This window comes from Lagenorhynchus albirostris, chromosome 3 (genome assembly GCF_949774975.1).
Source record: "Lagenorhynchus albirostris chromosome 3, mLagAlb1.1, whole genome shotgun sequence".
In the NCBI taxonomy this organism is placed as follows: Eukaryota; Metazoa; Chordata; class Mammalia; order Artiodactyla; family Delphinidae; genus Lagenorhynchus; species Lagenorhynchus albirostris.
In genome coordinates, this window is record NC_083097.1 from 669,859 (window position 1) to 808,236 (window position 138,378).

General features: G+C 64.1%; 2 protein-coding genes across 4 annotated transcripts; one reads left to right on the plus strand and one right to left on the minus strand.

Moving 5' to 3' along the window:
* Positions 1-12,468: 12,468 nt before the first annotated feature.
* On the plus strand, positions 12,469-39,511 carry NKD2 (NKD inhibitor of WNT signaling pathway 2). Its single transcript, XM_060146817.1, has 10 exons — positions 12,469-12,575; positions 12,674-12,709; positions 13,043-13,140; positions 34,059-34,119; positions 35,296-35,423; positions 35,791-35,886; positions 36,598-36,745; positions 37,170-37,254; positions 37,738-37,865; positions 38,039-39,511. The coding sequence occupies exons 1-10, from the start codon at positions 12,551-12,553 to the stop codon at positions 38,602-38,604; spliced, it is 1,371 nt and encodes a 456-aa protein (XP_060002800.1). The 5' UTR covers positions 12,469-12,550; the 3' UTR covers positions 38,605-39,511.
* A 4,418-nt stretch (positions 39,512-43,929) lies between these two features.
* On the minus strand, positions 43,930-84,816 carry SLC12A7 (solute carrier family 12 member 7). Of its 3 annotated transcripts, none has more exons than XM_060146819.1 (24): positions 84,633-84,816; positions 70,241-70,335; positions 69,842-69,964; positions 67,060-67,206; positions 65,812-65,866; positions 64,729-64,859; positions 64,264-64,505; positions 63,433-63,644; positions 62,759-62,926; positions 61,194-61,292; positions 60,578-60,635; positions 60,098-60,272; positions 59,328-59,446; positions 59,007-59,105; positions 58,575-58,694; positions 57,646-57,750; positions 57,033-57,201; positions 51,755-51,950; positions 51,353-51,522; positions 51,053-51,184; positions 50,319-50,426; positions 48,991-49,169; positions 45,352-45,485; positions 43,930-44,218 (listed from the first exon to the last, which is right to left on the minus strand). In XM_060146819.1, exons 1-24 carry the CDS (start codon positions 84,754-84,756, stop codon positions 44,127-44,129), a joined length of 3,252 nt encoding a protein of 1,083 aa, XP_060002802.1. In that variant the 5' UTR covers positions 84,757-84,816; the 3' UTR covers positions 43,930-44,126. The 3 variants fall into 3 exon arrangements, with proteins under 3 accessions (XP_060002802.1, XP_060002803.1, XP_060002804.1); XM_060146820.1 differs by lacking the exon at positions 84,633-84,816 and adding an exon at positions 79,576-79,665; XM_060146821.1 differs by lacking the exon at positions 84,633-84,816 and adding an exon at positions 79,074-79,093.
* Between the last annotated feature and the right edge of the window lie 53,562 nt (positions 84,817-138,378).

The following is a 138,378-nucleotide window of genomic DNA, read 5'->3' on the forward strand; positions in this document are numbered from 1 at the left end:
AGCACGCGAGGACTGAGCCCCCTTTCTAGGGGAGCAGAGAAGCCCAGCAGCCCGGGGTGCCCCCGTGGGGAGCCCTTGCTGGAGGTCCCGTCGCTGGGCTCCACGCCGAGGCCTGGGAGGAGAGGCCGGGGGAGGCAAAGGGAAGCACAGCTGGGAGGGGCTCTTGTGCCTGTTCTCAGCCCCACAAAACTCTTCTGAGTCCTCATCGAGGCCGGAAGGAGGGACGTGGGGAGCAGAGACAGACTTGGAGGCTGGGGCCCACTGGCAGCAAGGAGAAAGCGCCCCGAGGGGCCTGGGGACACTGGGAGGGAAGGCCCCCGATGGAGACCCCTGTGCTTGCCTGAGGGCATCGAGCCAGGTGACCCGGGGCAGAGGGAGGCCCTCCGGCAGCAGGGACTCAGTGTTTAAGGTGCGTCCCAGCTTGGGATGTCTAGGACCCCGGGAAACCCAGGAAAGCAGAGGTCAGTCCGGCTCAACAGCGCAGCACCGCTCGTAGGCCCTACTGTGTGCCCTGAGCGTGACAGGGCCCACCCTCGGGGGCGACGTAATTCTAAGTTCCCGGGGGCTGGCTGGGGCTCCGAGGTGCTGAGGACGGACTGGACACAGGGGACTGAGTCGCGTCCCCCGAGGCCCGCAGCTTCCCCAGTAGCCACCAGCTGCCGGTCGCAGGCTACACGTCGCCCGCCCAGCCCTGCTCTGAGGGGTTCTAGGACTGGTGGCCAAGGGCACCCTTGTCTGGCGCCAGGGTCCCCACCCCCAGCCCGGCGAGAGAATCCTGGCTTTGGGCTCAAGGCCCTTGTGGTACAGATGAAGGAGATGATCCCCTGTTAACAGCTGGCCTAGCACGGGGCCCACCTCCTCGCCTGCGTCCCGGGGCCCACCTCCTCCCCTGCATCCTGGGCCCACCTCCTCGCCTGCGTCCCGGGGCCCACCTCCTCGCCTGCGTCCGGGGGCCACCTCCTCGCCTGCGTCCGGGGCCCACCTCCTCGCCTGCGTCCTGGCTGTTCCGGCAGGAACGCACCCGCAGGGCAAGCACTGGGTGGGCACGGGGCGGAGGTCAGAGTTCAGCCCCCAGAGTCAGCCAGAACGATGGAATTTGTGGCTATTTCCTAACAGTCTTGCGCAAGCAGGAAGCAACTGGAATGAGGTGATGACAGCTTCAAACCCGCTTCAGTTTCTTGGTTGATTCCAAGTTTTGGAGGCTTGCGGTCGCGCTGGCCCTGCCTCTGCTGCCGGCCTGGAGGAGAGACGGGGCTGCGGGGCAAGTGGCCGAGGTCCCTGCGGGAACTAGAGCCGGGATCCCACGGAGGGGTCAAGACAGCGACAGCAGAGCGTTAAACCAAGCGTGTGGCCCAGGTATCGGGGACTAAGTGCAGAGGGTGGGGGGCCCTGGAAAACACCGAGGGCGCCTGTTCCCACGTGCGTGTACGTGCGTGTTTGTGAGCACGCGTGTGAACGTGTGTGTTTGTACAGGTGTGTGCACATACGTGTGTGCATGTGAGCACCTGGGGGGAGGAGGGAGGAGGACCCGCCCCACAATCCCCTTCTGCCTTCCGGCCCCGAGCTCACGCGGACCTTTGTGGGGACACGGTGAGGGCCTCTGCATGGGGCCCTGCAGGACCCGCCCCCCCCCCAGCCAGTCTCCTGAAGAAAGGCGACGTGGGCCCCTATGTGGCTTATTGAGTGCACGCAGGGCACTGGCCAGCAGGCGGGCCTGGGGCCCGGGAAACCGACTTGACGGCACGGGAGCAGGTGGCATCCTGACCAAAGGGCCATGAGGAGGCCCCTGGAGCAGGTTGACGGGAGGCTACGTGCGGCACCCCTTTCACCAGGGCAGCTGGTCCGGCCCCATCGAGAGGCAGCCTGAGCTGAGGCCACCCAGCTCCTGCCAGCGGCTCCCAGGGCGCGGGCTGACTGGACCCCCAGGGCTGGGAAGGGCGACTCAGACAAGCAGGGCTGTGGCCGCCTGGCCAGGCTGCGTCCTGCTCGGCCACGACCCCACAGCCCTCAGGGAGAAAAAGCGTGCGTCCCCACTGCTCGGAACTGGCCTGGGGAGCTTCACCCTGGAGTCGTGTGACCTGGGCCCCTCGGTAGCTGGCCAAGGACATCAGGCGTCCAGGCAGGCGGCCGGGCTTCCTTCCTTCCAGGAAACCGGGGGTGGGCCTGGGCCCACGGAGGAGAGACGTGGTGACTGGGGAGTGCACAGAAGACCCTCGCTTCTATGTCTCCTCTGATGGGGCCTTTTGGGAGCCGGGGGTCCCGGGGCTCCTCCCACCAGGGTCTCCCTCTCTGGCTGGATGTCCTGAGCTCAGGTCATGGGTCCACTCTGAGCCAGCCCTACCGCCGGGACTGCAGAAGACGCTCTTTCCCTCGGGACAGCCCGGCCCCGTGGTGCTTCTGCTGGCTGGAGCTGTGGGCACACGTGCAGGACGACACAACGCCCGTCGCTCAGGCACCCCAGCCCCAGGCTCGCCCTTGCCCTGCAGCACATACTCGGCCGGGCCCCTGGTGCTATGAGTCGGTTTCTAGAAGCAGGTGAGCCTGAAAGGGTGACCCCACTGCCCTCCCATCCTGCCGAGGCCGCCAGTTCGGGGGAGAGGAGAGCCAACGGCCTGGTGAGCCCTGCTGGACCTCCAGGTGCTCCAGTGGTGGACAAGGGGCGTGGGGACACCACTGGGTGGTCACTGTCCACACCAACTGTAGAGCAGCCTGCTCCAATGGGCAAAGACTCTCCAAGGATAAACACTGTTCAATTAAATAAGAGAAAATGTAGGTTGTTTTTTTTTTTACTACGTAGAAATGTTAAACTTCTGTAAATCAGAAGAAAAAAATACAAAAACCAAGTCTAATGTGGCATATGTATACAATGGAATATTACTCAGCCGTAGAAAGAAACGAAACTGAGTTATTTGTAGTGAGGTGGATGGACCTAGAGTCTGTCATACAGAGTGAAGTAAGTCAGAAAGAGAAAAACAAATACTGTATGCTAACACATACGTATGGAATCTAAAAAAAAAAAAAAAAAAGGTTCCAAAGAACTTAGGGGCAGGACAGGAATAAAGACACAGACCTACTAGAGAATGGACTTAAGGACACAGGGAGGGGGAAGGGTAAGCTGGGACGAAGTGAGAGAGTGACATGGACATATATACACTACCAAGCGTACAACAGACAGCTAGTGGGAAGCAGCCGCATAGCACAGGGAGATCAGCTCGGTGCTTTGTGACCACCTAGAGGGGTGGGATAGGGAGGGTGGGAGGGAGACGCAAGAGGGAAGAGATATGGGAACATATGTATATGTATAACTGATTCACTTTGTTATAAAGCAGAAACTAACACACCATTGTAAAGCAATTCGATTCCAATAAAGATGTTACAAACAAACAAACAAACAAAAAAACCAAGTCTAAGAGCAAACTGGGTGAATGTTTGCAACAAAATGATGGGGCAAACATATCCTTCATATACAAAAAGCTCTTACCCATCAATAAAAATTATGCCATAATAGCAATAGAAATGTAACTGTAGACATTGATACAGAGGCCAACCTTGATCATAGCCAAAGAAAGAAATATTGAAACAAAAATAAAACTTCATTTTCCAGTTTATCATGTTTTGGAATGTGATGAGCTTGCCTATAGGTTGCCGATGGAAGTGTAAACTGGTGAGGGCTTTTGCAAAGCAATGTGCCTCTAGACATCACAAGTAAGAGAGGTTCCATACCTCTGCCAGGCAGTTCAGGGGACAGTTAGAACAGAGACAATGATTTGTGACAGAGGCCAGGTGTGACGATGTCACCTGCAATCATGACAGGAGGGAACCAGTGATACATGTCCTATGGTCGTGCCACGGAGCATCAGGTAGAAATGTAAATTGTGCTTTTTAGAGACTATTCAGGTGTACAAGAAAGTGACCATGAAACAGTTTTCGGTAAAATGAACAGAAATAAAACCCTGGATAAGGAAGCGGCTATATCTCAGGGAGGTGGCGTTGGGGACGGTTTTAGTTCCTTCTTCATATTTAATTTCTACATTTTCTAAATTATCTATAAGGACCAGCCAGAACTTTTACAATGAGAAAAGGTAAGGAACTTCTCTTTTTACAAAAAACCAACTCTCATAAAAGTGGATAAGGTATATTGTGAATATTATGAAGCTTTCCAATCCACAGGGGCAGATCTCCAAAACCGCAGGTGTTGCTGCCAACGTGCTGGCCCTTGGGCACCGCCGGGCCCCTGGGTGGCTCTGGGCCCCTGCTCCTGCCTGGCTCCCCGGGGGACTGGCCATCCCATATTGGAAAACCTTTCACCCTCCGCTTCACGGCCACCTGGCTTGAATGGAAATACCCACCTCTGCCCAGCTCTGCTGATTCAAAGGCACTGGGTATCCGCGGTGGGAGGCGTACCTCCATGTGGTCCTCTCCCCTCCCTTGAGTTACACGTGCCATCCTTTCTGGAGGAAAACTTTCAGTGTGGCTCTATTTGCAATAACTTGAGTCAGTCCCACTCGGCGGTGACAACAGAGGAGATCGGAGGGCTGAGGGTCAGAGACCGAGAACTCGCCGCGCTCGCCGGGCCTCCTGCTTCGGGCCGGAGGCGCCTTCAGGACCCAGCAGGTGAGGGTGCTTATTGACACAGGGCTCTGCTCATCCTGGTCCGGCCCAAGTTCCCTAAATGAATGGTCCAGGCACCTGGAGCCGCCACAGGACCATAAGCAGGAAGGAGGCTCCCGGGCCGCTTCCCCGGGAAGGTCCCGGCTGGCTGCGGGGACCAGCAGCGGGGTCCCCGCAAGCTCGCGGCCAGCTGGTGGCTGCCACCCAACCAAGTGCTTCTGCCCGGGAAGGGGCCAGGCCCTCCGTCCTGCGTCTTGTGGGGTGGCCCGCCCTGGGGGTCCTTACGGGACTGCTAAGCACGTCACAGCACACAGACCCAAGCCTTTACTAACATGGTCAGACGGAAAGCATTTTCATTTAGCAAAGAGGACGCCCAACAGACGCCTGGCCTTAGGGGCGCCTCCTCCCAGGTTGAGCTCCGGTGGCCCCGTCTGCCCCTCGAGGCTCTGGTGAGCTTCCTGCATGCCTGTGCTCGGGCCTCCCTCGGGGCGCGGGGTGTCTGGGCCAGCACTGCCCTCCGCCAGCTGCGTGTGGGCCCCTGTCCGTGGACGTGGGTCCTGGCGGGGGGTCCCAGGGCGGCCACCCCTCCCCCCAGCACCCAGGCGAAGGCTCGGGGTAGGCATAGGGCCCACAAACTGTGCTCCCCAGAAGTCGATGCAGGTTTTCAAGATCGGCCACTAAACACACTGGGGGGGAGGGCGTCCCCACGATGGACCCCAGCAGCCACGAACCCCCACGTACCACCCCCTCCCCCGGCCTCTGCACTCGGCACGATGGGGAAAGAAGCCCCAAAGGAACACAGGCGTGTGACCCGGAGCCCCGCGGCGTGGGAGGGTGGGAAGGAATGTCCCAGACCCTGAGCTGGGGTAGGGCCGCTGTGCACACGGGCCCACCCCCAACAGCTGAGCCCCTCACAGCAATCAACGGAGGCCACAGGCAGGGCATCCTGGGAACACAGGGCCCCCAGGGCTACGACGCATTTCAGAGCAGGAAATCCCCCAGCCGAGCTGAAAGTGGTCTGGATCCGGCCTCCTCGTTGCCTGCAGCTCTTCTCAACGGAAACTGTCCCCGCTCCCCGCCCGCGGATGTGCTGGGTGAGGGACGTGTGGAGGACAGAGGCCGAGCGTCCCCCCTCGGGCTCACCCCACCTCCAGACGCGTCTCCTCGTCTTAGAGACACGCCTGGGCCCTGATGCGATCGTGCCGACGCAGATTTATGACTAGAGACGCAGCTTTGGCACAGCTCTGCCCTTTGAAAGTGCTGAGAACTGATTTCTACCAACAGTGGAACTGTCCCAAAGGCGCCATGCCTGGAAGGGGGCTCAGGACGGGGGCAAGGTTGCCTCTGAGTGAGCCTGAGCTGGTCTCAGCTTCCGGTCCGCCCCGGTTCTCCACCGGCAGAGGACAGGACACTGCAAGTGTCCCCGCCCAGACTGCCCATCCGCGGGGGGCCAGGACGCTCAGAGGGGCTGAGCTCAGCAGAGGGGAAGGGGCCTCGGAGGCACAGGGGGCCCAGGCAGCGCGCCCGCCCTGACAGTGGATGGCGTCCCACAAACGGGCTGTGGCGAGGACACACCAGTCAGCGCCACGTGAGGGGGCCACACGCAAACCACACTGGTCTGAGACTTGCGGGAAGAACAGACGGCAACCCTGCAAGGGTTGCATCATAGCGAAAGCACCAACGCAAGCACGATGCCCACCGAACCAGTGGGCGACAAGGAGAGGCCGCCCCAGAGAAAGTCCAGGACAGGGACAGTGGCCAAGCACACCACTGCCGACCGGGGTAACAAAGAGGGCACGGCCGCGTTGCACTGTGAACGGTCACAGCGGCTCCAGGCCTGAGTCTCAAGAACGCGCAAGCTGGGTTTCCCCGGTGGCGCAGTGGTTGAGAGTCCGCCTGCCGATGCAGGGGACACGGCTTCGTGCCCCGGTCCGGGAGGATCCCACATGCCGCGGAGCGGCTGGGCCCGTGAGCCATGGCCGCTGGGCCTGCGCGTCCGGAGCCTGTGCTCCGCAACGGGAGGGGCCCCAGCAGTGGGAGGCCCGCGTACCGCAAACAAAACAAAACAAAACAAAAAAGAATGTGCAAGCCAGCGGCTCTGCTGGGCCCTGGAGCTGGTGGCACATCCTGTAGGGACCCCAGCTTGGCCCCACCTGGGGGGACGGTCAGAGAGGGGAAGGGTCCAGCAGGTGCCAGGGGCTGAGAGTCACGGCGTCCCAGGGCCACCTTTGAGCGGGGATTGCCGGCAGGGTGGGGGACTGGGGTCCAGTGGAGGGTGGGCGTGAGAGGTTCAGCTCGGGGTGCCCGTGCCCCGTCCCCCAGGGATCCGGCCCCTCCCCGGCACCAGCGCATGTGAGCTCTCTCTGGGGCCCGGGGTGGAATCCGTGAGCTGGCTCTGGGTCAGAGCGCCACCCCTCGACCGCTATCAGGGCTTCTTGTCTGCGTCCGTCTTTACATGCGGGGCACTTTCACGTGGCGTTGGTGTCTGGGCTGTGGCAGGCGCTCTATTCAGCTGTGCGCGGTGGCACTGGTCAGACTCCCAGCGCTGTTGCCAAGTGTGTGTGCTCAGCCTGAGGTCCTAAGTGTGCGTCAGCAAAGAGCCATCTGCAGACTCTTAACTTGGAGGCTCCTCCTGAGAACTGAAGCGATTGCTGGATCAGTGTGAGCAGAGACCTTGCCTTTCCTGCATCCGTGCCCTCCAGCTGGGCGCTGCCAAGGTCAGCGGGCAGGTGGCCTTTTTCGGGAGCCCAGTCTTGGCCGGGAGCCCGCGGCAGCCTGCCGGACCGGGAGCCCGGCTGGGGGACGGCACGGGGTGTGGGGCTCCGCGGGGAGCCTGAAGATGGATGGAAGGCAGCTTGAACCAGCTTCCGCTGAAGAGCCTGGTGGCCTGGGGCCAGACGGCGGGCGCAGCCTCGGCCCCCGGGGCCTCGTGGGCTTGGTCAGTGATCTGGCCAGGACTCACCCTTTGGTGGGGAGGCTGAGGAAGCAATGCCATCGGGACAGGGGCGGGCACAGTTAGACGATAGAATTTTCAGTGTTTTTTATGGAGAAAAGGGCCTCCGAAGGCCAAAGTGCCTGGTCTGGGCTGCTGAGCCCAAGAGCTGGATGGACGCCCGCATCTTCCAAGCCGGCGCTGCAGACCCTCCTTCCTGAGCTCAAGCGGTGAGTGCACCCCGAAATCTGGGGGCAAGGGCTCCCCTCACCTCCCAGCCCCGAGCCTGGGGGCTTGCCGGACCCTCAGGACACCCGTGGCCCTGTGTGGACGACGAGGGACACGCACAGGACCCACCCGCGTGGGAGGCGCCCGTGGGCACTGACAGCCCGGCCAGGAAGCTGAGCTGAGGAGGACTGCGGGCCCTTCCTGCCCCTCAAGGCACCCAGATGCCACCCCGAGCCCAGGGAGCGGGCAGAGCGGGGCTCGTGTCCCTCCTGCGGTAGGGGGAGGGTGCTGTGTGCCCCATAGGGACATGGCCGCAGCCTTGCCTGGTTGGGAAGCACAGTGTCCCGGGCCGGAGGGCCTTTCCGGCGTCTCTGAGGTCAGCGCCCCCAGACAGGGGACCTAGGTGAGAAGGGAGCCTGTGCTCATCCCTGGAGTCGGCAGACGTGTGGTCTGAGGCTCAGGAAGGACCACGTGGAGTCGGGCGGAGTCGCTTTTACAGGTGGGAACAGGAGCCCTGGGGGCCTTTCCGAGGAGCAGGTGGGGGTCGCCAGCGGAGGTGATGGTGGCACGAGACAGCGAGTGACCAGGACGCAGGAGACACGAGCAAAGCACAGCCTGTGGCCGGGCCCAGCCCATCCTAGCTGCTGCCTGGGCCTCGCCGGGAAGGGTCTGCTGGGACCTGGGCCTGAGGGCAAAGGGGGCCTGGAGCCCAGTCTGCTGTCTGCTCTTCTGTCAACGATCTGCCTGTCCAGCTGAGGGCACTGCGGTAGCAAGGGGGGTGGGGGGACAGTGGCCATTCTCTGGAAACTTCAACCCATGCACCCACTGTGGACCACCTGGGAGCCTTGCTGGGTGAGGCTGGGAAGCCATGGGCCACTCTCCACCCAGAACAGGACCAAGTGGTGGACACAGGACATTGCAAACAGACAGCACTTCTGCCTGGCCGAGCCACAGACGATTCAGGATTTCATAGACGGTGCACGGGGCACCGTATTGCCTCTGTCCTGGCCAGGACCCACACTCAGCTGGGGCTCTGTGAGGTGACGGCCGTGGTCCGTGTCAGTCCTGCCCCTCCCCCTTCCGCCATCACCCTCCCCGCACCAAGCACAGGAGTGGACGTTCAGCAGGCTGACGGCCACTGCACACAGGCCCTTTCTTGGGACCTTTCCAGCCAGAGCTGGTGGGACCGTCCTTGCTTCTTCCCCAGTTTTCGGTGTGAGTGGGGCTGCTGGAGCTGCCGTGGCCGTGTCTACACGCACCCGGGGGGGCCCAGAGTCTTCGGGCAGAGAGACGCCCCAGAGTGTCCCGGTGGCTGAGTCCCCTGTCCCGTGCCCAGGCAAGCCCCACCTCTGCTCGTCCGTGGCTCTGGTTCGTGACCCTCTTTGGGGTTCAGAGAGTCTGAGTCGAGTCTCTTGCAGTTGAGAATTCCCGGCACCAATAAGCTTGAGGGACTTCCCAGGATGACCAGCTGTGCCCTGCCCCCTGGCTGCAGCCACGTGGGCAGAAGGTCAAAAATTAAGACTCAGAGAAATTGGAGGTATGCCACCAAAAGCACGATCAACAAAAGATGAAATGGATACACTGGAAATATCAAAATTAAAAGGACACCATTAAGAAAGTGAAAAGACAACCCACAGGATGGAAAAACATATTTGCAGATCCTACATCTGACAAAGAACTTGCAACCACAATATGTAAAGAACGTTTACAACTCAACGACAAAAAGGACAAAGATTTAATAGACATTTCTCCAAGGAAGATATGCAAATGGAAAAGAAGCATGCGAAAAGGTGCTGACAGCGCCACTCATCAGGGAAACGCAAACCAAAACCATGTGAGACACCACGTCACACCCACCAGGACAGCCAGGACCAAACGTCACAGGACGGCAAGGGCGCGGAGCCTCCCACACGGCCGGCGGGCTGTGAGGTGGGAGTCCACATTGAGAACACCTGGCGCTCAGTGGGCTCGTTCCTCTCGACGCGAAACAGAGGCCCCACGTGACCCAGGTGCGAACCCAAGAGAACTGGAAAGCTGTCCACAGGCTTGTGCGTGAACACCCACAGCCGCCTGAGAGAAGAAACAAGCCAGGTGTCCACCAGCAGATGAACAGACCAACAGAACGGGGTCCATCCACACCACGGAGGAATGACGCCCTGACAAGCTGCAACGTGGATGAACCCTGGACACGTTACGCTGAGTGAAGGAAGCATACGTCACGGGACGCCCTTCACACGAAATGTCCCAAACAGGGCCATCCATGGAGGACGAACACAGGTCGTGCGGCTCCCTGGGGGTGGCGGGAAGACGGTGGGTGGTGGACTTGCTCTCTGAGGAGGGCGAAGATGTTCCGAAGTTGCCAACGACGGTTGCGCACATCTATGAAAATGCTAAGAATCATGAGTTGTACACGCCACGTGGGTGGATTGCGGGGCATGTGAACTAGATCTCAATACAGCTCAAGAACGAATTTAAAGAAAACAGTCACCAGCGAGCCCAGGTCAGGGTGGAACAGGTGTGGGGTTTCTGCTTTACGGTCCCACTGCCTCACGCCGTGTGACAAGGTGGCCGTGAGGACAGACACCAGGCAGCCCCAGCCTCACGCCACCCGCCTTCCCAGGACCCTCGCTCTCCCTCTGGGCCTTCTCCAGACCTTGTGACATCTGCACGGAACAAAAGCCAGAAAGAATGAGGCTCAGTGGCCTCTGCCAGCACACCTGGCTGGGCTCCCAGCCAGCACCCCTCCGTGGAGTACGGGGAGTCCGGCTTTGCAGCCGCTGCACCAGTGAGCACGCAGGTGTCACGCACAGCCCCATCCAGGAGCGGATCTGCACACGGCATCGCACGCCTACCCGAGCTGCCGCCGCACGTGGACATAAACACGATGCCTTTGGAAAGGCTGTAATCCCCGAGTGGTCACTTTCACAATAGCGTCATCATTATTGTTGTCGCAAAAACATTAACAAGACACGTGAAACCACAAGATGACGAGCCTTTATATTCTCAGTTGGGATCAAAGGCGGTATGGATGGTGGAGAAGGAGAGGGAGGGCTGGGAAGAGCCTGGAGCGCTGCTGAGAGAGGCTCCGACCCCGGCCTGGAGCTGGGTGCCCCATGGAAGGCGGCCGTCACCAGGGTCAGAGCCTGGGCCGCCTGCAGGTCCGGCGGAGACCTGTCCCCCAGGGCTGGGGACGTCTGTTTGCATGGAGTGGCCCACTCTGCGGCCGGGCCTTTAGAAGGGACGAAGGGAAGGGCTCATGGGCCAGGCTGCCCACAGCACTGTTCACGCCTGTGTTCACAGCCCCCGGGTGCAGCTTGGCTCCAGGCTGAGGGTCGGCCTGGGTCACAGGAGCAGCTCTCCAGTTCAGCCTCCCACCCTGTCGCTGACCAGCTGTGCGCCTGCGGGAACCACGGGGCCCCGTGGGCCGCTGTAAAATGGGGCGATGCCAGCACCAGAAACCACACAGCCTGAAACCTGGACCAGATGGTGTGTGTGAACTGCCCCCGGGCTGCCTGGACAGTAGCTCGTCAATGCGTGTTATGCGGGGGCTGGGCGCTGGGGGGCCAGGCAGCAGGGCGGGCTGCAGCGGTGAGCTGGGGAGGCCCAGCTCCGTTGAGGGGGTGACCTCAGCCACCCACGGCAGCCCACCTCCAGGGCTTGGTGCCGGCCCTGGGCTATGTGAGGTCACCACACCACCACAGACTGGAGATATGGCAGTGACACAGAGCGACGGGCACCTGCTGAGCTGAGGCCCCTGCAGGAGGTTCAGGTGCTTGGCGGGTGTTCGGGGGGTTCAGCTGAACGGAAGGGAGAGGCAAGCGGGGGCCCAAGCAGGAGGTGAGGCAGGGCAGTCTCCGGAGGCAAGCGGGTAGGGGCCGATGCAGGGCAGGCGCTGCAGGGAAAGAGCAGGGAGAGCGCCCAGGGGCTGGGCGATGCGGAGGGGGCCGAGCGCAGGAGACCCCCTGCCCACTGCCCAGGAGTCCAGCCAAGGCCAAGGGGATGGGGGGCAGGGCGAAAGCAGCCCTGGAGCCCCACCCCAGCCCTTCCCTGTCCTTGATGAACCCGAGGCAGAAAGAGGCCAGCGGGTCCCCACCAGCCGGGCCAGGACCTGCAGTTGGCTTTTCCCAGAGACCCCCTCCTCTACCTCCTGTTCCCGCCAAAGGACCCTCCCCAGGGGCCTCCTGTCCACTCGGATCCCCCCACCGTCTCTCCAAGACCCAGGCTACCACCAGACAGGGAAGCCGGTTGCCTCTGAAGTCCCGGGTGGTGCCCCAGGGTCCTCTCCTGCAAGTGGAAGGGCCTCTCGGGCGCCTCCAGAATGGGGGGTGCGGGGACACGGGGTGAGAGGCAGGGTGGGGTGGGGAGCTGTCCCCCAAAGGGCCCGCGCAGAACCGCGGTGACTACTGCACCCTCGACACCCTAAGAGGCCGCCTGCCCCGGGTCCTCGTCGCCGCCTGGCGCCAGCCGCCTACGCCCCTGGTTTGGCTCCGCCCCAGCGGGAGGCGGGCGGGAGTCCCGGGGGCCGGTGCGCTGCGGGCGGCGGCCGCGAGGGGCGCTGCGGGGGCCGCGGTTAAAGGCCGGGCACGGGGGCGCGCGCTCAGAGGGAGCCGCGCCGCCGCCGCCGCTGCCTCCGCCGCCCGCCCCCGCTCCCCGCGGCTGACAGGAACCCGGTCGCCGGGCCCCTGCCGCCCCCGCGGACGCCGGCCCCCGCCCCGGACCCCAGCCCGGCACCTGGGCTCGGCGCCGGGAGCGCGCGCGGGCGGGCGGGCCGGGGGCGACATGGGGAAATTCCAGTCCAAGCACGGTGAGATGCGGGGCGGCGGGCAGGCGGGCGGGCGGGCGGGCGCGCGCCAGCCACTCACTGTCCCTTCCCTCTCCCCGCGCCCTCCGGCCGCGCCGCAGCCGCTGCAGCCTTCAAGCGGAGAGAGAGCCCCGAAGGTGAGCGCGCGGGGCGGCGGCCAGGGCGCGCGACTGCCACCGGGGCTGGGACCCGAGCACAGAGCGCGACGCGCTTTCTGCCGTCGAGGCCGGGTGGGGTGGGGTGGGCGGGGGCGGGGAACCTTGCCTTGGGGCCTCCGGGAGCGCACAGGTTTCCCCGCCCCAGACCGCGACCCCGGTCCCCCGCCGGAGCCCCGCGCCCCAGGCCGCGCGGCGAGGGGTGGGCGCGCCTGGCGGCGGGGCATCGTCCAGGCGCAGCTCCCGCGGGCTTACCGGGCGTCTCCTTCCCTCCTCGGCGCCCCGTTTCCCGCGCGTCCGCCCACGGGGCCGCAGGGGACAGCTTCGTGGTGTCTGCGTACCTGGGTGGCCGCAGAGGCACGGAGGAGGCGGAGCGGCGGGGCTGCGTGGAGCACGGCACAAGGGACAAGCAGGTAGGCGTGGTGGGCCCGGCGGCCCCGCCGGGGCCAGGGGACCTGAGTAGCAAAGTTGTGCCCTCTGACCCGGACCCAGGACCCCAGGACAGAGAAGGCGAGGGCCCCGATGGCCCAGCGAGAGTGACTCGGGCTGGGCCAGACGGCCCCTCCCTCTGGGGGAGGGGATGTGGCGCGAGGCCTCGCTCTCCCAGGCTGGAGGAGTGGGGGCAGGGCTGGGGAATGACCTGCTGTAGGATCAGTATACCGCACAGCAGTGGCGGCCACAGCGTTAAAGGCCACCGTGCTGCCCATCTGCCGTGTGGGTGACCGCAGGCCTGCGGGGATGCTCACGGGAAAGCCCAGGGACACCCGGGCTGCAGGTGCTGTCAGGGGTCGCAGGGGTCCCACTCAGGACCCAGCGCCCCTGAGAGTGGATTTGGAAGGGTGTTCCGTCCAGGCCTGGGGCACCAGAGGGGCCTTGGGCAAACCAGACTGCGCACGTTCGCCCGGGGGGAGAGAGGCCGGTGGATGGTCTCGGGCGTTAGTGTGGACTGGAGTTGGGTCGGTGGCCGTGCCAGACGACGGAGACCCCCTCCTCCACCACTGCTTGTTCCCCTCAGAGTCCCCCGCAGACAGAGTACAGCAGCGCATGGACGTGTCAGCTCTCCTTTTGGAAGGACACTTTTCTGGCCGGTTGATAAATGAAAAGTTCTGAGTGTATTTGTAAACACTTGTGTGGCCTCGTCCCGAGAAGGGGCCCAGATACGCCCTGAGATCAAACACACAGGAGAGTTATGATTCCTGTGTCTGGGAGTGAAATTTGAATCCCACGCCTGTGAAGGTAGGAACTCCAGTTTACAGTGTTTGCTGGGCACTCATGGGAAGGTTGCGTGGACATGTGCTCCTGCGCACCACGGGGCCGCCCCAGCTGCTCTCTGGCCCTCCTTTGGTCTGATTTAGTTTGCCTGGGCAGGTGGGTGCTGATAACGGGACGGTGTTTCCTTCCCACTTGGTCCTCCTGTGTGTAGGGGGCGGCAGGCAGTCCAGAGCGGTGAAGGGCATGTCCACCACCTAACCCTGTCCTGCCAGCCACCGGCGGGGCCGTCGTCAGCTCAGCACAGCAGGTCCCACACGCAGGCGGTGTTCGTCCCGGGCTGCGGGCTACGGAGATGGAAAACAAAACGCTTCCGCTCTGGCCGCGGGTTATAGTGCCAGGTTATGACGGTTTCTTAGGCCAATGGATTCCATGCTCTCGGGACGTTCTTGAAAGAACAGTGTGGGGTTTGGCTTGGGTTGTTCCCTTGTTGTTTTGTTCGCAGCTGTGGTCTGAATGTTTGTGTCCCCCCCAAAATTCATGTGTTGAAACCTACCCCCCTGTGTGATACATTCAGAGGCTGGCCTTTGGGGAGGCGATTAGGCCCCGAGGGCAGAGTCCTCACGACGGGATCAGTGCCCGTATGCGAGCCCCAGAGCACCGCGCGGCGTTACAGGCAGAAAGCCAAGCCTGCCGGCCCCTCGGTCTTGGACGTCCAGCCTCCGAGACCGTGAGCGATGAACTTCTGTTGTCTATGAGCCACTGCTCTGTGGTGTGTCGTCGCCGCAGCCTGAACGTACTGTGACAGCCTCATTCATGACGCCACGATGTAGGAAGAAAAGAATCTCAGGATAAGGGATGGGCCTTTAAATGTAATACATTTGATCTTTTCTCGCCTTTTCCCATCTTTCCTCATCTGGCCATGGGGCTGTGAGCCACGCTGGGAGTTTAGACCCCCCCGGCCCAGGTGCTCAGGTATCGCTGCCGCACCGCCGACCCCCCTCGCCGGGCACCTCCACTCCTGCCTCTGCCCGGAAGTTGCTCTGTCGGGGGACATTGGGGTGTCAGGTCCTACGTTCCTCCTGTTTCCTGTCCTTCCCCTTGTGTGGCGTCCAGAGCCCCGTCACCGTCCCTGCCCTCCCAGGCGATGTCCCAAGGAAGGCCAGCCTGACTGCGCAGTGCCCCCAGACAGCTGACTGGGGTCAGCGGGGGACACGTCCTCCTTGCTTCCACGCAGGTCAACCCTGGTGCGCCGTGTTGCCACAAGAACTGTCCCAAATGACCTCGTGGAAATTAAGTGCATGTCCACCACCTAACTCTCACCTGCCCTCACTCACCATCCACCCCCCGCCCCAAAAATAAACGAAATGAGGTTGATTTTGCCCACTAATTAGTGAGCCGTGCTGGCCCCTGGTGCCCGCGTAGTGCACGTCTAATAAGGTCTCTGATAACTATTAGTGTTTTCGGGCAGGTAGATGCCCGCTTCATGGTCTAGAGTGGTCCTCCTCCTTGATTCTGAGAGACGCTGCCTCACTTCATTGCCACGGGCCCCCAGGGGCCTGGGGTTGTGCAGGTGCCGGCCAGCGACGCGGGACATTGGCAAGAGCGGCACAGAGGATGCAGCAGTGGGTGACTGAGCTGCAGGTGCGTCACAGTCCGGAGGAGAGACGGCGGTCACAGCGTCAGCGCTTGACTGCGCTGTTCCAGAGGTGGGGCTGGCGGAGGTCAGGGCGAGGCCCTGTGGGGGTCCAGCTGCCCCTCCCGGGCACGTGCTCACTTGCCATCTGCCCGTCTGATTTCTTCATGCTCCCTGCGGGGCGGGAAGAGTCCAGAAGACAAGAATCACCACCAACAACTGAAACTTTGTTGTGACTGAAACCCAGATTTCTATTGAGTAAGCGCAAGGAAGGGGATTCCAGGGGGTCCAGAGGCGTGGGGGCGCCCCGAGGCTTCACCGTGGAGCCACGGTGTGCGGTGTAAACCACACGTTACGGGGCTGTATCCTGTCCTGTGGACGCCAGGGCTCCTCCTCAGCCGTCGGGCCGCAGCCGCGTGGAAGGAGTGGCCTGGGTGGACAGGTGGTGGCGCACAGCCACCGTGCAGCTCCACAGGCCGACCCCTGGCCTTCCATGACCCGTGCTCTGGGGACGCGTGATCTGTGGAGTCCTGGCCTGTGTGCGGCGTCTGGGCACCACTCCAGGACCAGCCGGGGGGCTTGGCTTTCTCTCAGGGGCCCTGTTTCTGCCCTTGGATGTGGCCTGGCCGTGTGCGAGGCCAGCACAGGTGCGCACGCAAGCCTGGGGGCTCCTCTGGGTTTGGGGGGGCACCAGCCACAGGCCTGAGGGCCCAGACCTCACAGATCGGCAGGGAATCCCCCCAAGGTCGGGCGGTGTCAGTGTCCCTCCCCGCCCAAGCTTCCGGAACTGCAGATGGCCTCCCTGGACGCCGCTCGGCCTACGGATGAGCCAGGTGGTCGTGACTGCGGCACCTCTGGGGGGCCGCTGGGAGGGGACCCTGGAGCCACAAGGCCGCTTTGTGGGAAATGCCTGGAGCGGGCGGGGAGGACGGGGCGGCCTGAGGACCCCGGGAGGCAGCCAGCTGCTGAGCGTGTCCCGGGGTGACTGGCCTACGTGTGCCTCTTCCTCACCTGGAAACCTGGGTGGGTGCTGTCTGCAGGCAGGCCTCCCGGCGGGGAAGGAGACCCACCATGCCCCCCTGGCTGTCCCCGGGCTCGGGGGTGCAGGAGGTTGGGGTCGTTTGTGGGCCTGCAGCCAATGGCATCTGACGGCCAGTGGGCGTCGAGGGCCGCGGACGGGCCAGACGCCACGCACGGGGCACCCGCCCCAGCCAGGTGCCCAGGGAGGGCGCGAGGGCAGAGCGTGTGCCTGCCTCGCACGTGCTCTGGCATCCTCATGTGGTTGGCAAGGGCTCTGGGATGTGGACCCGGCAAGGCTGCGGCCGGCGCCCCGACCTCAGGGCCCGGGTGGATGGGCAGAGGCTGTGCCCCAGGGCAGGACAGTGGTGGACGCAGACACCGCCCTCGGGGTGGTGGTCTCTTGAGAAGCCCCCAGCTTCGGTGGGAGCCGTGGCATTTGCCTGCCTGCCCCGGGGACACGTTGGCACGTGACACTGACCCACCACTCTCACGTGTGCCCTTGGGGGCAGCCCCCGAGAAGCCCCGTGTGCAGACCAGGGACGGTGGTCGGACGGAGGACGGGGAAGTTCATGGAGCGCCCCAGCTCGGGGACACTGTTTTGAGAGGAGGAGCCTGCAGGACGGCAGGGGGTCTCGAGCAGCCCAGTTGGCTGCTGGGTGAGCGGAAACGTCAACTTTGCAGGAGTGAAAGCAGAGACCCGCCGTCACCCTGCTCTCCTCAGGGCGTGACAGGCCACCGTGGGAGACCATGGTGCCACATCCAAGCGGCACCTGTCCCTTATCTCACCTTCGCTCTCCTTCATGGAGAAGTAGTTAAAGGAACGACTTAGAGGGCTTTTGTCGAAGTCTTGCCTGTTATTTTCTTTGAAAATCCATGCCAGTCTGCAGTCTTCAGAAATCAGCCCTCAGCCCTGGTACCTACCAGCTTTTAAGCGGGGGTGAGCGCAGACCCAGATGCAGTGGGAAACGCAGCGCGTCGGCGTGGCCCCGGCCCCCGGCCCGGCAGTGCTGCGCGGCCGGCTCGGAGCTCTGCTGAGGAGCGAGCCAGGCCCTCACAGCCTCGACGCTGTGGGGTTCGCGGTGAGATTAGGGCCGTGAGCGCCAGCGGGTAGATTCTGTCCTGGGCGCCGTGGCCCCGCCGTGTGTGCCGAAGCAGACTGATCTCTCATCTGAGCCACAGAGTGACCAACGAGATCTGTAGTTTAGCTTCACGTCCCTGTTGGCGGCACCTGGTTCTCCAGCCGCCGTCACCTGGGCGGCCAGCGCTTCGCAGGGCAGCACGGCCGTGGCTCAGCCGGTCCGCAGACCCTCCCTGGGTGGGGAGGAGGCGGACGGTGCTGCCCTGCCCCTCTGACCTGCCTCTCCAGGGGTCAGGAGTTAGGTCACGGGTCCCCATTCCCCGGCTGGGCCGCACAGCAGGAGGTGAGCGGCGGGCGAGACAGCGAAGCTTCACCTGCCGCTCCCCGTCTCCCCGTCTCTTCCCCACCGCTCCCCGTCGCTCCCCATCGATCCCCATCGATCCCCTGTCGCTCCCCGTCTCTCCCCGTCGCTCCCCATGTCTCCCCGTCGCTCCCCGTCTCTCCCCGTCGCTCCCCGTCTCTCCCCGTGTCTCCCTGTTGCTCCCCGTCTCTCCCCGTTGCTCCCTGTCTCTCCGCATCTCTCCCCGTCTCTCCCCGTCGCTCCCCATGTCTCCCCGTCGCTCCCCGTCTCTCCCCGTCGTTCCCCGTTGCTCCCCGTCTCTCCCCGTCGTTCCCCGTCACTCCCCATCTCTCCCCGTCGCTCCCCATGTCTCCCTGTCGCTCCCCGTCGTTCCCCGTCTCTCCCCGTCGTTCCCCGTCGCTCCCCGTCTCTCCCCGTGTCTCCCCGTGTCTCCCTGTTGCTCCCCGTCTCTCCCCATCGCTCCCCGTCTCTCCCCGTCTCTCCCGGTCGCTCCCCGTCGCTTGCACTACTGCCTGAGCCATCCCCCACCCCCGTCCGTGGAAAAATTGTCTTCCACCCCACCAGCCCCTGATGCCAAACAGGTTGGGGACCGCTGGGTTAGGCCGTCTCTTCCTCTGGAGGTGAGACATCGAGGCCACCCATGTCCCCTGTTCTCACTCCCACCGTATGGCCAGGGGGCAGCCAGCCAGGCAGCCCCAGCAAGGTTGTCACAGAAACACTGCCCGCAGGTGACGACTGGGAGCCCCGTGACGTGGCCCTTTTGAAATGTGGGCGGCTCCCCCCACCCCCAAGCCTTCCTCTATCCCGTTGTCCACGGGACAGGCAGCCTGTGCAGTGGCCTCATTGCCACCCAGACCCTGCTCTGGGCCTGGAGCTGCCCGCCTGTCACTTGCCCTCACGTCTCTGGGCCACAGCCTGTGCTCCGTGGCGCGGAGGCCGCATGCCTCTGCTTGGGTCCTACGAGGAGACACGAAGCGAGGGACGTGCGGAGAGCAGGACGGGAGCGGGCGCTGGTGCCGCGGGGCAGGGGCTGTGGTGGATGGCAGCCCACCCGTGGTCAGTAAGCGTGACGGGCCCGAGCTTCCTGCCTCTCACCCCAGGGCCCTGTGAGCTGCGCCCGCAGGTCAGCAGCCCCCCGAGAGACTGGGTGCTCCAGGCGGGCCCGGCGGGCGTGGGGTCGTGCTGGCCCCTTCCTCTCCTTCTCCCTGAAGAGGGGAGGCCTGTGGCTGCCGTCCCCAGTCCCCGGTCCCCGGAGTGGAGGTTCGGTCCCGGCCAGGCACGGCCCATCTCCTGAGTCTGTCCTGCACTGGGTTCGAGGGAAGCCGCCTGCTGGGTTGCTGCATGTTGCGGCCCTGGGCCTCGGGCCTCCTGGGCGTGAAGTGGAGCCTCTCCCAGGTTGACCCTGCATCAGACAGTCGCTGGCTTTGGAAGAAAACGCCTGTGTCGAATGGAAGCCCTTGAGAAGGATGCCGCGGCCGGAAGCAGGCCTGGCGTGCGGGTCACCGCAGCGCCGCCGGGTTGGTGACCAGCCCCCAGGAGTGCGCGGCGGGCCTGCCCTCCCCACGGGGCCCGGACGCCTGCGGCCCTTCCTACCCAGCAAGGTGCCCTCTGGACGGCTACGCGTGTGGAGCGAGGGGCTGACAGCATCGCAGCAGGAACCCTGGCTGCTGGGAGGGGAGGAGGGTGCCCGGCCCTCGCGGGGAGAGGTGGCGATGGGCCGAGTATGGGTTTCCTGGGGCAGCCGTAGCAAAGCCCCATGGACAGACGGACAGGCGGACGGACGGGGCGGCGGCCTGCTTGTCTCCATCCCGGAGGTGGAGGGTCCAGGTGTCCACCTGCCACTTCCCACCAGGGCCTCGCTCCCCTGCCAGGAGGCGCCGCCCCCCCCGTGTCCTCCCAGGGTCACCCCCCTGAGACGTGACGGTCTCTTCGTCAGGACACAGGCTGTGGGATCCGGGTCCGCCCCGGTGACCTCATCTTACCAGAGGGCCTCCGCGGCGACCCCACCTCCGCACACGGTCACCTTCTCGGGAATTGGGGTGCGGTGCGGCCCTAATGGGCCTGAGGCTTTCCTTGGCTCAGGGCCGGCTCTATGCCCTGCATGTCCACCCTCCACGTGCACCCCGTGCAGGCCCCGCCGCTGCTCTGACAGCCGACACTCAGCCAGCTTTCTGGGCTCTGCCGTCCCGACCAGGCCGGCGGCTTGAGTCCCTGTGCCGGTGCATCTCTGGGGCGGGGTCTCCTGGGGACAGAGGCCCGAGGGGGGCCTGGGCCTCGCACAGGGGAGGCTCCCGTGGCCATGCTGACCAAACGGTCATCCGCCCTCGTGCGGCGGCTGCCTTTGCACCCCCGCGGGGAGCTGCACGGGCGTTGCTGCCCCGGGTCCCCCTGGAAGGGCTTCGGGGAAGTGGGGCCTGGGGGAGGGGACCGCGTGCCTGCCTTTCTGGTTCCTGCCTCCAGAGCTGACGTCTGTAATCCTCCGGTTGTCGTGCTTGGAAGAGGGTGGATATTTCTATGCTGGTTCCACGGCCTCCCGTTAACAGCTCTCATAAAAGAGCCTCCTCTGTTCTGTGGAGAAGAAACCCTTGAAACGCGCCTCCCTTCCTGAGCACTGATTCCTTTCCCTGCAACCAGGAGGCAAAGAATCTCTAGGAGGGCCGGGCCCTGGGGTGTCTCACAACCCCGGGTCTAAGCCTTGCCCGTGGGGGTCTGTCTGCAGCTCCCGGTTTCACCCCCTCCGCTCTCTTCTCCCCCCACCCCTTCCCTTCTCCCCCTCCCCCGCCTTCTTTGGGCTGTAGGAGGTTGGCGACCCTATCCAGAGGCCAGTGGACCCTGACTTCCTGGGGCACGTTGCATCCTGGCCTGAGGGCCATCTGCCCCTCAGATCTTTCTCCCCCAGGAGGACGGAGCCGTCCCTGCCTGGGGGGTTGCAGTTGCCCACGTGTACACCCTAAACCCACGAGGTGCCGGCCCACTGCCCTGGGGTCCCTGGATCCTCAGGGGAGGGTTGAGCAGACCCCAGACCTCACCGGGAGGCGTTGGGGATTCTTCCTGAGGGAGGCTGGACCCGTGATCTTCCCTGTGGTCAGCAGGCACTGGGGCATCTGACCGTGGACCTTTCCAGAGTTCTAGGTCTTTGATGGCTAAAAGCACACGTTGGGAATGCCTTAAAGTTAAATGTTTTAAAGTAGTTATGTAGAAGAGAAGCCTTGGGCTCCCTTCGTGGGTCTCCTGGGGTGGCCGTGACAAAGTACCACCAACTGGTCGGCCTAAAATGACAGACGTTTACTCTCTCACCGTTCTGGAGGTCAGAACTCGGACACTGAGCTGTCCCAGGGCTGCGCTCCGTCTGCAGGCCCTGCGGGGGGTCCTCCCTGCCTCTTCCAGCTTCTGGGGGCTCCAGGCCCGTGAGAATGTAGTCTAACGCCGCGGATTTCTACGTGGGTGCGAAAGGGATTCCGACACTTTCTTTCCGCGAGCTGGTCGGGAAGAGGCCCTGCACCTCGCGGCCCGCAGGCCCGTCCGGGGCACCTGGTTTCTGTGTTCAGGGCTCGCGGCCTGCGCCCTTTCCTCCTCGGTACGCGCCCCTCGGTGGCCCCTCTGGCCCTTTGGCAGCAACAGGTCAAACGTCTGCGTTGGCCTCTCCCCGGCCTGGGAGCACCTGTCCGGCTGCCGCTGGGACGTCCACTCCCCACAGCCTGGGCAGAGCTCCTGATGCACCCCTGGACCTGCATCCACAGCCTGGCCTGCTTGGGACAGCCCCGTGGTCCCCGGGCCCTCAGTCTCTGGCATCCCCATCGCTCAGCAGATCTGCCAGCCCCCCGGTCGGCCTGGAGTCGAGAACTGCCCATGTGGGCCGCCTGCTGGGCCTCTGCGCCAGCCAACTGACCACACGCGGCCAGGTAGGCACGTCCCTCCGCCCAGAGCCGCCTGCTGCCCCTTGGAGCCTGTGCCGACCGACTCCCGCCTGCCACCCCGGCCACCCTCGTGTCCGGTCTGCCGGGTTTCACGTGTTGCTCCGGCCCCTGGGACTTTTGCTCAGTCCTTGGCCTGGGCCCTGCCGTGGACATCGGGCCTGTCCGGGGGGCCTCAGGCTGCCTGCTAGGACTGTCCGCCTTGCCTGTTTCAGACCCCTGCCCTTCTACCTGCCCGACTGAGTCATCTTCCCGGCACTGGCCAGCCGGAGCTGGGTCACTGAGGTCCTAAGGGTCCCGGGCTGGGGAAGCCCCGCTGCGGGGCCAGAGTCCAGCTGGCGACCTCTGTGACCTCGGCCGATCACCGCGTCTCCACCTGGGGGTGGGGGTGGGATTTGGGTGCTCCCAACCGGCGCTGGATGTGGGCTGTATCCACGCCGCCCACAGCGGTCGCTGCCGGCCACGCTGGTGCCTGGAGTGTGGCGAGTGCCAGGGGAGCTGGATTTCTAACGTGGTTTCATTCATAAATTCAAATGTAAGTAGGCACACGTGGCTGTGGCTGCCACGTGGACAGCACAGCTCCAGAACGCTCCATTTGATGTCTGCTAAGCCCCGGGGCCCCTCCCCCTGCAGCTGCAGTCTGGAGAGTGCAGAGCCCCAGTGAGCTTGGCGGGTCTCACGTATCTCAAGGAACTGTCAACGGCCAGTGTCCGCAGGCATAGGCAAATCCCCGCTCATTTTTCAACATGCTGGAGGTTTGGGTTTTCACATTGGCCGGAATCCTTTTAGATGCAAGAAAGCAAGGCAGATCGTTAGCACCAGGGGTTCAGTAGTTTTTGTTCGGTGAGCATGTAATGCACCTAAATGTACAAACGTGCAAATGGGGGCGAGGACCGTCGGAGACGCACACCTTGGCTCGGGAAGGAGGATAAACCGAAGTTCAGCAACATTGACCCCCCTCCGTCCCTCGCTGGGGCCGTGAGCAGGGAGAAGGCCGTCCTCGGTGGTCTCAGATCCAGGTGATACGCCGCGGTCTGCTTCTAGCCCACAGGACCCTCTCCCCAGAGGGGTGTCAGCAGAGCAGCAGAAGCGGTGAGGAGTCCGTCTCACACCACAAATCAAATTGGCGGGGCCGCTGCCGAGGGGCCACGGGAGAGAACACGGGCGGGCACGGCCGTGCAGCGATCGTCCGTGTCACGGCTCTTCCCACACCCGCACGTAAACGCACCCGCGAAGTCAGAGGTGCTGGAGTTCGTGGGTGAGGAAGGAGGACAGTGAAAGGAGATCTTGGAAGAGAAAGTCTGGGGTCCAGACTCCACTGGCATCAGCGTCCACGGCTGTCGAGTACACGGAACCCACCCGGGCTGCCCGGGCAGCAGGCGGAGGACGGCAGGCTCAGGGTTCCTTCACGGGACGGCACACCCGCATCTGAAGCTGGTGTTCGTCTGGGTTTTCCTGAGTCACGTGGGGATCCCAGGTGGCTGTAAAGGGCGCGCAGAGGGTGCTAGGGTGTCCGTAGGGTGGGGCAGCTCCTCCAGGGGTACTGAGTGCCCTGGGATGGAGGACCCCATGCCCACCCATGAGCCCGGACACCCGCTTCTCCTCTGAGGCTTCTTGAGGAAAACCTGGAGAAGGGCTGTGAGGCAAGAGCGGGTCTCCTGCTCTCAGGGTTCTTCCCATGCTCCCCAGAGTCTCCCAAACCACGCGGCTGCCCTGGGCCCGGCGTCGCTTCTGAGGCGAGATCATCGTTTTAACAAAGACGCTTTTCAAAGGAAGAAATGCAGGTGGCCAACAGGCACACGAAAAGGTGCTCAGTAGCGCTAATCATCACGGAAATGCAGATCAAAACCACAAGATGTCACCTCCCACCTGTCAGGTGGCCACCATCGAAAAGAGAAGAGATAGCAAGTGTTGACGAGGGAGTGGAGAAAAGGGAACCCCCGTGCACTGCTGGTGGGAATGAAGGTTGGCGCAGCCCCTGTGGAGAACAGTCTGGAGTTTCCTCAAGAAGTTAAAAACAGAACTACCACGTGATCCAGCAATCCCACTCCTGGGTGTGTATTCCAAAGAAAGCAGAAACACTAACTCAGAAAGATAACACGTGCAGCCCCACGTTCACTGCAGCACTGTTCACGATAGCCGAGACACGGAAGCCACCTGAACGTCCGTGGATGGATGGATGGATAAAGAAGATGTGGTGTGTATATACAGTGGAATGTTATTCAGCAGCAAAGAAGAAAATCTTGCCCAAAACATGGACGGACCTTGAGAGCATTATGCGAAGTGAAGTAAGTCAGGCAGAGAAAGACGAACGCCATGTGATCTCTCTCGTATGAGGACCAGAAATATGCAGAGACGAGAGCTCTGATTGCCGGGGCTGGGGGTGAGGGTGGGAGGAATGGTTGAAGGAGGGCTTAGGCAAGGCAAGTGCAGCTCTCCTCAAAACACTTTCTGTCTTTCACGGGTGGGGTCTCAACTCCGTTGCTTGAAGGGTGGGTTTTGGTTCCTGTGTGTAGAATTGGGGAGGGGGCGCTGGGCTCTGTCGGCCTTGACGCACGGGGGCCGGAAGCAGCCTCAGAGCCACGAGGAGGTGTTTCCACCTGACACCACACAGGTACTGCCAAAGAGAGGAAAACCCTGATCGCTCTCAGAGCTCGGCCCTCGGGCTCCGGAGCCGTGACCAAGTACAAACCGTTAGCGTCTCCAGCCTGTTTATCTCTGCTGCGGGCCCTGGCATCACTCGTGGACACGTGAGGCCTTCTAAACTAAAAACGCAAGTGCGTGGGGTTCTTTTCCACTTTGGAGTTGATCTTCCTTTGAAATAGAAAACATGAGGCTTAAATATGAATGAAAGAATGAAAAGCCCAGTGGTTTTTCCAGAGGAAGAAGCCAGATAGAGGAAGATGAATCTGGGTCTGCAGCCCAAACCCAGTGGCGTTAAACGCCGTCTGAACGGGAGCGCTGGAGGGCACGGTGGTTCAGGCACGTGGGGGACGAGGGTCTTGTTGGTATTTTGCGTGTTGTGACCGCTGCGGCCAGGAAGCTTGGAGGGCAGCAGTAGGCCCTGGAAGGATGATCGCCCGCGATCTTCCGTGTTCTGTGAAGTTCCTCGTTGTTAGCTCTGAAGATGGAAACAGGAGCAGGCACGACCGGGAGAAAAGCCGGTCTGCAGATTTGTTGCGAAATGGTTTAGTGTTAAACAAAAAGCAGAATTGCAGGGTGCTGAGAACTGAGCCACTGAAGACGTTTTTGGCATGTTTTATGCGCACTTCTCAATTATCTGGGGTAGAGATTGTGTGGGGGGGCATGCGTGGGCCTGCATATGTATATGTGCATGTATGTGTGTACACGTGCATGTATGTTTCCATGCATATGTATGTGCGTGTACATGCACGTGTATACATGTGGATACATATGCAGGGTGTGTGTGTGTGTGTGTGTATCTTCTCACTGATCCTCCTCCTCTTGTTTTCCTTGCGCATGTCTTAGGGTGGAGTTATTTCCCCAGCAGGTGGCCTGTGTGCCCCTGCTGCCCCGCTGTAACTTACCCACAGCCGTGGGCTGTGGACCAGCTCCTGGGCTGAGTCCCCCGGGGGGCGTGTTTTCAGGCTTTCCTGCCACACGCGTACCAGCCGTTGCCCGGTGGGTGAGGTGACCTCACCCAGGAAGCAGGTTACGGCCGTGTGGGCACGTGAGGTCTGTAGGCATTTATTTTCGGAGACCCTTTGATCCTCAAACGACTGAGTTTCTAGACCTCCAGTTCCAAATGTGGTTATTACCAGCCTGGTTAAACGGCGCTAAAGCAGGGGCACCGATGGGCAAATCTAGAAATGCCCCTCGGCTCCTGAAGTGCGGTTGTAACTTGGAAAGCAAGACGCCGAAGGCCTCTGTGGTTGTGGGCAAGCCCCGCACCGCCCCTCCCCCGAGGCCTTTCGCTTTGAAATCAGGAGCTCACAGCCACAGCCGCCGTGGCCCCTCGAGTGGAGACCCTCCGTGGCGTCGTCGCACCTGAGTAGGAATTACTAAGCCCCAGAGCTGCGTCGTCACATCTGAAACTGTTCCGCCGCTGAAGCCGAGACTCCCACCACCTGGCGTTTCCAGACAGACGCGCTGGCCTGGCGCCTTCCAGCCAGTTCTGCCCAGGCTGCCTCGGTCTCCCTTGCGGGTGTTTCTGAGATGTGTGCCCACCAGGCCTTCAGGCAGCGGGGTGGGCAGACCCCCTCTGCCCTCCGTTCTCTCCCGCCTGAGGCCACTGTCCCCCCTCCTCCCGCTGTCCCACCCTGCCTCCTTCCCTGTCCACTCTGCTGTACCCCTGACCTTTGACTCTGGGGCGTCTCCCCCGCCCAGCGCCCCAGCCCTTGGGGTTTCTGCCTTTGCCTTCTCCCACATGGCCCGGTTCTGTCCAGTGCATGGTGAGCCCAGGCCTCCCCACCTCTCACCCCACACCAATCCCGCCACATCCGGCGTCCTGACAGCCCCGATCTGGAGCCCGGCTTCCTCTCCGGTCCCCCCACTTGGCCCAGGTCGCCCTTGCCTAGATGTCACATCGCCCCGCCCCTTGCCCAGCCCCAGGCTCCTCCCAAACTGCCCCGAAGTAGCCTTGGTCGCCTTGGTCACTGAAGTAGCACAAGCCTGCTGGGCATGTCCCCTGAGGACCCCGGCCTCCTCGCTGAGCGCCCCCCCCCCCCCGAGCCCCTGGCTGCCTGGGATGCCTGCTCCGGCCCCGCATCTCCACCCTCTGCCACGACCGGGTCCCCACCCCGGTCCCCAGCGGGCCGCCCAGCACCAGGGGCTGTCGTTTGCAGGATTAACCACGGGCGGGGCTGCCGTCCAGGGCGGGTGCGGCTGTCCTCGTGGCTTCTGGCGAGCCAGCTCCCTGGCAGTGCTGACCGCAGAGCCGGAATCAGTGTGGCTCTGACGGCCCCTTCCAGCCGTCCCCAGGGCCCTCCCCACATGCCGCTTCAGAGCTACCTGCTTCAGCTGCCCAGGGCGGGGAGGTAAGGCCAGGCTCTGTCTCTGATGATCAGAAACCCTGCTGGACTGATCGACATTCCACAAGGGCTGACAGCCCACGCGGGGGGCCGGTGTGAGCCGGGGCCGGGGTGGAGAGCCCGTGGGGCAGCCAGGCGGTGTGGCTGGAGAGGTGCCCTGCGTCGCTGGGAGGGGCTCGCTGGGGTGGTGGGCGCGGCAGGAGCGATCCGTCTGGTTTCCGAACGGGTGGGAGCGCGTGGTGAACAGCACCTTCGGGATGGTACCTGTGACCCTGGGCGTGGGCCCCGCAGGCCCCGGGCCCCAGGCGTCCTCCTGGCACTGGGGCCACCCTCTCCTGAGGGAGCTGGGGAGCACCAAGGATGTCCTACCAGGAGCCATTCGCTCTGGAGGGCGCCCCCAGCTGGCCTGCTAGGTCCCCCTCCTCCCCGCGGCCCTCCCGCTGCTTCCCCGGGGGAACCCCTCCCCTCCCCCTCCCCCCTCCTTTCCCCTCCCCCATCTCTCCTCCTCTCTCTGACTTCCGGTGTTGTTCTCCTCCCCCTGCTTGAACTCCCATCCACACTGGGCCCCCCTTCTACCCACCCCCCCCCCCCGCAGACATCTCACCTGGGGACTCCGGAATTCACCCAGTCCAGGCTCTCAGAAGCGGCCTTGAACTTACATCCCATGGGACTGTATTTCCAGACCCCAAGATGCTCTATGGGCTTTAGCTCCTGAGCTGCAGGGGGGCTGCAAACTTCTCTGAGTGGATCACCCCGTATTTTTACTGTTCCAAGATCAGCGGTGGGACCAGAGCCGTCCCTGGGGGTGGGTGCATGCAGCCTGGCTCTCGCAGGGGGACCGTCTGGATTCTTGAGACAGCAACGTGTCCTTGGACCCTCCGCAGAAAGGAAATTGGACTCAACACACAGAGCTAGTTTTCCGTCCTCTGGGGAAAACTGGTTCTCAGAAACGCAGGCCTGGGGCCCCCTCGGAGTCCAAAGAATCCACTGTGGGAGCAGACGCGGCTCTCAGTCCGCCCTCGCGGTTTGCGTTGTGACCCTGGCTTTGGAGCGGGGCTGCGGTCTCCCCACCCCTGAGGCCGGAGGAGGGGCCTGGTCGCAGCTGGGTTTCTGGCCAGTGTGCTTCCCTGTCTCCCCTACTTCAGGAGAAGGCCCTGTGGTGAGCGTGTGCGTGGGCAGTCACTCTGCACCCCGGCCTCGCGTCACTGGGAGGACAGCCGAGGCCGCGCGGCCGGCGGCCGGTTCAGGATTCTCAGCCGCCTTTCGGCTTCCGGGCGGTGCTGGACTCATTCTCATCCCAGGGCCCACGACTGTTACCTCATATGGAAAACGGGTCTCTGCAGATGTCATTAAACTCAGGATCTAGAGACGAGAGATGGTGCTGGTGGCCCAAACTGCCACCAGGTGTATCTCTGTAAGAGGAAGGAGGGGGGCGGGGGTGCTGACCCAGAATGGAAGATGCGCCCTGGAGAGGCCGCGTGGCCACAGGGCGGAGGTTGGCGGGATGCGGCCACGAGCCCAGAGACGCTGCGGCCCCCGGGAGCTGGGAGAGGCAGGAGGGACCCTCCCTGGGGCCTCCGGGGGAGCTCCCTGCCACACCGTGGTTTCTGTTTCTCTGTTTTAAGCCACCCAGCTGGTGGCCGTTTGTTACGGCCGCCCCAGGACACGGACACACTGTCCTCCGGGCCCTGTGACCCTTGACAGCTCCTGTTTATCGAAGCCCAGATCCCCCAGACCCCCGCGCTAAGCCCTGGCGAAGAATCTGGGTTGAATCAACCTGGCTTTTTGAAGGAAACACAGTGCAGGGTCATCTGTTTGGAAAAGAGGAGACGCCTGCCCTTCCTGGAGCAAAACAAGGCCTGAACTAACCCCATGGGCTGCTGCCTGGAAGGGCCTTGAGTTTTCCCGGCAGCATCGGTGGGGGGTGGTGGCGGAAGGCCGGGATGTGAGCCCCCGCCCGCCCTGCGGCTTGTCACAGGCCCGCGGCCACGCCAGGACCCTGGGTGGACCCGGGTTCAGAAGCCAAGCAGCCCGGTGGACGCCGGGCACCCCTCACGGCCGACTGCAGGGAAGCAGGTTCCCATGCAGGTGGGCGGCCACAGGAAGGGGCGGCCGGGCCAGAGTGGCCGGGGAGCTGGGCTGCAGGATCGACCAGGAGGTCCCCCTGGGGTCTCGAGTTTGCAGCGGATTGTAAGGTCCTTCCAGGATGCCCAGCATGTTTGTCGAGCAGTTTCTAACCAGACCCTTTAACAGGCCGATGAGGAAGCAGGTTTGTAAGGGCCATCTTTTCACATGCTCCGCCCCGTTCACGGCTCCATGGGAAGAGCAGAAACTCCGGCCGCACCGATTCCCTCGGGGATCTTCCCGGGAGTCGGGGGGCGGGGAGCCTCTGCTCCGTCAAGAGTGTGGGGTTTCCAAGGAAAACGGGCGGCCCCGAAAACCCGGGAACATGTTTCCTAAGGCCGCAGAGCCGCTGAATTTTGAAGGAATATGTGAACGTTGACGTTTGGAAAGCGGACGGTGTTCAGGAGGTGATCGTTTGCATCACCGAAGGCTTCTCCTTTTCAATCAGCCGGACATCCCCACATCCACGTGGCCTTAAACAGGAGCCCATCTCCTGCCGCGCAGCCAGGCTCGCGTGAGGGGTGGACGGCCCAGCGCCAACAGCTCTGGCGGCTGGAGGGGGCACCCTGGCCGTGGGAACGTGCGGCCAGACCTCTTGGCTTTCTCACGGGAGGCCAGGGTCTGAGCTTTTAGGTGGTATGTCCCAACACCTGTGTGCCTGTAGGCCTCACCTGGGCAGATGGGCCGTCCCGGGCCTTTCGGCAGGACCTGGCCAGGCCAAGGGCCGCTTGCTGGGAAGGACCAGGAATTCAGTTTTGTGCCGTGGCTCATGGAGCAGATGTTCTCGGGCGTCTGAGCTCAGGACAGAGGCACGGCAGGGTACGTGGCCTCTGGGCCCCCCCGAGAGCCCCTGCGGGTGAGGGGGGCACGGATGGGACCATGGGGACCCTGCAGCGAAGGCCGCGGCCACCCGATGTTGACGTCCAAAGAAGGACAGGGAGAATAAAGCTTCAGGATGCGTGGGCCCTGGTGCCGTCCCGGGGGCCAGCAGAGCGCCTGGCGGATGCCGGAGGCTGAACGCAGATGCTGCAGGGGCGAGGGCGGAGCTGCCCCTGCCTGGTGCCCCGGGGGTTGGCAGGGGCTCAGGCCCCACATGGATCGTAGAGCATGGCGATCTCGTAGGCCCTGCTGACTGATGTGGGAGTCCCGGGGCCGCATGGGGATGGAGCCCGTCACCAGGAGAGTCAGGAGGTGGTTGGTGCCCAGGACCATCCGGTCAGGCGGGGAAGCAGGAAGCGGGAAGGTGGGGGCCGGACCGGAGAGCGAGGTGAGGGTGGAGGATTCTGTATGCAGGAGGCCGGGGCTCCTCTGGGGGCGCAAAGGGGAGCGAGGGGGGAGGTTGACGCTGGGGAGGGTCTGCAGCGGGGGCTCAGAGCAAGGGGGTGCACGCCAGCACGGGAGGGGCATCCCAGGAGGGGTGGGGCTGGACCGCCCTGGGGCAGGCGCTGCGGCGGAAGCGGGGCCCTTGAGCGGGGCCATCAGAAATGGGGCGTCTGTGTGCACCCCGGTCGTGCTTGAGGGCCCCGGTTTTCGGGCCACTTAGGAGGTCGCCCTGCGGGGCGTGGCCGCGCATCTGGTCAGCAGCCCTGCGGGAGGTTTTTTATGTTGCAGTTAAAGCCCTTGGCCCTTGTGTTGAGCCAAAGCGGTGCAGATTAAGGGGCATTTTGGTGCAACCAGGACGGATGTGAAGGCACCAGTCGCGGGAGAAGCTCGGTTGCGTTCCCTGCAGCGCTGTCTGTTCCCTGAGTGCCGTGCATTGCAGCGGTTGCTGTCGACTCAGATCTTAAACGCTGCGTGTTCTAGCCTTGGGGTGTACGTGGATGAACTGCACGCGCAGCCGTATCAGGGAAGGAGGTCACGACGGGCTGTCGTATCCATCCTGGCCCGTCGTGTCCTGACTGTGTCTGTGATTGTAGGCGAGCAGCTCAGGGTCCAGCCAAGGGTCTGTGCAGACCGTTTCTGTCTTGACCCTCCCCCAGCCCAAAGCATTTATCGTCTTGTCTGTAACCAACACAATACGCCAAAAGCAAGTCTCAAATTATTTTAGAACAAAAAATGGGATGAAGTTTTGAACTTGCAACTTTTTTAAGCTCACACGTAGAGGACTTGGGTGGGTCTTGTTTTTCCTCTGACCTCTCAGCCGGGCCAGGCGAGCGATGTGGAAACCCTGGCTTCCTGCCTGTCGCTCCAGCTGCTGGTGGCCGAGGCCTCCGGGCCAGCCGCTCCACCAGCCGTGCGCCCCGGCGCTTTCCCAGAAGTGCGTCTCGGGGCCTCAGCCGTTCCACCCCGAGACTGGCTCTTCTAGCAAGAAGTGCTGTGCTCTGTTGCCAGCTGACCTGCAAGCCTCCGGCACCTGGTCCGGAAGCCACCGCTGCTCCCCGCAAATGCCTGGGACCTCAGCTTCATGACTTATTTTGATTTTACAGAAAAAAATTTAACCAAAAATCAGGTTTTCAGGAAAAGTGACTGGAAGTTATCTTAACGTCCACCCGGGAGAGAGCTCAGCCCTGTCTTTGGGCGGGAGAGGACCTTGTGAGCCCGGGCGCTGCGTGTGCAGGGCGTTCACAGGACCCCAAGGACGCTTGGAGCTATAGGCTCCAAGCATCGAAGCGGGTGCTTTCGATGCCAGCAGGCTGGGTGGCCGAGGGAGTGGCGTCTTAATAATCGGGTGACTTCTTATTAAAACAAGTTCACTGCCCACCTGGCGTGCTGAGAGAACTATGGAAGTAGCCTTATTCTGAAGGGTGTGACGTGGAGGGGCTTAGGGCAGGGGATTGGGAGAGAGGAAGACGCCAGGGGCACCTGTAGGGGCTCTGGAGACAGGCGGCAGGGGTCCCCCTCCTTCCGGGGCCCAGCGACACCGTCTCCACCCCGCATCCTCCTCGAGGCTCTGTCTGGGCAGCGATGGTCCCTGCACCGTCTGGGTGCTCCTGTGGTGCCCACGGCCGTCAGAGCCCCAGGCCAGGTTCCCTGATGTCACGTGCGTAGGGGCCCCCAGCACAGCCGGGATCTCACCCAGAGGAGCCCGCGCTCTGTCCCTCGGCCCCGCCCTGCTGCACCCACGTTCCTTGGGAGACCCCAAGGCCTGGGGGGGTTCCCTTCCCCACGCAGAGCGGGGCATCTGGGCCGGTCCTCACTGAACCCAGGGCAGCATGTGCGCAGAACAGGAGGTGTGCGTCTGTCTCCTCGTTCCCGTGGACCCAAGTGTCTTAGGGTGTGTTTGGCATCAAGGTCTTCTTCAAAGTAATCAGTCTGAAGATCTGGGTAACAGCATTCCAGGTGTTTTTCGTGGGCTTTGTTTTGATTTGTTTGTTCTCACAAAGAACAAGCTAGAGACGCAGAGCTGTGTTTGAGGCTGGCCTGTGTCCCCTCTCCTCCTGCCGACGGACACGGCCATCCCGAGGGCACTGGTGGGCCTGGCGCGAGGGGCTGGGGCTGGCTGGCGGCACCAGGCCCCTAGATGGGGAACCTGGGAGCAGGGGGCAGTGTCGCAGCCGCGTGGGCCGGGCCGGCACAGGGCGTCCTGCTGTCCGGTGGTGGCCGGGGCGCCTTGGGCTGGCAGAGGCTCTGGCACTCACCGGCCAGGGCAGGGATGCCACCGGGCCGCCCTGCGGGGCGCAGGCGTTGTGCTCCGCCGACGGTGGCCCCCTCTCCCTGCCGCCCAGTTGGTCCCGCACGTGGCCGCTCCCGGCCGGGCCTGGTCAGCACCCTCCGAGGCACCGGCATGGGCTCACTGCTTCCTACCCCCAGTCCACCTGCGTGAAAAGGCGACAGAGGGACAGTCTGACCCAACAACACCACCACGTGGAGATGACGTCAGGCCTGTTTGTGGACAGGTCGGGGCTGGTCCCCGGCCACTGCCCGCAGGCTGAGGGGCAGCGGTCGGAACCCTCCACCATCCCCTGCGGGGCCCCGAGCTTGTGGGGTGTCAGGCGACCTGGCGGGGCAACCCCACTGGGTCTCCTGCCGAGTTGACTCCAGCCTGGGCCTGAGCCCTTGGGAGAGATGAGGGGCCCCAAGTGACCTGGAGGTGCTGCGTCAGGAGGTGTGATAGCGCCTTGGGGCCCAAGAGGGCCGTGTAGCCAAGCAGCCTGGGGGACCGTGTCCTCACACACATCTGAGCCTTGCATCCTTGGCCGGGCTCTCAACAGCTCTGTGGCTTCGGAGTCAGAATGGAAACGTGGGGGACAGAGACGTCCGTCTGCCCAAGAGTCACCTGGGGAAACACCCGGGCCCTGGGGGCGACGCCACGCGACCCACCACTGGGACACTGGATGGAGCCGGGATCCGAGGCAGCTTCCCTGGCCGTGTCGCCCCTTCTTCCCGTCTCTGTGCTCTGACTTTTGTGGGCTGTCTCCACGGGCCACGTGAACTTCTGTTCTGTGGTTTCCTGGCTGAAACACCCTTTGGATACGTTGGAAGTCTTGTCCCGTTTTTCCGTAACTGGTCTTGGGATCGGCCCTGGAAGCCGGGGGGCTTCTGTCTGTGCCCTCGGCCCGGCCGCCCTGGAGGAGATGCCGTCCCCCTGCAGCCCTGGCCCCTGGGTTCGCGGGGGTTTCGGGGGCAGGTCACTCGGGTTCTTGCCCAGCTGTGACGGGAGGTGCTGCGTGCGGGCCAGGGAGCAGAGGGCAGGCGGCTTCTGTCCGCAGCCCAGGCTTCTGGTCTGTGCCCACCTCTCACAGCAAAGGCCAGGCCGCAGCTTCGTTCTCACTGCGGCTGCGTCCTTGGGCAAAGGCCGTGCCCCTCGTGCGGGGCTCCTGTTGAAGCCCCGGCGCGCTCACGGGCGCCATGTCTCGTCCTGGAGACACTTCTCGTGGAACCAGACAACATCCAGGGATGTGCGGGTGTCTTACTTTCAAAAACCTGAGGCTTAGTGAGTGTGGAGAGGTTGGTATTTCTAGACCAAGAACTCTCGGCGCCCCAGGAGATGGGGTCCGGTTCCGGCACCGGAGCTCATGTGGGGGTGCACACCGTCTGCCCTGTCCTCTCTCCCTGCAGGGGCTGCCTGGCGGGGACCCCAAGGAAGGACCTTTCCGGGACGACCCGTGTCCCCTAGAGGGTAAGTCCTGCTCTCCAGACCTCACTGACGCCACACCGTACCCCAGGCACCTGCCCCCAGGACACCCTGGCAATGGGGACCACCCACACCCCACGCTCCCCGACGTATCCCAGCACACCCAGGCCAGCCCTGGCTGGTCGCGGGTCCCCACCGGTGGCCGTTTGCAGGTGCAAGCCAGGTTCCCCGGTCTTAAAAGCAAATTGTTCTGAGATGTGCTTCAAAACACATCTCACGTGGGCTCCTCCGTGGAGCAGATGACGTGGACTTCGGTCATCTGAGTGAATCTCAGGGCCTCTGCCCGTCCGCGTCCCTGGAGTCCCACGAGCCCGTGGGCGGAAGGACAGGTTCCGCACGGGTGTTTCGGTGAATCCACGGGTCACCTGTGGGTGTGATGCGCTGATTAGCGTAAGGCTGTCCAAAGTGGCCTGCGTGCGAAGCACGACCGCCCTAGTCACCGCCACACGTGCATCTGCTGTGGAGTGGGTCCCCGTGGCGTGTGACAGGTGACCGCCAGGCTTGTCCGAGGGTCAGGTGCCGGGTGAGTGTTCTCAGCATTACGTGGGCGGTGAGGCTGACTGCAGGGCTGCCTTCGGAGGGGCTCCGCGAGCCCTGCCCAGGAGCTCAGGCCCTGGGTGTCTCCTGGAAGCTGCGTGTCTCCCAGACATGCCCGGCTCCCGTCCCGGGGAGTAAGTGAGCCCGGAGACCAGGGCACTCCTTGTCCGTCGGGCCCGGAGTTTGGGGAGGGGGCTGCCCGGCGCACAGGCAGCCTCCCAGGCGCTGGTGTTGCGGGCTGTTGGGAAACCGGACCGTGTCGCTGGGGAGGGGAAGCCAGTGAGTGCAGCAACCCTCCCGGGGGCCCCTCGGGCCGGGCTGCCTGCCTGTGGGCCTGCGGGGCCGCCCTCTCCCTGCCCCAGGCTTCGAAGCCACTGCAGCCAGGGAGGCAGGAGCGCGCGTCCGGCCGCGGCTCACCCCGGGGAGGGCCGCCCTGGCCTCCGCTCAGGTCCCTTGATGCCGCGTGTTCCAGAAGCCCAGGCCCTCAGCTCAGACCCGTCTGGAGAGGTCACTGGCCCAGCAAGGGTGCGGTGGCCCCGGGGCCACACCCCCTCCTCAGCCCTGCGTCAGCCCCCGGGCCAGGCCAGGGGAGACGGGCCCGTCCTACCCCTCTCGTCCCTGCAGTGGCACTGCCGCCGGAGAAGGCCGAGGGCCGAGAGGGCCCAGGACAGCTCTTCGGCACAGACGATGGAGAAAGAGCAGTGAACCGCGAGGGCCCCCGCGGGCCGGGCAAGCGGCGCCTGAACGTGGACGTAGGTCTTTGCCCGGCCGCCCCTCCTGCAGGCTCTGCTGGGCGGGGGTGTCGCCCCGCACCGGGCCGGCGCCGGGGGAGGGGCGCGTGCCGCGCTAACACGGGGTCCCTGCGCCCTGCAGCTCCCACGCCGCAGGCTCTGCTGGGCGGGGGTGTCGCCCCGCACCGGGCCGGCGCCGGGGGAGGGGCGCGTGCCGCGCTAACACGGGGTCCCTGCGGACTTGCCCGGCCCCAGTGCCAGCACCACGGAGGTGACCCAGGCGTCGGCTGTGCAGCCCTCTCGGCTCCCCCGCCCGCCCGCGGTGCGGTCAGGGCCCCGGCGCGAGGGCGAGGCTGACCCTGGCTGCCTGTCCCCGTCACCCCTGCAGGCGCTCCAGTGTGACGTCTCGGTGGAGGAGGACGACGGCCAGGAGTGGACGTTCACGCTCTACGGCTTCGACAACAGTGGCAAGGCCACCAGAGAGGTGACACTCTGCGTCTGCATCCCGCGGTCCCTGGAAGGGCGCTGGCCGCAGACAGACGACGATGCCCGGGTCTCCACGATGGGGACAGGCTGAGCCCCTCCAGGGCGGCGGGAGGGGCTGACACCCTTCATAGACAGGCTTGCGCGGGGCGGGAGGGGAGCCACCGCAGGACCCAGGTCACCGACAGAGCCGGCTGGAGTCCGTGTCCCCTCCTGCGCCCGGCTGCTGTCTGTGCGGTTCCTGGCAGAGCCCTGCACGCCCGTCTCTGCCCCGGCCAGCAGCCCCTCCCCTCCGCAGGGTGGTGAGGGCCCCAGGGGTGCCCCCGGCGCTCTGCTCTGCTGGCTTGTGTGTCCAGGAGGGGCAAAGTGCCTCTTGAGAGGAAGCAGGCACGTAGGATGACTGAAATAAGTGTGTGTGTTTGAGTTAAAAGCAGAATCTGATAGTTTATCTGACTGCTAAGTCTTTTGAACACAGATTCGGTTTGAAATTTAAAAGGTCGGAAAGGTGTGATTCCAGCAGGGCTGCTGGCTTAGGTTGCGTGGTGCATTCACAGGATGAGGAAAGGCGTCTCAGATGAGCTGCCTCCTTTAGCTGGGCTCTGCTGGGGTGCCGAGTGAATCAGGCAGGCAGCCTGGAGGTGGCAGCAGGCAGTGTGGGTGGGCGGTCCTCCCCCCGTCTGCCTGTGTCCGTGACGTCCATGCCCGCCCTCAGGACATGTCCAGTCTGATGCACACGATCTACGAGGTCGTCGATGCCTCGGTCAACCACTCCTCGGGCAGGAGCAAGACCCTCCGGGTGAAGCTGACCGTCAGCCCTGAGCCCTCCAGCAAGAGGAAGGACGGTCCCCCCGCCAGCCAGGGTGAGGGCCTGGCTCCTGGGCTGCAGCAGCTCCCTGCCCAGATGCCCTGAAGACTCTGCTTAGACGTCAGCCCACCCCTCCTCGCAGGCAGGCTTCCTGCACCCCCTGCCCCCACACCGCATCTCCCCAGAGCTCCCACCCACCCTGCCGGGGGGTGTTAACTGTGTCTACTGTTCAGTGCCCCCATCACAGAAAAAGTCTCTATGGCCTCCTGAACATGGAAGGCGGGGCCTGGCACGGGCTCGAAGCTGTTTGTTCAGTGAAAGAATGAGTGCACGCGTGCCTGAGTGAGTGAGCGAACGAGTGAGTGAATGAATGAATGAGTGAGTGAACCAGTGGGTGATTGAATGAGTGAACGAGTGAGTGAGCGAATGAATGAGTGAACGAGTGGGTGAGAGAACGAGTGCCCACCTGCCTCTTTCAGAGCGGGAGCCCACGCGATGCAGGATGGAGGGGGAGCTCCCCGAGGACCCCAGGGTGGCCGACAAGAGGCTGTCCACGCACATCAGGTGAGGGGCTGGCGTCCAGCTGTGCCCTCCTGAGATGCGAGCAGCCCAGCCACACTCCTGCGCCCACAGGCCTCAGGGGCTGTCCCCTTGGGGTGGCCCCCCAGGACGGGCACCTGGGCACAAAGGCCGGATGCGGCCAGGGAGCCCCGGTCCCTCCCTGCCATCGGGTGGGCGGCCGGCACTCGGGCTGGAGCTGGGCGCTTCCAGTGTCGTCTGAGAGGCCATGGGGCTGGAAGGGCAGCAGGCGTTCGGCCTCCAGGCCCTCAGCCCAGCTGCTCCTGTGCCCTACGGCTCCACTCACTGGGGCAGCAGCCACGAGCCCTAGCTGGCGTCCTAGGTGACACAGACAGCAGAGGACACTGGGTGGGGCCGTGGTCCTGGGGTCCCCTTGGGCCCCTGCTTGTCGTAGCGCCCACCCTTTCTGGGTGGGCGTGCTGCTCAGAGCATGAGAGAGCAAACCCTCGCCCCCCCACGCTCCACCAGGAGGCCCACCGCCGACCCCCACCCCTGCTCCGAGCGGGGGCCCTACTGTGTGGACGAGAGCACGGAGCGGAGGAACCACTACCTGGACCTGGCGGGAATCGAGAACTACGCATCTAAGTTCGGACCAGGTGGGTCCTGGAGACTGGGCCCCTGGCGCCAGGCCTGAGGGTTCCGGGTCCCTGCGGCGACCCCAGCTGGGGCCCCGAGTCCCAGAGTGGGCCGCTCAGGTGTGCGGGCAGGACCGGGTCCGGGTGGGACGTCCCAGGCCCTGCGAGGGGTCTCACGGGTGCCGTGTCTGCAGGGTCCCCCCCGGCGCAGGCCAGGCAGGAGCCCCCAGCCAGGGCCGCGCACCCGCAGGGCCGGTCCCGCTCCCAGGAGTCGGACGCGCACGCCGCGCACCATCGCCGCTGCCTGGGGCCGGCCGAGCCCGCCCTGCTGGCCGCGGAGCCCGTGCCGCGGGCCCTGGACCTGCCGCCCCGGCCGAAGGGGCCGGAGAGGCCGTTCCTGAGGTCCCCGCAGGGCTCGGGGCGGCCGCCCGGGGCCCCCAGTGGGGGCAGGCCCGGGAGAGCGTTCAGCTTTCATCCGCCGGCCCCCCAACCCCAGGCCCCGCCCCAGGACGGTCACCATGTCCCGCAGTCCCTGCCCCCGCCCTACGGCCACAGGCGCTGCCGGCAGAGGGGCCGGGAGGGCCACTCGCCGCTCAAGGCCGCACCAGGCCAGCCCGCGGCGCTGGAGCACGAGGCAGCGCGGGAGCTGCCGCCCGTGCTGCTGGGCGAGGCCTGCGCGGTGCCGGCGGTCCAGCGCCACGAGCACCACCACCACCACGAGCACCACCACCACCACCACCACCACCACCACCCGGCCTAGCGGCCCCGCCGGTGCCGGGGACCCACGCGGAGGAGCCTCCTCCCTCCTCGGCGAGGAGTGTCTCACGCCAGCGGCGTCCCCGTCCCGAAGCTTTCTGTGTCATCCATAAACACATTTGTACACTTGGACGCCTGCCCCTGCTCCTGTCGCGATACCAAAGCAAGGCCCACGGGGTCGAAGGGACCCTGCTCGGACGGCCTGGGCGTGTTTTCCTCTCGGAGCCCCGCTGGGGGCGCTTCTCCTGCGCGGCAGGGGGCGCGAGGCTTGTCACTGGCCCCGGGGGGCCGCGGGCTTTGTGGTTCCTGGGGCTCATCCACCCTGAACCGGGGAGGGGCGGCTCGGGGCAGTCGCTGCTCGGGGCCGTCGCTGCTCGGGGCCGCGTGTGCGAGGCCGGCACGGATCACGGGGAGAAGGGTGGCCCCGCGGGGGGCCAGGGAAGCGGCCGGAGTCCAGAAAGGCGGAGGTGAAAGCCAAGAGGAGGGGCGGCCAGGCAGGGCCACAGGCGGTGCCGCTAGCATCCTACGAGGACACAGACGTGGCCGGCGGGGCGAGGGAAGCGTGGGCGCCCCCGAGAACCGCACACGCGTGGACAGCTGGACAGGAGGCGGGCGGAAAACCTTGAGTGCCGGGGCACAGCCTCAGCTTTGGAAAAGCGCGATTCCCTTTGGGAGGCTGGGAGGAGGGCCGCAGGCGAGCAGGAAGCCTGGGTGTCCTGGAACCTCGGCCCGCGGATGCCCCCGAGGCAGGACGTGCCGCTGCTCCGTCTGAGGTGAGCAGCTTGTGAATTGGTGCAGCTGGTTTTGTATTTGCCTCCTTGGCGCTGTTTTTAAGGATACAGCAAAGTGGTGGTTGGTCTGTGAGTTATTCCCCAGTCATAATAAAAATACGTGCATTTTGTAACATGTCACACCTTGTTTTAAAGTGAGTTTTCAGTCGAATCGGTCTGATCCCCTGCACCAGCGTGTGGCCACGAGTGCAGACAGCTGGCCGCTCAGCCGGGACGGGCCCACGGTGCTCGGAGAGAGCACGTCCGTCGCTGTTCGTACGTTTGTAGAAGTAAAATTAACGCACACACAGCTCCGCATTTCTGCGTAACTCTTCCCCCACTTTACTGCTCTAAAAGAGCAAAATAAAGCCCTAAGCCTGAGGTTGGGTTCGTGCTGTGGGGACGCTCCACGCCTCTGTGGGGCTGCACGGGCTGAGGCTCACGTGGAGATGCTGGCCCTTTGCGGATGCGCCCCCTCCACCTCCTCCCCCCCCCCTTCTAGGCGCCGTGTTCGTGGCTGCTTAAAAAATCCCTCCGGGCTTCCGAGTAGCTGGCGTCTGTGAGCTGCACCCGCATGCTTAGGGAGGCGCAGGCGTCCCACACCTCAGGGCTCCGGGGGTCTCAGGAGCAGACGCAGGCCGGGCCTGGCTGGCCCAGAGGCCAGCGGCCAGGTGTGGCCCCGCGCAGACGAGTCCACGTTCCGTTCCGTTGTCGTGAACCCAGCTCCATGTCATCTGCCCCTCGGCACCAAATGTTGGCCCCGACCCCGGTCCCTTCGTCTGTGTGCAGAGCTCCTGCACCCGGTCCCCACGTGAGGGGACTTGTAGTCCCAGCAGACCCATCCGGTCCTGCCACCGCCCACACCGCCCTCAGGCAGAGCTCGCTGGCCGGCCGGGAGTGTGGTGAGGCCTCAACTTCAGCCTGAGTGCAGACCCCGGTTTTAAAGACAAAATGTAACTGAAATGCCATTGAACGGACCAGAAGCTGAGTGTGTGTCTGCTGCCTGTGGACGCGTGGAGGAGAGAAGCCCACCCTCCCTGCCGCCAGTGCGGGTCCAGGACGGCTGAAAGGGACAGAGAAGCTGTTTGAGAGCAGCGACGAGAAAGATCACTTATGAGCACACAGAGGGCGCCGTGTGGCCGTGGACACAGGAACTAAACGCCCACATGTGGAGAACAGCTCGTCTCTCGTGGACGCAGCGGCTTGACCTGGGGCGGGGCCCCGGGACCACATGCATCAGGGGAAGCAGCTGCCCTCCTGGAAGAAAGGCTGTGAGACAGAGGTGGCCGGGGTCAGCGGAGCTGTCCAGCCTGCTGCCCGCTGGGCCTGGGCGGGGGTGACGGGGAGGAGGCCCCAGCGCCGAGTCCACCAGAGAAGCCTCGTGGTGACTGGGCAAGTACAGAGAGATGCCTTCTGTAACGGAAACAAAGAGCCTCGTTACTTATTTAAGTGTAGATCTGGCTACTGGACGATCCCCAAACTGGACCAACCTGAGTCTTACTTCCTAGGGAGGCCCTCCCGGAGAGTGTGTTGCCGGAGAAACCTGGCACGAGCGAAGGTCTTCGCGACACTAGGGGGCGTGGGCCCTCGGCTTGGCCACCCCACCTCCTGGTCCCCCGTCCGCGCGCCGGCCTCCCTCTTGCCCCCTTCCCGGGCCCGTGCTCTTGGCCGCTCCGCTCATGCGTGCGGCCCCTGCCGGCCCCCGAGCCCGGGAGTCTCCTTCCTCGTGTTCCTCTGAGCACAGACACAACGTGGTCACTTACGTCTCTGCACCCGGGGCACCTGGTAGTGGGACGAGGGAGGAGACCCTGGACCCCACTCCCGCTCCCAAGGCCACTCTCTGCCTCATTCCCTCACTTCTGCCCTCAACCCTCGTGCTTCTCTGCACCTGAGATGAGCCCCGTGCCCCGACCCCCGTGCCGGGCCGGGCTCGCCTGTACCTGCTGCCCGCGGGCCCCGTTTCCGTCTGCTCCTGGGGGACCCACAGCTTGTCCGGGGACCAGGCTCTTCACGAGGGGGCCCAGCGAGCATGGAGGGTGAGTGAGGGAGCGAGCGGGTGGATGAGTGAGTGGACGCCGCCCGCCACCACCGGACACAGGACGGCTGCTGCCCAGTCTGAGCCTGGAAGGATGGGGCGGGCGGTGCCCACCACTGGCCATCGTCCGAGAAGTGGGACCCAGGGCCTCCCATGGGCTCCGTGAGCCACACGCTCCCACCGTGCGTACGCCCACAGCACCTCTGTCAGGGTTGGGGGTGGCTGGGAGTCGCTGCCCCGGGGGGGCCAACCAGGGACGAGCCGGCGCCCCCAGCTGCCTCTTCGCCCTCCGAAGCGCCTGGCGCCGAGTCTGGCGGGGCTGCACCCCCACGGCGACCCCAGGCGCTCCAGGCTGAGGGTCCACGTGCACCGCGGTGACGGCTCGACCGCTCGGCGCCTCTGCAGACTCGGCGAACAGCAGGTGGGAGACACCGCAGGGCGGCCGGGGTCAGAGCCGCTGCTGGCGTCCACGACGAGGGGGCAGCACGAGGGGGGCGCTGGGACGGAGCAGGGGTCGGACGTTGCCAGGGAAACCGGGGAGGCCCAGCCGCCAACACAGAGGTGGGGAGGCAGCACCGGGGCAGCGGCCGGGGAGGCTGAGGAGTCACCACCTTCTTAGAACATTTCTCTTCACCCTAAACAGAGACCCCGTGCCCACCACGGGCCCCCAGTCTCCACCCCCGCCCCTGCGGCTGCACCGTCAGCCAGTCTGGCTCTGGCTCTGCCCACCCTGGACGTGTAACGGGAGCGTGAGGTCGTGCCCGGCATCCTCCTCACAGCAGAGTGTTCTCGAGGCCCAGCTGTATTGCAGCACTTCATCCGTCTCAGGACTGCGTTGCACACCGTCACACGTGTGCACTGTGCTCGTCCACGTGCGTCAGCTGACAGGCACGTGCGCTGCTCTACAGCAGGGCGGTTGTGAGCGCTAGGAACCGGCGCTTCCACGTCTGCTCGGGCGTCCGTTCCTCTTGGCTTTTACGTCCAGGAGTGGAACTGCTGGGTCTCCTGGACCAGGGACCAGGGCCCCTGGTCACAGACTCTTTGCCGATTCCACCCTGATAGAAATTACAGGTGGAGTCGTGTCAGCCAGCAGCAGGATCTCACTGCTGTGCTGCATACCCAGCCGGGGGGGGGACGCGGGGCGGCTCCCCGTTGACAGCGGTTTGGTTTTTACTTCTTTCCGCCAATTCACGTGATGACTCTTTCGCCATCGGAGTGTGCTTTGGCTGATAGACCTGAAATAAAGTCCTCCAAGAAGGGGGGGGAGCACCTCCAAACGTTTAATTTCTACGCTGAGCGAGTCACGGGAGATCCTTCAACATACTCAGATTTTATACAATTTTATTCTTCTACTAACAAAATCATACAAAGGACCTAAAAAAGAAAAACGTGAAATCAACTTTAAAATGGCTGCAGTTACGGTCACACAGTTGACAGTGTGGAAAGGATGCCCCGTGTAGACGGACACAGCAGGAAGCAGGTGGAGGGCACGGGCACCTCCGTTCCACGTGAGCCGGGGTCATGTGACTTAGGAGAGGGACTGGCGGGCCCCTCCCCAGATGCGCGAGGGGTCTGGAGGCCTAACTCGGCACTGACCCAAGACCCCCCCCTCCCCAGCCCAGCTGTGGCATTTGGCACACGCTGTGGCCGCCGAACGCCGCCCAGCCACCCCTCAGAAGCGTCTGGAAGCACATGCCCAGCCCCTGCCTGACCTGAAATCCATGCACCAGGCCGACTCCCTTGGGAGCCCACGGGAGCCAGAGAAGGCCAACGGCTGGTCTGTTTGGAGCCCCTTTCACAGAAGCTATCTCCTCAGGGTCAACTTTTATCACTCAGACTCCCCCAGGTGTTTAAATAAATAAATAAGCCATGGGGAAGTGAGGCACAAATTACTGCGACAATATACAATGGACGTGATCACGTGTGTAAAGTGCAAGCAGTCCAGGATCATTGGAAGGTATCGTGTCAGTGCCCCCGATGTCGCTGGGTCCACCTGTCAGCGCCCTCATGTCGCTGGGTCCACCTGTCAGCGCCCTAAACACAGCTGGGACCACCGTCGGTGCCGGTGGGAGGGGACACACAGGCTCAGCTGACAGCCGGTTGCTGTAGCTGCTGACGTCACAGCCCTCCCGCGGCTGCAGCCTCGTCCCCTTTCTCCAGCGTGAAGTGTGGAAGCTGAGATCACAGGCAGGCGCACGTCAGATGCTCAAGTGTGTGGCGCTCCCGGCCCCGAAGGCTCCCCCCTTTGCCTGCAGGTTCCCGGAGCATAAACGCAGGTGGACACCCAGCTGGGAAGCGCCGGGGCCTGAGCCCGGGCCCCTGAGGAGCCTGCACCCAGCTGCCGACGCTCCACCTCAGTCTGTGCGGCTTCTCGCGGGTCGGGGGGATCCGAGTGAACGTAACTGCACGACAGCCCGAAGATCCAACCCAGGGAAATCGATTCTAGAATCCAAGGGGCTTCCCACCTCCTCTGTCACCACGAGACGGCCAGCCACGTCCCAGGTCACGGCCAGCCACGTCCCAGGTCACAGCCAGCCTCGCCGGAGCGGGGGGAAAGGGGGGCACGAGGGCATCGCGCCTCCCCTTGGCCGCGAGGAAACCTTGAGTCACGTGCCGGCTCTTGGCCTGGACAGGAGAGCCCCCGGGGGCATCAGGTGCTGGTCCGCGAGCATCGCAGCGCCATCCGCACACCGCCGGGCACATCCCCGGTGCGGCCGAACGTTAGGAGTAGATGGTGACCACCTCCCGGCCGCTGCCCCTGACCAGGAGGACCCTGTTCAGCCCCTCAGTCAGGACCTCGAGGAACTCCATGTCTGGGGGCACCGAGTTAAGGACAAAGTCAACCCAACCAGGTGCGTGGCTGAAAGGGTGAACGGAGCACCTTCACCACCCAGGAGCCCACGGCCAGTTAGGCCTTGGCTGGAGAAAGAGACGAGGACGGGACAGGGAAGGCCGGGACCCAGGGCCTTCGGGGAGGAGACAGCCAGTGTGAGGGAAAGAGGAGCACTGACCCTGACAAGGAGGGACCTGTCCACCCCCAAGACCCTGGATAGGCCGGGGAGTCCTGGTTACCACGAGGCACAGACCCGTGAAGCGCGTGGTCAGCCTGAGGCTCAGAACCCGGGACCAGGCTGCGTGCCTCCTCCCACCTCGTCCTGCCCCTGGGGGACCGACCTGTGACCCCGAGGCCAGGATGACAGCCTCGCGCCCCGCGGCTGACCCACGAGGGCTCCACCCGCCAGGGGGCTTCAGGGCACCTGGTGCCGGGAAGGGCTTGGGGGTGGAGCCACGGCTCTGCCACGTCCTGGAGACGGGCAGGAAGGGACCCGGCCGGGTGGGAGCTCAGAGCCCGGCGCCGACGAGGACCCGGCGCCGACGAGGACCCAGAGCCGGAGCTGCAGCAGGAAGGATCGGGGTCGGTCATGCGGTGACTCCCCCGCCGGGTCGGTCTCTGAGGCCACGTGCTCCTCACACACCACCCTGATCCAGGGGCCACTGTGATCCTCGTGGAGGCCCCGGAAGGCCCCCTCCTCAGTCACGTGGCCACACTGCCCCTCGGCCCCACTGCTCACGCCCGAGGCGATCAGGGGCGACTCCTGGGGCTCCCCCGCCCAGCTGCCCTGGGGCCCCAGCAGCTCAAACGTGGGACAGAGAAGCACACTCGCCCGCTGGCTCGCGCCCCCTGCTGGCCACGAGGGGCCAGGCAGCCGGCAGGAGCCGCCCGCTCGCAGCCTCTGCGTGCGTCTGTCTGCCCACGGCCCCGCGGGCGGCCCGGGGCAAAGCGGCTCTGGTCTGGGCCACCTGGGCTGGCCGCCCCGCCCGACATCGAGGGCCCTGCGGCTCCTGACCCCTGGCCCGGGTGTCTCCGCTGAGCAGGAGAGGAGGGGGTGTTACCCTGCCGCGGCAGCGGTGCCCCGACGTGGGGGCGGCGCCCGGGAAAGGATACAGTTCTCGTCCCCCTGCCGGTTTCTGGGGGGGCCCGGCATGTTCAGCAGGACCAGCTGGGCATCCTGGGACTTGTCAAGGACGACGCCGTTGAGCTTCACGGCCGTGTGCATCCTCCGCACGTTGGACTGGTCCCTGTGGGAGGAAGACGGTCACTCGGCACCTCCAGCCGCGGTCCTGGGTGCCGGGCTCAGGCCCCACCCTGCCCGCTCCACTTCCGTCAGGAAGGGCGGGTGAAAACGGATCAGACCCGCCACCCGGAGCACCCCCGGCACGGCGATTGCATGTGGAGGCCAAGATGACAGCTGGGCACGTCAGCTTCTGCTCCCCAAGCACCGCCCCTTGGGCGGGAGCAGCCCCTTCGACGGCACAGTGTGCACCTCCAGGTCACGGAGTGTCTCCCGTTGAGACCCCTGCCTGCAGCTGAGCCTGCCCTAAACGCTGCCCCTCGCTGCTTCCGACGCAGAGGGTGAGCGAGGAAGGGCCCAGCCCTCCGCCCGCTCTGGAGGCCCCAGGCCTGGAACAGAGCCAGAGGTGCTGGCTAAGTGTGTCCGCCATGAGGCCCAGCCCCGGCTCCGTCCACCCGGCCGACGGCTGAAAGACGAGAGCCCCCGCCCTTGGAGACCCGGACCCTGTGCCCGTTGCTCACTGCCTGCCCGGTGCCCACACTCCTCGAAGCGGGCGGGGCATCCACTGCGCACCGGTGGTTCTCGAAGCGTCCCGGGCAACCAGGTCTGGCAGCGGCCCCCAAAGCAAGATCCCCAGGGAAGCAAGACTGGGGACACCAGCTGCGCAGGCCCCTGCGTGCTTGTCCTCCCCCCTCCCCAGGTCCCTCCCCAGTGAGCTGGGTTCCAAGAAGCAGGGGGCAGACGCCCCGGCTGGGAAGACCCGCCTCACTGCTCCAGCACCACCGCCAACTCTGGGGCCGCACACAGGATACGTAGCTCAAAGGCCACCCGTGCCTCAGACATAAGAGGGACGGGCGGATGGGCAGACATACAGACAGAGGCCGCCACACAAGGGGTCAGGGAAAGGCCCCCAGGATGCATTCCAGGCCACACCCTTTGATCAACGCAAGCCTTAAGCTAAATAAACCCAATTACAGCCTCCAATCACCAGGAGAGAAACAGGGAGACGGAGCCCTGCTTTCCTCGCTCCAATTTTATCCGGTAAAATTACAGCTTGGGTCTCCGTCCACAGCAGTCAGGGGTCTTTCGTTACAAGAACCGTGAATCAGGTGCCAGGATGGACCACAATTACCAGTGCGTTTGGGGACAAGGCGATCCCGGGAATGCGTGTGTGACACTGAAGGGCCTCTCAGGGTTAACAGTCTGAAAACACTTATAATTTTAAAATCAGGAGTTTGGGTCTGGACAGACCCGCAGCTCCAAGATGACAGGCCCCGTGGAGGCGAGAGAGGCGCAGACGTGGGGCGGGGCAGCCCGTGTGTCCAGGAAGTTAACGGAAACCTTCACTGCCTCCACAACCGGCCACGAGGCCACCAAATGGAAGCACGTGGCCATGTGCTGAGCCTGGAGAGGGGCTTCCCACACGGGGTCCTCTGAGGCTGGGAACTGCGGCTCGGGCGGGGGCCGCCCGGGACGGAGGAAGGCTCCGTGGGGGCTAAGGTGGAAATCCAGACCCTTGGCTCCAGACGGAGACACGGAGGAGGCTGGCGAAACAGAGAGAGACGCCCACACGCCCGGGGGCCAGCGAACCCGCCGCAGGGCGCCCACCGTGGGGAGCTTTAGTTGGGCGCGTGCCACTTGTGGGCCGACCTCCAACCTTCCGGGAGCCCCTCCAGCCCACCCCGAGGAGAAGCCAGATGGGAGTGGGGTTCTGTCTGCCGCTCGCACCCTGCGGACCCCCGCCAGGCGCACGCGGGGCACGGGCCCACGGCTCACCACGCCTTCTGGGGGGGACACGCACTCCTGTGTCCACGGGTTTGTTTTTGTCTTTTTAATTAGGAGGCTTTACTCGTGGGGCACTTCAAGGTCGTGAAAACACGGCAGGAAGTGCAGGACTCGGCCCAGCGTTCCCCGACTCATCTGCACGTTTTGCTCCCTCAGGGTGTGATGCACTCGGGTTTCGGGGCTGGAGCAGGAAGTGCACCCCAAGTCCCGAGGCTCCACGGAGCACGCTGGCCGGGCTCCCACGGGAGGGACAGCAGTCGGAAAATCATGGGGGAACAAGGGGTGGACAGATGCACAGACAGACAGCAACCCCAGGCGGGCCCTGGAGGCCTGGCCCTAAGCCTTCAGGGGCCGGCCACGCAGAGGTTCATCCACATCCCTTCCCACGAGACTAAAGGTGGCAGCTTCCTATGGGGCAAAAAGGCACCCGGTGCTGGGCAGACAGGAGGAAACGCCGTCCCGGACGAGCTGAGATGAGGTCCGAACCCCCAGCCCCAAGGGATGTGGGTGAACGATCGCTACCAGCTACAGGCACAGCACACGCTCTGCTCCGCTGCAGAGCCGCTCGGGACCAACCTCCCTCCAACCTCAGCCCTCACGTGCTGCCCAGAGAGGGATCTGGGGGGTGCGCCCTGAGCCGCTCCAAACAGAGTAAGCAAACTAAACGGGCGAGCGCCACCTGCACACGGACATGCGCACGTGGCCCAGGCACATATACACGGACACGCACACACGCGCCAGACGCATATACAAGGACGTGCACACACACCCGGACACATACACGTGGCCCAGACTCATATACGTGAACACGCACACACAGACATGCGCACACGGCCGAGGCACACACACACGGACACGCGTACACACCTGCTGAGCACACATACTGGGATGTGCGTGCACACACAGAACTTGGCACACACACAGGGCCGAGCACGTATGCACGGACACATGCACACACACCGGGACGTGCGCACACATGTACTCACGGGCACACCCACACGTGGGGCCCTGCACACACACAGGGCTGTGCACACACTCGGACATGCACACACGGTTCACGGGGGCTGTGCGTGCAGCGCATGCCAAGGCAACCACGTCTACGAGGTCCCGCGTAAAGGGAGTGACTTACAGGCTTCCCCATTCTCTACATGGAAGAAAAAACAGAGAGCACGTTACTTTAAGCGGAAACACGACACACGCTTTGAACCGCTACTCGGCTCATCCCCGCTGCCCCTCTCATCTGACTGTGGCCCTCCTCAAGCACACTGACCCCTCGGGCCCCCTCGGGCCCCCCAGGCCCTGCCGATGACTCAGGGCTCCAGGGCTCTGCTCCGCCACCGAAGACCCGGGAGACACTGTCCTAGTCTCGCACTCGGGACCCCTCCCCAGGTGCAGCCGCGCCACCGACTGGCGCCTGTACCAGCCCTGGGGGCCCTCAGCTCAACAGCACGGCCAAGAGCCGAGGAGGGGGACGGGCCCCGGCCCGACGGGCAGCCTGGACGCCACCGCGGGGGCTCAGGCCTGACCCCTAGGTGCTGGGACACCCACCAGGAACACCGACGGTGGCACCGCCGCCAACCCGCCACCCGCGTGCCCGCTGACTGGCGCTGGAAGGAGGCTGCGGCCCGGGGCCGGCTCCGGCCTCTCCGAGGCTGGATGTGCCCGCCGCTCCTCGCGGAGGCAAAGGGGCCCCTCGTGGCTGCGGGCTGCTGCGGGTGGACACTCACGGCTTCAGGCTGAAGAGGTCCTTGAACCCGGACACGCTGGTGTCCTTGTTCCGGTACTTCTCAGCGACCAGCTTCTCCTTCGTCCAGGTCATCTGCACCTTGTCCAGCGTGCACGGGGCCTGGGTCCTGGCGGCCACGGCAGAGTGGGAGGTGGTGTTCCTGTCGTGGATTAGCTGAGCCTGGAGGAAGAGCAGGACAGTGACCAGCCTTGCCACGACGGCAGGAACCCAGCCCGGGGGAGGGCGCGTGCACGGGGAGAGGAGCCGGCCAGCCCCGGGCCCCACACAGAGCACAGCCCACGGGGCCTGGGGACGTCTGGACCAGCCCTCCCAGGCCCCTTCTCCTGGGCTTCCAGACCAAACCCATCGTTACATTTCTGTCTCCTCCTGTCCCAACTCTGAAAGCCCCTGAGAAAGGACCTCTTCAGACGTGCTGATGGGAGATGTTGACATGCACGTCTCCGCACTGCACAGAGCCCCGCCCCCCGCACACACAGGCTCTGCCTCGACCTGCTCATCCATCCATCGATCCACCTGTCCATTCATCCGTCTGTCCATCCATCCTTCCCCTCACCCACCCACCCACCCACCCATCCGTCCATCCTTCCATCCATCCTTCCATCCATCCATCCTTCCCCTCACCCGTTCACCTCCCCCTCACTCGTCAACAGCAAAGGGGCTGTCAGGGAGCCCACATCCTTGGGGTGGGGCTGTGAGCGCCATGAAGTCTGGGGAAGGGGAGGTGCAGGGGGAAGGAGCTCCCATGTCACACGAGGTGCCCGGGAGCTGTATGCAAAGATGGCACTGACGACAGCTAGGAGCCGAAGGCCCGTGGGGGTGAGGGGTCAGGGTCCCCAGGAAACCGCAGCGGCCTGTGTGGCGAGGGCGAAGGTCACTCAGGCAGGGACAGGGTCGGGCCGTGCAAGGCCGCGGGGACACGTGAGCCAGGACAAGGCTGGGAGGGGTGTAACGAGTTGGTGGCTGCTGGTTTGAGGATGGAGGAACAGGAGGAGGTGGCCGGTCGGGATATGATGTAAGAGAGGCGGGGCCGTGCACGAGCAGGACGGCCAGGGCCGGGTAGACACGGGCCCTGACCCCGGAGGCCTGTGAGGCCGTGACCTCGAGCCACGTGGCGAGGGGAGGTGGGGGCAGAAGCCGCGCCACCAGCTGTTCACAAAACCAGGTGTGGGGACAAGAGCTCGAGGAGGCCTCAGGGACACTGTCCTGGCAGTCACATGGGGTCCGGGAAAGGACAGGCCAGTGCGGCAGCGGGGGACACAGCCCACGCTGTCCAGGGGCCCAGCAGCACCCCCGTGTGGCCCCACGCACCTCCCGCTCCTGTTCCGTCTTGGACAGCTGCATCTGCTTCAGCATCTGCGACCTCTGCTCCATCACCAGCGTCCGCTCGTAGGTGAAGGCCGAGATGTCGTTCTCCACCTACAGGTTCCGAGGCACGGAAGCAGACGCGAGCACAGACTGATCACCACTCACCCCCCCGTCCCCCAGCGAGCGTGCTGCGGGCCCGGGGGCCCCCGGGCCGCCCTCTGTGGCTCACAGCCCCGGCCCCGGCGTCCCCACCCCTACGCGTGACCATGCAGGTCACGACCGAACGCCCTCCACCTGCCCCGGGACCCACATTCACTGACACACGAGACACCCACGAGAAGGCACCACAACCGTGGGCTCCGGACACAGGCCGGCCCACGCGCGCCCCACAGGACCGACCGTAACCCTCCCGCTGGCCCCGGAGCTCAGATCCCCCAGGAGGCGGCCAGCCCCGTGGTCAAGCCCGGTCCAGCCGGGTCCTCCTCCCGTGAACCCACGACCCAGTCCAGCCACGAGAAAAGCATCAGGCGAACCTAAACTGAGGGACTCACTACACATCGCCTGACCCTCCTTGAAGCTGTCGAGGTCACAGAAAAGGAAGGAAGGAACCCGAGCTGCCGTCACAGCCAGAGGACAGAGAAGATGCCGCGACGGCCCAGCAGGCCGGCCCTGGGCTGTAAGGGCCGTGGGGACCCTGCAGGTGAGAGCTGCGTCCGCCCGGTGCCCGGCTCCCTCACCATCTCCACCACCTCCACCTCGGCGCTGATGCGCAAGTGGTACAGGAACGTCTGCAAGTCCTTCTTCATCTGAATGCTGTTGTCGTGCACCTGGGCCACCGTGAAGATGCGCATCTGGCACCTCCTCCACACCTGGGGGGCGGGGGGCGGTCACTCCTGCCCGCTGTCCACTCCCTCCCCCGTGGGGCCCCTCCCCCGTGGGGCCCCTCCCCGTGACCCCGCTCCCCGTGCGGCCCCTCCCCCGTGACCGCATGACCCCGCCCCTGCGCGACCCCGCCCCCTACGTGGCCCCGCCCACACCTTGTGCTGGCGCAGCAGGAAAGGCAGCAGCATGAGCAGACCCCCGTCGTGCACGATCCACCACACGTCGATGTGCCCGTCGCTGAAGCGCTCCTGGTTTTGCGGAAACAGGTCCACGTTCTTGGCCACCAGCAGGGCCTGCTGCGCCGCCGTGGTGTCCCGGACGGTGTCTGTGGAGAGGCGGGCAGGTCACGGGGTCACAGGCCCACCCAGCAGAACCGAGCGGCCTGGACTCACCAGCGGGACGGGGGCAGGGGAGCCCGGGGTCCCCACCAAGCCCCTCGTGGGGCACGCCCCCCCATCACTCTGCGGCCCAGCCGGGGCGCCCCCGGGAACCGCCCCATGGGGGCAAGGCCAGGGAGAGGGGCTCCCGTCACGCGGCTTCCGAACGGCCCGACCCACCAACGAAGTTCTTCCAGGAGAAGGGGCTGTCCTCCCGCTTCCAGGCCTCGGGCCAGGCCATGAGCACCGTGTTATGCTTCATGCCCCCCAGGCCAGCCGACTGGATCAGGTGGGACATGCCGTCCCGAAGGTTGGACGACACCACCAGCTGGCAGAAGCCCTTGGCCTTCTCGGCGCCCATCAGGGCCCGGATGTTCTGCAGACACAGGCGGGTCGGGCTTGGGGTGAGGGGTGGGCTGGGGGCAGCAGGTCCCAGCACACACCCGCCTACCACACGGGGCCGGGCGGGCCCCAGGTGGGCTCACAGCCTCACGCGTGGGGGCCAGGGGCTCAGCGGGCGCCCCTCAGTACCCGAAGTCGAGGCCAGGGCCCGGCGCTCTCGGGCACTGCCTGCGTGTGCACGTGAGCACCAGTGCACACACGCGTGCGTGCCCACAGGAGAGCGGGGTCACAGGCCACCCCCTACTGCACGTGGACACCCTGGCCCTCACTCCTAGCTTGCGGGAACCTTGGTCAGGAAGCATCAAACCACACAGCTCTTCCTAGAAGGCGGTGGTGCGGGAGTGAAGTGCCCGGCGGGTGCACTGCTGCCCCTCCGCCACGTGCCACGCGTCCGACTGGGGCAGCTCCGCGTCACAGCGCAGCCCGGCACACCGTGACCACGGCAGGCCTCCTGTCGAGGTAGTGCCACCTGTGCAGCGGGTCCTCTGCCGGCCGTGCCGACTGGCCCTCGGGGGCCTGGCTTGGGGGTGGGGCCTCAAGCCACAGGGAAGCACTGCCGGCCGACACCAAATGGAACTGCCCCCTGGAGTCCAACCCCCCGGCTCCTCCAACCTGTGCCTCCCCGGCTGGGACGTGTCCCCCGTGCAGGTCCCGCAATGCACTTTGGAACGCGGACTGCTTATCTCCGAGTCGCACAGGCTGTGGGCAGAGGGGTTCTGCCCCAGGATGGACTCCACTCAGAACGTCACCCACACCTGAGCCAGGTGATTTAGAAGACGAGATTTGGGACCTTTGAACTGCGGGTACGTAGACGACATTCCTCACTTACTTGACGTTGTAAGGGGTTGAGACTTGGGAGGATGCAGTGATGAGATAACGTACTTTGCACATCAGGCAGGTGTGCATTCTGGGGGCCAGAAGACAGACCACAGTGGGTTGATGGTGGCCCCCAAAAGATACACCCACCTCCTAATCCTGAGAACCTGTGAATGTGGCCTTATTGGAAAAAAGTCTTTGCTGACGTAATTAAGTTAAGGGTCTTGACGTGAAACCTGGATTATCCAGGTGGTCGCAAATCCAATGTCAGGGACAGGAGAGAAGGCAGACACAGAGAAGCCATGTAAAGACAGAGGTGGAGGACTTCCCTGGTGGCGCAGTGGTTGGGAGTCCGCCTGCAGATGCAGGGGGCGTGGGTTCGTGCCCCGGTCCAGGAGGATACTGCGTGCCGCGGAGCAGCTGCGCCCGTGGGCCGTGGCCGCTGAGCCTGCGCGTCTGGAGCCTGTGCTCCGCAACGGGAGAGGCCACAACAGTGAGAGGCCCGCGTACCGCAAAAAATAAAACAAAAGCAAAACAAAACAAAACAAGACAGAGGTGGAGACCGAAGGGACGTGGCCAGGAGCCCAGGGACACCTGGAGCCCCGGGAGCTGGACGAGGCAGGAAGGACCCTCCCCTGGAGCTCAGGAGGGAGCTTGGCCCTGGGGCACCTCGATGTGTGACTTTTGGCCTCAGAGCGCAGACAGAGGGAATCTTGGCTGTTCTAAGCCCCCGTTGCTGATACTTGGGATGGACGCCCCAGGACCTCATATGGAAGGTTGGGGCCACGTCCCCCCTGGACCACCTGGACTTGAGCCACCAGATCAAAGGGCTGCTGGCTCAAGAAAGAAGAGTCCAAACAGGTGCGTGGATGTGACCCAGGGCTGCCGTGGTGCAGCCGCAGTGCAGTTCAGGGATCCCTGGACCCACGCTTCCTGGAGACCAGAGGCCAGGGGCTCAGCCCCATCAGGACACGGTCGCTCAAGGGGCTTAAAGGTCGCATGCTCTAGCTTTGAGACCAACAGCTTCTCAGGTCACACTGGTGGAAATGCTGACCTGATGCTATGGCTTCAGGGAGACACAGCGGGGTTTTGTGGTTCTTCTGTCCTGCTGCTGGAAAGCCCACTCCGCGGCCTTGTGAGGTGTCGGCGCCCCCGCTACCCTGGCCTCGCGGGAACTTCGAGGGCCCAGCGGTATCTTCGGGGCCTCGGGCACTACCTCCACACCCAGCTCCTGGGGCCCTGAGGACCAGGCCCTGTGGGACCTCAAAGTCAACGTGTGAGCCCTTCCCTGCCCCACAGAAGACCAGCCTCGTTCACGCCCCCGGGAAGGGGAGTGCAGAGCACGGCCTCTCCCACATCTCGGCCAGCGCGTCTCAGCTGCTGAGCCATCTGATGTGAGCTGCTCAATCCCCCTAACCCAGCAGGAACCCAGAGGGCTCTCCCCTCACGAGGCCTCTGCTTCCGCGGCGGGACACACGCTGAAAAACTCGAGGAAGGTTCAAGTGCACTGCCCGGTCTTCGACCTACAAAACCGGGTGGGTGCCCAGTGACCCTCCAGCGGGTGAGATGCTGTGGGCTGCACCCGACTGCAGCATCCCTGGGGTCCTCACCCTCTGAGACCCCGTGAGTGCCTCCACCCAGCCCCTCCCCTCGGGAACACACTTGGCCCTGAGCTGCATCCGTGCCGGACATCTGGGGCGAAACCCCGCTGTGCCGTCCTCTTCCCATGGGAGCAACGGGACAGAGCCCTTCCAGTAAGAGACGCGGCAGAGAGGGGCCTGGGGTCCCCCTGTTCCCGGCCACACGGACCGGCCTTTACGTAAACTACCCGGCAGACCAGAACTGGAACCTGGCTCAGAGCCTCAGGGGCACGGCACCAGGGAGGGAGGCTCTAACCCCAAGAATCCATCCTAAGAGCAACCCCCGTGGACTACATCTAAGCGGTGCTCACACCACACTTCCTGACACCAAGGCAATGGGAACCACCTCCGTCCCCAGGACAGCAATTCCACGGAATAAAACTCAGAGCACGTCCACGAAACAAACACTGTGCGGCCGTCATAAACAAAACAAGCACCCGGCCGACTGCAGAAGCAACAGTTCAAAGCAGAGTAAGTGTGTGAAACGGTATTTCTGCGGGATCGTCTGTTTAAAACAAACCAACAGGAGAAAGTCCAAAAGGACACATACCGGGCTATGACGTTCTTGTCTGGAAAGAGGGCTGTGAACCCAGCCGAGTCAGCGCCATTCCAGGCAGGGGCCCGGAGCCTTCAACCCCCCGCTCGGTGCTGGAGCCCACCTCCCCAGCCCCACTGTGCCCCCGCCCATCCCCAGAGACGCTGGGAGGACAAGAGGACCCGCGAGTGTGAGAGAGGGAAAACGCTCCATCAGCGCCTGGGCAACGTCGCAACGAGAGCTGGGACCTTCCCACCCTCGGACACGGGTCTAGAGCTTCTTCGCACCGACGCAGGGAGCTGTCGAGGAGGCCGAGGCGCCAGCACAAGGAGGCTGTCCCACCAGCGAGAATGACACACCACGTCTACACCCAGGGTCACGGCCGCGACCCCGGCATCTACACCCAGGGTCACGGCCGCGACCCCGGCATCTACACCCAGGGTCACGGCCGCGACCCCGGCATCTACACCCAGGGTCACGGCCGCGACCCCGGCATCTACACCCAGGGTCACGGCCGCGACCCCGGCATCTACACCCAGGGTCACGGCCGCGACCCCGGCATCTACACCCAGGGTCACGGCCGCGACCCCAGGGTCCACACCCGGGGTCATAGCCATGGCCCTGGTGTCTACACCGACATCACGGCCACGACCCCAGCGTCTACACCCAGGGTCACAGATGTAACCTCAGTGTCTAAACCCAGGATCACAGCCACAACCCTGGTGTCTACACCCATGGCTCACAGATGGCCAAGGTCACCAAAGAAAATGTGTAAGATCACCCAGGGAACTGTAAACCCTAACGGTTGGGCAGGGGAAAAGCAGTCCAAGAGTGAATGAAACTGGAATGCCAGACAGGGAGGATACAATTCTCAGACAACCCTGGCATCTACACCCACGGCTCACAACCAAAACTGGCATCTACACCCAGGGTCACAGCCATGACTCCAGCGTCTACAGACAGGATCACGGCCACAACCCCCGCGTCTACACCTGGGATTGCAGCCACAACGCCGGCGTCTACACCCCCAGCCAATACCAACAACTACCGCGTTAAAGCTCTGGGTCACGACGATGCTGAGAGAATGGCTGGTGCCGCTGGCTGCCAGGGCGGGCCCCCGGGGGCCGGCTGTCCGGCCAACCAAGGAAGGGGCTGTCGACGCCTCGGGCTACACAGGCCACGACCCCCTCCAAGCAGCCGTGCCTCCCCCAGGTGCTCTGGAGACCTCTGGGTGCAGCCCGGTTTACAGACGCCTGGACAGCAGGGCTGACCCGGATGCCCGGGCACAGCGGGCAACCCTGACGTGGGGACGGCTGACGAAGGACCCACCCGAGAGCAAGACCCCGACGCCCCAGCCAGACAGGAGCCGCCCGAGGCCGGCAGGCTGGACGCGGCCTGTGGACGGCCGGGCGTGGTGGGGCTGCCGTGCGAATCGCCTCCTGTTGCAGAGACAGACACGCGGGGTCTGGGGTGAAAAGAGTGAGTGGTGGGCCGGTGTTGACACTCCCGGGGTGGGGCGGGCAGGTAGAGGTGACAGGACGTGGGCCACGCTGGGACGGCCACGTGGTACATCTGCTGTTTCTACATGTCTGAAATTGCGCACGGGACGGGGTCTGAGGCTCAGGCACTGGGGCTGCCCCGGACCGAGATCAGAGGTCGCAGTGGCACCCGCTGAGCACCCGAATCAGGGTGACGGAGGCCTGGCCTGGGTGCCCGCGACCCGCCGCCCCCTCTCTGGTCCGTGGAGCCTCTGGGCGGGCTGACCCGGCAGCACAGGCCCCAAACGTGGGAGCAGATGCGACAGGTGTGGGGCCCGCCTGTCGGGAGACCTGCCCCGAGGCTGCTCTCAACAGCCCGGAGCCCCTCCGCCGTCTTGAGGTCCTGGGGCCACGCGCGTCACACTCTCCTCCGCAGGTTTCCCTCCTGCTGGTTTCAAACTGAGGAAGTGCCGCCCAGGTTGAGACAGGACGCAGCGCGACACGCAGGGCTGCGCTCGGGCGCACGGCTGGAAACGTGACGGCGCGGCCCCGCCGCCGCCCCCCCCCCCCCCCCGCGCCTGGCCCACCTCTTCGGCTTGCCGGGCCTCCACGTGCTGGTCCAGGAAGGTGCCCTCTAGCACGGAGCCCACGATGGTCAGGCCCTTGCCGGCCTTGAGCTGCGAGGTGAAGGACAGCAGGCGGGGGTGCTTCACGCACTGCTCGGCGTTCAGGTTCACCAGCACCAGCACCTGCGGCCTGCCGGGGCGGGGGGCAGGGAGCTGTCACCACGGCGACTCGCCCCCACTCTCACGCCAGGTGAGCTGCGTGAGACCCCTCCCGGGCCACGTGCCCCAGGCTCCCTGCTGGGCAGCGGGCTTTCCGTGCAGCTAAGCCTCGGGTTCTGCAGGGGCAGCCTCCCCTCCCTCCTCCCAGAGGCGAGAAGACCGTCAGCGCCCTCCATCCACGGCAGGCCCCCGGGTGGGTCAGCTCGCCGCCCTCGTCCCCCTCCACCCCCGATGCATGACCAGCGGGCGCTGAGACCCGAGCTGCCCAGCCCAGGCTGACGCAGGGACAAAGGTGCTAACAGCTTCCTTGACAACCGTCTCCTGATGGGGGTGGGGGGGGTGGGCACCGTCTTCTCTCTGCAGCCTGCCTTTAGAAACAGGCATCCGTGGGGTCAGAGGGCATGGGGACACTCACCTCCAGTTCTTGGTGTGGAGGGGGCCGTGCTCCACGTGCAGCAGGGCGTAGCGGGCGGCGTTCAGCGACAGCCCCCGGATGCCGTCGCCCCACTCCTTCTCGGCCCTGCGGTGGGGGTGCAGTGGTGAGGCCCCGCCCACAGCGCACCCAGGTGGCCACTCAGGGCCTCTCGGCGCTCCTGTGAGAGGAGGGGGCTCCCCAGAACGGGCGGGAGTACGAAGCAGCAGGACACGGGGAGGGGCTCCTGGTGGCACGGGGAGGGCGGCGGCGGCACTGGCCCCCACGCAGGATCTCAGAGTCGGGGCCATCGATGGGGCAGAGGAAGGAGAGGCCGTGGGGTGGGGGGGGACTCTGACTCTCAGGCCGTGGCCCGGCTCACCAGCAGGAGTGGTCACGGCCCCCAGACCCTCCTTCCAAGCCACCCTGGAAGAGCTGGGAGGGACTTCAGGCAGTGCCCCTGGAGGCCCTCCCACCCCCCGTGCCCTGAGAAGCCCACCCCACGTCCCACCTCCCCAGGGCCTCGCCCCCTGGAGGGGTCCAGGGGGTCCAGGGAAAATGCCCCAGTGACGGACCAGGGGCTCTGAGATGCACTTAACCTGCCCACCGCTTCGGTTTTTTACGGTGTATCTTTCAGAAACGTCTATTTCTGAAAATCCATCGCACGTCAGTGCTACCGTTAAATAGATTTCAAAGTTTACAAGGAGCACTGCTGGAAAAGTACGTTACACTCACACACAGATACACGTAGATAAACCTAACGAAACGTCGTAACAAACGACGTCAATTAGAAGGAGTGAACGTGGCCATCCACTGGTTAGGAGCTACAGGCAGAAATCCACGCAGCCCCCCGCAGAAGGCACGGGCTTTGACCCCTCCGCCGCTAGAGGCCCCTGAGCCCTCACCCGGGAGAGGGGCCGGCAGCAGCTCACCCACGGTACTCGATGTACTTGTAGATGCAGCCGGCAATGAGCATGGCGCAGAGCGCGTAGTACCAGGAGCAGATGAACATCAGGGCGAAGCACAGGCTCATGCCCAGGAAGGAGAGCGTCCTGGGGGACACGCAGCTCAGAGGGGCCCACCTTACCGCCCGGACCCCCAGACCGGCACCTGAGCAGCCGCCTCGGGCCCCAGCAGAAACCCTGCTTTGGTCTCGTCAAGAGCACAGCAAGGATGCTGGGACCGGCTTCTCCACCCGGACCATCCCAAGGGCTGAAACGGCCCCGAGGCGCCTACGAGAGACCCGGCTCGGAGACCGGGCCGGTCCCACGAAGGCTAGCCAGGGACCCGGGCGGCAGCTGGCCCCCAAGACGCACCGCGTGCCCCAGAGGAGGGAGGGGACCGGGCTCCCCACGGCCACTCACCAGTGGTAATACTTGAAGCGCGGGCGCCAGTTGGGCGTGCGCAACAGGGTCTGCAGGGCGCAGGCCAGGTTCACGAACATGTAGCACATGAGGAAAAACCTGGGGACGTGAACAGCGGCGTGAGGGGCGGGCCAGGTCCCGCAGGGTCCCGCTGAGCTGCCTGAGCCCCCTTGCCCACATCGCGGTCCCCTCCCGTGGGGTCCGCCTGCCCCGTCACCCACCGCCTGGCCCCCTCCTCTGCCCTATGCCCTCCCGTCTGCCGTCCCGAGCAGGGGCCTCACGTCCCAAGGGTGGCTGCCAACGGGGCCAGTGGCCACTCACATGGAGAGAATGGGGGCCACACCGTCCAGAGAGGCGATGAGGATGCCGGTCTCACAGATCAGGGCCGTCAGCAGCAGGGCCCACGTGGGCTCCCCGTTGGCCTTCCCGTGGCCAAACACCTGCCAGGAGAAAGGCAGGTGGGCTGGGGCCACGGGCAGTTGGCCGCGGCGGGCGTAGGACGCAGGAGAAAGAGCTCGTGTTCAGGCGAGAAGCCGAGCTAGCCGGGTCCAACCCAAAAGCGGTCTCGGAGTTGCGGCAGAAACAGAGACGGACTTTTCACGACATGGCCTGGACCTCACCCAGCCACGTCCAGGAAGAAAGCCCGACACCCAGAGGGCAGACGGCGGCCCAGGTACCGTCAGACCCCAGACGCCCTCATCGAGCGCAGGCAAGGAGGCGACACCCTCGAGCACTGGACGGGGCTCTCCCCACGGCACACACCCGCTGGGAGGATTCTGTGAGGGCCCGGCTGCAGGCCCTGGGTCCTGGAGCACAGCCCTGCGGGAGGGCAGGGCGCAGGAGGCTTTCCCACCAGCCTGCCCCCGGCGCGGCAGTCCTGAGAAGGGAAATTCAGAACATGCAGCAGACACAGGGTGGAACAGAAATGCAGGCCTCGGGGTGGGCTGCCAGTCTGGAGGTGGGGATGTGGGTCCCACCATCTTCAACCGTAAACATCATGCTCCCGGGCAGGATCTCTGGCCCCTCCTGACGCGCTCCTTCCGGGGGGGGGGGAGTGGGGGGGCGGTTCCCGCTCTCAGCAGCGGGCTCACCTGAAGGAAAGGGATGATGCCGTCCCGGGCGATGGCCTGCAGCAGGCGTGGGGCCCCCGTCAGGCTCTGCAGGCCAGCCCCACAGGTGGAGAAGAAGGACCCAATGACGATGACCCAGGGGGACGGCCAGGCCAGCATGCCAATGACGAGGTTCCCCTGCAGGGCCTCCCCGAACCTGGAGGGGCGGCGAGCTTTCAGACACGAGCTGGAGACAGAAACCTCCTCCCACCTGCTGAGTGGGAACGGCCTCTCCCGGGAGCTCCCGCACCCCAGCTCTACCGGGGTCTGAGGTCACTGTGCGGGCCCCCAGCTCCAGGCTTGAGTGGGAGACAGATGCACAGATCAGACCCCAACACGTGGCCACAGGGCCACCTGCGACAAAGCTAGAAATCCTGGGGTTCTCAATCTCAAAGCTAAAATCACCTTCGAGAAAACCAGCCCTGGCCCCAGGAGTTCCCAGAAGCCATAAATGAAACGTACTTATCCCGTAAGATCACGCCTTCGATGCAAGCCCCGAAGAGCACAATGCAGGACAGGTCTGCGGCTCGGGTCAAGGATGCGGCGGGCACGATGCAGTAGCTGAACCCGCCCTGGACCGACCCCACACCCTGCCCACCCCGCCCTGGGCCCCGGGCCGTGTCCTTGCTCTGGGGACCTCAGGTCAGTCACGATGGGCCTGGCCTGCAGGGTGACCACCACAGGCACCGGGCTGGAGACCTCGCCGGCTGGAAAGGGATGAGCTCAGTGAGAAAGGCTCCGCTGGCCCCTCAAAGCCAGTGAGCCCACCTGAGAAGACCGTGACGTGAGCACACGCGTGGCTACACGTTAGTGACACGTCACAGTGTGGTTACTACGCGTGGTTCTCGGACAAAGCCATGTTCTACCACCAGCCCAGGCTGGCGTCCAGGAGTCTGTGTTTATTTTCCTAAGTCAGGCCAACGCCAGCCCAGCCCCCTCTGAGAACGGTTGTTGGGCCAGAACTACCCAAAGCAGGGAGGCCCGCCCGGAGGCACAGGGGCCCGGCAGTGAGTGGAGAAGGGCACAGAGCCGTCCGGCCCTCAGCACCCGGCCCCCACGCTCGACCCCCCAAAGATACAAATGAAAGACGTGGTCACGATGGCCAGAATGGTTCCAGTGGGGATGGACTTCTGGGCGTCCTTGAGGTCCCCGGACCGGTTAGAACCCGCCATGATGCCTACGGAGATGGAGGGAGAACTGATGGGTCACAGGGACTGATGGCGCCTGGGAGATGCCACCCGCCTGCCCGCCCACCCTGGCCCATCTGGGGCAGAGTCAGAACGGGCCTGGGACTTCCTCACGACGCAAAGGAGAGACCCGCAGCCTGCACGCCGGGCCTCACAGAGCCAGGCTGGACCTCTCTTCACGTCTCGGGCAGGCTGCTGCAGGGCACGTGGGCAGGTGCCCCAATGTCCCCCACGCTCTCCACGGGGACAGCCAGCCCAGGTGTGAAGTAAGTCACGGTGGAGGCTAGGGCACGGCTCATCCCAGACACTCGCCACGGACGCCAAGACCAGACCTGGCCTCCGAGTGCATGGGCCCCGACCGCATCCCCACTGTGATCTCTGTTGATCCCCGTGGCCGGGAGTGAGAAACTCCCTGGAGAGTGAGGCCAAGTGCTGACTCACTTCCGGGGCCAGGCCTGGGTCAGAGCGTAGCTCAGCCTCAGCACAGGCTCCTCGCTGGCCTCAACCCTCCTCCTTCCCACGCGGTGACTGGCCACCGCCACCTCTGCGGCCGCCGCCCCCCACCCGCACCGGTCACTCCGCCTGGCACATAAAGCGTAAGTGATTCCTACCGGGATCAAAGAAAATCCAGGGGGCGGCAGGCTCGCCCGACGCCTGTGATCCTGTCCCAGGCGTGGCCTATGGGCCAGCACAGAGCCCGTGGGCGTGCCACGGGGCGTGAAAAGACCCACATCCACAGAGGTGTCCCCACCCTGATCACTGACAGCGGGGGGACAGGAGTACAGGAGAAAGACCCCCCAGGGGCCAGATCCACAACCCCCCACGCCCGTCCAGGTGGCGCCGTGACCCCGCCTTCGCGGGGAGGGACCTGCCCCAGCTCCGGGCCTCGGGGAAGGCGGAGGTGAAGTTCGGCGCGGGGCAAGCAGCCCCTGGCAGGCCAGCCTCCCGGAGCGTGGGGACAGGCCTGAGTGGGGGCCAGGCGCGAGGATGGCCCCGGGCCCCTCGGTCGGCCAGCGCCAGCCTGGGGGGCCGGGGCTCCACTGTGCTGCGCCAGGCTGAGGAGCCCCCAGGAGCAGGTGTGCGCCCACGGGTGCGTGTGTGAGCGTGCGGACCAGTGTGTGTGTGTGTGCACGTGTGGGGGACTGTGCACCGGGGCCCTCCGGGGGCTCAGCAGACTCTCTTATTAGGACAAGGACGCTGCAGTTCCCGGCCTCTGACGGCCCTCGGGTCCACTGCTAAGGGTCAAGGTCGCAGGGCCACTCCGAATAACCTGGCTCTCTCAGAAGAACACGGACAAGCCCCTTGACGCCCACAGCTCCTGAGCCCCCGGCTCAGACACGTGGGGAACGGAGACCCCGAAGCTCATCTTTGAGCCAAAAGGAAAAGAAAGACGGGGTGGGGGTGGGCGCGTTAGAGCCGACGGGGCCCTGACCCGCCGGGAGCGCCGCGGCCTCACCGGTCACGGAGGGGAAGTAGATGCCGACCAGCATGGTGAAGTAGGTCGTGATGTCGGTGAGCACGTAGGGCAGCCCGCCCGCCCTGCTCTCCTCCGGCACGGGCACCGAGGGCACGCCCTTCTTCTCCACAAACACCCCCTTCTCCGCGTAGGCACTCCACAGGTTATCTGCGGGGGGAACAGGCACGTCACGAGACTCCACACCTGCCATCAGGGCTCCGGCATCGGGTGCCCATCCCCACCCCAGCCTCCAACTTCACACCAGGACAAGGACGACTGACCCGGAGAAACTGCCCTCTAAGAAAACCATCCTCTCCTGATCTCTGAATGAAAAATTTTGGTCCTTAAGTCAAGTCTGATGAAAAAACTTACCTCGTACCCCTGACGAGCTGCGTGAGGGACCCCACCCGTTAATTATTTCCCTTATCGACATGCGAATCCCCCGTGCCTGCCACTTTGCAATTCTAAAGATAAAGGGTCAACTCTGAAGCCCTTACCTGTTGCCTGCAAGATTCGCCTGGCGTCTACGGCTCTGGGGAGAATCAGCCCAGAGGGACCCCAACGGGCCAGCAGCTGGGGGCGGGGTGACGTGGCCACAGGTTGGGCGGAAGGACAGGACCCAAGGGACCAGGCTCAGAAGGCCCGGCCCCGGCGGAGACCCGCCGGACGCTCACCCAGGAGGACGCCGCTGACCACGCCGGGGATGCCCTGGACCTCCGTGACGTTGTTCTGGGCGAAGTACTGGTCGCAGGAGATGCTGGCCGTGGAGCCGTTGCAGAAGAGGCCCCAGAGCGCAGTGGTCACCGAGCCATTGCTGGTGGCGTGGACTTTGGCACAGACGTCGAAGCTACGTCGGGACAGCGTGCGGTTCCCCAGCAGACAGACCCTGGGCGGGAGCAGGGGGTGAGACGCCTCGCCCACCGCTCTTCTCCGTAACCGAGTGGAGTTCGCAGGTCCCTCGTGAGGCGCTTCGGACCCCCTCCACTCAGGGCGACAAGGGCATTCGCGTGAGGGACCGGCCCTCGGCAGGTTTCCGGCAGCACCGGGCCCCGGTCCGTCCTGCCGCCCTCCGCTCTGGGGCGCCTGACGCGGAGTGAAGGGCCCGCGTGGCGTGTCCACGTGCGCAGAGCGGCCGCCCCCACCCCGGGCTCCTCCTGGCTCAGCCCGGTGGGGCCGCACGGGGGCTCGCGCGCTCGCTCTGGAGCTACCCCGTTCCGCACGGCATCCTCTCCCAGCAGGGGACAAGAGAAGACCCTGCTCGGGCTTCCATGAGGACAGGGCCACGGCCGGGAGGAGCTCGGTGCTGCTGGGGTCACCAGGCCTGGCCTGTCCTCGCAGACAGCACGGCCACGAGAGCACCGTGACCTGTTCGCCCTCGACCTGGCCAGAGTGGGGACGTCTGCGGGCACAGGGCGCCATGCCCAGCCCAGCCAACGTGGTCAGCGGTTAAGGCCCGGGCCACAGACTGGGCCGGAAGCCGGCCCGGAGCCAGGCGGAGGACTCACGGGATGTCAGGTGGGTCGAAGGCGGTCTTGACGACGCCGGCATAGATGGCAAGGATGGACAGCACGACGCAGGCCAGGAACACCAGGGCCAACTTGTTGACGTACTTGACGCCCACGAAGACCACCGTGGCCATGAGGGCCAGCGTGCAGGTCCCGTACACACGCATGTTGTGCAGCAGGGCTGTGGCCTCGCCGCCCGCCCCCTCAGCCCGCACGATGGCCGCGCTGGGGGAGATGTAGGTCTGCAGGGCAAAGCGCGGTCACCCACCCCTCCCCAAGATGACCGCACGGGAGCGCGGGGCCAGGCGCGCCCCTGCACCTCCCAACGGGCCCTCTCTGAGGGGGCGCGGCACCGGGCTCCCCCCGCCCCGTGAGCCTCCACGCCAGCAGACGCCTCTGGGACACACCCTCAGGTCGCGCATCTGCGGCCTGGACAAGGGAACCCGCCCGAAACATTGCACTTACCAAAAAAATCTCAATGGTCCCCAAAATGTACATGGCCCCCGCGAACGTGGTGCCCAGGTAGAAGCAGAGGCCCACGGCGCCCCCGAACTCCGGCCCCAGAGACCGCGATATCATGTAGTAGGAGCCGCCCGCTGCAAACACGCCAAACGGGAGCAGCGGGTTACGGACCTGCCGCCGACCGCGAGCACAGGCCTCCCGGGGCAGACGGCCTCGTCCACGGGGCGGGGAGCCCGGCCGCGAGGGTGGGGACACGCGCCTGCGTCCACGGGCGCCCTCCCCCTGCTGGCGGCCGTCTTCGGAAGCTGTGACTAAAGGAGGGCGAGCCACAGTCAGGGGCCTGGACCCCGACGGCCGTGCCCGTACGAGGCCTGCGGCTGACATCACACCCGAAACCTCGACTCAGCTTTCACCAAGAAGATTTAAAACACCAAGAGCTCTTCAGTCATCCTTTGTGTGTCACACCTACAGATACAGTGACACCCACGGCCTCGCCAGCCCGTCCCCGGTCGTCCTGTCGGCCGGCTGAGACCCCACTCGGACACTGACCAGGGACCGTGCGTGACACTGGGCACCTGGAGGACACCTCAGGGTGCAGCCCCCCCCCAAAGAGCAAGTAGTGGACAGCGTGAACGCAACAAGAAAATCCCTGGAGGCATTTACGTAGATTCCCCGAGGAGAACCCCAATTTCTCAGGGACCCCAAGCGCACGGGCAGGCTCTGGGGGACGAGCCGCAGGGGTCACCCCTCCCTGGCCTTAGAAAAGCCCCACTGTGCCCTCGATGGGGGGGGCACGCCGGGGGGAGCGTCAGGTGGGGGCCGGGAGCCGCCTGAGTTCCGCTGCCCAACGGCAGGGTCACTGCCGACGGGGCCTCCGGAAGGGAAGGGGCTGGCCGCACCACGGGGATGTCCACCCCTCCAGATGTGGGGATCCATCCTGCAGGCGGGTGAGGGCGTGTCCGAGCTGGGACCCGCCCTCTGCCGCCCCTGAGGCCGCCCGGGGTGAAGGGTGAACGTCACACTCCGTCCACAGCGGAGCCCGCTCGGTCACTCGCCGCCATTCCCAGCTCCCCGCGGCACCCTCACCTGGGACCATGCCATTGGTCGCGATCGCACTCATGGAGATTGCGGTCAGCATCGTCTGCAGAAAGACGGGGGCCTTTTAGAAGAACGAGCATTTCCAAGTGCCACCCCGGGAGGCGGACGGCACCAGCCTGGGGCGGCGCCCGCCTGCCGACTCCCGGCTGCCGACCTCAGAGCGCTGCTGGGTAACCGGGCGCCATAATGCTCAGGACCGCAGCCCTGCTCTCTCCCAGTAACCCCCAAAGCTGAGCTCCCGTGAGCCCCCAGGAAACACCCAACTCGGGACCGCCTCCTGCTTCCAGGGGGACCCCCCTGTAGGCCCCCACCCCACGGGGCTGGGGGACTGTCAGAGCCTGTCCAGGGCGGGCCTTCTCACCCGCTGCGCAGGAAAGCGGCCACACCTGTGGGCTGGGGAGCAATTACTTCACAACCCGAGGACCGGAAGAAACAGCCCCCGGGAAGCCTGCAGCCTCAGTGCCCACCTGACTGGCTCCTGCCAGGGACATTTCTAGCTTGACAAAGGCCCTGCTCTGTCTCCTGCTTTTCATCGGCTCTTATTGGGCGAGAGGCGGGGTGATTGCTCCAAAGACACTTCCAGGCTCATTAAGCGAATGCAGCACGTGCGGAACAGCGAGAACCTTCAAGCAAGACCCTCAGACACGACAGCACAGGAGCGGGAAGGCCGTGGACAGAGGCGGCCCGGGGCGGCCGGGGGATGCAGCTGGGGGACAGGCAGGGCAGCAGGCTGGGGTCGAGGGGACCCTGGCTCATCTGCGTCGTTGGATTCTTTCAGGCAGGTGGCACTTGGGGGGCTCAGAGCAGCGGAATCACCCTCCTCGTAACAGCGATGGAGAAAGGGGAGGAGGCAGGCGGGGGGGGCAGGTGCTGAGGGCCACTTAGGAGTTGAACCAGGCACGACAAGCTGTCGCAAGAAAAGGCTCCTGGGCCGCTAAGGCAGACGGGGACGTGGGTGCAGAGGCCATGTGGAGGAGGGCCTGGTGAGCCGGGTGCAGGGCTGAACGCGTCACCAGCGGGCAGGGGACCTGGTCTAAATGCAGGACGGGATGGCCGTGAGTGGTGGCCACCAGGGGACGCTGACCCTTGGCTTCTGCGGAGGCGGGCCCACGAGACTGCCCCCGGCCCGTCAGCAGCCGGGTGCTGACCTGCGCCCACACCAGCGCAGGTGAGGGGTGCCCTTGGGGCCGGGGACCCCGGAAAGCCCCGACGTCCAGCTGCCCCCGCCCCACTCACGCAGGTGCAGCACATGGACACGATGAGGAAGGACTCCAGGACGCCGGCCGCCCCCACGATCCAGGTCAGGCGCAGGAAGAGGATGACACCCAGGATGTTCTGCAGGCATGGCAGGTAGACGCCGATGAGGGTGCCCATGCGGGGGCTCTGGAAGAGAGCGGAGCAGGTTCCGGGGCCGGCAGCGCCTCCCCCAGAGCCCCCCTGCCCCCGCCGGGCACCGAGTCCACACCGTGGGTCCCAGAGACTGTGAAGAGGTCAGGGGACAGGAGGACGAACGAAGACCAGCAAAGGCCCAGCTTCAGTTACACGGAAAGCGGCTGACGGGAGGCCAGGGCTTGGACAGAACCCACAGTAGGACACCCTGAAACTGTGTACAAGCCCCTGGGTCCTGGTCTGACTCAAGAGTGAATGATTGGGAAACGTGAAGACGTATCAACAGAAACAGACAATAGCTGTTGGCCTGGGGAACTGGCAGTAATTCAGACTATAATTCTGCCGCGTCTCAGCGTCACGAACTCCCAGTTCCCCGAAACACATAGATAAAGGCCTGACACACCTTCCTAAGTTGTTTCTGCGGGAAGCAGACGCCCACCAGATGGAACCTGCAGATGGAACCTGCTGGCCACAAGCACACAGACCCCAGACCAGCTGAAACCAGAAGTAGGACGATGCTTGAAACTTCACCTTGATGCCAACCAATCCGAGAGCTGTCCACGCCCTGCTCCACGAGCTGACCACGCCCTGCTCCTTGACCACTGTAAGACTACCCCTGCAGGGTGGGCAGTTCCTGAGGCGCTAGCCCGCTGTGTTCCCTCTTTGCCTGGCAAAGAAATAAAGCTACTCTTTCTCTTTCCTCCAAAACTGTCTCCGTATTTCAATTCAGCACTGGCGTACAGAAGCCAAGATTTGGGCAACACCCTCACTGCCCAGGAGCAGGGGGGCGGGGCAAAACCACGTCACTGCCCCGGGGGAAGGGAGGGGAGGGAAGGGCTCGGCGCCCCCTCCATCAGGGGCACAGCGGGAAGGTGGGCAAGTTGGAGAAAAGACGAGGAGCAAGCCGACCTGGGCTCTGCCCGCAGCGACTGCAGCCCAGGTCCTCAGGAGAGCGCGAAGTGGGGGGAAGTGAGAGGCCGGAAGGAAGGGTTAGGGACCGGCCACCACTCCCTAGGCTGCAAGGGCGCAGAAGCACCAAGTCCAGAGAGAAATCTGCCGCGTCTTGACCCACCTGGAGACGTGCCCAGCGAGGGGAGGGGACCCAGCGAGAGTTCAGAGAGGACGAGCCCCCTGTGAGCGACCCCCTTCCCGAAGGCCCCGCAGCACGGCCGACCAGATGCGGCCTGAGAGGGTCACCCCGCCGCGGGGTAACCGCAGGAGGGTGCCTGACAGAAACGTCTTCCGTAACCCCAGACAGACTACAGCTGAGCAAAGCTGCCCAGAGGGGAGCTCGGGAACGAGGCCGGGGGCCAGCCCAGCCTGCCCGCCGGCCAGCATGACGGCAGCGTCAGGCGACACAGCCGGGATTTGGGGACACCTGGCTAAAAGAGCAAGAGAACGTTTAATGGGGAAGCTGCTTAAACTTAGGTGAATAAAAGGAAAAAAAGCTGGAAAGATCTGCTTTGAAAACATTTCCTGTGCAAGGGGCCAGGCTGCCTGAAACGAGGCGTCCTGTGGAGGCTGGGGAGACGTGGCCCAGCCCGCTCGCTGGGCCGAAAGGCGGACCCCCCTCAAAGGAAGCCGGGGGGCTTCTCAGGGTGAGAATGGAAGGTCGACCCACAGGAATGCCCGCAGCGAGAGAGCTGGCATGGGGCTGGCATGCAGCAGAGACCCCGGGGAAGTAACCCAAGGGGGCGCCCGGGGAGCGTGGAGGTGGGTCAGAAGCCTTGGGCAGACTCGGCCTGAGGCCTGGACAGCACCCGGCAGCTGGCTTTTCACGCCTGGGCCCCGAGCGCCCGTGTCCGGGGCAGCCCGCCCCCCCGCGGACCCGTGTCCTGTTTGTGGATGACGGAAGCGTGGCGGTTCCTGGCCGCGGGCGCAGGATGGTGGAGAAGGGTGAGGGCGACACAAGCTGAGAGCGGCTCCGGCCCCTGCCTTTGGCTCAAGGACCGTGAAACACCAGAAGCAAACCCTCCAGTCTCACGGGCGCGGGGCCCCCACCCGCCTGGCCCGGCCCTGTACAGTGGCGAGATGACCCTGAGTTGTCCTGAAAGGCCGTGACGGGGCCCCCGGCACTCCCATAGAAGGCAGCTTTGAAGCATCAACCTGGCCGGTTACGAGGCCCAAGATACTAGAGGCGCCCAGACCCTGGAGAAGGCACTTTTGGGGGACCGACCCCCCATCTCTGTGCCCCCTGGTCAGAGGGACAACAAGGGCCGCTCCCACGGACCCATGCCCGGGGGTGGGGCGGCCGGGTCATCCCGCCAAACCCGCCCACCTGGCCACACACGGTCGTGCTGAGGGTCACGGGTGGCCTGCGTCAGCCTGTGGCACAGGCTCCCGGGTGCCCTGGGGACAGAGGCCAGGAGCTGCCCGCTCGGGTCCCGATCTGCCCCATGCACTGCGCGCAGCTCGGCAGGCTGGGCTTACGGAACCGCCCCAAGGTCTCTGCACAGGATCCTCGGAGAGCTGGGCGCATCTTACGAGAGGCTCCCAGAGGTAAACCCTCAGAAATAAGGCTCCCAGGAAGGTGGCAGCAAGACAAGTCCCGCGACTGAGAAGCGAGGGGGGTCCAGGGGATCCGGTGGGGGAGGGCGGCCCTGGCGCGGGGCGGGGCCGGGCTGGGCACCTTGGCCTGGCGCCGCCGGCTGTCCTCGGCCTCCTCGTGTTCCACCACGCCCTGGCTCAGGTTGGTGTAGTTGGCCAGCTTGCTGAGTAGCGAGGACACCATGGGGTTGCTGTCCATCTCCTCCTGTTTGGGGCCGAGGCGTGGAGTTAGTGACGCCCCCACCCCGAGACGCCCCAGACCGACCAAAGCAACCTCCCAGCAGGGCTCCCGCTCTACGTGCCCAGCGGGTCCACGGTCAGGGCTCAGGGCCCCGGGGCTCCCCGGACGGCCCAGGCCCAGCCCCTCCGCGGGGCTCCCTGAGGCCCCTGCCCGGACCCCAGGGCACCGTTAGGCCGGGCTCTTCTCCCGCGGGCACTGCCGCCTCCGCTCTGAAGGGGAGAGCAGGGGGTGGTGACCCACCTCAAAGAGCGCCATGCTTTTCCTTTCGAAGGCTCTCTCTCCGTCCACGTCCATGCTGCCGATGAACGGGCTGTTCTCCCCGGGGTTTCCATCTCCTGTGGGGAAGGGCTCGCTCAGATGTGAAAGGAATTAAAGGCCACGAGGGAACAGGAGGAGGGGCCCGCCAGGCGCTTGTCTACGTGCCTCGGACTTTCCTAAGTTATCTGTCAGGGGGCGAGGGGCCAGGTAGAGAGAAGACCAAAGGTGGCGCTGGGTCCAGGAACCTCAAGTCCCACCCCGGTCCTTTTCGGTCCCGCGGGACAAACGGCTCGAGACCAGCAGATCCGGACAGGCTGGCCCGTGACCGTCCTCGGCGGGGACGGGGTGGGGACCAGCACTTGCACCAGGCGGCACAGAGGTTCGCTGCTTTGTTCTGACAGCAGCTCAGCTTTCCAATCCCCCCAATCCTGGTGGATTATGGCGGCCTCACTGGCAACCCCATTAGCTCAGAGCACAGTCCCCACGGGGAGTGTCACGGAGCCCACACGGAGGCGCACGGGCGGCAGGTGGCCCATCGCGGCCCTGCTGTCTCCATGGCTGTTTCTGTCAGGAAGCCCTGGCCCGCCGTCCCCAGCTAGAGTAGATCAAGGCCCTCGGTGTGGCCAGGCCACAGAGGAGCGAAGGGTCAGCCCCGACTCACCCTGGGAGCTCCTCCCAGGTCCTGAAACGCGAGCCTTACCACGTTCTCCCCATCAAAGCAGAGAGAAAAACCCTGATGGCATCGCTCTGACTCCCAGCCCTGCCCCATCCCACCGGACCTGGAGCAATGCCATCCCAGAAGCCGCCAGCAGGGACGTGGGGTGAGCTCGGAGACACCGGCACCCCTACCTGGGCCCACCTGCACGTCAGCCCCACCCACAGGCCTTCCGCGTGTGATGTGGCCCTGTATCAGAATGACCGAGCTAGGACACCAGGAAAAAGCGCTCCAAACTGGCTTTTCTCAGGCCCCCAGGGCCCTGGGGCAGCCCGGAGCATGACCTTAGCGGGGAATCACCTGCTCACCGGGTCCCGTCAGAGGTGACACCCAAACCCCCAGAAGGAACCAGAGCCCAGATGCACAGGGAAGGGGAGCCCACAGTCCGGCCCCTGTGAACTCACGTGCCCGCCCCTCACAACGGACACAAATCGGGAGCCACCAGGGTCCAGGCGTCGCCCCTCACCCCCCACTCAGCTGTCCAGTCCCCCCGAAATCCAGACCCCCCCCGGACAGTTCCCAGGGTCCAGCCCGCGGAGGCCGCATGGCAGGCAGAGCCCTGCCCTCCTGCCGGACGGACCCTGTGTCCCTCACTGCCAAGCCCCAGTGACCAGCTCAGGGGCAGCAGAAGGCCCGAGGAAGCCAGTGGCCGGGGAACCGCTTGGCGAGGGAACCACCAGCAGATGCTGGGACCAGGGGCGACACCTGGAGGGGACGGGGCAAGGACCCCCCCACACACACCACGGCCCCACGAGCCACCTGCTCAGTACCATGGGGCAGGGGCAGTGCCAGGAAGAGCCGACCACCCACCGAACCAGGGGTCAAGGTGAACACGAGGGTCGCAGGCTGACACCCAGGGGAGGACATGACTGCCTGGGTCCCCGGATTCCAGCATGAGGCGCTTGAAGCAAAGCAAAGGAGCCGCCGGCCCTCTTCAGAGGCCTCGGAGGACACGGGCCGGCTCCGGAACGTTCTGGAAAGAGGAAGAAGATGGAAGCAGCCCGATTCTTTCCATAAAGGACATTATTGGGCTGACGGCAAGATCTAAGTAAGACTTCAGTCAATGAAAACGTCCTGACTTTGGAAACCGTACTACAGGCATCATGAGAGGAAACGTGCTTGTTTTAGGAAACACACAAAGGGCATCGCACCTGCTGCCTGTTCTCAGCACATCGGGAAGGAACGTGTGAAAAGGGGGAGGGGGAGGCAGAAGGCAGGTGGGACCAGTGCTCAGGCAGATGACACGTGATCCCGTGCTCTTGAAAGTTTTCTCAAGTCCAAGTTCTGAAGTTGGGTCAAAACAAAGCTTAAAAAATGCAACCACATTCAATTAAACAAGAAATCCCTCCTGAGCGCCCTCCCCCGCTCTGCAGGCGTCTGCGGGAGGGCGCCAGCCTGTCTCCCTCCTTCCTGCTTCAAGCGGGCTCCTGCCCGGCACCTTCCTCCTGGTGATAATGACTGTATTTTTCTGGTGGTAACAATCCTGTTTCCGACTGGGTTTCTGGTGTAAACGGAAGCCGCAAAGAGCTCTCTGCAGACCAGACTCTGGAGGACACGTAGGCCGGCTCTGTCCCGGTCAAAGGCTTCAGCCACGCAGGCCAGGGCGCCGGCCACCCCGGGAGGGGTGTTGGGTTCTCCCTCTGCCCCAACCTTGGACAAATTCGTGGCTCCCAGGCCTTGTGTTTCTCGTCCAGGGAGAGGCGGCCACCACAGACAGGGCCTCCACTCAGCTCAGGCCCGGCTGCCCCAGTGCCCCTGCCGCCCCCACCCGGGAAGCACAGCCTGGTCCAGGGGGCTCTGGGGGTCTGTCTGAATGCCCACCGGGCACGGGGCAGATGGGCACCTGCAACCACGTTCAATCCACAGAGACAACATCTTTCTTGGAGCATGTGATGCTCCTGCTGGCTGGGAAAGTGAACCACGACCTCAAACAGAAGCTGAGACAGCTGGCCCGTCCGCCGCGATGAGGGCCGGGGGGTGGCCGGGAGCCGAGGGTCGGAAAGGAGCAGAACGGGCGAGAAGCGCCTGGGCGAGGGGGCCCAGGGAGACGGCCAGGATCAACTGATTCGAGGCAGGCGGACGGCAGTGGCTTATTTACACACAGGACGACCGTGGAGACCGGGGAGTGGGAAACGGTGCCGTGAACGCCCCACAAAGGCCAGGATGGCCCACCCCGTGGGGACACGTGTGCTGGGCACGTGTGCACAGGAAGCCCGGGGACGGCCAGGACTGGGCTGTCAGGCCGTGAGGCTCTGGTCTTCCGGCTCGCTGCTTATAACCAGAATTAACGCACAGAGAATGGGGGAACACACACAAAACGCACCGGAGGAACAGCAACACACGCCCCAGCGTCTCCGTAAATCCCCCCACCCCGACTCCCCTGGTTTGGGGGCTGCACCGCCCACACCAGAGGTTACGGCCAACAGGGAGTCTCCTTATCCATCGTAAACCACCGTCTTAATCGCTAATCCTTTAACGAGAACACGTTTCCCTTCATTTCTGAGAAGACAGTCCTCGGGCGTGCTTTCCGAAGCGCTGGGGGACCCAGCGGAGAGAAGAGGCTCCCGTGGGAGCCTCAGGCAGCCGTCTCCTCCTCGACCTGCTGGAGCCGAGACTCTTGGTTAAAAACCAAACGCTTCGGGCTTCCCTGGTGGCGCAGTGGTTGAGAGTCCGCCTGCTGAGGCAGGGGACACGGGTTCGTGCCCCGGTCCGGGAAGATCCCACATGCCGCGGAGCGGCTGGGCCCGTGAGCCATGGCCGCTGAGCCTGTGCATCCGGAGCCTGTGCTCAGCAACGGGAGAGGCCACAACAGTGAGAGGCCCGCGTACCGCAAAAACAAAAAAAATCAAACGCTTCTACCTGAGGGACACACCTGCGATCCCATCCCACAAAATGCAAAACCGTCACAAGCTACCCGAGTGAGCCTTAAAATCCCTTAATTGCTTTCACCGCTGGAGAACACTCAAATCTCAGTTCTTATTTTTCAAGGGAGGGGCAGGTTACAACTCAAGTCTTCACAAAGGAAACTGGTACAAACCCCGCCAGGGCCTGAGCCCTTGGTACACGCTGGGGGCTCTGAAGACCTCAGGCTCCGGGTGGACACCCCTCCCGCCTCCACCGGGACTCTGATGGCGCCCGGCACGACCCTGCCAGGCCGGGTCGCGGCTCTGAAGAGCAGGGGTCCTCCTCTGGCTGAGACCCTCCCCCCACGTTTCGGGGAGGAGGCCGCTCACCTGGGCTTGCGCCGGCTGCGTACTCTGCTTGGTCACAACAATGAGGACCCAGGACAAGCCCGAGCAGAGGGGATCCCGGGGGCGCAGGGCCCGCCTCACCGGCCCCGCCGCCTCCGTCCTCCTGGGGCGGGTCCCCCGTGGTGCCCCCGCCAGGCACACAGCCCGGAGGTCACCGGGGCGCCCTCGCTGCGCAGCGGTGGCTGCCGGGCCATGTGGGAGGGGCCCCCCGACGGTCAGGTGTCCTGGGCCACGCCGGCCGGGAGGGCAGGACCCACACCTGCTGTCTCCGGGCAGGAGCGCTCAGGCCTCGTTCACCTCTCACTTGCTCTAACGGACGGGCAGGGCTGGGCCGTCAGCTGTGTAGTCAAACAGAAACGGCCCTGGAGGCCACGCGATTAACACTCCCCACCACCAGCAGAGCTGGCTCCCCGCCTCGCGCACAGGTGGGGCTTTCGGCCTGCTCGTTTCACGCGGCAGGGGCGCCGCCGGTGGGGCTCACTGCGCAGAGATCACAGCCTGACGCGGTCCAAGGTCACAGCCCCCCGCAAGCCCGGGACCCCCGGACCCCTAGTGTCCAGCCGGGCGGGCGCAGTGGGCGGGGAGGCCCTGCCAGGCCGGGAGGTCCCTCAGAGCCCAGCCACCTTCCATGTGACTCACCCCTCTCGTCACCGAGGAAGGAGACTGATTCGGTTTTAAAACAAGGATCCTTCGGCCAGTAAACCCACGGGACACCATGGCCGGGACACGTCCAACCGGCGGGGGTGCCCGTGTGCTGGGGACGCCCAAGAACGGCCACGCTGCGGACGCGGCACCAGGAAAGAGGGGCCGAAGGTGCCCGGGGCCCGAGGGGACAGGAGGGAACTGGGGGTGACGCGCAGAAACAGCTGACGAACACGCAGGACACGCCCACAGCACCACCCCACACGCTGGCATGGGGAGGGCGGGCGCCCGCGCGCAGAGCTGCCCGCCAGGGAGTCCGGAGCCTGGGACAGGTGACCCCCAGCCCGCTCACAGCTGGTGAGTTCAAACAGCCCGGGGGCCGCGGGCAGGTACCACATGGCCCGAGCGCCGGCCGCTCGGTTTACGGCCCCTTGGCCTCTGGCTCCGCCACCAGCTCTGGACTGCCGACGTGCACGCACACCCGAGTTTTGCTTTTCCAGGACACAGCAGCCAGGTGCCGTAACTAACCTTTTTAAGCCTTTATGATGTATATTTACTGGCCGCCCCTGCAGCACAGGCAGCGGCAGGCTGAGTAGGAGGAAAGAGCGGCACCGGGCGTTGGCTGAAAAGGAGGCGCCCACAAAGCCAGGATCCACTCGTTCCAAAGGCTGGGGCGGGGGTGCTGCAGAAACGAGGGGCTTCACGGAAGAACCTGACGGACACCCCAGTGCTGAGCCCCGGTGCCGGTGAGAATTCACGTTCCCTCCGGGGCCTCCCGTTAAACCCACACCCCGCCGAGCTGCGAGAAAACCATCAGACAGATGCCAGTCGACGGCACCTGCAACACACCTGGCCAGCAACCCTCAGAACTGCCCAGATCACAAAAACTAGGAAGCTCTGAGACACCGTCACAGCCTAGGAGTGGCCTGTTCAAATCCCCCTCCCGTGCTCCCGGCGCCCCCCGCGCTCGAGGAGCCCGAGGAAGCCAGCGCTTCAGGGGTGGCTCCCAGCGCGGCCCAGCCAGGCCTTAGTGTCCACCCACCTGCTGGTCTCCCTCCAGGTTCTAAAGAAAGTTCCAGTAACCTGCAGCACCTTTTGAACACGGCACACCAAGCCCACCGCCCCCAGGGGCCGGGGCGGCATCCTGCCCTGGGCTCCCAGGATGACTGGCCAGCAAGGCCGGACCAGACCAGGCCCAGGACCCAGAGCTGCAGACCAGCCTCGGCCCAAGGCCACCGAGGAGCCCCCCCAGAAATGGGCGAACAGCGGGTGCCTGGCAGTGAGAGCCCAAGGCCCAGAGAGCAACCGTGGCCAGGAAGGGGCGAAGTGGGCAGGGCAGCCCTCCTCCTCCCCGTGAGGGGAGGCAGCAGCGAGCTTCGCATGAGGCCGTGTGTCTTGTGTCATCACGGGCGTCCTGAGAAGCCGCCGCGCCCGCAAGCGCCGGCCACACATCCAAGCGGACCCTCCCCATCCGGTGCAGGCCTGACGCAGCTCAGAGCGCCGCTGCCTCCACCAGCCCGCGCGCCCGGCCCTCGGAGACACACGGCCCCCCGCCGAGGCGGCCTCTGCTCTTTCCACCCGTCCTCGATCTGCTTCTCCCACATCCGTTTTGATGCCCGGTTTCTGGCTCCATGAAATGCAAACTTAACCCTGAGTAAACGTGGTGGTCACCAGGGACAGCGTGGGACCTGGTGCTCTGGACGAGGGGGCGGGAACAGGAAGCCACCAGGAGAGGCGCGTGCGTCCTCAGCATCGAGCGAACGCAGCAGGGCCTTCGGGGAGGGAGGGGACGGCCCAGGCCAGAGAGGCAGGCGGGACGGGGGCGCCAGCTCAGGGGCCAAGTGGAGCCCGGCAGGCCCGGACCCAGTGGTCAGAGCCCCAACCCCACTGAGGGTCCCGAGTGCAGCGTCCTCCGTCTCTGGTCACAGCCTCCGCCAGCCCCGCTGCAACCTCTGCGCACAAGCCCTCCCCTCCCAGTGCACCAGCCTCCCCCACACCCTCACCCCCGGGCCAGCGTTCGGGATTTCTACCACCGTCTCTTTCTCTTCGGGAAGAGCTCCCAGGGGAGGAGCAGAGAGTGACCTCTGAGGCTCAGAGCCAGAGGTGTTCCGAGGGTCAGCTGGGCCGGGCCTGCACCGAGGCACGGGCAGCGGGCGGCCCGCAGTCCTGCCCTGGGGCCGCGGGGCCCCTCCCACCTGCCAACCTAACAGTGCGTCCGACTGGCCAGCCCCCGAGGCTGCATCCCCTTCCAAGTGGTTCAGCACTGCAGCGGAGTTTTTAGGTTCCACGACCCTCGGGGTTAACTAATGCCCTCTGGCCCTTGCCCCCTGCTCTCCGTGCTTTGCAGCCAGGATCAATGCTGGATCTGAAATCCAGCGGCCTGGCCACCTGGGCCAGTGGACTCCCCGAGGGGCACAGCCTGAGAAGAAACCGTTTGGCGTTCAAGCCAGAAAAAAAGGAAATGCTTGAGGTCGAGAGCTCCCGTGCTTTCACAGCAAGTTTCTGGCTAAAACAGAAACCCGTTCTCTGGCGAAGACAGGGGAAACACTGACAGGACAGGAACCACCCACAGCCCGGCCAGCGGGACGCGGCCCCTTGCCGGGGCACCTCCCAACGTCCTCTCCCGGAGGGCTGCCTGGGCCTCCCACCCAGGCCTCTGGAGCGATAACTGCCTGCCCACAGGCGAGAGCCGAGAGGGCAGGAGGTGGATGTGCTCCTGCCCCTCGGACCTCCACGGGCCCTTGCCCAACCCTCAGGCGTGGCCTGCGGGGGCACCTTGCCGGCTGGAGGCCCAGACGTCCAGAGATGCTACTTCCCAAGGGCCTCGCCAGGTGACCCTGTGCGCCTGGCCCCCAGCTGCCCCCACCAAGCACAGACCCCGCTGCCTGGGGCCGGAAGCAGCACCGTCCAGGCCCAGGACCACGGGCACGCGGGTGGCGGCAGGCCGGCTCCGCCCTACCCGGGAGTGCTGTGCGCATGTGCCGGCACCTGGAACCCAGCACCTGGCGGGGCACGGCGGGTGTCCGCTGGGAGAGGCGGGCAGGGCCGGATCACAGCACCTCTGCGAGGCCTTCCGGAAATGACACAGCCCTCACTTCTGGGAGCACCCTGCCACCAGCGCCCCCCGTGACACCAGGTCCCAGCCAAAATCAGAAGCAGGCGGCACAACCGAGGGGAAAGAGCCTGCCTGGCCCAGACGTGCCCCTGCGCCCGCTAAGCTGCCCCCCCACCCTGCGCCCGGGGGGAGGGTTCTCCCGGGCGACCCCAAGGACCGGGGTGCTCGCGCACAAGGACTCAGGAAGGCTGCGGGCACTGGAGGGACACAGCCGCCCTTCAACCCGGACCAAGGTCACGGCCACCGCCCCGGCGTCCGCTGCTCCAACCAAGGGCTTCGGCCCAGCCGTCGGGCCAAAGACACCAGCTCTCGCACCTTCTCCTCAAACCTGACACTCGCACAGTCGAGACAACAAGGAAAGTACCGGGATTCTCGGCTACTAAGAGGCAAGAACACAGAGGAACCAGCCAGCCACACACGTTAACACACGTGTGCAAGCACACAGAGGCACACGGGGCACGGCTGGGGACCACAGCTCTGTGAGCTGCTTCCCCAGAACAGTAAGTGTTTCAGGGACTTCCCGCCCGTCCAAAGGACCTGCCCTCCCAGGCTGGACGCGCTCCCTCCTGGGCAGCGTGGGCCTCCGGTGGACTCGGGGACCCGGCTCCCCGCCACCCCTCGGGGTCTGCTGTCGATCCGACCTCTCCCTCCTCGGGAACTGGCCGTCGTGATCCCAGCCTGGGGGTGGGGGGAAGGGCTCAGGACGGCAGGGCCGGCCCAGTGGGGGCAAAGGCGGGAGGTGCGCAGCCGGGAGCCCCACCAGCCTCCCGGGGCGGCTCCCGTTACCGACTCAGGCTCCTGCCGGGCTGCGGCCAAGACCCTCCATCAGAGGGAAGAGGAAACCCAAGAACCACCCGGCGCGTCTCTCCTCTGTTATCGGCTCCACAGGCTCCCTCCCCAGTGACCGTCCCGAGAACCTCCCTGAGAACCCAGGCCTGACCCGTGGGCGCCGTGACCAGATGGGGCCCAGGACACGGCCACCTCTGGGACAGGCCGGCTCCAGGAGAGGGAGACAGGCACACGGAGAACCCCTAGGACGGCGCGGGGCCTGCACAAGGCCTCCCCATCACCCTGGGGGGGCGTCCCGCTCACGTGGACTCGTGGGGTGCCCCCGCCTCGCAGACGGCGCCAGGCCACAGGCACACGCGGACGCCCAGACGGGCTCAGCTGCAGGGCGGCTGCAGGCCGCTTAGACGGGAAGCAGTTCTGGCTGCGAGCAGTAAACGCAGGCCCGGGAGCCCAACACCCAGCAGAGACCCCAGCGCCACAGGCACAGGGAGCCAGGGACTCTGCCCGAGAGCAGCCCTGAGCACAGGGAACTCACAGCTGGTCGCAGGGCCCACCCAAGCCTCAGGAAGCTCAGAAACAGAGCTTCCCCCTCCTCCCCGATTGTGTTCTCAAAGAGAGAACCGCCCCAGGAAAGAAAGAGGAAACAAACCCAGCCCAGGGCCCCAGGGCCTTGCCGCTGAGCCTGGCCAGAGGCGCGGGCAGCGAGGCCACACAGACCTGGCACCCACACTTCACCCCCTTCCCGGCCAGGAGCACGGCCCTGCAACCCCCCCAGCCATAGGGGCACCTGGACGGGGCCCCTCACCAGCGCTCCCGGCACGGGGCTCCAGGGCCGACACGGCGCCAGGGGCCACAGACGGAGGAGCGGCCATGGATCGGGGGACCGGGGCGCCTCATTCTTCGGCTGGTCCTGCTGAAGCTGCAGGCTTATCTGCACAGACCAGACCTCTGCTCTGAAGAGGGAGTTCCCGCTTTCTCATAAAAGCAAGGTGTAACCCTTTGTGCTCTGCTCTCTGTGCCGGGTGGCCCTGCCCCAGGGTCCCCCAGAAGGGAGCCCAGGGCAGCCACCCGCTGGAGCCCGGACGGCCCCTGACCGTCACCCTGGCCGGCCTCACACTCCCAGAGCCGCTTGCAGACGCCTGCTCCCCGCCAGCAGCGCTGCTGCAAAGCGACTACGAGAGGGACGCCCCCAAAAAGCACCAGGCTGCGCGCACGGCAGCTGACACTCACGCCAAACAGCAGCCTCTGCCCTCCAGCCTCACGCGCCCAGCAATGCCCAGCCCTTCAGGGGGGAACAGGAGACCCCCAGAGACCAGCCAGCGGCACGGTCTTCCCATCCGCCTGTGCCTCCAATGTCCGCCCCGAGCATGACCACAGTCCCGCTGCTGTGCCCCGAGGACACTGGCCCTGGGAAGGAACCCCCGGCCCAAGGCCACCCACCGCCCAGGGCAGGAGCCCGGGCCAACCCAGTCAGGTGCCAGGACCTGCTCGGGTCCGCTCAGGACTGTGGCCACAGGCCTGCTGAGCAGAGGCCTCCCTCCACGGCCTGGTCCCCCGGGGGCAGGGAAAGGACAGCCCCCTCGCCTACGGGGTCCGACCTGGCAGACGCCCCTGGCCATCCCGGCCACCCCCTGCTCAGTCTGTGATGCCCTGAGCTGCAGCAAATCAAGACCCTGGGTGACCTGGGCCCACACAAGGCCCCTCCCCCTCTCTAGGCAGGCCCCTGCGAGAATTCCCCCCCACCACCGCCAAGCGGAGAGTAAGCCCGCTGCCCACCTCCAAGCAAGGGACACGTGGGATCAATTATTTGAAAACAACGGGGTCCGCGCGGAGACCATGGGCTGCAGGGCCATTCTGGTTCTGAAGCCCTGGCCGTGTGACCGTCCGGCCAGAGGGGCCTCTGAGCCGCAGGCTCTCTGTGCGGTGGGGGCCCCGTGTCACTGGGAGCTGCTCTGCCCAGGTGGGGCCACCTGCCCCCGTTCATAAGGTGGTTGTGGCCTCAGGCGCGGAGCGGCTGACCCTGCAGACAGACCCCCTCTGCTCGTGTAGCCACCTCCAGTGACATGGGCACTCTCGTGGGCCTGGCCGCACAAGGGGACCGGTGGGATTCAGCCTGTCCATGTGCAACAAGGACCAGCAGCAACCTGTCCCCCGAAATTCAGCCCCCGGGATGGGACGGGGTGAGCCGGCCTGAGACAGGCCCCTCGGGGCAACGAGTCAGGGTCTGACGCCATGGGGCGCTGAGCTGGCCCAGGGGGATTCCACAGAAGGGTGGCATGGAGCCAGCTGGGGTGGGGCTGTCCTGCCGCGCGCACGCGCGCGCGTATCTGTGTGCATCTGGGAGGACTGGTGGGAGGACTGCCTGGTGTGTGTGTCCTGGGCGGCCCCTGGCAGAGCGGAGCCGTGGGCTTGGCTGGGCTCTCCGTTAGGCAAGGAGAGGGCCCCAGCGGCCAGCAGGGCTTACGTGCGCCGAGCGTCCTGGGGCACGCTAACTGCCTCTCTGCCCGGCGCCTCCTGGGGGCTGGGGGGCAGTGGGATTCCCCGCTGGTTGGTGATGCCCTGTGCGCTGCTGGAGAATGGGGGACCCCTCCTCGCCCTGGGGCCCCGGGAGACACACGGCACCGCCCACTCTTCCCTCGGTGGATGAGGTGCAACCGACTTTCAGGGGTCAGCCCTTCGGACAGCCTGCGCCGCCTGCCCTTCCTGCGCAGACGTCCCCCGCGCCAGCATGACGCATCCCTTCCTTCCTGGACCCAGAGGCGGAGCAACGCTCGAGGCTCTGTCTCGGGCCCACTCTCCGGCCGCACTCACGTCCCAGCGCCCAGGGCCTCGGCTTTGTGCTCCGACCACCCCAGCGGCAGCAGACCCTCGAGGGCAGCGGGCACACGCATCGGCACACATCCCGCTCCCCGTGACCCATGAGCCCCGCAGGACGAAGGTGATGCTCCCAGGGCTGCCTGGGTCAGTGGCTGGGGGCGCGGGTCCCCTTCACAGGGGGCAAGAGAAGACCCCCGGGTGACCCACGGCACCTGAGCGGCAGAGCATGAAATCACGGGAAAGGAATCCAGAAAGAGGAACAAGGAAGGAAGAGGAAGCCCCAGCAGAGCTGCGGGCAGCTCCCGGGAGGAACCGGCAGGAACAGCAGCCCTCCAGGGCCCAGCCCACGGGCCTGCGGTGGGGGGCAGTGTGGTCGGGGCCCCCCCTCTGGGGGTGCACGTGGACCCCCCCACCTCACTGCCCGCAGGCCACCTTCCCGCCCCTAAAGCACCAACTGTGGGCCTGCCGAGCGGACACGGCCAAGGTCAAAATAGCAGGGGCAGTTCAAGGTCAACACGTGGTATTGGCCACCGCAGCCTGATGAGGCCCAGAGCCTCCGACAGCCAGGAAACGGGCCCCGGCTTCACAGGCTGACAACGGGGCTCCCCGGCAGGCCCAGCCTGGACACAGGGACCGAAGGCAGCCCAGGCGGCCGCCCCGTGTCGCAGGCTCACCGCCTAGGCCGTCAGCCTCAGGCCAGGCACAACCAAGGCCGGTCCCACCAAGCTCTGGGTCAGCCAGGTGGGCCTGCAGACGTGAGCGCGGGCCCCCCTCACCTCCCTCCCACCCTCGTCCTGGCGTCCCGCGCTCCCTATTCCCACGACAGCCCCAGGTACACCTCGGGAGGGTATCCCCAAGCCTGCTTCACCAGCACCACCGGAGGCCCACCCAGAAAGCCAGGTGCCTCCCTGGAGGTTCTAAGGCCGGCCACGGAGTCAGGAAGGAACTTCAGTGACTGCAATGAGCAGGTGAGGCCACAAGCTGGACCACAGGGTAAGGGCCCTGCACGCGGGTCTTCAAAGGGGCTCCCCCCAGCGGTTCCGGCTCCCGCAGGGCTGTCACCAATGAGCAGGGCGTGAGGCTGCTTCCCAGGCTCCCCTGTCACGCTGGCGTCACAGGGCCTCTCCGGGCACCGACTGGTCTGACGACTTGCGTTAAAACTCAGAACCCAGCTGAGCAGACCCCGAAAGGCAACAGCACGCCTGCCTGTGACCCCGTAGCGGGCTCCGGCCAGTTCCCCAAGGCCTTCTGCGGCTGTCTCTCTAAGGGAGCACGAGGACGAGCGAAGAACACAGGCTTCCCAGGCTGAAGTTCTGCACCAGCTCATCTAAGTGTCACAGGTGCAGCTCAGACCCTAAAGGGTTTGTTGAAAAGCATGCAGGACGCCCACACTTAGCGTTTGCCGTCGCTCCCGCCTCTGAGAGCACGCAGGCAAGGCGGGTTCCAGACGAGCCGGGAGAGGGATTAGGGCTGAGAAAGCAAGAGCCTGGGACTGAGGGCGGCTGGGGGCTCGAGGCCAGCCAGGCAGGCGACACCACGGCCCTCCTGGCAGCCCTGAGCGCAGGCCCAGGGGCACCGAGCTTACAGAGAGCCACCGAGGCCCGTCCGAGGAGGAGCCGGCAGGCGGGGGCCGCACACCCGGGAGGGCCGAGGGGGAGCCAGCAGGCAGGGGCCGCACACCCGGGAGGGCTGAGGGTCCCCGAGGACACGACGGCTCCTGGTGGCCGGTGAAACGCCGCTCGCCCAGAAAGGCCACACCGGGACGCGCTAACCGGAGCCGCAGTGAGAGAAAGGCTGGGCTTACGGACTCTGCCTTCAAGTCCGGCCTGGTTCCGGCCTCCGTGCCCACTCCCACACCCACACCCACGTGCAGAGGAAAGCCGGCGGGCACCCGAGGGGTGGGGCGGGACCCTGCCGACCCGCCCCTGCCCACTAGGACGGCGTGCTTCCCGCAGGGGGTGCCCGGCCTCTCCTGCCAGGCCCCAGGACCTGTGGCCTCCACTGACCTCGCCCCTTTTCCTGCCTGGAGCAGGACACCTCTTCCCCAACCCTCCATTTCTAGAGGGGTGCTGAGCCCCAGATGAAGCAGCGGACTCAGGATGACCAACCTATCAGCTGCAGAGAAGCCCGGGCCTGGAGCCCAGATGATGGAGGAACAGGCCTGGGGATGCCCCGCACCAAGAGAAAGTGAAAGTGCCAGAGACCTCCTGATTCCAGGAGCGAAGTGGGCAAGGAGGACCCTCAGCCTGAGTGCGGCTCCCCCCCGCCCCGGCAGGGACCTGCAGTCCTTCCTGCTCAAGACCCCCCAGAGTGCCGGCCTGTCCCCGGTCAGCCGGGCTTATCTGACTGGCGGCCCTTTGCCCCACCGCCCGAGAGCAGAGACGAGCAAAGCAGAGGTGGCTGGGAAGGAAGCAGCCAGGCGCTCCTGCCCCGAGGAGCCTTACCACGGGTGGGGACCCCACCGGGTCACCGGGCCTGGGGGGCCTGGGAACTCTCGGAGGAAGAGCCCCTCCTCGGTCTCCACAGCTACCCAGGGCGTCTCACACCTCCCCAGGGGCCCACCCCGAGTGGGAGAAAGGTGCTTCCTAGGCCCCGGGGGGGGCATGGGGGCGCAGCAGAGGAGGGCCCACCGCCCCTGAAGCCCTCGCCCAGCGCCTCCACCACTAAGCCTGGAGAGGGGGCTCGGCAGGCAGGAGTGGGGGGCGGTGAGACGGGAACCACAGAAGCAGGCAAAGCGGTGGAAACTAGTGAGGAGTGAGAGGAAGGCGCGGGCTGGGTATCGGGGAGGGGGAGCGGAGAGCAGCCCCACACCCCTTCCTCGGGCGACGTCCCGGGCCCAGGTCGCCCCCCCTCCCTGCCACCCATGCCACCCCCTCCGCCGCGGCCTCCCTCCCCTCCCCCTCCTCCCACCCCACCCCCTCCCTCCAGGGCCGCCCCCTCCTCCCTCCCCTCCCTCCCTCCCCTCCCCTCCCCTCCCCACCGGCCGCCAGCCCCGCGCAGCCCGGCCTCCGCCTTTGTCCCGCGGGCAGGTGCGGCCGCGCTCACCCTGGCTCGGGCAGTTGGGCTCACCGCCCTCGGGGGGGCCCGGCGCCTCGGTCTGCTCGGGACCCTCATCCTGGCCGCCGTCCGCCCGCGCCTCCACAGGCACCACGGTGAAGTTGGTGGGCATGGCTCGCCCGGCGCCGCGGCCACTCCGCGCGCTCCCGCCGACGAGGCCGGACTAGGGCGCAGGGGCGGGGTCAGCGCGGTCCGCCCCCGCCCCGCCCCGCCCCACGTGACCGCACCTGGCTTCCCCGCGAGCCCTGGAAAAGTTTGCGCTCGGTGGGCCGGGGCGGGGCTCCTTCCGCTGAGGACCCGCCCCCGGACCCCCAGTGCCGCCCCGCCCCCAGCGGCTGACTTTCGGTTCCTGCACAGCCCGCTCCCCCGCTGCCCCAGGCAGGCCTCTGGCCGGTCTGTCCCCCTTGACCCCGCCCGCATGGCCATCCCCCTGCCCGCAACTGTACCCCCCTCCGCCCTCACTGTCCCGCTCACCCCGAGAGTGGGACTGTCCACCCCGGCCGAGATCTGATCTCCCCTCCCCTCCCCCTTGCCTGACTGAGGCTCACCGAGCGCTTCGTTTAGGGAAGCGCTTCCAACTGAAGGCAGCCACGGTTAGCAGGGCGCCGGGTCCACAACGGACACAACCGCGAAGCCACAAGTCACCAGGGCTCTGCGGCAGGACCCCGCCCACCGGGGACCCCAGGCCCATCCCTGCCGGCTCGGGGGAGACCTCCCCTGCCCCCACCCCACTAGGTTCTGTCTGGGGAGGCCCCCGGGAAAGGAAGCTTGTAGGCTAGAGCAGGGAAGGCACAAGGTGGGACCCAGACCCAAGCCAGGCACTCCCCAGGATGCCACCTGCCTTGTAACCTGCCATCACCTGGTAGTTTCTTAAAGACACAGGAAATCTGTGTCCAAGTGTCCATCAAAGAGAAATTAGCCCCCAAAGTTGTAGCATTTAGGTGCAGTGAATCACCCCAAAACAGTTTCACAAAAATAAGGCAGAAATACAGGTGGTGTGGGCAGAAACGGTCACGACGTACTGTAGCACAATAGTCCGCCGCTCTGACCCTGTTTGAAGGTGCACGTGAGTTTCTATGAAGACGGGGGAGGCCCATGCCTGTCTCTGGGCAGGGATCGCAGGGACGCACCTTTCCCTGCACTGTGCTCTGTCAGCGACCAATCGCAGAAAATCAAAACCCGAAAAGCCGCCGCCTCCAGGCAGGGGGGCCCAGGCTCCCACCTCTGTCCCGGGTTCCTGGCAGAAGGGGGCCTGGCCCCCCAGGAGTGCTCCCCTGTCAGCAGCCCCACCCAGGAGCAGCACTCGCCTCCTGAGGCGGTGGCGCCCTTGGCCTGGGCCGCGGTCACAGCCCACCGTGCACCGAGGGGGGATCTGCAGGCCCGTGGAAGGGGCGGCAGTGTCGGACGTTAGAGATCAGGGCTGCGATGGTGCTGGGTGGCGTCAGCGGCTCTCCAGGTCAGCAGCGTGGAAGGTGGGGAAAGGGCCGCCCCCAAAGGACGGGAGCGCTTCCAGATGTCCTTCGGTGAGGGACCAGCTCCGTGGGGAAGGTGGGGGCGCCGCCCGGGGGCAGCACGGCAACAGATGTGGTGCTGAAGGGGGTGGGCGGAGCACAGACCCCCTCCCTGACGTTGCCCACAAGGACCCCATGTCTGACCCCCATGTGGTGGCTCAGAGATGGGCTGTGGCCTCTTCCCTGGACCTGCGGCCCTCTGCGCACGCGACCCCGGCCCCCGCACACCCTTCCGGACAGCAAGTCCCAGCCTGGAAAGATGAGGCTGCAGCTGAACCTTGGGCGGCAAAGTCGGAGGACCAAACACAGGCTCTGAACAGGAAAGGAGATGCCCCCCCAACCCCTGCCGACGACCCTCGGCCTCTGGCCTCGGTCTCCTCATCTGTAAAATGAAGGGGCTGGACTTGCTGATGAGCTCCCGTGGTCACCAACAAAGCTGGACGGAGCTGAGACCCCCGGTCTGTGGGGAGGCTGGCAGCCCCCCTGCCCTCGGGGCTCTGCCGATGAAACCTCAAGCCCCACTGCCCCCCAGAGGTGGCAGTAACTTGGGGTGGCAGTCAGTACTGAGCTTGCAGAAGGCTTTGTCGGTGACCCTGCATCCAGCTCCCCACTGTGACCCCCTCTGTGGCCCCAAGTCCAGGACCCCCACCCTGGGCCCCGGCTGTGCTGACCCAAGGCCCACCCACGCAGAAGCCCTGTGGCCAGGCTGCCTGCCCAGGACCTAACTGGCCCTGGGTTCTGCAGAACAATGGCCTGGCCCCTGAATCACGTCATTGTCACCTGAGAAGCAAAGGAAACCCAGCCCTCAGCAGGTGAAAGGCCTGAGGGGTGGATGGGACGGCAAGGGCAGATGTCAAGGACATCACTGGGCTGAGTGCGTGTCCTTGCACTATTCTTGCGCTTTTCTGTACGTTTGGAATTTTTCAAAATAAAATAATTTTATAATTCTAGATAAATAAAGTTCCTTGTTTCACTACACGTAAAATAGATAAACAAGGACCTACTGTATAGCACAAGGAAGTATACTCAGTATCTTGTAATAAACTTTAATGGAAAAGAATCTGAAGAAGAATATAGATATGTGTAACTGAATCACTTTGCTGTACACCTGAAGTTCACACAAGTTTGTAAATCAACTAGACTTCAATGAAAACAACAAAACAAACAGAAGTTCCTTGTTTCTAAGTGACGCGCAGCCGTATCTTGAAACTCGGTCTCCACACCCTCCTTTCCTCCTGCCCCCAGCTGGCCCCGCTCTGCCTGTCCCCAGCTCAGGACGTCATGTGCCTGGTGGCTGGGTGGCCCACTCTTGGTGCCGCGATGCCCCAGGCTCGCCCACCCTGCCCCTCCGCCTCCGGGATCGGGGTGCGCACACAGGAGCAGGCAGCACCTCCCCGAAAAGTCCCTGTCGGGTGGCATCTGAAGATGTGCAGGTGGGACCCCCACCAGCACACCGCCCCCCCCACCCCCCCACCCCCCGTTGAGAGACCTTGCTGGGCGGAGGAAAGGAAGTGACGTTAAAAGAACACACAGGTAGAAAGCACAGGGCCTGAGCACTAGAGGGCAGGGATCCAGTCATAAGGCCCACCCTCTGGGAGACCCCACTGGGCCGTCCCGTCCGGGGCATCTCATGGGGGTGGGGGATGGGGGGATGGGGGATGGAGGGATGGGGGTGGGGTAAGGGGATGGGGAATGGGGTGGGGGATGGGTGGGGTAGGTGTTGGGGGATGGGGGAATGGGGTGGGGTAGGGGGATGGGGATGGGGTGGGGTAGGAGGGTGGGGTAGGGTAGGGGGATGGGGATGGGGTGGGGGATGGGTGGGATAGGGAGTGGAGTAGGTGTTGGGGGATGGGGGATGGGGGTGGGGTAGGTGGATGGGGGATGGGGTGGGGTAGGTGGATGGGGGATGGGGTGGGGTAGGGGATGGGGGGATGGGATGGGGTGGGGTGGGGTGGGGTGGGGGGCACAGCCCTGGGAAGCCGGTTTTGCCCGAGTTCCACCAGGAGGACCCAGAGCCCCTAGACAAAAGAGAGAAGCCCCCACCCTGAGAAACCTTTCCCTGTAACCTGAGGAGTTTGCAAAGAGCTTTCCAAAAACCGCACGGAAGGAACGCAGGCCAGCTCAGCAGAACCGCGAGCGACCCGGCCAGGCCCAGCAGGACTCGCGACAGTCACCCCATGGAATGTTCTGACAACCGGACAAACTCAATCACCAACCAGGGCCAAAGAAGGCAGCTCTGGGCATGACTGGTCTCAGGGAGTCTCCTGCCGGAGACTGGGGTCTTCCCATCAGGAAAGTGAGAGTGGGTCTGGGAGGAGGTGGGACATGGCCCAGGACAGGCCAGAGAGGACTTGGGTGAGTCGCCGGCTACAGGCTGACCCCAGACAGCCGCACTCAGAATGAACTGAGCTGAAACCCCGAAGACGCCGACCGTTCCTGGGGGCTCTTCCCGGTGCGCCTGGGCAGCTGGCGAGCCTCGGCCTGGCTTACGGGAAGAGAGTCGGGGTCCGACCAGTCGTGGGAGGGACAGGGAGAGAGGCAGGCCCGGCTCCCGGAACCCCGCAGCCTCGGTGATCAGAGCCCCTATTGTTTTAATTCTCAAAAAAAGGAAGTGGTGGCTCCCCGTGGTCAGAGGAGAGCAGGGCAGACCTCCCCGCTGGTGCACGGTCTGGAAGAGGGCGGAGCTGCATTTTATAACTGGGCCAGCAAGGAGGGCCCTGACCCATTTTTGTGAAACCGAAGTCTGGTATGTGAAAATTCAACCTGGGAAAGGACAAGTGCTCCTCCTAACCTGAGACCATACGTGCTGGAGGCGAAGACGTTCTAGGCGAGCTTAAAGAATTCGTTCTCTGATTCGCAGGACATTTGAAGCCTCACCAGTGACGCTGAAGGAAGCACCACTGACAACACAGCGTTTTTCAAGCAACTGGGATCGGGGATGCAAAGGCCAGACCCATGGTCACCGCCGCCACCTTCCCCAACCCTGTCCTGGGGGCCACAGCCGGAGCCCAGACGCCCGGGGCCCTCGCCAGCACCCCACGGTGCTCCCCAGGACCCCCGAGGACCGTCAGCTCCATGGAAACTCTGGGAGCAGGCGCATGCCTCCGCTTGGCAATGTGCGCGTGTGAAACCATCTCCCGTCCACTCCTGTCCACATACAGCTATCACGCTGCCCGTCTCACCCATGGTCAAGGGCGCTAGGGCCCCGGCAGCCAGTCCCAGCCTCAGGAACAGCCGGGACTCTCAGGGCATCAGGGGTCCAGGCCGCGTGTCTCACCCGCCCTGCCATCTCCGCGCCAGCCCCCAGCCCCCTGGGCTCCCCTGCCACACACCCCCAGGCCCGAGATGGCTCAGGGCGCCGGCAGGGGTCCTCCCACCCTTCCCCGGGAGGCCACATCTCAGGGTGCAGAGCAGGGACACAGCCACCCCCTCTGGGCTTCCCCAAGAGTCCCAGGATGGGCGGCATGGGCTGGCCCCGGCTTCCCGTGCCAGGACGGGCAGGGGCTGGGGGCAGGAGCACCCAGCTTCAAGCTCTAGTGCGTCTGGCCTCCCTTCAGGCCCCACGGCTCCCCGCTGCTGCTCTGTCTTCCCTCCAAAATCCCGTCCCCCGCAGCCTGGCACACGTGCAGGCGGTTCCCAGCCTTGCGTTCCCACCAAAAGCCGTCAGGTTCCACCACGTGGCACTGGTGTCGACTTGGGACCTTTCTGCTGACGTGGTGGCCAGGCTCCCCCTTTCACCCTTCTGAGTGCCGTGGGTCTCTCTGGGGCTGCAGTGAGCCTGGCCTCCTGGCAGGCTCCCAGGGCACCCTGTGGGGCGGCCCCTAGGTTGGCCAGCCCGTGAGGCCATCGGGGAGGCCCGAGGCCCGCAGGAGCACAGCCTGAGGTCAGGGCTGCAAAACACAGAAGTACACAGAAGTGATGGCCGGGGACTCCTTCGTGGCCTGGAACCCTCCATGAAAGGAAACTAAGCGGTCTTCAGTAGCATCAGACACTGCTCCTCAAAGACGCCATCAGGGGCGGGAAAGTGGGCCCCAGAGCCCAAGGCCGCTGCCAGCCGTGTTACCGACCCAGGCCTGCCCGGACTGTATGAGGACCACTGATACACTGGGGGTGTGGACTCCACAGTGGAGGTGGGGCAGCCCCTCCAGGGACGGGGTCCACCCATCACTGCAGGAAGGCCCACTGCGGGCCAGGGCGGGACACGGGGACTTCCTGACACGCCGGGCATGTAAAACAGGCTCCGTCACCACCCGGCGACGTGTGTGCACCAGAGACACCCAGGACGGTCCCAGCAGCACCGTCGGGTCGGCCCGGCTGTGAACACGCACACGCCCATCAACAGCGGCGGGCAAACGGGACGGCGCGTGCGTCGGGTGGGATGCGCGCGGCCACGGGACGAGAGGAGGCTGCCCCGTCCTGCCCACCAGGTGCTCCAGGGCGGGAAGACCTGCGCGTGGCCAGGCGCCAGAATGGCAGCTCCCAGGCAGGCAGGCGCGTCTGGAGTGCAGACCGGGCCCCGCTCTGACCAGGATGGGGCTGCGCAGGCATCCCGGGCACAGAGCGCTCAGGGCGTGGAATGGTGGGCGCATCCCTCACAGGAGGACAGCAGGGCTCTGAGGCGTGTTCTGAGCCAGAGTCAGGCTCAAACCGACCCGTGGCATCCAGTCCCGTCTGCAACTCGCAGGGAAGAACGCGGACCCCTGAATCACGGCAGGTCCGCACCCCTCATCTTCCTGGCAGCTTCTGTCCGACCGTAAGAGCGGCCGGCAAACCCTGTGACATCACAAAGCCGTGTGCCCGGCATCGGAGCCCATCGGAGGTGCCTCGGTCCCCAGAACACGGTCTGCTTAGCCCAGCCGGCAGGAGGCCCTGATGGGGCGGGCGCCTGTTCCCCTCAGGTAGCTCACAGCCTCCTGGGGAGGGTGGAGGCCGGCGTCCAGGCCCCCAGCAGGGCTTGTCCCTGGCGCTCCCTGAGTCAGGGGCTGCTCGGACTCTTCGTGCGGAGGACCTCAACTAATCGCGGAGAAGAAAAAGACAACCAACCGCAGGCACGATGAAGACACCCGTTCTGCGGGGCCCAGAGAGGCTGTGCGACTTGCTAGATGTCACACAGCCTGTGGGGGCTGGGACGGGGCTGTGCCTTTCCTGGACGTGAGCCCGCTGTCGTCGGGACCTCGCCTGGCCCACATCCACGGGTGTCCTCGGGAGCCAGTACGAGCTCTCCTAGGGAAGGACGGCTACTGCACACGCCGCCTGGGAGGGGCCGGGGCAGTGGTTTCCCTGATGGGGGCCGTGAGAGGGTAGGGGTCACAAGGCTCTGGGGGAAGCGTGGGTCCTTCACTGACCAGTTCCTTCATCAGCTCAACGCTCCATCCCCCAGCACTACAGCTGAGGCTGGACACACAGCGTGGACCAGTAGGGCCATCTGGTCTGGGAGGCGAGTCCCCAGGCTGGAGGACGGAGGTGGACCAAACACAGGGCACGAGGAGTGGACACGGGGGGAAGGAGGCCCGGGCAGCAGGCGGATGGAGGGGCAGCGGCGTGGGGAGGCCCTGTGGTACCAGCTTGGGGCCCAGGCCCAAGGGCAGCAGACTGCAGGCATCTCCCCGGACAGGCTGTGGCATGGGGGCTGGCCAGGAGGCTGCCGGCTGCGCTGGGCGCTGCGTGGACGGGGAAAACGGAAGACGCCGGGGCGGGGAGGACGTCTGCCTTCCTCTGGCCGGCGTCTGCTCGAGGCATCTCGCCGGTCACCTGGGGGTCTGTGCCCCAGACTCCCAACCCCGGGGCAGCTGAGCAGGGTCTCTAAGCCTCCTCAGGGGACTGGCCTGCCTGGGGCCCAGGAAGCAGGCCAGGCGCTGTCTCAGAGGAGAGACCCCTGCCGCCCCAGCCCCAGCCTCAGCCTCCGTCACTTCCCACCCTTTCGGGGCTCCCTGTGCTCAGCGGGGGACACCCTCTGGGTCCCCGCAGCAGTGCTGGGCGGGGCCCCCGCCTGCAGGTTCCTGAGGGGTCTCAGGAAGGCTAAGCGTCGGGCACTGCAGCCCTGTGGCCCGGGTGGGGCTGCAGTCCTGGCCCCTCTGGTCCCAGCGTCCCTACTCTGTCTCTCAGGACCGGCAGCCACGTCGCTCCCCCTCTCCCCGAGCCCCCACGGGGGATGGCCGCTGGGTCACTGGGTCAGCCTGGAGTCCGCCACCGGCAGACACAGCGTCCACCTCTGACGCCCTCGCAGGCCCGGTGAGGACCAGCTGAGGTTTTGGGGTGCAGCTCAAACCCGCCGAGTGTCACCCTAGGTCAGCGGGGACCTCGGGCTGTGGCTCAGAAACGCATCACACCGTCTACTCCTCTCAGCTTTTCTTTCCCTTTTAAAAAAATGAATTTTGTTTAATTGTGGTCAAACACCCAGAACATAAAGTTGACCATTTTAGCTGTAATTGAGTGAGCAGGCCAGTGGCATCAGGAACTCTCACGCTGGCAACCACAGTAAATCAAGGAGGCCACTACGTGGGGTCACTCTGGTGCCCTGGTGGCCGAGACGTCAAACGGAAGCCCAGCCACAGTCAGAGCAGGAAGCGCGAGACCCCCGTCACACAGAGCCACCGTCACAGAGAGGGGGCTCCCCAGGGAGGCCACACCCCGGCTAGGCCCACCAAGCCCTGCTGTCTCCACAAATGCCCCCCTTCCTAGCGGGTGGGGCCCCACAAACACTGCCAGGTTCAGATCCGCGCTCACTCACACAAGCTCTGTGCTTCCGTGTATCTCACCTTTCACCACGTGGGTGTGCGGCCATCACCGCCTCCCATCTCCGGGGCTCTTTCATCTTGCTAAACCCTAACTCCCCGCCCCCTCCCCGGCCCCAGGGACCCGCCACCGCCACCCTGGTCTCCGTCTCTATGGACCTCATTCCTCCTGTCCTTATACAGGGGACATGCACGGTGCCTGTCCCTTCCCGCCAGCTCAGCAGGGTCCTCAAAGATCTTCCCATTGCAGCTTGTGTCCGAATGTCCTTCCTCTGAAGGCTGAATCATAGTCTGTGGTCTGAATGGACCACACTGTGTTTGTCCATCATCCATCGATGGACATCTGGGTTGCTTCCACCTCTTGACTCTCTGCGTTAGTACATGCTTTCCCCGGTATAGAGTGGCGGGGAACACTGTCCGGGGTACGTATCTAAGTAAGAAACACGAGCATCTGAACTACGTTCCCCTTTGCGTGAGGAATCACACAGAGGTGCGCACGCATGCACACACCCCGCCCCAACCCCCGGCCCCGGGAGGAGACAGGCGGCATCTCCACGGCCGGAGGGGAAGGCGCTGGATGCTTTCCTGGACCTGCTGCATTTGGGGGCATGTGCCAAACTCACTGAGACAAAAATACTTTACAATCTTTTACATTAAACAGCTGCTGAAGCCCAGAGATAAGCAGGCCGCCCTCCAGCGCCCGGGGCAGTGATTTCTATCCTATTATTACCCACAGCACAGATAAAGTGACCGGGACCTGTCCCAAGGTCACACCAACGGTCCTGAGGCCCAGGGAGAGGACCTACCGCCCACGGGCTGGGGCCCCGCATGGCTCTGGGCTGAGACCTCCGCACACGAGCCTCTGAGGGACGCACGTGTGCGTGTCTGGGGGCCACGGGGACACAGACCTGGCTGCAGCCGAGTCTGCCAAACGTTTCCCAAGCAGGCTGAGCCGCCACCCCAGGCTTTAAACTTCAGATCTGCTTGGCAAACTGAACCAAACCCACCTCCTTTCCTTGGCTTTCTTCTGCTCCGTGAAGAGACAGAAGGGAAGTATGTCTTTTTTTTTTTAAATAGATCTTTGTTGGAGTATAATTGCTTCACAATACTGTGTTAGTTTCTGTTGTACAACAAAGTGAATCAGTTATACATATACATATGTTCCCATATCTCTTCCCTCTTGTGTCTCCCTCCCGCCCTCCCTATCCCACCCCACTAGGCGGTCACAAAGCACCGAGCTGATCTCCCTGTGCTATGCGGCTGCTTCCCACCAGCCATCTATTTCACATGAGGTAGTGTATATATGTCGATGCCACTCTCACTTCGCCCCTGCTTCCCCTCCCATCCCCTGTCTTCAAGTTCATTGTCTATGTCTACCTGTTTATTCCTGCCCAGCAACTAGGTTCATCAGTCCATTTTTTTTTTTAGATTCCATATATATGCGTTAGCATACAGTATTTGTTTTTCTCTTTCTGACTTACTTCACTCCGTATGACAGTCTCTAGGTCCATCCACCTCACTACAAATAACTCAATTTTGTTTCTTTTTATGGCTGAGTAATATTCCATCGCATATATGTGCCACATCTTCTTTATCCATTCATCTGTCGATGGACAGCAAAGGAAACCATAAACAAGACAAAAAGACAACCCTCAGAATGGGAGAAAATATTTGCAAATGAAACAACAAAGGATTAATCTCCAAAATATACAAACAGCTCATGGAGCTCAATACCAAAAAAACAAACAATCCAGTTAAAAAATGGGCGGAAGACCCAAATAGACATTTCACCAAGGAAGACATACAGACGGTCAAGAGGCACATGAAAAGATGCTCAACATCACTAATTATTAGAGAAATGCAAATCAAAAACTACAATGAGGGATCACCTCACTCCGGTCAGAATGGCCATCACCAAACATTCTAGAAACAACAAATGCTGGAGAGGGTGTGGAGAGAAGGGAACACTCTTGCACTGCTGATGGGAATGGGAATTGGTACAGCCACTATGGAGAACAGTATGGAGGTTCCTTAAAAAACTACAAATAGAACTACCATATGACCCAGCAATCCCACTACTGGGCACATACCCTGAGAAAACCATAATTCAAAAAGAGTCATGTACCACAACGTTCACTGCAGCACTATTTACAGTAGCCAGGACATGGAGAAGGCAAGTATGTTTGGTTAACAGTTTCTGAGTTAGATAACTATCTCTCAGTTTACCTCATTTAAACCTTAAATTCTTGGCTTGAATCATGTGAGAGCAGAGAGGGCTGTACTAGTTAGAATAACTTACATCCTGCTTTTACAGAGAACAGCTTTTTGTGTGTAAATACTGCAAGCCACTAATTTCTATTTTCTCAGGGCAATGAGTTAAAAATACATTTTAAAAATAAGCTCTGATTGCCACTGAAGGCCAAGGTCACTCAGAATCCGCCAAGTCAATCTGTGCCCAACGCAAGAGCCCGATCCTCCCAGAGACAAAGTCCAGGGGCCAAACTCTGTGATGCAAAGGAGTGCTGAGCACAGAGGAGAAATAAAATCAGGGGTGAGACCGTCTAACTGCTACACTCGGCTCCCGAGGAGAAAGGGGCTGCACATCAAAAAAGCAAAACCAGAAAAGACGTGCAGCTCCAGCTTGGGAGGCAGTCAGAGGAGGGACGAGGCCAGAGGGGACAGGAAGAGCGTTTAAGGTGCCCAAGGAAAGCGGCTGCCCACCCAGGTGCCCACGCCAGCAAATGTGGTGGTTGAAAAGGAAAGATGCCTGCACCCCGATGTTCACTGCAGCACTAATTGCAATGGCCAGGACATGGAAGCAGCCTAAGTGTCCATCGGCAGAGGAGTGGATAAAGGAGATGTGGCACATGTACACGATGGGATACCACCCAGTCATAAAGAAGAGTGAGATAGTGCCATTTGCAGCAACATGGATGGACCTAGAGATTGTCATGCTAACTGAAGTAAGTCAGAGAAAGACAAATATCATACGATGTTGCTTATATGTGGAATCTAAAAAAAAGATACAAGTGAACTTATTTACAAAGCAGAAACAGACCCCCAGACATAGAAAACAAACTTATGGTTACCAAAGGGGAAGTGGGGGAGGGATAAATTAGGAGTTTGGGATTTAACATGTACTCACTACTATATATCCAATAGATAAATGACAAGGACCTACTGTACAGCACAGGGAACTATACTCAGTATTTTGTAATAACCTACAAGGGAAAAGAATCTGAAAAGGAAAATATATATGTGTGTGTGTGTGTGTGTGTGTGTGTGTTCACATGTGGGTGAGCTGTACACCCGAAACTAACACGACATTGTAACTCAACTCTACTTGCATTTGAAAAAAGGCAGGCAAATAAAGACACCTCCAGACGAGCAAAACCTCAGAGAGTTCTTCTCCAAGCTGGAAGCAGCTAGAATAAGGTTCTTAACAGAAGCACAGAAACACAGAACAACCGAAGCATAAGGACATAGGGAAATGGGCCAGAACGTGACTGCAGAAGCCGGCAACGGCCACGGGGTCAGTGTTTAAACGCGCAAAGCCTTAAATACATCGGTGGGTTAAACACAAGCAATGGCGCCCAGGAGGTGGGGGGAGTCCTGGGTTCCTGGGCTGCGTGGATAGTGCTAATTTCCCTGAACAAGCAGAGGGCAACACCACCAAGAACAGGAGGACACGTGACTAACCAGCTAACAGGAGACAGCACAAGGGTAAACATACTGGAGACCAAAGAAGGCAGTGGAGGGGGACCCACTGAGGGGGGAGCCCCCGACCCCTGCATTCGTGACAGAGCCCCACACGGCAGGGTGACAGAGGAAACGAGGAGACACTTCACCCCGACAGAGAGCCTGAGATGCCTCTCTAGCGATAGGACAAGTGGACCAAAAAAACTCCCGAAGCTGTAGAGATAAAGATTTGAACCACGCAGGTAACGAGATGGACCTAACTGACAGATTCCAGAACACGCACCCACCAACCACAGACCCTCATTCTCCCCCAATTCACTAAAACAGTAAGCAAAACAGTAAGCAAAACGGATCGTGGTCTGCACCACAGAGCCAATCTCAACTGATTTCAAAGAGTGAAATAACACAGCCGCATCCTGGACCCCAGAGACACGTGCAGGAAATCAGCCTGAGAAGCAAGGGGGCCCCAGGTGCCTGTGGCTCAGCAACTCATTCCAAGAAACCCATGCGCTGGAGAAGAAGCCACAGTGGAGGGCAGATAATATTTTGAATTAAATGATAATGAAAATACAGCCTAGCAAAACGCGTGAGAAAATGTGGTCAGCACGGCAGAGCCTGCGAAAACGACAAAGGCAGTGTGGTGGGTCCAACTGGGTCCCCCAAAGACGCGCTGATGCCCTAATACCCAACAGCTGTGAACTTGGCCGTATTGGGAATAGGGTCATTGGAGAGGCAAGTGAGTTAAGGTGAGGTGGTAGGGGTTGGGGTGGCCCTAATCCAGCACAACTGATGTCTGTAAGAGAGATTTGAAGACACCAGAGGAGAGATAACAGGGCAGGAGGTCAAGCGTCCACAGAGGCAGAGGGCAGAGAGGTGCAGCCACAAGCCAGAGACACCTGGAGCCCTGGGAGCTGGAGCGGGCAGGAAAGGTCCTCCCAGAGCCTCTGGAGGGAGCGCACACCTTGATTTAGGACTCGTAGCTTCCAGACTGTGCGAGGGCACATTTGTGCTGCTTTAAGCTACCAGTTTGGATCATTTGTTGCAGTAGTTTTAAGAATTTGATACGGATAGTAAGAAGATATCATGGATTCACCTCCAGGATCCCCAGCGGTGGGAAAGGGGTGGCCTCCAGGTGCCCGGCCGGCATTGGCCGCCTCCACCCCAAATGCCACTGGCCTCGATCCAGGGCCGGGCCAGGGCCTCCGAAACTGCCACGGAATAAACATGAGAGCACCCAGGAGTCATTGTCTTGGGGGAAAGTTACAGCCTGACTCTGGTGGGGTATAACTGACATGATTAAATTGGAAGGAAATAAAAGATCCCGGCTGGGATTACATTCACAAATGCCAGACAGCCCGCTTCCACGGCGCTGCATTATTCCTCTGCCCCGAAACCAGGTGATTCAGAAGGAGAAGACGTCTGGCTGTCGTCAGAGGCTGGGAATCTGTGCTGCGCCCTGTCACCCGACTCCTGGGCCGCGAGCCTGCAGGCGGGGGTCAGCCCACGTGGGAGGGACATCCACGCCAGGGCAGTCCAGGGCACCCGATGCTAGTCTCCCCTGAAAAGCAAAGTTAAAAAGCCCAGGAAGCCTTTGATGTCACCTCCATGACTTTATTTCTGGATGTGGTTCAGAAAATAGGGTGAAAATCACCGAAAATGGCACCTGTTTGGTCTACACAAGGCTAGTGACCTTCTGCTGCCCATCAAGGTGGCAGCTTTGGCAGCTCCAGGACCCTCCAGAGGCCACGGCACTGACTTCTGCCCGGTGCCCTCGCGTCGACAGCAGGAGGAAGGGGAGAGGCTTCCGCCCGTCCCTGGACCTGCAGCCTCGGACACACCTGGACGGGCACCAGTAGAGAACCCTGGGCTTCCAGGCCGCCTGGGGCGGGGGGGAGGCAGAGGATGAGGGCCACCAGAGGCGACAGGGGAGGGGGCCGGGAGGGGACACGGCCCAGCCTGGCATGGGGGAGGCGGAGCTGCTTCCTCTCACCAAGGGGAACCCCTAGGCCAGTCTGAGGGGTGCAGGCCAGGGAGCCAGATGGCGGGGGCCAGGGGCCTGTAGGCATCTGTCCAGGGAGGGTGGTCTGGGGGCCGGGGGCGGGGGAGACACCCTGAGACGAGCTGGGGGGTTGGCAGGAAGGGGAGGGCCCAGGAGTAAGTAAGGATGGGAGGTGGGACTGCAGCCTTCGGTATCTCCTCCCCAGACCCCCGGCCTCCTGCAGGATCTGAGAGGAGCCAGGGAGAGCGGAGGTTGGCCTGCGGCCCAAGGAGACCCGAGGACAAGGCAGCTCCCAAGGAAACAGGCTGGGGCAGCAGGACCAGGTGTGACTCGGAGCCCCCGTCCACGCGGTCCTCCCTGACCCTTACCGGCTGTCCCGTTACTCGCCCGACGGTCACCTGGAGGCCCGGGGCCTGGACGCCGCCCTCGGCGCTGGAGCCCCGCTGCAGGGCTGAGGAGGAGGCCGATGTTGGCTCCACATGTGGAAGGTTCTGGAAACTCACGACCCCCCTTGCCAGCCTCGGGACACACACAGCCCCAGACGGCCACCCCGCTTGTCGGTGGTCACCCTGGGCCCTGAGGACAGCAGAGGCGGCCAGTCCAGGGTCACCACCCCTGCTCCGTGTTGGGGACCTTCCCTGCCCTCTCTCACCTCGCCGTCCTCACCCGTAACCAGGTGCCGCCGGGGGCCACCACCCTCAGCCCCACGTCCCCTCTGGGCGGGTGGCAGCCGAGCTGGGCCCCGGCTGGACTCCGGCCCTGAGCAGCGGCCAGGCCTCCTGGGCACTGGGCGCAGCTTCCCAAGAGCGACGGTGGAGATTTAGGGACGAACGGTGTGCTGGCTCCGTCCACTCAGCCTGCTGCGCTGACCTGCCTCTGCTCTTTCCCTGCTCTTCCCGGAGACGCCGTCCACTCTCCAGACTCTGCCCCTTGGGCATCTCCCCAGTCCCCGAGGTTGTCCCGCCGCCCCCTCCCCTGCCGTCTCCTCCGCCAGTTCAGGTCCCTCCCGCCAAGCGTGGTCCCGGCCTCCTTCCCACCAGGGCCTGGGGGCACCACCATGTCCTAAAATCACTCTAGGGTCAGAGACAAGACGGCAGAGCAGAGGGACCTCAGCCGTGAGCACAGCAAACTCACAAGTAACCGCTGAACGACGTCAGCAAAGAGGACTGGGTCAGCCGGAAACCATACTCCACGTCCAAAGACACAAGGAAGAGAGCCAGCGAGACGGTGGGAAGGGCGCACGAGCGATACGACAGATGCCATACCCGGGGGTGGGAGGACCTGCAAACCAGAGAATAATGACGCCGCAGGGCTGCCCCACAGGAGTGAGAGTTCCCAGCCGCAGGTCAGGCTCCCCAGCCCGGGCAGTGGCAGCGGGAGGAGGAACCCCCTGAGCATCGGGCTGCGACGCCGGCGGGGCTCGAGTGCAGGAGCTGCGCGGAACTGGGAGAAGCAGAGTCCGCTCGCGCAGGGCGCACCCGGGCCTCGTGCGCACCGGGCCTGACCAGCCTGCGGGTCTCGGAGGGTCTCCCGGGGAGGCGGGCTCAGGGGTGGCTGCAGCCCTCTCTGAATCGCTCTGGGACGACGTCCACGGCCACAGGGCACCAATGGGGGTTGTCGGTAAACACACGGTGCTGGTCAAATTCAAATTTCCAGTCAATACTGGTTTTTTGGTACGTGTGTCCCACACGTTGCTCGCCCTAAGAATTATTTGTGTGTATCTGGAGCTTGAACGTAACGGTGCCCATGCCACGGGCTGGGCCTGCCCGCCCTGCCCGGGTGAGGGTGGAGGTGCGGATGGGCAAAGCTGGCCCCGCCGCTGAGGTGTGGCAGCCTCGGCCTCGAGGTCTCCGGACCTGAGCGGAAGATTCTCCAGTGGCCGGGGACTTGGCCCGCAGGCCCCCCGGGGGGAAGATTAGGCCAGAGGAGTCCAGCAGTTAGGGGCGTATTTTCATCTCTTTCGTAGGGGACGGGACCTTGCAGCCGGGGTTGGGGGTCGGGGGTCGGGGGGCGTCCCAGTAAGTGCCTCCCGGCAGCAGACCCGGCCGCGCCGGGGGCCATCACTGACCAGTGTCTACACAGTGGCATCCCCCAGAGAGCGGGGGTGGGCAGGAGGCTAGAGGGGCCTCCTGGAGAGGCTCCTGCTTCCGACTGGACTGTCAGGCTTCCTCAAAGAAGTCAGAGACTGGGGGCTCGGCTGCTACGCTAGTCACCTCCCCGGGTACCCCAGGTAGCCGAGATATGTCCAGACCACGAGGCAGCGACCGCGTGACAGGCAGGCAGAGGCAGTCCCCCGCCCCCTGCCTTCAGGTGCGCGTGCGCAGCAGGGAGAGCGGCTCGGCCGGGCACCGCGGCTGCTCTCGGGACAGCCCGCCAGAGCCCGTCGAACGTAATGGTGCCGCGGCCCTGAGCGAGCCACAGCGCTGGTCCCCAGGCAGCCCCAGCTCCCTGACCTGGGGCAGCACACGTCCCCAGCGGGTTAGGAAACCTCAACGCCTGTTAGGGTGGCTGTTATCAAGCAAACAGGCTAACAGCCGAGGACGCTGAGAAGCGGGAGCCCCCGCACGCTCTTGGAGGGAACGTGAGGCGGTGCAGCCGTCCTGGAAAACGGAACGGAGGCTCCTCCAAAGATTAAGCGGAGCTACCGTGTGGCCCAGCAATTCCACTCCCGGCACCGACCCAAAAACCTGAAAGCACGGTCTCGAGAGATGTACGTCCACCCAAGTTCACAGCAGCATATTCACAATAGCCAAGAGGTGGAGGCAGCCCAAGTGTCCATCAGCAGATGAAGGGTAAACACACGGTGGTCCGTTCACACAGCGGAACGTTATTCAGCCTTAGAAAGGAAGGCAATTCCCACACAGGCTTCAGCGTGGATGGACCTTGAGGACAGACATTATGCTCAGTGAGATACACCAGTCACAGAAGGACAGATCCTGTAGGATTCCACTCACGTAAGGGACCCAGAGGAGTCAGATTCCTGGAGACAGAGGAGGACGGTGGGGCCGGGGGCCGGGGGAGGGGGAGGAGGAGCTAGTGTTCAACGGGTGCACAGGATCGGCTTAGGAAGATGAGAAAGTTCTGGAGAGGATGGTGGCGACGGCTGCACAGCAATGTGGGTGTGCTCAACAGCAGTGTCAGCAGCGGCCCAGTCTCCCGCTCACCGCAGGCATCCTTCCTGGCCCCTGCTGGACGCGCACTGCTGCCCAGGGCCAGGAGATGAGTGGGTCCTTGAGGGGGTGGGGAAGGCAGGCCAAGCTTCCCAGCTGGACATCAGGGTGTGGGGCTGTGCCCCTGGGGCAGGTGTGGGACCCCTGGGGCAGCGGTGAGCCGGGGGTGGCCGGGAGGGGAGCCTGGAGAGAGGAACAGCGGGGTCTGGACAACAGAATGGGCACCGGCAGAGCTGGACGGCCTCCAGTGCCTGCCCTGCCCAGCCCCAGGACTGGAGGGAGGACGAGGGCAAAGGGCACCTGTGTCTGGGGTGTGTTTCCACTACCTCGGCGAACCCGCAGGGGAAAAGGAAGGATCCTTCTCCAGACCCGCAGGCCTCCGCGAGATGCCGAGGGCGTCTGGGATTGTAGGACCGTGACCGTGACCGTGGCTGTGGCCGGGGCTGTGACCGCAGCCATGCCCGCAGCCGTGCCCACAGCCGTGGCCGGGGCTGTGACTGGAGCTGTGACCGGGGCTGTGACCACGCCCGGCCGGGTGAAATCAGCTCCTCACACCCTCCCAGGGGCCTGTGTGGGGACCGAGCTGCTCTGCCGGTTACACCGCGGGTGACTCATGACTCAGCATCCGTGGGGACTTTTCCTCGGAACAGAATCGCACCCTCCTATCGCAAGGAGGCCAGGGACCTGGGAGAGAGGCGATCAAGGCCCAGAGAGTGAAAGAGAAAGCGGTCGACACGGGCCGCCTGGCCAGCTCACAGGTCGGGGGTGTGAATTCTCCAAGCCAGCGGCCGGCCTGGCTCCCTCCAGTTGCTGTTTGGCGGGTCTGCCGTGGAGGCTGACACCTGCGTCCCCAGGCCCAGGCCTCACCCTTCAAGTCACGCCCGGGCGCCTGCAGCTGCAGGGACTTTGTTCCGGACTAAGTGCCTCTCGGTGAGCCCCACCACCCGGCTGGCAACTCTCCCTTGGCCATCACGAGGTTCCAGCTCCCCTGTGTCCACCCCACACAGGCAGGGCCACGTGTTCCCCTCCGGAAACCTAAAAACGTGCCAACAGCCGGAACATTCGAGTCCCGCTCCGCACGCAGCCCCGTCACCTGCCCCAGAGACACCGAGTGCACGGCAGCCGGACCACAGGTGACCACGGCTCCTTGGCCCACGACCTCTGCAGCCACCAGCCCAGAAGCCGAACTGCAGCCTCGGCAGCGACGGGCCCCGGTCAGCACCAGTCTTCTTCCAGCTCAGGACCGACCACAGAGGCTCAGCGCTCCCCTCACCAACCTTGTGGGACGCCACCTTCCAGCCCCCCTCGGCCTCCCTGGGCCACGGCCCCTGTCGGGGCACCCGTGCCCGCTCTCGGCTGGGATGCTCTCCCCCGCGCCCGCCTGGGGTTTTCTGCCAAACAAGGGATTGGCGGGGCCGCCCCCTCACCCTGTGAGCTCAGCAGGTCTTCACTCACATCCACAGCCCCATCCTGGAGCCGGCACTGCCCCAGGGCCTTTGCACTTGGCAGCCAAGGACACATCTTCCTGGAAGTGGCCCTTGCAGCTGAGGCCCCCCTTCTCACCCCAGAGCATCATCAGAACCCACAGTCAGGACGGAGCGGGGAGACGGCCGGGCACCGACATCTGAGCTGTGCCCGCGGCAGTCAGATCAGGGCCCCGCACGCGGTAGGCAATCCATCCCCCCGGCCCCGCTTCTGAGACCAGGGACGTTTTGCACCCCCACTTCGCGACCCGCCTTTAGGTTGGGGATAATCGCCAGGTTGAAGCTTATGACGCCCGGGCAGGTGCCGCTCCGGGAGAAACCACTGGCCTCCACGGGGCAACCCCACGGTGCTGGGCGGCTCTGGGGCCTCAGCCAGTCCGAGGTCCGCCTGCCACCCTCACTCCCTGTGCTCGGGCCACCAGCGGCCTCTGCCGGGCCCCACACCCTCCCGGCCTCTGAAGCCGGTGAAGGTGCCCCCCCGGGGTCAACCAGGCTTTACCTGGACAACGCAGGGCCCCTCTGAGGCTGCTTGCGGCGGGGCCGCTCCCTCCGGGGGTTGCACTGATTCGAGGGCCTTCCGGTGGGGAGGGCTCGCCCACAGGCATCCCGTCACCCATGAGAGGCGCCAGTCGGCACCACCGCGAGTGGTGGGACTGCCATCAGCAAGCCCTGCGAGCGCCCTTTGCCGTCAAATAAGAGTGAGTGAGAACGAGGCGCCCACCGCCCCACCCAGGCACCACCTCCCCGCTTGGGCAGACGGCACCCGCGGGTCCTCACCCAGCTCCTCGCGCGCACGCGCTCCGTGCCAAGGATGCTGCGGTGGCCTCAGCCTGGGGCGGCGCCCTCCGCATCCCCAGGACCGTTGTCCCGTCTGCCCCTGACATCATCAGTGGCAACCCTGGAGCCGCCCCCGTGCTGCCGCAGCAGCGGGCGGGCGGGCGAGACACTCGCCCCACAGGTTCCGGGTCACGACCAGCTTCCGCGCAGAGCGAGTCTGTTGCCAAATGTGAACCAACTCCACGCAGCCCGCGGTCACCGCCGGGACAGGACACAGGCGGCCAGGGACGGACACGGCCCCGCTGAATTCAAGGGGACACCTTTGTCCCTGCAAGCCGGCAGCTGATGCGAGAACGCTCACGGCCTGTGCTCGGTGCCGCGTCCCCGTGGACACCGTGAGGGGCGCTCGGCCGAGGCGTCGGGGGGAACCCCTGGGTCTGAACAAGGGTCTGCGTGGGAGTGCGCTTTGCCCACGGGGAGCCGGTGGGGGTCCCTCCTGCAGGGCTGCTCTGAAGGCTGCGGATCACCGAGTGGCACTGGGGGTGGCGAGGCTGCAGGGCACCGGTTGGGGGTGGCGCTCCGCCACTCGCCAGGTCGCAGCCTCTGTGAGCTCCTCGGGTCACCCCTCAGTCCCGCTCTCTCACTGTCCAGCCCACCGGCTCCAGGACACAACGATCCCCTCCCACTGGTTCCAGGGCCGCTTGGGAGCGGGTCCAGCCCCCTCCTCCTGGTGTAAGCAGACAGTGGGAGTCCCTGAAGACAGAGAACCAGGCACGGCTTCCTTGACCTCAGAGAAGATGTTTTTTGGCCTAAGCCACTTTGTCACTGAAGCCTGGCCACAGTGCCTGCCCTTGGACAGGTCTCGGTAATCAGTGATCTTTAGGGAAGTGAGGGAACGTCGGAACAAACGACAGTAGTCAAGGAACAGGAGTTCAAGGAACGCCAGTTCCGTTCATCCCTAGTTCCTCCTCGAGGGACGTACACCACAGCCTGATCCAGCCTCTGAGCGGTCCTGCAGGAACTGCGGCCCCCACCCAGAGGAGGAAGGACAGCGTGATGATGCAGACCCGCCCGACTTCAATACCTGCCCCAGCTCTGTGCCGATCTCTCCTCTGCTCAAGCCCCTTCCGGGAAATGCATGTCCCGTTCACTTGAAACTGCCCCAATCTTGCTTTTCGGGGAGACCCTGCTTTGAGGAAGATCCCGGGTGTTCTCCTTACTGCCGCAAGCAGTAACACATCCTTCCTCTCCCGCCCTCTGGCTTGGTTGTGCCTTTAGGCTCAGCACCCACCAAGAGGCGGACCCGGTTTTGGGGTAACACTGGGGCCGCCTCAGGAAGCCCTGTGAGCCCCAGGGAAGGCGGGTCCGTGGTTCTCGGGGAGGACGTGCAGGGCTCCTGGGCTGCAGGGTGGGCGCTCCAGGACGGGCTGTGGGTGCAGGCTGGGGCCTGCTGCCCCCTGGCTCCCCCTCCAGCTCTGTAGATGCAGACGGTGGCGCTGCCCGCAGGCCAAACCAGGTGCCCAGAGCAGCAGCACACACAAGACCCCCGGATGGCGGCCACACGAAGCCACGACGATGCCACACGGCGGGGACGCCCTCGGAAGTCTGGTGAGGCAGGCGCAGGCGTTGTGCCTAGTCTCCTCTGCACCCAGGGGGCCCAGGGAGCCCCAGAGACACCTCCAGGCAAAGCCATCTGGCCCCCAGTGGCACCGCTCAAGAGCCCGTGTGAGGGTCCTGCAGCTGCTGTGACCCGGAACCAGGAGCCGGTGGCTTAACTCAGAAACGTCCGCTCCCGGCTCCGGGGCTGGAAGTCTGACGGCGAGGTGTCGCAGGCCGCTCCCTCCGGAGGCTCTGGGGGAGGGTCCTTCCCGCCTTGTCCAGCTTCTGAGGCTCCAGGCGGTCCTGGGCTCGTGGCTGCGTCCCTCCAGCCTGTGCCTCCGTCTTCACGTGGGCTCTCTTCTGTGGGCCTGTCTCTTCCCCTCTGTGTCTCTTAAGGACACATGTCTTGGATTCAGGGCCCTCGGGTAACCCAGGATGACCTCATCTCCAGACCCTTAATCACATCTGCAAAGACCCTTTTCCCGGTAAGGTCCCATCACAGGAACCGGGGGTCAGGGCAAAGGACACATCTTTTGGGATCACCATTCGGCCCACTAATAGCCTCAGAACCGGGTCCCACACACATGCCCAGAGCAGGGGCTGAGGGCCGCGCACGCAGGGTGGGCAGTGCAGAAAGCAGCGAGTGCCCTGAGCCCCCGGCCCCCCCGTGGGGGGCACAGCCCGGCAGAGACTTGGGGCAGTGAGGCCTGGCCCGCCCAGCAGACAAGGCTCTCTGACACGTGGTCCCAGACGGGCGGAGAGGCCTCGCTGGACCCCTGGGCAGCCAGGCTCCGCATCCGCGACCTGAGTCCCCCACCGCGGGTCTGCTCATCTTACGTGCATCCGTGAGCGCCCCTCCCCGTCGTCCCAGCCCCCCACGTTCTGAGGCCCTCACGATCTGCCCTTAAAGCGCGTTTCCAGGACCCCCTGAGTGCCCATGCTTCCGGCCACCAGGCCCGGGAAGTGCGCAGCTAAGACCTCTGGCCACAGACGCGCTGCGGCCCCCGGCAGATCCTCGTCTCAATTCATCGTAGGCAGCGGGCACAGACACCTCCAGCCCAGCGTTTCAGACCGAGGTGTGATCGGGGCTTCCCTGCAGCGGTCGGCGCCCCGAGGCAGCCACCCTCAGCAGACCCGTGGCAACACTGCTCTCGTCAGGGGCGCCGTGAGGACCTGCAGGCACTACGCGCGTCGGACGGCGAAACCCTGCAGGGCGGCAAGGACCAGGCAGGTTTGAAGGTCGGGACCCCGCAGAGGGCGTGCAGTGGGCAGGTGCCCACGCCCTGCAGGCCACCACAGGGACCTTGTCCACGGGAGGCAGGGGTCTCGCCTTGTGCCATCCGCTCGGGGGAGCACCAGGCGCTCAGGACCCGCAGCCCCTGCCCAGGTAGGGGAGCCGTGGCCTGTGCGGCGCGGGCAGCCTGGCGGCAGCCGGCTCCACCCGTGCTGTGGCCCAGGGGCCCCTGAGGTCCCGGGGGCAAACGCTGACCGCTCTCTGAACACGGGCACATCTGTGCCTGGTCCCCTCGGCTCTCTAACACCCCAGGCCAGTGGACACAGGTGGGTGGGACGGAGGTGGGCTGCTGGCCTCACCTGCCAGCTTCACGGCCCCTCCCGCCCCCCCCAGGGAGGTGGCCTTTGGTAACAGGGGATGAGGGCTCAGCGGCTGCCCGGTGTGCCCGGCACGGCCTTGGCCTTTGCTCGTAAGCACGGTGCCGCCTGCTCTGCTCAGTCTAATCCAGGCGGAAGGAGCGCTCGGGTTTCCAGGCAACAAGAACAGGAGCCGGGCCCGGGGGAGGGCTCAGGTGGCCGGCAGGGGGCGGGGCCAGGGTCGGCAAGGAGGCTGAGCTGAGACAGGCCCGCCTACGGGGACGGAGGCCGCGACCCGCTCACGCGTAACGAGCACCTGTGTCCTCCTGCGGTCGTCCCTCTGCGCGCGTCTGTGTCCTGAGCTCCTCTTGTAGGGACGGGTGCGACGAGGGCCACTCTAGTGACCTCCTCTACCTTAATTGCCTGTTTACAGGCCCGTCTCCAAAGACAGTCACATTCTGAGGTCCTGGGGCTCAGGGCTCCGATAGAAGAATGTTGGGGACACAAGCCGGTCCGCAGCACGGCCGTCACGGTGTCACAGCATCACAGTGTCACGATGTCACGGTGTCACAGCTGCCCCTGGTCCACCACCTGTCATCTCCTGGACGGAAGCCCCGAGGTCCCGGGGTTCTGTTTTCTCCTTTGCTGTGTCCCCAGCTCCTGGACTGTCTGACTCAGCAGCTGCTAAGCACACGTGGTCAGTTAAGCTTAAATTTAAATTAATTAAAAAATTTAAAAGTTAAATCCGGCTCCTGGGTTGCACTGGCTGCATTTCAAGCGGTCAGTGGGCACCTGTGGCCAATGGCCGCCGTACGGACAGCACAGACGTTCTGTAGGACACCTCCGCCCAGGGTACAGGGCTCACAGGAATGAATGAATGAACGCACGCCAGCATGGCCTCCCGTGCCACGCGGTGAGAGAGAAATGAACGTTCACTGTGTCGAAGCCACTGTAACTCGGAGACCCAAGTCCCCTCCCGTGAGGCGAGTCGGAAGCGCTCAGGGGTCAAGGGCTGTGGTCACCACCTGGAACGACGGCCACTCCCTGCAGACCCGGGAGCTGGGCACGGCCTCTGTCGTGGCCCCGGGGCCTCGGGGCCGAGCCTCACCCCAGCCACACTCGGCCACAGTCACGCTGCTCTGCCTCTGGGCCCTGCGGGGCCGGCCACCCTCCCGGTGGACAGGGCCACCCCACGGAGACCTGGACTGACCCGGTCCCTACACGCTCCACGGGCCGGAGCGGCACAGGGCTGCAAACCCTGGTGACCTTCCTAACGGAGGAGGAAAGCGTGCTCTCCCCCCTTCTCCCCAACCCCCTCCTTCTCTGTCTGCATCTCTCTGTCTCTGTCTCTCTCTCTGCCCCCCTCCCCCAGGCTGAACTTACTGCCCAGAAAACCTGGCAGTGAGCTGCCCGCTGACCCGCCCCGGGCCACTGGCCATGTGGTACCACCCCACGGGGCCCATCCCCCCACACCCCCACTCTCCTGGTGGCCCCCGCTCTCCACGGGGCCCATCCCCCCACACCCCCACTCTCCTGGTGGGCCCCGCTCTCCACGGGGCCCATCCCTCCACCCCCGCACTCTCCTGGTGGACCCCGCTCTCCAGGCAGCGTGTGTGGAGCTCAGGGCAGACAAACGCAGCTGGACAACCAGAGAAGAAAACGGACTTTACCCCCCCCCCCGTTCCCACCGCAGCGTGGGTGCCGGGTCCCGAGCGCTGGGGGAGGCCAGCAGGGGCCGAGGAGGGCGCGGTCCTGTGCATCAGGAGACGCAGTTCCCCTGAGGGAGGCCCTGTGTGTGCCCCGCCTGCCCCGGAGCCTCCAGCACCCCCGGCAGCCCCCCTGGAAGGCGGCCGTCCCCACAGCCCCGGAGGTGAGCCCGCCCACGGAGCTCCGGAACGTCCCAACCATCCCTCCCCAAAAAGCTGGAGATGCTCTGAGCCGTGTGGAGTGTGAACCTCCCCGACTCTTCTTGGGTCCCGCCCCGCTCTCCCACCCGAGCTCCAGGCAGGGAGGCAGGGAGGCCGGCGCCACACACCTGCCTCACTCAGAGGCCGCCCGAAAGGACCGGGCAGCCCCACAGAGGTCAGAGGGCGGCTGGATGGCGGGAGGGGAAGGCTGCCTGGACCAGTGGGCTCTGAGCCCCTCGCAAGGGCCTCGCCGCCACACACATGTGCACACACAGACACTCATGCACACAGAGACACAGGAGCACATAGACACACATGCACGCGCACGCACGCACACACACACACGCACGCTCCCTGCCCGTGGTCAAGACACAGCACACACGCCAACCCAGGGCACCGCCCGCCTGCTGGGTCTCACCTCGCGTGTGGCCCCTCCAGGGCACGGAGCCGGGACTGGAGCCCCCCAGGCCGACTCTGAGCAGGGAGGCTCACCGCGCCCCGAGCGGGTGGCAGCGCCTCCCCATCGCTGGGCAGAGGACCCACAACCGCTGAGGCCGCGAGAAAGGATCCCGAGGCCGAGAGCCCCAGGGCGCCCAGCACCCAGCACCCGCCCTTCCTTCGACCAGAGATCTGGCCGCCCGCCCTGTCTGTGGTTGGGGACCGCCAGCAGGAGAGGGAGGGGCACTCCGGTCTGTGCCGCCTGCTGAGGGCGGCCCTGGAGCTAACAGGGGCCAGTCTGCAGAGACCCCCGGGCGTCCGGGGGAGGGGGCGGAGGCGCCTGACGGGACGCCCTTCTGTTCCCGCTGGGTGACCGAGCCCCATGGGGAGCCGGTCAGGGGTGGCAGTGTGGACCGGGTCGTCCTGACCTGTCGCCCCCCTCCGCTGCCAGGACCAGGAAGGGCCACACAGGAGGTCACTTGAAACAGGAAGGTCCCTGGACAAACACACGCTGGTAAGAGGCCTGGCCTCGCACCCTGCAGAGAGTAATTTCGATTAAAAAGGACCACTCCTGGGAGAGCCTGCGTGGTGTGAATTGATTTAATCAACGTGGCCTCTCCCGGAAGACAAAAGGCCAGGGCTCCATGGGAGGAACGGGGCCTGGGGGAGAATTGAGTTTTCCTCTCAGCCCAGCCCTTCTCTCCTGTTTGCGTTTTTTGGGTATTTTTTTGTATTATGGTAAAATATATATGGCAGAAAACTACATTTTCAGCCATTTAAAAGCACACAGCTCAGCAGCACTGAGTACATTCATGTGGTCGTGCGACCATTACCACCATCATCTCTAGAACTTCATCTTCCCAAACAGACGTCTGTCCTCATTTAACACTGACTTCCGCTCCCTCTGCTCCAGCCCCTGCCCCCACCATCCTACTCTGTCTGTCTCTATGGACTTGGTGCTCGGGGGACCTCACCTAAGCAAAACCCTACAAGGTCTGTCCTTTTGAGCCTGGCTTATTTCACTGAGCATGATGTCCTCAGGGTTCACCCATGCTGCAGCAGGTGTCAGATCGTCCCTCCCGTTTAAGGCTGAACCCCATCCCGTCGCACGTAGAGACCACGTTCTGTGGACGCACGCACGCATCCGTCGACAGACACCTGGGCTGTTTCTACAGGGCTGCTGTGAACACGGTGCACAGGCGTCTGTCCAAGCCCCCGCTTTCAGTTCCTTTGGGTGCGCCCCCAGGAGTGGAGCCTCTGAGTCAGGTGGTAATCCTATGTTTAATTTTTGGAGGAATCGCTAAATTGTTCTCCACAGGGGCTGCAGCATCTTCTATTCCCATCCGCAGCGCACGGGCGTTGCTATTTCTGCATATCCTCAGCAACGCTTGGTATTTTCTTATAACAGCCATTCAAATGGTAGCTGGTTGTGGTCTTCATTTGTGTTTCCCTGGTGACCAGTGATGTCAAGCAACTTTCCACATTCTTACTGGCCATTCGTATGTCTTCTGTGGAGAAACGTCTATTCGAGACCTTTGCCCATTTTCTAATCGGTTGGATTTGTTGTTGTTGAGTTGTGGGAGCTCTTTATATATTCTGGATACTAATCCCTTATCAGACAAGTGAGTTACAAAGGTTTCCTCCCAAGTGTGGGCTGTCTTTTGACAGTTGCGTTTTTCAACCCTGTGTTTGTAGTTACCTTTTTACCGCCCCCCCCGCAACATACTGGTCCAGTAGCCAGCACTGTGGACACACATCGAGAACGCCAGCCTGAGCCCATGTTTGCAGGCACAGCTCTGCTCATGGGGACAGAGGCCGGGTGGGAGGAGGCGAGGGCAGGGCATCTGGGGGCCAGGCGGGTAGCACAGGGCAGCAGGGCAGCAGGAAGGCAGTCCTGGCAGCGGGGCAGCTGCAGGGGCCCCCCTCTGTGGAGCTGACCTGTCCTCGCAGCCTCCGGTGCGTGAAGGACATCTGCGGTAGCCGCCCGAACACGACACCTCGTGTTTGTTTCCGGTGTGCACTGGCCACGTACAGGACGGGCAGTGTGGATGCTGGGAGCCAGGCTCACCCAGGCGTCAGGGGCCGAGGCCCTGCCCCGCTGCCTGTCACACTGGGCCCGGACTCTCTCATTGGGGTATTAAAGCTTCTATTTAAAGAAAAGTTTGATGCGTAAAGGGAGCTGGTGCCTCAAAACCCATGACGCCTCACCCCCTCCTCCCTGGAAGAGACCTGAGCTGAACGTTCGTTAGCAAAGAAGAGAAGCGAGGGACGCGCCTTGGGGCGGTTTAAGCCGCAGCAGGGATCCCTGGGCGGGAGCCCTTCGGCCGCTGAGCCACAAGCCTGCGAGCCTCTGCTCCTTCCCTCCGCGCTTACACATTGACCGGCGGCTGCGCTCTGGGAAATCCTGAAGCCGCAGGGGATGGAGCGTGCCTGGCGGGGCCGGGCCGCCACCGCCCAGACGGCTGCTGCGCTCCCGAAGGGAAGCTCCGATGCAGCCAGAGAAACAGGACGCTTCCCTGAAACGCACCTCGAGCAGAGACTACGGCCGACGCCCTGGATGAAGGCGTGACCCACATGTGCAGCCGTGTGAAGGCACACACGCACCGTCAGGGCGGGAGGTGGGCTCTCCCCGGGTCCACGCCCGGCACGGGGCCCGTCACAGAGGGTGACAGGGGAGCAGCTCCCCACGGACAGAAGTGTCGGGGCCAGGGCCTCCCTTCTGGCGCCTGGCAGAGGGGGGACAGCGGGCGGAACCTGAGGTCGGCTCTGGGCCTCGTCCCCTTCATGTCACCGGGTCCCCCGGGTCCCAACTCATGAAGGAGCTTTGTCCTCCAAGTTTGGGCCCCTGCACTGGAGGCGTCGGGTCCTCAATTGTTCTCCAGCCGGAGCAGTTCCCAAGGCTCAGTGGTCAACTCTTCATCCCCTGATCAGTGAACAGCCAAAACACACACACACACACACACACACACACACACACAAGGACACACAAGGACACACACACACAAGGACACACATACAGACACACAGACACACAGACAGTACACACAGACACACACAGACACCACGAAGCACACTCCCTCCAGTTCAGAGCGACAAGCCTGCACTACAACCCTCCGGGCATAACCCTGCGGGTCTGCAGGACTCTGGCCCCACCAGCATAACAGCCCCAGCTTCAGAAGGACCAGAAGGGCCAACCCAAATCCGACCCGGTGGAAACCGGCCTGTACCAGGGCAGGATGGGGGCGGGAGGCACCGGGGCGAGGGCCCCTGGCCAGCACCCCCTCACCCCGCCTCTCCCGAGAGCCCAGACGCAGGGCAGGCCCACAGAGGCAGCTGAGCTCCCTGGAGCCCCTCAGCCTCAGGCCCCTGTCTCCCCCGACCCCAGGCCTGCAGACCTGCCCCGCTGACGTCGGGACTGGGACGTGGGGCCCGGACCAGGCAGGACAGAGGCTCCTAAGGCCCGTGCCCATGCCGCGGGCGCTGCTGGGAACCCTGGCAGAGGGCCTGCTGTGTCCACAACCCCCTCCTCCCCGGGCAGCTGTGGGCTAACCAGACCGGGGGCCTCAGCTCCTGCCGCCCAGAGGGACGGGCCGGCTGGTCCTCGTGTTCCCTTGGCCAGTGCAGTGCAGACAGCCTCCCGCAGGCCCCGTCAGCCCAGGCGGAGACCCCCTCCCAGACGGCCCCCACGGAAGTGACAGGCTGCTGCCCACTGGCTCTGAGCCACAGCGCGGGGCCTCGGCCCTCGCTTCCAGAACCTTCCACTCAGAGTCTCTTTCAGCTGCGGCCTGCCCCAGGCCACGCAGACATGGAGGTGGCCGAGGGGAATCTGGCCCTGGGGAGCCAAGCTGACCTCTGAGAGGTGTGGGCCTCTGGGTGCGGGGCACATGGGAGAAGGGAGGGGGTCTGGAACCCCTGTCGATCCTACCGAAGGAACTGCACTGGCGTCTCTGCCCAGCATCCCTTCCCCGGGGAGGGGGGAGGACTGGTTCCCCACTCACTCCCAGGTCCTCCCAGACCATCTGTGACACTGCTCATCCCCCGAGGCTGGGCCGCTCCTGGGAGGAGGCTGTGCGGTCGCCTCACCTGCCCAACTGCCCTCCAGCCCTGCGCGCTCCGCCAAGTCGGTGACCAGACCCGCGGGAGGCCCCCTCCGGGTCGTGAGCAGCCAAGAGGCCGGGGAGGGCTACTGACAGCCTCAGCCTGTGCGCCGAGAGGCCGGGTGTCTCCCGAGGATGAGAAGCCCCCCGTCACCCAGCGCACACCTGCCAGTGAAGGGCAGTTCAGCACAGTGCCTCCACTCCACTTCCGGCTCTGGCCCAAGGTGTGCCATCAGCCCGCATCCCCGTTCTTCAACTTCGCCTACGTTGTCTTAACAGCAGCGTCAAACAATAGGTCCTTTGTCCTCACAGAGTGGGAATGACAGAAAATCACTTGATTGGTCCTCGGCTGGCACTGCGCCCTGTAACTCCTGCACCACTGGAGCCCAGCTGTCCTTGGCCGGGCGGCCGGGCAGTGGCCGCGGGCTCAGCACAGTTTCCACACCCGAGGGCCGGACCGGGGAACGGGTGGGGTCCCCCGGCCCTGAGCGTCAGCAGGGGAGGGAGGGGCAGGGGGGAGGGAAGCCTGAGCTCCGACAGCCGCCCCACGAGAAGAGGTGTGTGGGTGTGGGGGGAGTCCTAGGGCGGGGGGCTCCCCGTTCTCCCACCTGCATCGTCAAGGACTCGGGGTGATGCCCTCCTTACATGTCAGCGTGAGGATGAAGACAGCAAGAGCCCGGCAGGGGGCGTCCCCAGCGGCTCAGGCCAGTGTACTGGGCACCGAGGGCGGGCAAAGCGGCGGGGCCAGAAAGGGCAATGAGGTGCAAGGAGGGCCTGGAGGGTCGGCCTGACCCAGGCCCTTCTGGGGTGAGAGCCGCCCTAAGCAGGGTGGCGCCCGCCAGGAGTCCAGCCAAGAGGCAAGGCTGCGGCCCGCGGAGGCCCTGGCTCCTGTGGGGAGGAGGGTGGGGGGCCAGTAAGCCCAGGCTGGGGTCCTGGGGGAGCCTAGACCGGCTCCCTCAGGGTCCAGGAGACCTGGCGCCTCTACGGCTGCCGGCCACTCTCACCGGCACTCACGCTCGGGCTCCCTCTGTCAAGCCACTTACTTCCGTCGGGACAGACCCAATGCTGCACGGCACCCCAGAAGTAACGCACTGCTCTGACTCACGCTCGCCTGCTCACAGGGTTCCTGGGTATGCCGGAGCTGGACAGCCCAGCCCGTCTGGGGAGTGCCCTCCGTGGCGGCTGACTGAGGGCTGCCGTGGGGAGGGTCCCCTCCGCTTCGGGGGTTGAGACCACAGGTCACTCATCAGGTGCCACACGCACCCCTCCTGGAGCCCAAGAAATGGCTCCCGGGGCCAAGAGGGTGACCTGAGAACCAGCAGTGGTGACAAGTGTCCAGTCGCCCCTGACCTAGAGCTCAGAGCAGATCAGACGGGGGCATGTGCCCCACGCCCATCACCCTCCTCAGGGTTCTGGGACCGAAGGTGAGCTGCAGGCAGAAGTTCAGGGATTAAAGGCAGGGGTGGGGGCACCGGGGAAGGACACAGCGAGGGGCTGACGGGAGGGCGGTGCAGTCACAGAAGCACATCGACCAGACAGGAGGAACCGGCCACTTCCTCGGCGGTCTCCAAGCCCCCTCCCCACACACACCGGAATGTGACTTGGCCTGGACCCCGCGCTCCAGGAGCAATGAGGTCAGAGGGCGCCAGGGGCTGTCACCAGCCAGTCCCCGCAGACAACCGCCCAGGACTCCAATTCCTGTCCAAGCCCCACCACAGGGCGGCCGCTGATGGGGGGCGTTAGCGCCAAGGTCCCCGGGGAGAGCGCGGAGGACGTGCGGTACCAGATCAACACCAGGTGGACACCAGCTCGACGCCACGCGCGGACCCCAAGGCCAGCGCCTGGGCAGCCCTCCCGCCCGACCACCGGCCACCGCCTGGGACCCACCCGACGCCCGACCCGGCTCCGCGCCCCGACGCGGAGGACGCCGCGCCCCGAGGAGACTGCCCGCACCTACCGTAGCGGCTCGGCTCGCGGCTGTAGTGCAAGATGGGCAGCGCGTCCATCCCCGGCGGCTCCGGGGAGGCTGCGGGGTCCGGATCAGGCCCCCGGCAGGGACTGGAGCTCCGGCTGCCGCCGCCCCCGGGTCTGGACCCCGCGTCCCCCGCCCCGCCCGCCGCAGGGGTCACCACGAAGCGCTGGGACATGGTGGCCCCAGCGCCAGCCCCAGCCTCCGGTCCGGGCGGGCGCGGCGAAGGCTGCGGGGACGCGGGCGGGGCGGGGCGGGGCGGGGCGGGGGACGTGGGCGGGGCGGCGCCGCGGGAGGAGGCAGGATGCACCCGAGCCGTCAGGGACCCGGGAGTGAGCGGGGGCTGTGTGGGCCTTGGGGGTGCCGGGGGCCGGGCGGGGCAGCAGGAGCGCGGCGGGGGGCGAGGGCACCAGGGAAAGCCGTCGGGCAGCGGGCGGAGGCAGTGCCCACCTTCGCCGAGGTCCCCTGCCCCCCGTGAGACACGGAAACCTGATCCGGGAGCCACAGTGGTCCCTTCAGAAGAGCGCAGCCTCGGGGACTCCTTACAGGACCTTGGAGACCCCACCCCAGGCGCCAGGGCTCAGCGCCGGGGCCTGGTCTGGGGAGGGACAGGCCAGGGACGCTGGAGATCTGGCTTTGGTGTGGGAAGGTTGACCACCCCAGCGCCAGGCAGTGGCCTGGGGACCACTGAGGATGCCCACTGAAGGCCAGGACCAAAGATTCCAGGGGTGAGTGAGGGTGAAGGCCTCCCCCGGGGAGGGTCCCGAGGGAGGGAGCCCTGGACGTTTGGGGGGCATTTCCACCCCCCACCTCTGGCCTCTTGGCCACCAGGGTCCAGCCATTCAGTCCCAGGAGGTCAGGCCGATGGCCTCCCTCAGAATTCTACCTGGTGGAAGCCCCCGGGAGGGCGGAGGTGGGGCTGGGGAGCCAGGAAGGCCCCGGGCGGGAACCAGCCCTTCTGCACGCGGACACCTGAAGGAGGCCCCAGGGGTGCTCCGGTTTGCTGTCCCTCCACGTCTCAGGTTAGTCTGCCACCACCTCACACTTACCTGGTAGCAATTCATTCGTTCACTCACTCACTCATTCATTCGTTCACTCACTCATTCATTCATTCAGTGAACGTGTATTGGTGCCTAGCAGTGCCGTAAGGAGGCAGGAATCCCTGCTTCTTTGAAGCCTGCATTCTAGAGGAGAGGCAGCCGTAAGAGCTCTGATTAAGAGGCAAACAACGAAGGGGTCTGGGGGATGAAATTTTAAATGGGGTGTCTGGGGTGGCACCAGGAGGAGGTGAGATTCCAGCAGTGACTTGAAGGAGGTCGGTGGTCAGTTGTGTCTGGCTTCTACTCACTCACCTCATGACCCATGATGGCTGCTCCTGGTCCAGCCATCACATTTGTATTCCAGCAATGGGTGCAGGAAACGGTGGAAGGGCAACTGGCGCCCTCCCCAAGAGCACGACCCAGAAGTTGCACACAGCACCTTTGCTTAACCCATTACCCGGGACGTAGTCATGCGGCCACAGCTGCCCATTAGGAAGACTGGGACGTGCCTGCCAATGTCTGGGGCCCCGCTAAGGAGGAAGGACGAGAGGTTAGGCTCAGCGGCGCCTGGAGCACAGGAGGGGAGACGGAGGGCAGTGGACGGTGACACCCCGTTCCTTGCACCCATTCACGTGGCAGCGGAGGGGATGACACCTGGCCTTGGGCACACCTTGGGCTCTTCTGGGTGCTCCGGAGCCCTCCTGGCGGGAGGGGGGCCTCCACAGATCCCAGGCTTTCCGTGATTCGCGGAGATGGCGGCTCTGCCCCTCCCCCAGCCCGTTCTTCAATATTTTCTAGGCCATTTTTGCCCATTGATTTTTTCTTTTTCCCCCAACATGAGTGTTTGAATCATGGTGGAAAGTTTTCCCCCAAGTACCTTCATGTTTTGGTTGGAAAATCAGTCTAAAAATAAATTTGCTGAGAACTCTCTTTATGGTGTCTGACCTTTCTACCCAGGTTCCACACATCTTTCTCGTAAACTTAAGTCATACGAATTCACATTTTTTGTTGCTACTGTAATGGATCTTGCAACTATGCTGAAATCTGTTAATAAAAACAGAAACAAGACCAACATGATTGGCCGTTGTGTATTTATTTTGTAGCCTGCTATCTCCCAGAGCTCTAAATTCTATTATTCGCTTGTTTTTCTAGTTTCCTCTGTGGTTTTGCTGGGACTCTTTTTACCTGTAAAGAATGACAGCTTTGTCGTTTTTCGTTGCTTTTACCTCTTCTGTTTTCTTCCCCCCCTTTTGTCCTTGTTTTGGAACTTTCTAGAAATTGCAGGGAAATAAATAACATGCTTGCTAGAGCTCCTTGTCTGGTCAGAACTGAAATGGCAACAGCACTGGTGGTCATCCCCGGTCATCAGAAGCCCCCCGATCTGGGAAAGGACCACTGAGCTCCGCTCAGCCCTGAGACACCACCCCTAAGACCGGAGGCGTCCTGGACAGGCTGGACTGTGGAGGCCTGGAACGAAGATGCCTTCTCTTCCCTCTGTCCAGGGCGCATCAGGTGAGGGGCCCTCCCGGCCTCTGCCCGAGGACAGCCTGCGTCCCCAGACTTCCGTCCACGACGCCCAAAGTTGCTTGGTCCAGCCAGGCTCCCTCTCTGCCCACCCAGACCCTCAGGACGTGGCTGGGAATCAGGAAGACTCAGGCCATGCCGACCTCGGCTAGTGGGCCTCAGGCGAACGGGCTCACTGCATCCCCCAGGTCCTCGGCACCACGTGGGCGGGTCCTGCCTGTCCTGTGGCGTGGTTGGGACCTGACCCGTGGAAGCCCACCTGGCTCCAGATCCCGGCTCCACGGCAGCGAGAGAGGGGAGATGGAAAATATCTGTTTCTTCTTTAAAATGTTCAGAACAGAGAAATGCAGCCTGGTCCACGTAAGTTCTCCTGTGCATGGTGAGCGGAGAGGTGAAGGCTGGAGGGCAGAGGACTGGCCATCACCCTGCCTGCCCCTCCTCCAGTGCACGACATCCTGCTGCCCTTCTCATCACCTCTTCCTGTGCACACTTTCCTGCTACCGCCTTGGTCCGAATACTCAGTTTAAGAAACCTGATCTGCATTGTGTCTTGGCAAATAAACAGAACATTGAAGACTAGAATTTTCCTCTGAAAATAGCTTTGGCCTCGTTGCTGAGGTTGGTCTTTTCTGAGCATCCTCTCAGTGTCACTGTTTTATACGTAAACTGTAATTATAATTTTATCTCATCAGCTAACAACCAGTTTATAGCCTCGAATTTTAAAAATTTGTTTTTTATGTCTGTGTGTATTCACTGATTTACTAACTGAGGTCTAACGTATAGGCAGTACGGTTCACCATTTCCCGGCGGAGTTCCCCAGGTTCTGAGGAATGGGACCAGCAGGAAAATGGAAAAGGAAAATTGCAAAGCAGCATTAAAAGTGCCCATCCTGGCCATAAAAGCGTCTTAGGGAAGCACTTGTACGCACCGTCTAACTTCCAGAAGCCGGGCCTCCAGGCTGCAGTCCTGGCAAAGCACAGGCTCTTTCGGGGGACCCAAAACGCACAGCTTCAGGGTGGTTTGTGTGCAGAAGATGGTGGGCAGCGTGGGACTGTGTGCGTGTGTGGAGGGGCTCTGGGCGTCCATGAGGGTCAGCGTGCCATCAGTCGTCCGAACAGGAGCCCCCTCTGCCCCTGCTGCTGGCCTGAGCCCCTGGCGGTCACTCCAGGGGCTCGGACCACGCAGACCCCGCTGATGGCAGTGGCTGTCCTGGGCTGTCCCGGACCGCTGTGACCAGAGCAGAGGAACTGACAGCTCGGGTGACGGCAGGACTGTCTCTAGCAGGTGCGGACAGCCCAGGGCCCTCTGTCAGCCGCCCGAGGGAGGACTACCCCACTACACGCGTGCGCGTGCACACGCACACGCGCACCCATGGGGCGCCTCGGGGCTTCATTCCGTGGCCAGGGAGCTCCTCCAGGGCGGCTTAGGGAAGCCCACGGTCAGAGGCCTGAGCAACTACTCCAGGGGTCTGGGCTCCGCTACCTCACTCAGCAGACCTTCTGCTGGGAGACCCTGGGGGCCTCATCACAAACCTGGAGGCTGCACCGCACCCCAACCCCCGCTGTCAGCAGATCCTGTGAGGACCTCAAGAAGGTGAGCGTCCCCAGGTAACATGTCCCCTATCCCACCCCAGGAGCAGGCTCCCGGGCAGAGAGAGCGGGGGTGTGGGCCGAGGAGGAAGAGACAGACACAGACACCGAGGAGGGAAACAGATGGAGACACAGAGAGGACAGAGAGAGGGAGAGAGAGACAGACGGGGAGGGGCGGGGCCTGCTGGCCCTCCTGCTGTCCCCTGAGCCGGGCGGGCCCTGCGTGACCCATGCCCTCCTAGCCTGTACAGCACAGGGCGTGCTTGGGCCTTGGGACCCCTCTGGGCCCTCGTGGGTCTGACTTTCCTTCGGAGGTGAAGAGAGGACGGGGAAGGGGGGAGATGAGGTGAGGGGTGCACAGCGCCGTCGGGGGGGATCGCCCCTCGGTGTCCGAGGCCAGCCCCCTGAGCCTCCCAGGCAGCGCGAGTCCAGGGTGTGGGAAGGCTTCGGCGTGGACCTGCACCTGACCCCACAGGCAGCCGTGAGGGCAGACGGGGCCGGGGAGGCGGCTGGGCCCAGGCCCTGCGTCTGGGTCTGTGACTGGGCTGAGCCCTGTGGTTGCAAGGCCTGGGCCGGTACACCTGTGACAGCAGCAAGGATGCCGCGCGGCCGGGGCTCTGTGCGTGGGTCAGGAGCCCCTGCGGGGGCTGGGCTGTCGCAGGCAGCCCCCCGCAGCTCCTTACTGCAGCTCTTTACTGCAGGGGTCTGACCCTGCGGAGGCAGGCGGCTTGACCTGACGCCCGCCCCGCCCTGGCTCGGCCCGAGCCCCACACAGGTGGGTCCAACCCACCTGTGTCGTCGGGAACAAAACCCAGTCGTCAGAGGGCCTCACCTGCAAGTGACCCTTTTATTTAACAAGCCCAACCCCCTCCCTCCGTGGACACAAGCCCAAGGCTCCGTGCTCTCTCCCTCCCAGCTGAAGGCAGAGCTTCCCGGGGCTCAGAGAAGACAGACCCACCCGTGTGGGACGCGTGGTCCTCCCGTGAGGGCGGGGAGAGGACGGGGCGCCCGGCCGTCCTGCTCTGCTGCTGGGTCCCCCGAAGTGGACGTTCTCTCCACTCCTTGGCTGTCTTGCTATTGCGCCCCCCGCACCCTGGGGCCCAGGCCTGGGGGGCGGGCAGCGAGGCCTCGGGCCCTCCCACCGCCCCGTCCCCACAGCAGCCCCTCAGTCCTGCCTTCTGAGCCCAGATCTGGGAGCCGCTCCTGCTGTCCTGAAAGCTCAGGCAAGTTCACAAAGGAGTGAAGATTACATCATAACAGCCGCGCCAATAACGTGTCAAGGTCGGTTCGTCAAGTGTTATAAACTAACGGATGACGCTCCGAAATCCTGGTGGGGAGCTGCAGCCGTCTGTCCTTTCCAACAAATTTGTCTGTAAGCCTGAAACTGCTCTAAAAAATAAAGTCTGCAAGTTAAAAAAAATCAAGTGAATGGGGCAGGCAGCGACCGCCAGGAGGGGCTGGGGGCACAGGCGTGACGTCCAGGCCTCACGTGCCAGGCCCTCCACCGGCCCAAGGCAGGGTCTCCCCATCCAGGACGGAGGCCCCTGCCAGGCGGGTCACGCGCAGCCCCCGTGTGAGCGGGAAGGCAGGCACACGCTGGGCCCTGCTCCGGCCCGAGGCGCTCGTTCTGCAGCCCTGCGAGGGCCTGAGGGGGCGCGGCCTTCCTGGGCCTGGCGGGGGCCCCAGCCCCGGACACTGGTAAGGGACCGCGCAGTGCGGCTCCCGCAGGGGCACCCGCCTCCCTCCTCAGGCCTCAAGGGGGCGCTCCCGTTTGCTCTGGACAGGACGCCAGGAGGCGCTCCTCCAGGGCTGCCTGGAGCTGCGGGCCGAGGCGCCCAGGCGCTCCAGGCAGAGCCGGCGGCCAGTCTGGGCTGGGGCCCCCACTGTCCTGCCGCCTCTGTGGCCGGAGTGGCTGATTTCCATCCCGCTCCGTCACGGGCCCCCTGGGAGTTTTTGGAGGACGGCCCCTCATGGCGGGGGGCTTCCTGCCCCAGTGGTGCTGGGTTGGCCAGGCTGGCTTGTTCCCTGGTGTCACCATGACAGGGACGTGCCCGGCCAGCCCACTGGCCCTGGAGGAGGAGAGCCGGGGGCAGGTCTGGGCGCACCTGCAGCCTGGCACCACGGCCAGGTGAGCCAGCGGACGGTGACGCGTGAGGGGAGGCGACAGGCGTAGTTCTGGGCGGCAGCTAAGGGGCTTGTGCGCTCTCAAAGCCTTGGCTTCCCGGCTTACGAGGTGGGGATAACAGTGGTGCCCCCCCTCAGGGCTGGCTCGAGTGCGAGGTGACTTGGGTCCTGGGAATTAACTGTGCGGCTCAGCGAGCTTCCAGTGAACGGGGTCCCCGGTCACCTGACAGGCCTCCAGGACCAGGTGAGACGGCAGACCGCCTGGTGTGTCCTAACGCTGTAGAGTGTCGTGTGACGCTTTGGGCTCAGAGCCGGGCTTTGCGTGTCCCAAGCTGTCGAGCATGCTGTTGTGAGGAAGACCCGCTCCCCCAAGGTGGACGCGTCACGGTCACTCCCTCACGTCTCCTGGGTTTGGTTTCAGATGGAGACAGGCTTCCTTTAGGGCTCCAGGCTGCGAGGGCCAAGCCCACCTTGTCTGCAGAAGATGAAGCACAGGCCCACTGCTGCCTGTGATTCGGTGGAAGGCTGGGCACCCCGTTAGCAGCTCTGAGACTTTCCTGGAGGGGGACAGGTTCAGGGTTGGGTGTGTTATGGGCACGGCACTGCCCTCGGGAAATGGGGGCCCTGCCGGTGACAGGACACAAAGCCCCTACCTGGGGGGGCTTGGCGTCCCCAGCCCCGGGCGGGGGCATCTGCTGAGCAGCCCACCCAGCCTCAGCACTCCCTTCCCCTCAGCAGGGAGCGCAGAGGCCCACAGCGGCCACCCCCATCCCAGCCCTGGAGTCTGGGACGCTCCCCTGGGCCCTGGAGCACAGGGGCCGCTTTCTGTCCCAGCTGCCCAGCCCAGCCCTCTGTGGCTGGCCATGAGGAGCCCAAGGGAGGGGTGCAGTGAGGGGGTTAGGGGTGAGGCTGGGGTGGGGGTGTGATGGAGGGTGCTGGGTGTGTGCTGGGCTCTGACACCAACTGGAAGTGACTCACGCTAAAGACTGAGGCGTTGATGGGGGCCTCAGGAGGGGTCAGGAAAGCCGCCCCCCACGCCTCTGAAAGATGATTCCTGGCTGGAGGGTCCTCACTAGGCCAAAAAGGGGTGCCCCAGCCTTTCTGGGTAAGCAGAGGTGGACCCCTTACATGCAGGGCCACAGCAGGTGCCCCCCGGGGTCCGTATGGCAACCCACGGGGGAGTTGGTTTTCTTTCGGTTTCACCCTCCCGACTTTTAGAATGTCCTCCTTAGGCTCGGAACCATCCCAGTGCCCACTGGGTGGCACCCGTCAGCCCACCACACCCCTCTTGGACGACGCAGCTGCCTGTGGCCCTTGGTTCTCCCCAGAGACACTTCTGTATTACTTCCTGCTTTGCTCTTGCACCCAGGATGGTGTGCAGTGCCTCTGACATTCAGAAACTGATGTGGAATGTGAGTGGATGGATAGTAGATGGATGGAGGGCTGAGCGGGTGCAGGGATGACGGATGCTGGGGTGAAGGGGTGGATGGATGATGGATGGGTGGATGGAGCGAGGGATGAAGGATGAAAGGACGGACGATGGACGGGGTTGGGTGGATGATGGATGGTGGATGGTGGATGGTGGATGACGGATGACGGATGGTGGATGATGGATGGTGGATGGTGGATGGTGGATGATGGATGGTGGATGGTGGATGGTGGATGGTGGATGGTGGATGGATTGTGGATGGTGGATGATGAATGATGGATGGTGGATGGTGGATGGTGGATGGTGGATGGTGGATGGTGGATGGTGGATGGATGGATGGAGGATGGTGGAAGATGGATGATGGATGGTAGTTGGATGGATGGTGGATGGTGGATGGTGGATGGTGGATGGTGGATGGATGGATGGAGGATGGTGGAAGATGGATGATGGATGGTGGTTGGATGGATGGTGGATGGTGGATGGTGGATGGTGGATGGATTGTGGATAGTGGATGATGAGTGATGGATGGTGGATGATGGATGATGGATGGTGGATGGTGGATGGTGGATGATGGATGATGGATGGTGGATGGTGGATGGTGGATGGTGGATGATGGATGGAGGATGGTGGATGGTGGATGGATGGATGGAGGATGGTGGAAGATGGATGATGGATGGTGGTTGGATGGATGGTGGATGGTGGATGGTGGATGATGGATGGTGGTTGGATGGATGGTGGATGGTGGATGGTGGATGGTGGATGATGGATGGAGGATGGTGGATGGTGGATGGTGGATGGATGGATGGAGGATGGTGGAAGATGGATGATGGATGGTGGTTGGATGGATGGTGGATGGTGGATGGTGGATGGTGGATGGTGGATGATGGATGGTGGTTGGATGGATGGTGGATGGTGGATGGTGGATGGTGGATGGTGGATGGTGGTTGGATGGATGGCGGATGGCGGATGGCGGATGGCGGATGGCGGATGGTGGATGGATGGATGGTGGATGGTGGATGGTGGATGGTGGATGGTGGATGGTGGATGGAGGATGATGGATGGCGGATGGTGGATGGATGGATGGAGGATGGCGGATGGTGGATGGTGGATGGTGGATGGTGGATGGATTGTGGATGGTGGATGATGGATGATGGATGGTGGATGATGGATGATGGATGCTGGATGATGGATGATGGATGGTGGATGGATGGATGGTGGATGGTGGGTGATGGATGGTGGATGGTGGATGGTGGATGATTGATGGTGGTTGGATGGATGGTGGATGGTGGATGGTGGATGGTGGATGGAGGATGGTGGATGGTGGATGGAGGATGGTGGATGGTGGATGGTGGATGGATGGATGGTGGATGGTGGATGGTGGATGGTGGATGGTGGATGGTGGTTGGATGGATGGCGGATGGCGGATGGCGGATGGCGGATGGCGGATGGATGGATGGTGGATGGTGGATGGTGGATGGTGGATGGTGGATGGAGGATGATGGATGGCAGATGGTGGATGGATGGATGGAGGATGGCGGATGGTGGATGGTGGATGGTGGATGGTGGATGGATTGTGGATGGTGGATGATGGATGGTGGATGATGGATGATGGATGGTGGATGGATGGATGGTGGATGGTGGGTGATGGATGGTGGATGGTGGATGGTGGATGGTGGATGGTGGATGGTGGATGGTGGATGGTGGATGATTGATGGTGGTTGGATGGATGGTGGATGGTGGATGGTGGATGGTGGATGGTGGATGGAGGATGGTGGATGGTGGATGGAGGATGGTGGATGGTGGATGGTGGATGGATGGATGGTGGATGGTGGATGGTGGATGGAGGATGGTGGATGGTGGATGGTGGATGATGGATGAGGATGGTGGATGGTGGATGGATGGATGGTGGATGGTGGATGGTGGATGGTGGATGGAGGATGGTGGATGGTGGATGGTGGATGATTGATGGTGGTTGGATGGATGGTGGAAGGTGGATGGTGGATGGTGGATGGTGGATGGTGGATGGAGGATTGTGGATGGTGGATGGTGGATGGTGGATGGTGGATGGATGGATGTTGGTTGGATGGATGGTGGATGGTGGATGGTGGTTGGATGGATGGTGGATGGTGGATGGATGGATGGTGGATGGATGGATGGTGGATGGTGGATGGTGGATGGTGGATGGTGGATGGATGGATGGAGGATGGTGGATGGTGGATGGTGGATGGTGGATGGTGGATGGTGGATGGATGGATGGTGGATGGTGGATGGTGGATGGTGGATGGTGGATGGATGGATGGTGGATGGATGGATGGTGGATGGTGGATGGTGGATGGTGGATGGTGGATGATGGATGGTGGATGATGGATGGTGGTTGGATGGATGGTGGATGGTGGATTGTGGATGGTGGATGGTGGATGGATGGATGGTGGATGGTGGATGGTGGATGGATGGATGGTGGATGGTGGATGGTGGTTGAATGGATGGTGGATGGATGGATGGTGGATGGTGGATGGTGGATGGTGGATGGTGGATGGTGGATGGTGGATGATGGATGATGGATGGTGGATGGTGGATGGTGGATGGATGGTGGACGTTGGACGGTGGACGGTGGACGGTGGATGGTGGATGGTGGATGGTGGATGGATGGATGGTGGATGGTGGATGGTGGATGGTGGATGGTGGATGGATGGATGGTGGATGGATGGATGGTGGATGGATGGATGGTGGATGGATGGATGTTGGTTGGATGGATGGTGGATGGTGGATGGTGGTTGGATGGATGGTGGATGGTGGATGGTGGATGGTGGATGGTGGATGGAGGATGGTGGATGGATGGATGGTGGATGGTGGATGGTGGATGGTGGATGGTGGATGGTGGATGGTGGATGGAGGATGATGGATGGCGGATGGTGGATGGATGGATGGAGAATGGCGGATGGTGGATGGTGGATGGTGGATGGTGGATGGATTGTGGATGGCGGATGATGGATGGTGGATGATGGATGATGGATGGTGGATGGATGGATGGTGGATGGTGGGTGATGGATGGTGGATGGTGGATGGTGGTTGGTGGATGGTGGATGGTGGATGGAGGATGGTGGATGGTGGATGGTGGATGATTGATGGTGGTTGGATGGATGGTGGATGGTGGATGGTGGATGGTGGATGGATGGATGGTGGATGATTGATGGTGGTTGGATGGATGGTGGATGGTGGATGGTGGATGGTGGATGGTGGATGGTGGATGGATGGATGGAGGATGGTGGATGGTGGATGGTGGATGATTGATGGTGGTTGGATGGATGGTGGATGGTGGATGGTGGATGGTGGATGGTGGATGGTGGATGGATGGATGGAGGATGGTGGATGGTGGATGGTGGATGGTGGATGGTGGATGGTGGATGGTGGATGGATGGATGGTGGATGGTGGATGGTGGATGGTGGATGGTGGATGGTGGATGGTGGATGGATGGATGGTGGATGGATGGATGGTGGATGGTGGATGGTGGATGGTGGATGGTGGATGATGGATGGTGGATGATGGATGGTGGTTGGATGGATGGTGGATGGTGGATTGTGGATGGTGGATGGTGGATGGATGGATGGTGGATGGTGGATGGTGGATGGATGGATGGTGGATGGTGGATGGTGGATGGTGGATGATGGATGATGGATGGTGGATGGTGGATGGTGGATGGATGGTGGACGTTGGACGGTGGACGGTGGACGGTGGATGGTGGATGGTGGATGGTGGATGATGGATGGTGGATGGTGGATGATGGATGGTGCATGATGGATGGTGGATGGCGGATGGATGGATGGTGGATGGTGAATGGTGGTTTGATGGATGGTGGATGGTGGATGATGGATGGTGGATGGATGGAGGGAAAGATGGTAGATGGATGGTGGGTGCAGGGATGATGGATGCAGGAATAAATGCCTGGAAGTCCCCCTTAGAGTGCAATTGACACTGAGTAAATGTTAATTTTCATTCTTGTTTTCTTCTGGAAAGCGTCAAAATGGCTGTTGTTTGCTGACCCTCATGGCTGTTTGGCTTAAGTTCCACATCTCCACCTTGAATCGCGTGCTGAGGGAGGGTAGTGTAACTGCCCTCGAGGAGTTTAGGTGAGAACAGAGAGGGAGAGAAGGGTGAGGAGCTGGGCGCACAGGAGGGGGACTGTGGCCCAGCTGTGCTGGGGGAGATGCCAGGGCTGGTCCAGGGGATGCTGGGCTGGCCCTGAGGCTGCTGGCGTTGTCACTGAGTGGGGCTTGATGGGAGCCCAATCCAGGGGCGGGGAGACCACAGAGCGGGGGCAGGTTGTGGCAGTGGGGGCGGCCTCTTTGCCCTCCGTCTCCACGGCCGTCCCCTCACGTCACTCTGCCCTGCTGGGGAAGCCCAGCTTTGCCCAGGTACCCGCCTCTCTGGAAGGACTCCAGCAGGTGCTGGGGCTCTGAGCCCATCTCTACAGCCCCACCCCCTTGCTTTTTCTGGTTTAGGTGATGAGGGTCTGGCCAGCGAGCTGTGGGGTAAGGGTGTGGGGGACCCCGTGCCTGGGTGTGGGGTCCGTCTGCTTGCTACTCTGCGACCAGTACAATGGGAGATGGCCCTGGTCCCTACCCGGGTTCATTCAGCCACAGGGTCCAGTCAGCCTCAGCTGGGCCTGTCCTGGCTCTAGAATCAGTCTTGGGGGACCCCAGGGTCAGGGTGCTCAGAATCCCCCCTGGTGGACCTGTTTGGCCTCCCCCTCCAGAAACTGCAGTCCACCCTGGCCACGCTGCTCCCAGGTCTCCGGGTCAGCCCTCAGCTCTGGGCCCCTCCCTGCAACAAGACCTGCCCCACTTTGGATGTGCAAACACGGAAACTTGGGCCACCTGACCCACTGCCTGGCCCAGCATGGTGACTGGATCCCTTGGGCTCCTCCAGCCCCTCGGTCCCTTGGGAGGTCAGGTTTCCTGGGCTGGGCCTCTCAGCCCGCTGGAGCGAGGGGGACCCGGGGTGACCCTGGCCCTGAGCCTCCCCAGGGCGCCTCCCACAGCCTGGGGGTCACGTGGTGCTTTGGAGCCTGTGATCGTCAAGCCTCAAGGGACTTCAGACGCCGGCGGCCCCGCCTCCCACGCTGGGCGGCCTGGGCGCTGCCCGCGGATGGACGGTCTGAGCCCCAGAGTGTTCCCACGCCGCGGCCAGCCTGCTCCTGGAGAAGGTCTGAGACAGAACACAGCCGGTGCACTCAGCCTGCTTCTCACACCCATCCCTCTGTCCACTCATCAACCAGCCATTCCAGCACGCGGCGCCTGTGGCGGGCGCGCCAGAGCCAGGCCTCCTGGGCTTAAATCCGCACTGGCCAGAGGCAGCGGGTGCCCAGCTTCCCCAGCATTCTAGAGTGCCGGGTGGTAGCGAGGTTAAAGAACAACGCTTGTCATCCCGTCAAAGGTCCCGGCACTGTGACCGCTGAGGTCAGCCGGAGCCTGCCACCGCGGGGTGCAGCCGGGCAGGAGGGGGCCGGGCAGCGCGCCTGAAGGACCACCCCACGGGGCCAGGCCACTTCGGGGCCTCCCTGAGGCCTGCTGGTCGTTAATCCACCATGGGTGCATTTTCTGGCCACATCATTGGTAGATAAATGACGCTTTTGTGAATGCGGCTTTACGTTCGCTGATGTTTTTAAACTTAAGGGAATTAGGTCACATTTGAAACAGAAATAAGAACCGAAATCATACTGTGTTCAAAATAGCTGGCCTTGCGTCATGTTCTGCCCCAGTGTTTAAATTGTATCTGTTTGTCACCTCGCATCCACGTGGGAACAGAGAGGGCTATAAACGCCACCGGCCATTTCAAGCGTCCCAGGCCATCCCTGTGCACGTGGCACGGCAGCTGTAGGCGCTCCCACGTGGCCGTGGATGGAGACCTCCGCTGGCCCCTGGGACGTTTCTATGAGCTCGGGGGCCCTGGCGGGTAACTCTTTGGGGGTCACCTGAGCAGGATTGTTCTTTGAAATCTTCTCTGAAGTCTTTGCTGAGCTGTGTGGGGTGTTGACAAAAGCAGAGGATAAATGGTTGAAGGTCGAATGTGTTTCAATTTTAAAGGGCCTTTGAGAAGACCCAGCTGACCTTCCAGAAGGGCTTCAGAGCGGAGAGGCGCCCAAGACAGAGTCAGCTGCACGGAGCTTTGAGGGAAAGCCACCGCCTCGGGGACAGAACGGTGGGCGGTCAGTGGGAGAGCAGAGCCTATGTGGGCAGAGGAGTGCCTGCAAGTAAACCCCAGTCTCCACGTGCTTCACCAGCCGGTGGAGCCCAGACGCCCCACCCTGCGTCCTGGCCGGGGTCCTGGCCAGCCAACCTGGCACAGACCAGGCGGCTGGTGTGGTTCCCTTGGTCTCGTGGGGCAGGGTTCACGGTCGCGAGGTGGGGCCGCAGGTCTGCTGGACGGTGGTTCCTGGCTCTCAGGAGGACTCACTCTCCGACCGGCGGCCAGGCAGCCCCGCCCGACGCCAGAGCCGCAGGAGAGGAGATCTGAGAGCTCCGGCCTGAACCGCGCTGGGCCCCCAGGGTCCGTGGAAAGCCACTCAGGGACCTGGAACGTGCACCCAGCCCGAGTTCACCAGGCAGAGAGCTCCAGGGCCAGGGCCTCAAGTACGCGTGCTCTGTGCCCCGGGATGGGTCTGGCTTGGGCTCTGCCAGGATCTGCACAGGTTGGAGACCTGCAGGACCCAAGGATCCGCATCTTCGTGTTACAAACAAGAAATTCCAGCCTCCCAGCAAAGGAACCTGCAACATCGGACAGAATCCAGGCCTCCCCCTCCGGAGCACTGGGTGGAATTCAGACCCTCTGAGCAGACCCTGGGGAGCGGCAAGGGCAGGGGTGAGGTCACCACCTGGGGAGGGGGGCCAGACACCACCAGCCGGGCTCCCCCGTGGGGTTACAGGGTTGGGAATAGAATAACCCGGAGCTGCAAATTATCCAGCCATCTCACAGCTGTTATGGACTGAGCTGTGTCCCCCAAATTCGTATGCTGGAGTCCTAACCCCCAGCCCCTCAGAGCATGTGTTTGGAGAGACGGGGGCCTTTAAAGAGGAGGCTGGGGTGAAATGAAGCCGGCGGGGACCTGTTCCAACACTGAAGAGGCCACCAGGATGAGACAGGCACGGAGGATGCCCTCGTAGGGGGGTGAGCGTGGGGGTGGGGAGCCCCGTGGCTGCAGGTCTGAGCCGCCGTCCCGCCTGCTTGAGCAGCAGTGTAGCTGGAGCTCAGGTGGCCGAGCAGAGGTGAGCGAGACCCATGAACGCCCTCCCCGCGAAGGCCCCTCCCGAGGGCAGCTCCCTGAGCGCCTCCAGAGGACCTGACGGTTTAGCAGCGGGGCGCCCAGACAGAGGTCCTGTAGAGCCGGCTGGGACTGTCTGCCCTGCCCAGTGGGGCGCTCGCATCAGGGCAAACGTGGACGGGGCACAGAGGGGCCTGGAAATACCCCCACCTGGCAGGGCAGGAGCTAGTGAACAACTTCCCTGGGCCAGGAGGCGGCCTCGGGGTCCCCGCCGGGGGACCCAGGGACTCGCCTCTCCCCTCGGTCACTGGCTGCAGCACCACGATCCCCCTGCCCCACGCTCAGCTCCAAGGGCCCACACGGACGGCGTGCGGCGCTCTGCGTGGCCTGCTCACACGCGTCCGGCGGCTCCTTCCTAAACAGGGAACCAGGAAACACCTCCTCGTCGGAAAGCCCGCTCGGAGCTGACCCCTTGCCCGCTCCTCTCCTGCCCCCCACGCCCTCCGCGCGGGCGGGCCGTGGGGTGGAGGACACAGGTCCTCACGGCTGTGTGACGGGCAAGGCCCCCACAGGCAGGAGCGCCGTCTTCACGCTTGGCCTGGACTGGCTCCTGCTTTGTTCTGGAAAGCCTCCAAGGGGGCCAGGGCCTTCGTAAGCTGGGGGAGGTGCAGGGCTGAGCTGCTGGGTGCGAGATGCCTGCCAGACCCCGGGCTGGAACTCAGCCCTGGAGCTCACCGTGGGGCTGGCCTGGGCAGTGCTGGGTGGGGGAATGCTCAGGAGGCCAGGGCCAGAGGGCTTGGCAGGAGTTGCCGACCAGGAGAGACTCAAGGAAGGCAGGGCCCCTGTGCCCTGTGTTCTCAGGACTGAGAGCAGGTAGGCAAGGCTGAGCAGGCATCAGCACGTCCTGTCCCCTGGGGGCTCCATGGGGGTCCCTGCAGCACGGGTGGCCATCTCATCATCATGCCCAGGGCCCCTGCACTCCTGTCCCCATAGCCCTGCTGGTGTCTGGCCCCAGCCCATCACCCAGTGAGGCCACCTGCCCTGCTCCCTGGACACCCGGGGTCGGTGTGGTCCCCTGGCCTCACTGTCACCCACGTTTGCTGCTGATGCACCCACAGTCCACTGCATGCTGTGGCTGTCCACCTGGCTCCCCACACCCACCGGCCTGTGAGCGGGCACTGTCTGTCTGTCCCTCAGGAGCTGTCCCTGCCCTTCAACGTCAGGCGAGCAGCAGGCTTCGCAGCAGCTCCGGACGCTCTCGGGAGCTGGGCTCAACTTCTCTGGGGCGGGGGGGATGCTCTGGGCCGCGAGGATCACGCCGAGTTGACCGTGAGCACTGGGGTTGCAGGAGGGAGGGCCGGGGGGCCAGGACCGACCAGAAGTCCATGCGCACGAGGGTGAGAGGCTGTGGTCCCCCGAACGGCCCTGCCTGAGGGTCTGGGAGGCCGGGCGGCCACTTGTGTCCCCCACCCCCGAGGGGCTCTTCATGAGCTTGGCGGCCGTCATGGACCTGGAGGCCAGCCCACGGGCACAGGAGCAGATGTGCAAACTCGGAAGGCCGAGGCCAGACGCCGAGGATGTCACCCGGGTGGCAAAGCGCGTGGCGGAGGCGCATCCGGCCGCCAGCCCTCACCCAGCTCCAGGGCTGCGGAGCCGGCCGGGGGGGCTCCCGCGGGGCTGCGAGGGAGGCCCGCTCCTTGAGGCCCACCCAGCTGGACCCCGGCAGGACCGTGTCTGCAGAGGGCAGGGGGCCCCGGAAGCCCCTCCCCGCGGTTCAGCTTCCCCCGGCCTTTCCCTGGGGACCATGCCTCTGCGCAGAGGGAACAGAGCTCCCCAGCCGTGCAAACCTGTGTGAGCCCAGAGCCCCCGTCAGCAGGGCCATCTTCCAAAGTGGCAAGAGGCTGACTGTGGACTCAAGTGAAGACCACCCAGCAGACAGTGGGTGGCTTGCCCTCCGGGCTCACGGGGCAGGGGGCTGGCCCTGCCACGTCACTCCCAGGCGGGCGCGGGGGGAGAGCGTCCCAGCGGAGAAGGGGCGCAGGTGCCCTGACAGGGGCTGCGGCCCGGGGAGGCCGGGGGCTGAGGCTGGAAGGGGGCGTCCCACAAGGTTGGTGAGGGGAGCGCCTGGCCCCCTGTGGTTGGTCCTGAGCTGGAGACATAGAATCAGGGACGCTGGGCCCGTCATAGGCGGTGGGTGGCTTCCAGCCGCAGGCCGCGGGGCCGAGCTCTGTTTCACGGCTCGTCTGGCCGCTGTCTGCATTCAGTGTCTCACATATGTATTAAAGTAGATGGCAACATGCACCCCAAGTCTCTCAGAGTGAAGGGAAAATCCCCCCACTGTCAGTCCCTCCCCCGCCTGTGCCCAGAGCCCCTGCCCAGCTCCCCCGTTCCCCCCACCTCCTGGTCCTGAGGGCTACTGGAGGGCCCACCAGCCCCTTCCAACTGCCCCCCAGCCTGGGCCCTGCCCGGACACAGAGCGGGAGGGCCTTTGCCTTGGCGGGGGCCACAGAGAGGGAGACACTGGCGGATCTGCCCTGGAGCCCCACCCAGGAGGTGGGCCTCTCAGAATGAGGGCAGGGGCAGCAGGGCCTCCCCAGCCACCAACTGAGGCGGCTCCCGGGGTCCTCACGGGCCCCCATGGGTGCTGGCCCTGATCACAGGCAAATTCCAGGCAGAGTGGGCACAGAGCAGGAACGGCCCGCAGGGCCTGCGTGGTGGACACCCCGATTTCCTGCGCCTGAGAGCAGGGAGCGGCCAGCGTGGGAAGGAGCCTGCGGGCATGTGCGGGAGGCCACGGGCCGCAGACCGAGGACTGGCCCAAACGGCTGCCTGGAGGACCCCGTGTGACCGTGGACCCCGATGCCCGGCAGAGCCGCGCCCCGGCCTCAGGGGCAGCCAGGACAGGAGCAGGTCGCAGCCGGCCTCAAGGCCCTGCAGGAGGGGACGGCCGCAAATGCCGACTCAGCTCAACTGTTAAGATCCAAAGTCAGGCCGTTGCTTCCAGGCTGGGGACACAGGGTCTGTCTGCGCGGGGCACGCGCGGGCCTGTCAGGGCCTCAGCCTGCCTGGGAGGGGCCTCGGCCCATTGCCCCCAGGCAGGCACACGCCGACCCCGCAGGGGTCTGAGCCATCCCGCCCGAGAGGCTGGGCCGGGCCGGGCGCCGTATACCGGTCCTCTGGTCATTCCCGCCCCGCAGCTGCAGAGCCCGCTGCCTCCTGACTCAGGCCCTCGGGGGTGTCCTTCCTCCCCCCGCCTCCCAGGGCCCTCCGCTCTGACCCTTCCCTCTGCTGGGCAAGTGCCCCGCCCCGGGAGCACCCCCAGTTCCTTCCGGGCAGTGGGTCTGAGAGACAGACAGACAGAAGCTGGACGCCATTTCAAGATGATCTCCAGTGCTCCTCGCTAAAGAATGAACATGTTTTCAACTTGAATGAGACTTCAGAACTTCTGTCTAAGCCTTTTCTCTTTCCCCAGAGGAGCAGCACTGAGAAGTTGTGTGAGAGCCCCAGGTGGCCCCTCGAGGGGCTGGTCCCCCTGCCCACCGTCTCAGCCTCCACACGGCTGTTCTTGAGGCTGTGAGCTCGGGGCAGATGGAGCCTGGTAAGTGCCCATTTCCAGACCGCTTCACTCCCAGGGGTCCCACAAAGCCGGGGGCTAGGGATGGACGGTCGTGTGGCTTATGCCTTCACCTCCCATCTGTAGGGCTTTCAGCAGCTAATTTGCAAGCCTTAGTCTCAGGGGAGTCTCGGGGGCCCTGCTAGTGTGCGTGTGTGTGCACGTGTGTGCCTGTGTCCCTCTGCAGGCGCCTGCAGTGTGTGTCTCTCCGTTTCTCTGAGTGTTTGTGCCCCCTGCTGGCCGATCCGGACATTACTGTCAGCAGCGCGTCCTGAGTGTGTGACCTGGTCCAGCCAGGACGGACTTGTCTGGGAGTGACCCTCACCCACCGCCTGCCCTGTCCCCCACCCTGTCCCCCACCCAGGGCCTTAAGCTAGCCTCCCATGGACCTGGCAGGGGCGACTGGGACTGAGGGAGGCTGGATTCTAGCCCATGCTCTGCCCACACCCCACCCCGCCGCCTGCCCACTTCATCCCAGCACCGCATCCAGATTTGGAGGGCGATCGCTGGGTCCCTCCTCGGTGGGGAAGGCCATCACAGTGGAGACACAGGGCAGCCCGAGTAGGCTGCATTCATCAGGCATGCTTGGAATTAACCGAAACCCCGGTGCTTCCTGGGCTGTTAAAGGGCAGGGGGTCTTGGCGCCTGACAGGCTGCGCAGAGATGTCCGCTTCATCGACGTTCACACTGACAGTGAACTGTGGGAATGTCACTCCGAAAGGAACTGGGGACCAGCTGCCTTAGCACCCGATGGAGGGAGCCCGTGGTCCAGCACAGGTGGCCTGGGACCGTCTCCCTTCCTCTGAGAACTGCCCCCTCTTTGGGGGGACCCTTTTCCCCTCCAGCCACAGATCCAAAGGTGCCCCCAGCCAGGGCGGCTGACCGAGGAGGGCTCTGGTGGCCCTGAGGGCAGCAGAAGCCAGCCCGGCCCATCCCTTGCGGTGGGGGAGGCCAGGGGGGCTTCCATGTGGCAGAGGACCTGCCATTCTTGGGTCTGCTCACGTGGGCCGCAGGCTCCTCCCTCTGGGTATAGCTGGCTGCACTGGGGGAGTCCCCCACAGGCAGGGTCTTCTCTGCTGTGTCCCTCCACCCGGCCCCCCAGGGACCCCACTCCACTTGACCCCGCCAGGGAGGAGGCAGCAGCCCCGCTCTGCCCCCAGGCTCAGTGACCGCCTCTCACTGTGGATGCGGCCCAGCCCCGGTGGCAGTTCTCTGGGAGCGAGGCCCCCAGCCCCCAGGAAAGCGCTCGGAAGAGGGAAACGCCTCCCCACCAGGCCACCCTGCCTGCTCATTGCTTGGGCCTCTGTAAACTCTCTTTCCCCAAATTTAGCCCCCCAAGCTGATGCTTTCACCAGCACCATTCCCCGCCTCCCCCCACCGTGCACACGGCCACCCTCCCCTCCCGACAGGACGTCCAAAGTCCCGCCTCCGTGTGCCCCCCTCCCCCCTGCCCCCGGCCTCAGCACCCACCTTGGCCTGAGGATTAGAAACACCCCTTCAGTCAGGACAACAAGAGAGCCAGAGCCAGAGAAGCTGACCTCCGGCTGCCCACGGGGGTCCTTCCCCCACGCCGGTCCTTCCGCCCCGCCTGCCCCAGCTCAGCTGTGCCGTCCTGACCCACACGGTGACGTCTCTCATTCCTGAGCAGCTCACCCCTTTGGAGTCCCGCCTGCACGGGGGCTGAAACTTTCCCCTAACTTGCCCAGGGAAGCAAGGAGGCACCTCGGAGAACGCCTCCAGACACACTCCTTGCCGTGGACTGAATTGTGTTCCTCCCTAGATTCACATACTGGGGGCTGACCCCCAGTGTGGCCGTGTTTGGAGATGGGGCCTCTAAGGAGGTAATTACGGTTAGATGAGGTCATGGGGAGGGGCCCCGATCCCACAGCACTAGTGTCCTTGTGAGAGGAGGCCCGGGGGCTCTGTCTCTGCCCCGCGAGGACACAGGGGACAAGGGCGTCTGCAGCCAGGGAGAGGCCTCACCAGGAACCGGCTGGGTTGGCACCTTGCGCTCGGACTTCTAGCCGCTAGAACCGAGAGAACAGATGTCTGCCGTTTTAGATGTCTGCTCTTTCAGCCGCCAGCCTGCAGTGCTTGCCACGGTGGCCGAGCAGGCAGCCGGTTCCCCCGGCCTGGGGTCCTTGGTGACCACGAGCCACGCTCCAGCCGGCTGCCGTGTAGCTCGGAGGCCCCAGAAGCCAGAGAGGCCCCGGGCAGTGCAGCGCCCCACTGGTGTCCCTGCAGGGAGCGCCCTCCCAGCTGCAGGGCTGGGATCAGCATTTTGCAAGTGGGGCACTAGGACAGCAGCAAGGGCATGACCCTCACCCCCAAGCCCCGCATGGCCCCAGGAGACGGAGGCCCCCTAGGTCGGCACCGACGGGCAGCACGCCAGCCCCAGGCTGTGCCCCACGCCAGCGCTGGGCTTTCAGCGTGCAGTCCTGCTTTCCCTCGGGTCAGCTGCTTCTGGGGGACGGGACGTGTCCCAGGGACCCTGTGAGCGTGAGGCCATCCCTCATTCTTTGCTGTGAAGTAAGTTTCGGGGTCGGAAACGCAGGGAGGAGAATCTTCTGAATAAACATTCAGGCAGACGGGAGGGGGAGTGAGAACACCTCCGGGCCAGGGAAGACTGATGGGCGCACGTGCCCCGCAAGGACGCGTTACCGCTGCGTTCCAGACCGCATAGGGGGCCTGCTGGTTACTCGGTGCTGGACGGCGCCCTGCAGCCAGTGGGGCCTCGGCGAGGGGAGGCCGAGCCTCTTCTCTGCCTCCCCTTCGCAGACCTGAGCTCCTCCGGGAAGGAGAGGTGCTGGGAAGAGGCTGTCCACCCACCGAGAGCGGCGTGTCGTCCACCTTCCTGCTGGGCTCTGGGGCCCTCTGGGGAGCACGCATGGGCGCAAACATCCTCTGGCCCCTGTGCATCTGGGTGGGTCCGTCTGCAAAGCACCTCCCAGGCCATCTGGCTGCCAATTTTCTGGCCGCCTGCCCTCCAGGCCGGCCGTCAGCCAAACCAGCAGCGGTTGCCCAGGGGCTGGTGTAGACGGTCCCTCCGGCCACTGCTCCTTGTACGCAAGTGAACGGCCCGCAGGTGGGAAGGCTGAGCTCTGCGTCCTGAAGGCCCTCCCCTCCCCGCGGGAACCCCCGTGGTCAGCACCCCAGTGGGGTGGGCTGGCCGTGCAGAGATCAGGCAGCCCTGCGGCCCCTCGGTAAGCAGGCTGACTTGTAGCTACAGACGAGGCACCTGCTGGGTCCAAGGTGCGGGGCAGGCGCCGAGGCGGGGGCTGCTTCCTGACCTCAGGCGCCAGGAGCGGCCGCGTTGCTGGTTTCTGCAGTTCCGTCGGAGCCGTCTCACCACGTCCCAAACACCGAGAAGGCCGCCAGGCGTCACCTCCAGGGGGAGTGTCTCCACCCTCCGGCAACGGGTCTCAGCGCAGGGCCCGGCCAGCCGCCGGCAGACCGTCAGCCGTGTCGGAGCTGGACCCTCGCACCTGCCGTGCTCGCATCCTGGGAAAGCACGGCTCAGGGCTCAGCGTCTCCGACGGGTCAGCGTGTCCTGGGATCTGATTCCGGCCAGAGTCTGGAGTTTGAGGGGGCGAGGGGAGGTCTGGAGGAGCCTCGGCGCCCCTGGCAGGACCACCGTGGCAGGTGGGGGCCTGAGGGCCCTCCACCAGGGCAGGGAGGAGACCCCACAGAGTAGAGGCATCCGCTGACCCAAGTTTCCGGGCCCTCTGGGTTCTTGGACAGCAAGACACATGCCAGCAAGACCCTGTACACCTTCCCCTGCACGTGAGGGCCGGGGCGGGGGTGGGGGGACCATCCCTGCAAAGGGGACCGGCTTGTCCTGTCAGCACTTCAGACAGGAGCGCTGCGTGGGGGTCAGGTGGATCCCGGGACGGCCCTCCTGGATGGCCCAGTTTGGCCCTTTGGGCCGGCAGAGGCCCAGAGCTCTGAGCGGGGCATGGCAGGCGAGATGGGGTCTGAGCCACGGTGACCGAGGGTCTGTGGTGGGCCCGGGCCTCGCCCTGGGTCAAGGGGAAGCAAAGGGACGGGGCGTGGCTGTCGCCCAGGCAGAGTCCCAGGGCCGGGGGGTGGGGGGGGTGGGGGCAGGCCACACCTGCCACTGGGTCACGGAGGGGAGGGGCAGGGGGGAGGGGTCTGGCTTCCGCACCTGAAGTGGGGCCTAGAC

Excerpts from the sequence above, each read along its gene's own strand:
- NKD2 (XM_060146817.1), top strand. The coding sequence starts at position 12,551 with ATGGGGAAATTCCAGTCCAAGCACG. Across the intron at positions 13,141-34,058 it reads ACGGCACAAGGGACAAGCAG|GGGCTGCCTGGCGGGGACCC; the intron begins GTAGGCGTGGTG and ends CTCTCCCTGCAG. Across the intron at positions 36,746-37,169 it reads CGGTCCCCCCGCCAGCCAGG|AGCGGGAGCCCACGCGATGC; the intron begins GTGAGGGCCTGG and ends TGCCTCTTTCAG.
- SLC12A7 (XM_060146819.1), bottom strand. The coding sequence starts at position 84,756 with ATGCCCACCAACTTCACCGTGGTGCCTGTGGAGGCGCGGGCGGACGGC. Across the intron at positions 59,447-60,097 it reads GCATCATCCCTTTCCTTCAG|GTGTTTGGCCACGGGAAGGC; the intron begins GTGAGCCCGCTG and ends TTCTCCTGGCAG. Across the intron at positions 50,427-51,052 it reads AGGTGGAGGTGGTGGAGATG|GTGGAGAACGACATCTCGGC; the intron begins GTGAGGGAGCCG and ends CGGAACCTGTAG.